Source organism: Ammodytes marinus (assembly GCF_949987685.1).
Source record: "Ammodytes marinus genome assembly, chromosome: 8".
Classification (NCBI taxonomy): Eukaryota; Metazoa; Chordata; class Actinopteri; order Uranoscopiformes; family Ammodytidae; genus Ammodytes; species Ammodytes marinus.
In genome coordinates, this window is record NC_137212.1 from 7,548,994 (window position 1) to 7,693,172 (window position 144,179).

Below are 144,179 nucleotides of genomic sequence, written 5' to 3' on the forward strand. Positions count from 1 at the left end.
TGCTAGCACATTTTATCAGTATAAAACATTAATTCTTAGGTAATAAAATAGATAATATTTTTTTTTATTTTCAAGCTATTATACACTAATTAAAACGCCCTTGCCAATATCAGGCTATATTCCATCTCTACCAAGTTTGTTCCGAAAAACTAAATCCAGAATAGTTTCGAGGAAGGAACATAATTCATAATACAAAAAAAAAGGATTGTCTGTTAGACAGCTGCTCTAACTCTCTCCACTATAATTTGCTATGTTTGCTCCTGTTCTGGATGAGCGACCCTGTCAGTCATATAGCTACTGGGCAGACAATGCTCGCAGGTCGTTATGGCTCTTAGACCTCTTGGTGGGAGATGCTGGCCCTAATATCACGCTCCAAAACACTCTCAATACCCCACAGTTTTGTGGAGAGCTTCACCTCATCGCTGGTGCTGCAATACATGTGTTCCTCTCTTGCTCACTGGCTAAAGATGGCTTTCAGTTGAGTGAAGCACTTACTGGAGGGACATCTGAGTACCTTAAGACCTATGTGTGTTCAGTAGCATCGGGTGTATGGTTTTGTAGTGGCAGACTTTCTCTCAAACTGTAAGCTAAAGCATTCCGCCCCAAGTGTTCCCCCTCTAATCCTTATAGATGTCTTTAAACACGCTGCTCTTAAGTATAATCTATGTGCTGGAACAACCGTCATGCTCAAGCTCCTCTTGCTTGAACCATAAAGTGCCCGGTCCCTTCAGAAATCATGTTGAGGCTAATTGAACACAGTTATAATTACGGGAGGAATTTTCAGTCTGTTCCAATTTAGTACAGTCCATTTCCTTCCCCTGGATCGATCCTGGTTCTTGCCTCCCAGCGGTGCTGATGACTGTCTTTGAAAAAGCACACAGTGGCTCACGGGTTGAAGAAGCTGAAAGTAAACACTGCTTTATGACCCCTCTCCCTCTGGCGTTCTCTCACTCCCCTCTGAGTAAACACCAGCCAAACCATCCATCACTTAAGAAGAGAGAGATCACCGGAATAGAGATATCTTTTTCTTTAGGCAGAAATTGCATTTCACACTAAATCTCAATTTGAATCCTTTCGAGCTGGCTTCCGTTTCATCCACACACCTATTTCCTTATGATTGGTAAACACTTTGTACTTTTCTTGTGGTATGAGTCCTGATAACACATTTTATATCACGTCCGTTGACTCGGGGTGCGCAGACATTAGCATTGGCGTCGTATCATACATACACATTTCAACCTTGTTGTGCATTCATTTTAAAGATCTATCATTGGTGCACATGAAACTGACTTGTTCACAGTAACAAATATGAACAGAATAGGCAACTACTGTATTTCCAAATAATCAAACAGGGACTCAAGATAATTTTTTTTTTACATTGTACACATAAGCACAGATTATTGTTGGCATGTGTTGATACACCTCAAGACATACGTATATTATAAATACAATGTTATATTCTTTTATTGCATGATTTTTTTTCTCAGCCTAAATCCCATTCAAATAACCCACCCCTTTTATCAATAATTATCTCAGGTTTTTGTTATCTTCACTGATGGGAAACCTTTATGGCGACAGTAGGGGCGACAAAGTAAAAAAGCAACCACTCCATCAATAGAAACCTGAGCTCACCAACAACAATAACAACAACAGAGCCTCTTCATCATCATCTCCGCCATGAAACACCTGTTATTTATGTGTTCCCCAATCTTGTGCTCGTCGATGGAGCAGATTAGATAAGGCTGCAGAGCTGTTGGTGGGATGTTGGGCACCTTCTTATCGTGCCCTCCGGTTAGCGGGTGACGGCCGTGACATGGCTGCAGCTGACATACTAGCAGAATGCTGCAGAGCCAAAATGTCATCTTTGAGTTCATGTCAAATCCATGTCAGCCTCCATCTGCTCCTGCCGCAAGACCCTATATTTATCCTCCCTTGACAGGTCTGTCCGGGCATCTGTCTTGTCAGCTTTTGTGGATGTTTTTGTGTACCCACTAGAATCTCTTGACTGGCTTTTTCTCTGCTTGTTAGTCACATACTGTGCCACCCGAGGCCAATTCTTACATCAAACAAGCTATATGTTACACATTGTATAAGTAGCCTACCGTAAGATTGATACTCTCATGACTGTGGGCTACACTATACTGTATGTAAGGCTAAAGTCAGTAGCTGGTTAGCCAAGAACAAATATTGGGGACGGGGCATAACAATCCACCGACAAGCACCTAGGCTAAATAAATACACTAATAGCACATTTATGAAATGCATGTCAACAGAATTTAGTTGCAATTTGTTTGCAAATGTTAGCATGCTAATTTAAGGTTTTATGTTTTGTCACTGAAGTTGTTTTCCCAATATGTTCTCCAGTGTTCTTTTATAATATAACAATCATTAAGTGGGTGAAATGAAATGCTATTTTTTAGATATAGTGAGATAAAAATTTCTGCTTTGAATTATTAATGCATAAAGAATGTCAAGTCAAACTAAATATAATGAGCAGTGGAAATAAATATGTGCACATCGGCCTTATTATCTCGCTGTGGTTAAATGGATGTTATGGCTCTGATAGGGCCAGCACTTAAATATGTCATTCATACCAGCTCAATGGAAGGAAAAACTGCTTTCTGTAGGAAACCCCCAAAGAGCTGAATCAACGCTGTTTACTGTCTCTGGAGGAGGGGAGTAGATTCAGATTTAGCTGGCCAGCTGATATACAAAACCACTCCCTTCATGCCGTAGGCATTCAAAGAGCTGTAGTTACTGCTTGTTTTTTAAGGACATTTCACAAACAGCTGTTCTTGGCGGTTTTCATATCAGACAATGAGGGTTTGCAGTGATATTAGTCAGAGATGATGTTAGGCAGTGAAGTGCCGGTGGGCCGTAAATCAAGCCAACATGTTTGTGTCAGTCAGCCTCAGGAGGCTTGTTGCCTAATTCAAAGAGGCGAGCTAAGCTTTAAAATAATGAATCCTGAATAAATAATACATGACTCAGTGATAATTATAGCAGAGGAGAATTTCAGATGAAGCCTGTGTTTCTGAAAGATGGACAAATCATACTAAGAAAGGTGTTTGTAAACCTGCAATATTTTAATGCCTGAAAGTTGTGCCGGAGTACATGAATATCAGTACATGAATACTGATATCATATTTCCGTTTGTTTTCTCGTGTCTTCTTGCCTGACCTTGCTTTATAAATCTTGTCTCATAAGTAACACCTTGAGGGTGTGTTTGTTTTTATTACAAGGGTGACCGCGCAGAGACGTGAAACAGCTCTCAGCTTACTGACAGGACCTTCACAGGCCGGCATATTTTGCAGTTGCCCAGTGTCAGCTTGCACTCAGATTATTGCACATCAATAAGTATATATGATTGCCAATAGGAGTTGGATTGTGCATTTTCATGTCAACAGGGTCTTAACCTTCCAACCATCGCAGCTTCCAAATCCATGTGACCCTGAACAGGAGTGAGTACATTTTTAAAATGAATGAATAATACAACTTAGGGCTGTTATGGTTCTCTCAGGATCTTGCCCCAATAGGGACACTCCCTGAATATGTTTTCCATTCAAAAGACCTACCGAAAGCCTTGAGAATCCAGCAGCAGATGTTGTGGATAAAACGTCAGAAAATAGTTAATTTTATTTAGAAGCGAATTAAAGCATCATATAATATAAGGAGTTACTAGCTAGATAGGCCATTCTGTCCCGGTAAACGTTGTATTACATACAATCACCTGGCACTGCCAAACGATTTGCTGGAGTAGAATATGAGCAAACTGTATTTTTTTTTTAATATGTTTATATTCATATTAATGTTTTTTTTTCATGGAACATATGCTGAGCACACATGTATTTTTTCCAGCATAAGTTACATACAGTTACACCTGGGAACAGACCAGCAGAACCACACACTCGCTATGTTGCCCCGGAGCGAATCCAATTATGATGATGGTCACCATTATAAGATCCGACATGAAATTTCATCATCTCGTATGAGCTGAACTCGGCCATAAAGGACACTGGGGTGAAGTATTAAGACAGTGAACCAAGTGACACGTAACTGCTGAAAAACCCCAGAGTTAAATGTACTGTGTTCAAATGTTCAGCCATGAATATTCCATTCTCACCGCTTCCATATCAAAAATATGCAAGTGAATGTGTGTGAAATGTAAATGAGCCAGCTACACACACCCACATACACAGACACACACCCACACCCACACACACACACACACACACACACACACACACACACACACACACACACACACACACACACACACACACACACACACACACACACACACACACCCACACACACACACACACACACACACATAAACCAAAAATAAAGGGCCATATCTGAAGTTGATGCAAATTCGATGCATCAGCAAAAAGTCCCATGGTGTATCTGGATTCTCGCTAAATGTAAAACCTGCATGACTGTGCCAACCATCACCTACCCCAGCCCCACTTATCTTTCCTCTTTGATTATCTGTTCCTCCTTCCAACCTGCATAATTTAGTTTAGCAGTGCTTCCAAACTTTTTTGTAACCTCCACAGCTCCTGTCACATGAACTTTTCTTGCACCCTTACAAGTGTTTCAATTGATGGTATATAAAGGTGTCAGTGATTCTGGAGAATGCATGTTGTCAAAATCACTTTTTTTTTATCTCGCCATGATCTGCTACCTGTATAGGGCCCACTGTATCTGTAAAAAGGCATGTTACTAGTTATGGTTGGCCCATTTGTTTACATACATGTTTACAGGGCCTAGACTGTGTATTAACACCAGATTTCTTTCTCCCGTCCAGCGCACACACGTGACGTTTTTTACAGGTAGCGGATTATGGGTAGATAATCACTGATTTTGACAAAAAGTTATTTTGACAACAAGAATTCTCCAGAACCGCTGACTCCACCTTTAACATTAATATAAAATTGGATAATGTTACAATACATTTTCATACATCTGAACTTACAATATTTAGATAGCTGTTCATGCAGACTAACTGAAGATGAATGTTACAACCTTTTATTACTTTAAGACATGCATTTGAACCATTATTCCTTATATTAGTTAGCTTATTCAACCATTAATTAACCATTAAGTTAGCTATTTAAAACATTGATTCATTACTTTTAGCTAACTATTTCAACTTTTCACCCTTCAGCATTTCTGGTCAACCACTCTTTTCAGCCTGCCCAGTCATCCTAACCCCAGTCAGTACCAAGCCCCAACCTCAGCGATTTTTACCAGCATCCAATAAGGAAGTGACCACAACTGTAGTAACCCGGAAGTGCCACTGGGGGGTGGTACAAAGACTGAGCCATTTTTCTTTGACTCACTTGTTAGACAGGTCGTTTTCAAAGTCTTATTAAACTTATTACAGCCTGGTCCACAAAACAATTTTAGTCTGTATGTTTAGGTCATATCTCCATGACAACACTGAGGGGGGTGAATTTTTTTGGACAATGCTAGTTTTTATTCTTTTGGAGGTTAAAATGTATTGGCGCGATCTCTTGAGTGACAGCTCTCCGCCCGTTGTCCCTCACTTTGCCTCGGAGGTATACGTCAGCTATCTCCCTCCCCCCGACGTGAGGTGGAGTAAAAATCTCACAAAATGGCGACGCGCACAAACCAGGACTATTGGATGCCGTGTGAATAACTGAGGTCAGCCCGGATGCTACATCCATATTATTTACTATCTATGGTCAGTACTTTTCCATTCACCCTGGTTTTCCCGCTCTTCAGACTCTGCCACGCCCCCGCCCCACTCTGCTGTCACATACCTGTTCATTTACCTGCACACACCTGATCCTCTGATTACTCTATCTAGTCTCCAGCTTTCCACACACTCACTGCCAGATTGTTCTTTGTCGTTCTTCCATGCAATACTGACTGACTCAATACACTAGTTTCTTTTCCCTTCAATTTTAACAGCTGTACAATCTTTCCATGTACCAGCTGGGACCTGTAGGAGTACACCATGGGGTACTAGCACCTCTTATTTGGACCTACTTTTGTAATGAAGCAGCAGGCTGAAGTGCACTACAGAGCCATTTAAGACCACTGCGTGATTCACAAAATGGCCATTCATATACTCATGTAATGTATCGAAAGGATCTTACCAGGTGCTCTGAAGAAATAGAAAAAGCATTACCGAAAAGGAAAATCAACTATATTAAGAAAATAGAGAAATCACATATAGTGTTGATGGAGGAATTCTGTGTCGGTTTTGTGTGTGAGGTGAGGGAGACCAAGTATGTGAGCACGCATATGTTTACATAGTAATGTGCAAAAACATTTCAATATCAAATGCAGATGCCTGGACAAATGAGGCAATTACTTTCACTAACTCCATTGAGACTCATTTGCACTATGCTGAATTGAACAGCGGGCTAGAAAAATGTGAATACTACTCCAGCTGTTGATGCTATCTGACATAGCAACCTTATTCTGTCCCATGGATAGATTTGGAGGGTAGGGCTCTATTTAACAATGTCAAGATGCCCAAAATATAAGGTGTATGGTGTGGTTAAATATGTTTCTAAGAGGTTAATTACAATAAATACAATTTCAAACTGAACTGTTTAGTATATTTACAAATCAAATGGTTATGTATAATTAATTAAGTAGTGTGTGTATGTCAGCTCATTGTTCTGGTTTCACAGACACAGCTGTTTTGGTTAACTCGCCAAAATCGTGACCTTGCTGGATTGCGTACATTTGTGCTATAGTTGTGTTTCACTTGTTCTGCCCTCAAGGAATACGTTGTTCTCAGATGGATGCCGAGCAACATTAACTTCTTTTGAATTTGTTTTGCCAAATACTACGAAAATGTTGTATTCGTTTCTACTTTAGTGACAATTCCAATCTTGGCATTGTGTTTTCTTTAACTTCCTACATTATTTACATTCTCTTTGTTTTTATGAGTTCACATTTTGATTTTGTTTGCTTGCTTCCTTTGGTTTTCTGAAATTGTTAGCTTCCGTGTTGAGCATGTTGTAACTTTGTGGAAGAGGTTATCCTTCCCATCGACTATTGCTGGTCGGACGTGCCCAAGAAACCTCTAAACGGAGGCACCCAGGAAGTATCCTTATCAGAAACCCAAACATACCTGAACTAGGTATTTTCAACACAGAGGAGCAATACTTTTCCAGGAGGCTGTACACCTTACACAGTCTCTAAAGGTGAGTCTAGCCGCCCTAATGGAGGAAACCCATTTCCAACACCTTGTATCAACAATCTCATTCTTTCAAACGACGACCAAACCAAAGCTCATGACCATAGGTGGTATATTGGTATTACAGCTGACACAGCACCAATCATCCTGTCGATCTCACGCTCCATTTGACCCTCACACCTGGAACCTGCCCTGATAGGAGAGCTGACTGAAAAGCCTCTGATGTCTGGGCTTTGGCCAATGGGACCCAATCCAGCTCAGCCCCAGAAAACTAAATCTCATGAAGCTGCTGCCCTGAGGGCCCAACACCTAAAGGAATTGGGGTCAGGTTGCATTGTTAGCAGGCAAAGGTTTGGGACCTTGTTGTGCTGACCATGCAATATAAATAAAAATGTATTGCATTATTTATTATAAAGCACTGAAAAGAGCTAGTTCCTGAATCCTTTCCAGTCCCAGAAGTACTGCTCTAATGCATGCCTTTGTAGCAGCAGGATGTTTCTATAATGTAAGTCAATAAATTATTAGCATCTTGACTTGATTCAGCCTCCTTCATTAAGTGAGATAAATCTTTATATACAATCAATAGGCATGAGGCAACATCTCCACTACACAAAGGAATCCATTTAACATTCAACAATTACTGTAATATATACTAATGCCTCGTTTCCACCGAGTAGAGCGGGTCGGGTCGGAGCGGTTCGGTCCGGGTAGTTTGGCTTTTCATTTGCCAAAAGTTGGGTAGGGTACGGTTTAAGCGCACCTAACCGCTCTGAGCCGCTCCCGATCTCAGTACTCCTCCGTAGGGGTACTAGCGGCCTGAAAGCGGGCCGAAAATGCATGAGAAGGCGGAGCTACACACTGCCGTCATTTGATTGGTCGAAAGAATCATTTCCGCCATGTGTAGATCTCGGCAAGAGTGAAGAGAGTCTTGTGTTTTGGCGAAAATGTGAGCACAGCTCTGTTTATTGTGGTGTTTTTCCTCGTCAATAAATTAATCAGTTGGTTACACTGTGTCCCATAGTCACGTAGCTGCTGCAGCCAGCACTGTTCGCTCACTGTCTCTATGAGTTGCGCCGAGCGGTCTCTGTGTGTTTACGCCATAGATAGTAGTAAAATACACGCTCACAACAACACGGGGGGAATACATAAAGAAGCGGCTGGTTTGAATCATCTCCGCCGTTTGTAGTCACCTCGGCTAGAGTGAAGAGAGTTTTGGCGAAAATGTGAGCGCGGCACTGTTTATTGTGTGGTGTTTTTCCTCGTCATTAAATGAATCAGTTGGCTACACTGTGTCCCACTGCTACGATGTCACGTAGCTGCCGCAGCCAGTGCTGTTCGCTCACTGTCTCTATCAGTTGCACCGAGCCGTCTCTGTGCTCACAACACGGGGGGAATAAATAAAGAAGCGGCTGGTTTGACCAAGCAAAAACAAGAGACCGCTGGCTTGACCACAGTTGTTCCCACAGCCCGATAGTTTGACCCACATTCTGGCGTCGGCTATCGCAGTCCAGCCTAAACCCCGCCCTACCAGTAAGGGTAGGGTCGGCGGTGGAAACAACACCGAGATTCTTAAAAGTGAGCTGTCCCGCTCTGAGCCGCTCCGATCCGACCCGCTCTACTCGGTGGAAACGAGGCATTAGAGTCAGCAACAGCAGTATCTATACTATAACATGTTTCATAGTATTGGCTTCTACCACTCTACCTTCTTGCATTTTTCACCAGGGCTTATTACTAAGCCAGCAAGCCTTCACATCGTTCTGAGTGTGTAAGCATGACTAAAACTCCCATATGCAGCACAACAACCTGTACAAATGAGTTAATTTAGACAGATTTCAACCAAGCTCTACTTAGCGTCTCTGCACCTTCAGATCAAGTTGTAGCTTTATTTCCTCCTGTCAACAAGACTTTGCACTACACTCGGCCTATGGGGAACCAGTGGAGCGAACAGAGAGTGGATAGTTTTAAAAATGGACCAAAAATGTTTTCAAACCACCTAACCTTTCTTGTAAATGTACTGTCTTGTATTCTATTTAACTTGGGTCTTTCTTTAGTTTCCCCATTTCAATTGAAATGGAATTCACGCAGGGCATTTTCATTGATAAACCTCACTAGTAACAATAGCTATAATGAAACATGTTTGTATTCAAAAGTAGAAAAGGGGATATTTTTATGGTAATATTTAAGAGACGTCCCTGAGAGCGAACAAATCAGCCGGCTGAGATGAGTCGATGCGTTTTCACAATGTGAGAGAAATTACTTTTTTCACACCTCCACTTGCAGAACGGTTTCACATTCTCCTTGGTAGTAAAGGCAATTTCATCAGATCTTTCAGATATGGCGACAAATAATAAAGAGGCCAAATAGCATCAATCCAATTTTCAATTTCGCTTTTCACTGGAGAAGAGGACGGGCGATGGTGGAATTATGTACCCATCTGAGAAACACAATGTCACACTGAGAGAGGGAGTTGCTCTTTCGGAAATGTTTTCTCCACCTCCAGTGTTTTGTAGAGGGAGGAAGAAGGATCCAAGCTGGTAAGAGACGAGTGATAAAGACAGAGAGGCACAGAGGGAAAGAACAATTCTTTGTCCTTCAAGGTTAAATCGTTTCAATGAGACACATTAAAAAAAAAATACATACCTAGAGATGCGTCAGACTGTATAAGATATCCAGATTCCTGGTCACAAGAATCTTCTACAGTAATCAGGCCGCCTAGGATTAGGTATAATCGCCTATATACAATTGCAATTAAAAAGGTTAAGTATGTGGGAGGCAAGTGATGTTCGAATAGGCCAAGTTGGGACTGTTCTATGTCTAGGTTTATTTTGTTATACCTTTGATTGTTCCATCAATCACGTACCGCAAAGGTGACTCCAGACAGCACAGTTCTAGTGATTAGCAGAGTGAAAGGGAAGCTAGAGAAAAACGACTTACTTCAGTCATCGTATTGTATTGGTGTGCTTCACATTGTAACCGCACAAGAACACTTATGATCTTTCTGTTCTATCTGTAAGATGTAGAGTATAAGAGAGACAATTATTTAACTTCAATTGTCTGCCAATTCGAGGTGCTTACCACTTCTACACTTATCTCTTTACTGGAATACCCCATTACCTATTGGAAATTGCACCACGATATTACTTAGCTACAATGATGTTACCTCCAAGTTGCAACTGCAATATCACTTCCTTACCAGCTTGCGTTTTTGTTGCCATGTTTTTATATATGTGTTGCTGTACCTTCTAGCTGTTTCATGTGCAAATGAAAGACAATGCACTCATAAAGAGATATATGGAAATGCCATATGCTGTCCACTGTCCCCCCTTTACAGCATATGAACATGTTTCTCATTTCTGCTGCCAGTTTTCATTCCTTACCATACATGCTTTGTTGAATATGATCAAACAGCAGCTTCATCAGCGTTGGCAGTAAACTGCATCTGTGGGGCAATGAAGCGCACACCGCACTGCTCATCTCTAAGGTCTTGTTAGTGTTCATTTGTGGGGGTACAGTAGAGCAGGATCATTTAGTGATGCAGAGTAGCTTTCTGGCAAAATAAGCCTCTTTGCACCTGTATGTTTATGCACATGCAAATCACATGTAAATGGATCTACTTTCAACACATTATGGGTATTTTTTTTTTTGGGTAGTCAAGGATTTCCTAATGCTCAAAATGAAAACTTCCCCCACATTTCTACAACGCAACGATTTTCAAAGTGTTGTTCGATCATGCAGAATGGTACTTATCACTGTTGGTCCTGTCCTCCTGGTGATAGTAGCATTCTGCTGGTGCAATGCTGAATATATATGCCCATGGTGTGTGTAGAGTAAATGTGGTATATATTTGTGAGTGTTTACAGTATGGTGTATATGTGGTATATGTTGCTTTCATGTGTATTCCCCCCCCCCCCACTATTTACTGTTCACTATGAATGTTGGAAAAAATACTTTTCTTCTTAGGTGGAAATTCTTGTATCGTGCCCTCCACCAAAAAGGACCCTCATTAAACGGGACAATGCGCTGGCCTCCAACTCAAGGCCTTGATTAAAAACAGTGTGCAGTGTAGAGAAAGGATCAAAGGTTGTGTGGGTGAACGCTAGCAAGGCTGAACTGCTGCCACCCGCACTGATGACCTTCTCGGGGAACAACAGAAGCCCCACTACTGTCCCTTCCTGCTTTGAAGGTCGCTGGTTTGGCTTTGTGTTTCTGTGGGTATTTGTGGATGAGAGGCATTTGTCACTGTTGATCTAAAGTTTACAATCTATTTGTGCCGGCCTATGTATGTCTTACCCTGGGGAATGATGTGGAATCCATTGATTGATTAACTTTACTGAAAAAATTTAGAAAACCTACATTTTTGCATAATTATAAAAGTGTGACAGTACTCTCTGCTAATCCTCCTAAGTGACATAAACACGACTGAGTTGTAAGGATGGATAGAATATTCATCTATCTGAAATCTTACTAAATCCAGATTTTAATAGGGGTCCATAGGTGACAATTTCTGTCGGTCATGTACAAGGTGTCTTTATTTGGTCCAGGTGCATGGCCGCTGCGAGGTCCATTGGTCAAATCCAGCCTTCATTCTCTGTGTCCTTCAGAAATTTGTCATCTCTCTTCACTCCTGAATGTTTTCTATCAAGGCAGAAAGAAATGGAGGAATAACATTTAAAAGATACATTTGCTATGAAAGAAGATGAAAACATGTCTCCTAAATGTATTATTTTGGGGAACAATATCAGTTTTTCAATGTGAACATGACCTTCTGAGTGTGCTTGAAACACTGCCCGCTTATTGAAATAATTGGGATGATGTTTGTGTGTTTTCAAGCATAGTACTAATGCGTCCTGATCATATTCCACTTTGTGCATGGAAAATATATCGACCAAAAACGAGTGTTTGAGAGGCCTGTCTGTTCTGTGAGGATTATCACAAAAAATTTTAAGAGCATCCCATTCGATCACCACCTCTTTAAGGGTTGCGCCACATAACCATATAATTAGATCTTGAGATGAGTATTGATAAATGGTTGTTATGTTACCATTTTGATTGATTTAAGAATTAAACAAAATGTAACATTGTAAAATAACAAACACATTTCCATGCAAAGGACCACACAGGTTGCGTTCCGAATCGCATACTCTTTCTTTTTTCTATTCTACATACTACATCCGACGATAAAAATAATCTAGTTAGGATGCAGTAGGCATACTATTGGGACATACTTTTACTCTTTTATTTCATCATAATATTGCGCCTTGATCTTGCCTCTTGCTTTTATATCCGTCGCATCCCTGTTTGTTTTCATATGGAGGCTTCGTCGATGTGACGTCTCTTCACGTGCGCACTGGATTGTGGGTCAGAATCGCCCAAATAGGATGCAGTGTTCAACACTAGCAATCTTGGCCGGAGGAAGTAGGTCATCCGGGTAATTCTAACCATCCTAAATCTGGCCACAAGAATCGGGGCATCCTAAATCTTTTTTTCTACATACTACATAGTAGAAAGTATGCGATTCTGAACGCAACCCCAGTTTCCCAAACAAATATCAAACCAAAGTGAATAAACAAACTAGGATGAGCTCCAGAGGGGCGCCCAGACTGCTTAAGTGCTCCTATTTTGTGAAAGTGCAAGCATTGAAGTGTAACATGAGGGCCCAGACGTACAGTAATCTACTGAATAAAAGTATGAAAGAGAAAGCACTTAGAAAGTCATAGCACCACTTTGTAGTGTCCTTTAGCAGTAATACAGCCATAAATTTAAAGTCCTCGCTCCACTCAAAAACTTGTATTGCCTATTCTAACTTCACTTGACTTTTGGATGTTTGACCTTCACTGTGCACAGAATGATGTACTGTATGTGAAGAGTTTGACACTTGAAGGCTGTTTCCACATTCGCCTGCTGACGGAGGAAAGTTGTTGTGTTCATCTTAAATCTGACCTGACACTAAGTAGGAGCATCATTTTGTGAATCAGTTGTTTTAGAAGAAAAAAAATGGCGTTAAATATGAATCTTACACAAGTTTGATGTAAAACCGGACACTTAACACCATGGACAGACGCAGTTAATTCACATTTCTAAAAGGATTTAGTGTATTAAAGTCTCTTTTGGAGAAAACGTGTGAGACAAATAAGTCATTCAAAGCAGATGGTTTTTAAACATGTCAGGAGGGAGATCTTAACAGGTCGACTTCAGTAAATGAATCTTTTTCGCCTAGACTAAGAACGTTTTGATTTGATGTCTCCGAAACCAATTTTTTTTCTAATTTGGATAAAACTAGAGTAAAAATAGATAAATCAAGGCCTTTTCCGAGGGTAGACCAACTACCCAGGAACTATTTAGACCCTAGTTTCTGCGGCCAGGATGCACAAAGCAAAGGTCCCCCAAAAGTTCCATGGGGAAAGTTCTTACGGTGGAAATGTGGCTAAAGAGACATGCACATTATAAAGATCCTGACAACTAGAAAAATAATCAAAACTACTACAAAGAGATACAGCCTAAAATTCCAGAAAGATAGCCTACAAAACTACTAGAGTGAGATAAATAAAATAAGAGATACTGAGCAACTTAAAAAAAGCGAATTCTGTAGGCCTATATATATATTTTTTATTTTATTTTTTAAATGATTGAGACGTAAGCCAATGCTATAGCTCACAGCTGCATTAAGAGTTAAACATTAGACCAGCCCTCACTGAGCCATGAACATGTAGGCTACTCTCCATCAAGGAACCATACACTTCTCCAGGATCTCAGTGAGGGAGGCGGTGCGCTCGTCTCGCACCCGCAAAAGTCTCGTAAAATCTCTCCCTCCACTTCTCCCTCCATCACTTGACAGAGGGCAGGCGGTGTGAGAACATCCCCCCCCCCCCCCCCCCAACACACACACACACACACACACACACACACACACACACACACACACACACACACACCGGACGGCCCCCTCCACACTGTGTGATCAGGGCTACTGCAGCGGAGCGGAGCTGGAGGAGAGCAGAGGAGAGCTGCGAACTGGAGAAGAGGAGTAGGAGGAGGACGGAAGGACTGTGGGATAGTAGGCTGTACCCTCCCTGCAGCAGCCCGTCGCTCCAACATGCCTTTAGGGAGTAAGAGACGCGTTGGAATTACTGCGCTGATCGCCTCGCTGCTGCTACTAGGCTCTTGTGGGACAGGTGCAGAAGGTGAGCGACTCTGGCAAAGAGAGCGGGGGGCTTTTCAGTGCGTTGTTTTGACCACCTTGGCTTGTTATTGCACTGAGAATGGTCTGAGCTGTAATGTAAATGGGTTAACAATGGGGGGCATTCTGTGTTTTGGCTTGCTGAGAACGGATATGGCTGTTTTAATAATGATGAGCCAGCTCATTTAGAAAGAAAAAAAAACTTTTTCAAGAGATTATGAATTGATCAAACATGATGTCATAAATCCAGACAAACGGATTGCTTTACCAAAATAATCCAGCCTCAACTTTATAGGGCTCCAATTAATGATTATTTTCATCATTGATTACTGTGCTGATTATTTTCTCGATTAATCGGTTAACTGTGTATAGTCTAAAAGCCCAAGTTGACACCTTGAAGTTGTTCCTGTTCTGTCTAACCAGCAGAGCCCATATTCAATGTAGGGCTACAACACTGTAAAACAGAAAAGCAGCAAATCTCCAAATTGGACAATCTGTAATTTTGCATCGAAAAGTGTCTTCAACGTTTATCAAAGCAGTTCAACCTATGATTAAACGGAGTTATTTATCATAAAAGTCATAAAACCTGCATGCCTCTCTTGCTTGCCATCATTCATTTTGTAAGAACTCAAAGAGAGAGAGAGAGAGAGAGAGAGAGAGAGAGAGAGAGAGAGAGAGAGATAACGAGAGAGAGAGAGGCTTGAAAGAGTAGCTAAGGCAGCAGCTGAAAGTCCATTTTATGATTCTGCGTTGAGAACTGTTTCTCCAGTTTTACAATCGTGCATGCAGTTCGTTCTGTGAATGTTGTGATTTAATCGGTTTGCTGCGGTCTGATCAGACCATCGCGGGGTGGCTGTGGTGTTGAGAGGGAGCGCGCATCCTCAGGGGATTCATGGCTGTCATGTTTAAAGAGAAGGCGAATCCCACTAGTTGAGTTCTTTATTCTAAGCCCTATCCAGCATTTGATGTTTTCTCCAGAGAGAGCGGGAGAGAGACTCTGTCCGTGGAGATGTGAGGGAGCTGCACAGGAGGGGGATCGTCCCGCGCGCTGCTTCAGATTTTGGCTCAGGGATACATCTTAAAAAGTGAAAGTGAAGCCATGCAGTGAAACAGTTGCTTTTTTTAACTGTGAGAATTTTGATTTTGAGGAATACAGCAAGTTTGAGATGGATGGATGATTGAATTTAGAGGTAGATAGATAGATAGATAGATAGATAGATAGATAGATAGATAGATAGATAGATAGATAGATAGATAGATAGATAGATAGATAGATAGATAGATAGATAGATAGATAGATAGATAGATAGATAGATAGATAGATAGATAGATAGATAGATAGATAGATAGATATAGTTAAGTTGATTTGTCAATTAACACAAGGCCACATCGAAATTTGTCTTTTTTCGCATATCCCCTCACCACACTCCAGAGGGGGTCCTCCCTCAGGGGCAGCCATTGTACAACAACCCTGGAGCAGTTTCGGGGTTAAGTGCCTTGCTCATAGATAGATAGAGAGATACTGTACTGTACATATCTTCGTTCTATTATCTGCTGTTGTTAAGTCCCAGAGTGAATATGTCCTGTAATTTACCTCCCCGGAGGTTTAAATGAATAGTTCCAGTAGCCCCACTGTTGAAGTGTAAAATCTGATGACCCCACAACTCCACTGTAATTAAACTGAACTCCCTTTGACCGATGCTGTAAATACAGACATCCCCGTTGGCAAATCGACAAAGAAATCACTAACAAGCCTGATGGATTGGGAGGTTTCTCACACACACATTGCTCATCAGCTGATTGAATGGAAGGACGGATGGATGATACATTAATATGCAATGTGGTTTCTCACTATTGATTGTTTGAGAAGGCAACACCTGTAAAATACATAAAGAGGTAGGCTATTGATAAAGTATGGAATGAAAAAAAATAAAATAAAAAATGTAAACGCATTTAGATGACATAGTTGATGTACATTGTGTGTGTTGGCTCGGAGACACGGAGAGGCAAATCACAAAAGCTGGCATTTTTCCACTGTGCTTCATATATTTTGCTCTGCAGAATATACTGTAGGCTATAGAAGTCAGAGCCCTTAATGACCGTCGTCTGTCCAGACTCTGCTTTCCTAAGCAATGAAAAGCTCTCAGCTCAGTAGAGAACTATCACATCATTCTTACGGTTTTGTACATGGAGGACTGGAGGTTTCTGTCACTGTCACATCCATGTTTTTCACACTCTCTCTGTCTATCCATCTTATTATATCTATAGCTCAGTAGTGGGTAACAGTACTGATTCTGGTACGGGAGACTGGGGTTTGAACCCCATTCAGAGCGCTGCAAGTCCAGTGTAGCCAGGGCCGCTGCTAAGCTTTTGGGTGCCCTAAGCTTAAATTGTCAGTGGTGCCCCCCCCCTCCCCCCCCCGCCCCCAACAAAAAAAAACACCAAGATGCTCGCACCCGTAGGGCGCAGGCGGAATTTTTTTGCCCTTGCAAGATCTCTGCGACTACTTTTTGGCACATTTGCTGTAGTGATGAGTTTTTGCAAACAGCATTTACTAATAGAAAGAACAGCTTAACTTGTGAAAAAAGTTGCCTCGTATCCTACTAACTGCCTTTGCAAAGGAATTGAGTGATAAATTCATAGACGGATTATGAGATAATGCGCCCCTGGGCACACACTCTTAAAGGGCCCCCCACTCGTAAATATCCAGTCAGGTACACTGATATTTCCATACAGATACATACAATTAATGGCAAAAACATATTAAGGAAGTCAGTGTTTCCCATAGGATTTTGGGATATTGTTGGAGGTTCGGGGGCATGCCCCCCCAGATTTTTTTTTTACCTTTTTAAAGTAAAATGCATTAATCTGGTGCACTTTGAGAGGAAATTTTAGAGGCTATATCAACTCCTGAGATGCAGAAGGAACATTATTTTTCAGATTTTTCTTAAACAGGCAGCACTCCTTACTCTGCAACTGTAAAAACAGTACAGTAGATTGGTCTGCAGATCCATGTTCTATGATGGAGGGGCCCATTTCAACAGATAAAGGGTGGATAGCTACTTGTTATGAACAATTTAGAATTCACACATAGAAAGCTTATTTGTGTATGTGTGAGGGGGCCTTCAAGGCCCCTCATGGAGCCCCTTACACAGAGCTAGTAATGCTGTTGTTTTTAACTTGCCTTTGTATTTCTCCCCTACTAGTTGAGGGGCCCATGATGATTTCTATCTTGTTACATTCTGATGAGTATACTTATATTTAGGCTATTCCTTTTTGGACCCTGTTATTGACCCTGTTATTGACATCAGTGACAGAGCTCTTTGACTATGCAACATGAAAAGTTACTATCAGTATCTCTGGCTAAGGGCCCCCTTGAGCCCTTGGGCCCCTGGGCCTGTGCCTGGTATGCCTGTGCAGTAATCCACCCCTGGATAGGTTGCACAATTAAGACAAAACAACAATGGGCCTGTTCATAACTAATTTATATATTTTTTGTAATGTAATGATCATCATGAAGTTTTTTACAAAACCTCAATGTTGGGGGGCCCCCGGATCATATATTTTTCCTTTTTCATAACAAAAAAAAAGAATTATAAAAAAAATTATAAAAACATTTTTGTTGGGGGGCCCCCAGGAACTTGGTGCCCTACGCGCTCTGCGTACCCTGCGTATAGGGAGTGGCGGCCCTGTGTGTAGCCATATATAAATCACTTTGGATAAAGGAAATATAATTTAATCTCTTGAATGACGACGGAAAGTAGACATTGTTCGAATAGTTCCTTGCACAACAGTGGTGTTGGTGTTTCTTGGCTTTGCTCCAGTCCTGACATTTTCGCACAGTTGCACAACTGGCGGAGGTTAGATACATGGTAGCTATTGCGTGAATTGCTGTAACTTTCCGACAAGCCAATATTTTCGCCCACTTCATCCCGTATTGGTCAGGTGTCCGAGGGAGAGGTAGAGAGTGAGCAGGGTTTTGAGTCTTATAAGTTTAGGCTTAGGGGTTAATATTTCATTCATGGGGTCTCCCTAGTGGTCAACTGTCCACCATGCCTTCAAACATTGCAGTTTGGAATTAAACAAATAAACATTTTTGATTTTGATCTGACAATAAATCGTACAAACTACTTTGGTTTAAGAACCAGGCCCTTTTAAAATCGATATTGTTCGGGGAAATGCAATTCATGCTTATGACTGGTGGTCATAAACGGCACAGCCTCCAGTGTTGAAGTCGTATGCTCAGCCATTCACTCCCTAAGTGGGTTTGTGGCAGGATAACAATGCCAAATAGCTGCTTTCATTGCTGGTGAGATATAATTATTTGCATGACTACAAGAGCCCACTTGTTTGAACAAATGGCCTATGCTGTTATTTTGCCTGATGTGGCTTATAATCAGCATTTGTGGATCTGAAAGTTATGCACATCCGTTGTTTTGTCCTTTGTTTTGTTTCAATTTGCAAATTATCATCAGGGCCAATTTGCCACAAGCAGTGTAGACACATCTCTTTCTGTATTTTTCAGTATTACAGAACAAAATTATAAAAAATCCGACCATGGTCTTCATTTTCATTTTTACACCAGTGGAAGCAATGGGGAAACTTCAGAAGCATCTCTGATGGTGGAGACTGTGGGTTGGGTAGATGTTTGATTATTTAACTACTGAGGGGGGAACATTAAAGCCTCTGGAAACCTTGTCTAAAATAGTAAAAAAATCAATATATGACATCAAAGCTGGGTGTCTCGATAACCTTTCACAAAAATCTGATTGAAAATAGATGTTCATACATATTATAAAACATAGTTTATAAAAACAGCTTTCTTACTGTCTACACCGTTTGACAGAAATGGGTGGCCGTGTCCGTATCAATATCCTAGTATTGATAAATAACTCAAACTCTTTTCAGATGCTTTCTATCATAACTCCCGAAATGACATAGTTTGAAGGATTTTGTAGTTTTGGGTTTACAGGGGCTGTAAGGTGTGATTATTGTTCTCAGACTTCTTGAAATTCATTTCCCCTTCTACAGTCCACAGCCAGACAGTGAATACGTTGGTAAGAAATATGCTGGGAGATGAGTTGATTTAAATATGGGCCTTAGCTTCGTGATTCATATGCGAACCGCCCCGTCTCATCAGAATTTATTACTTTTCAATGAGCCGGTGGTGTGCGCAGAGAGAACATAAACCTCCCGAATAAAATCAATTTGGTGTGTGAATGTGTGAGACATTTTCACTGCAAACCCCGCTGTCCTTTATGCTTCATGAGGTGAAGTCTTACGAGTTACCGCAAAGTATGGCGGATAAATCCGCCCTATTTACTTCTTATTGTGTCATTTATGAAAATGTGTTTAGTAGAGGGGGAGTCATGAAGAGGTTCTGATTAAGTCAAGGTTAAGGCGATACTGGTGATGGGAGCCCGCAGCTGCCAGTCATGAATCTAGATTTATTAATCCCAGGGACAAGTAGGCCTAGTTAGGCGATAAAAGTGACGGAGGACTGCGGTCCATCCATCTGCCTTTGTGACCTGTTGGGATTCTGTGTTTGTCCAAGGCCAGCTCCCCAGACGATGACTGTCTCCCTAAAAACCGGCCCATTCATCAAACGGCGCTGTCATTATATCAGATGACTCGTTAACAGTCCAAGAACCAGCCGCATTCTACTGAGGTCACTACTCACTGTCACTCATGCAGCTCGGAAAAGTAGAAAACTGTGGGCATCAGCTATTAGTAAAACTGATAACCATTTTAAAAGAGAAATGTCTCTGAGGTTTCCTGTGCTTTTAAGGTAATATTCTGAGTATTTTTTGCCATTAATGGACAGTGGAACGGGAGGTGGGAGAGGGGGAATTCCCTGCAACAAAGGGCAACAAAGTGCTGGAATTGAACCAGCCACTTTGCGATTATGTGGCATATGCTGTAACCACTCGGCTATCTAAATGCATTTATTGTGCTTTTATACTTAAGAAATCAGTGTCAGAAGAACTATTCAAATCCCTTATTTAAAGGCATACTATGCAGTATTCCTTATTTCATTGCCGAAGTAAATTCACTTTGGGAAACCTAGGAAACGGTGGATAAAGCTGTTTCTAAGTCAAGTAATTTAACTAAAACAGACACTACATCTCGACTCGACTCTCCCTGAGATTTCTAAATTTTTTAATCCCGGTAAAGGGTTTTTTACTGGGAGTTTTTTCTCAGCCGAGCTAAGGGTGTAAGGGCAGGGTGTCATATTGTATGGAATGTGAAGCCCACTGAGGCAAATGTCTATTTGTGATATTGGGCTATACAAATAAAACTGATTTGATTTGATCTCTACGTATGATGAAAGACTATAGTAAATAAAAGAGAAAAAGAGGAACAAGAGCAGAGCGTTGGCAGAGGAAGAACTAAGGAGTTTACCAACAAAAAAGTGGAAAAAAGAATTGAAGGAGTATGTTTGGTTGCACAGTCAGTGTATTCTATCGTAGTTGCCCTCCGTCTATCTATGCGTTGACCCTCCAAGCTCCTTCTCTCATTTCACTCATCAGTGCGTGTGCGCGTGTGCGTGTGTGGTCAGATTCGTTCACCTGACCACAGCTCAGTGGTGCACAGCAGCAGCAGTCTTTGTCATCTAACTTTTCTGCTGGCGGCGTGGCATTACCGTAACATGTTTTTTCCATTACAATGCAATTTTCTTTGAAAAAACCCTGCTGTTGTGACATACTGTAGATTAAGACATTGTCACACTATCTGTGTGAGTTTTCGCAATCTGTGAGCAGAACAAAGTTCATAGTCAATGTATCAGCACGATTTCTTTGAGGTGTTTTCAACATTAAATGTCCTGTCTGGGTGGAAGTATTGTGTTGAATGTATCATGACCTGGCTCCAGGTTCAGACAAATGAGGGAGAACTCACAAAAAGATGGAAGTAAAACATGAAACGATGCATTGTATAAAATTATTGATAAAGCAAATCCATAAGTTGTGTAACGTCTGAAACCTCAGCAGAGTGTGTGACGTGCTAAGTGGAAAATGGTGTACAAGGATGTGGCATGCAGACAGAAAATAAAACACCCTGGGAGACCATGAGGGCGACAGTCTGAAGTGTCCAACTTAAGCCTATGTCAGTCAGGTCAACAGCCCAGGTGGGAAAGCTTACTAACAACAACCTGCACTTTGACAGCCCATTACCTGCCAGACGAGATCAGGCAGAGTACACATACAGGACAGGTTGTTTAATTGTTGAAACAAACCAATACCAAACCAAAGTAGCATATTGCGAACCAATTTCTAATATTCATATTTGAATGGCAGCCACGTGCCAGTAATACATAGAATATCAAATGGATGTAGCATCCGGGCTTACCTCAGTTATTCTAATCGTCCTGGCCTATGCGCATCGCCATCTTGGCAGATTTTTACTCCGCCTCATTTCCTCTTACCAAAAAAGGGCATTGATGTGACGTAGGGGGGAGCGAGATAGGCCCATTTAGCTGACGTATACCTCCGAGGTAAAGTGAGGGCCAACGGGCGGCTCGCTATCACTCAAGAGGCTGCGCTCCTAATGTTTCATACATTTTAACCTCCAATAAATAAAAACTAGCCTGGTCCAAAAAGAATCACCCCCCTTAGTGTTGTCATGGAGATATGACCTAAACATACAGACTAGAATGTTTTTTTGGACCAGGCGGTAAATAGGTTTAATAATGCTGTGAAAAAAGGCCTATTTAACATGGGAGTCAATGAGAAATTGCTCTGTTTTGGTACCACCTCTTAGTGTCCACTCTGTGAACTGCATTTTTTTGCCACTTCCGCATTGGATGCTGGTATAACTTGCTGTTGTTGGGGCTTGCTTGTAATATAACCTACATTATTCAGTCAAACTTTTGGGTCTTGAATGTATTGCCATTTTTCCGGACAGAATTGGTAGAAATGGAATATTATATATTGTCTATTACCGTAGAATGAGCATTTTATTCTGACCTACCTCTCTTTATGAATAGATGTAATAATATCCACACCAGATCCATGACACTCCTGGATCTTATTTTTTGTTGTTTGGTTCATCGCCCATTTTATTTTGATAGCGCTTTACCCGGGTCAACCAGGCAAGAAATCAGATTTTAAACAAGTCTAGTGTAAAGGCCAGTTATGTTATTATAGCCCAACCAGTATTATGGCCGTAAGGAGAGCCAGGTTGTAAAAGGAATAATGCATTCTCCTTTTCTTACAACAAGGCTTTATAGATGAGGTCTATTCATTTTGATAGGAAAGGAAAATAAGAAAATAAACTGTCTAAAAAAAAATCTCTGTTTGAAAAAAGATTTCAGTTATTCGGTGCACAGAGGGACAACCAGCCGTAAGTGCTACAGGCAAAAGAGAAACAAAGTAGAACATGGTAATTCTTAGAAAAGTGTTTTTTTATTCATTATTTATTTTTCAAAGTCACTTAATGTCCTCTCAATGCAAATGTCTGCAAAGAAAATATATGCCATTACATTTCCTGTCCCTATTTTGAAATGCAAATTTGATCCATTAATGAAATGCTCATCAAAGGCTCGACATTTCGCCCTTGTCCATTAGTGGAAGTGATGTAACCTGCAGCAATCCTCCCTAAATTTGCATTAGACTGTCGTATTTCACTTGGAATGATTTTTGAATCTTTTCCGTCATTACTATTGTGCATTAGTTTAGTTTTTTGTTGTCGCTTGTCCCAGCACGCAGCATGTGTGCGATGAGGGGTTAAACTTCACAGACTGAAGATAAATGTTTTAATTGCTGCTTTGCTGCCCCACTGTTTTCTTTTGATCCTTTAATTCTACTGATTAGGTCTGCCTTCCATGACGCCGCATATTAATGTGGCTGGCACAGAGGCAAAGCATTGGATTCATACCATTTCAAATACAAAAAGTACTGTGGGTAGCCTAATATGTTGTTGAAAACGGTTTATATACACGTTTAGTAATAATGCAATGTCATTTTCTAACAACGGAGGTGTTACATGGTGAAAGTCAGCAGAATTACTGGCCGGCCTTGTGTGTCGCCAGCAGACAAATGGAGGGCTGCAAATGAGGAACACATAATTCTCTGATTGTTAGCAGTGAGGCGGGCAGCAGAGCGTCTCAGTTAAGCTGTCGTGCTGCATCGGCAGCCAAAGCTGGCACAGGACTCACATCAGACTCAGCCAAATAGCTTTACCAGGCAAACGATTACACAGCCATACCATAGTGATGATTACAGATGGCTCAACAAAATACTCCTGGGTGACGCCTCTCGATTCCGATAGAAAGACAAAAAGACGCACATTTGAGTAACACTTTGAATGCTAAGAGATTGAGGCCATAATGTTCTTTGTCAGGAAATCAAACTGTTATTTTTAGGATGCAAATTTTTGGCCATCTGATGGTCGATCTGTGCACCACTGTGGTCCAGACTCAACAAACATTGGATGGTTTTAACTGGCTCCCTGAATCCTACTGACCATTTATTGCCTTAAACCTTTTTTAGCACAATGAGGTTGAAATTTATGTTATTTTTTTTCATTTAGATATCTTTACAACTATTAGAAAGATCACTGTGGAATTTGTTACAAGCGTTAATGGTCCTCAGAAGATGAACTTTGATTCCCTGACATTTCATCCAGCGCCATTAGCGGGTTAAAGGTTCAATTGGTCCAATGCTTTGGTTTACGACCAAATACCTATAACACTAATGACATTCTCATCAGCCTTAGCTATACTGTGTAAATGGTGAACATAGTAAACATTGTACATGCTAATTAACACTACATCAGAATGGTGTCGGAATTAACATTTTGAAAAACCCCATGTCTCAGGTTTTATCATGTTGAGAACACTACAGTGTCCGTGTGCTAGTTTTATAGAGTTTATTTGTGTCAGAGTATTGAAAGCAACATGTCAATATGATTTTGAGTCGTATCTAGTTTTGGGAAAGCAAGGTTGTGAAAAATGAGCTGCAGAAATATTACAAATACAGTCCTTAGTTTGTGTGAACATTCGGTCGTAAACAACTTATAATATTTACGATACTGGTTGTAATTTCTGAGCAGTTTTTTAAGCACCATGACCGTTTCTCCTGAATGCAAAGTAGCACTAAATAATATACAGCTGAGTCTGATGGAACGTTCATTCATTCTGAAGTTGTTTGGTCATAAGCCAAAGTTTTGGAAATTTGTACCTGCCATTCATAGAGCCAAGCTGCCAGTTCGGTTTAAAAAAATATATATTCTAGAGAGTTGTTACTAACATTTTTTTTAAAGATTGTTTCTTGACATCCATGCAGTGACATTTTTAGAGACAAACTGACACACAGAGACAACAAGACCTCTCTCTCACACACACACACACACACACACACACACACACACACACACACACACACACACACACACACACACACACACACACACACACACACACACACGCACACACAGTACTAAATGACAGTGTGTCACACCAACCCAGCATATCTCCAGTTTTCTGTCTCTACACTGTCATAGGTAGGATTTTCTCATCCGTTGAGATTCCTTGCTTCTCATTAAAACCCACAAAATCTACAGTTTTACAGGTAACTAGGCATAAATGGTTTACTTATGGTCAGTGTGCAGGATGGCATCTGTCATATTTTATTTATTCATATAATTATTTCCAGCATTGTGTTCATTTTTTTTGTGTTACCTACTACATAGGGTTTTTTTTTCGTGTTACCTACTACAAAACCCCTATGTGTTAGGTAGCACAAAAAAAAACCCATGTAGTAGCTAACACAAAAAAAAACCTGTGTTAGGTAGCACAAAAAAACCCTATGTAGTAGGTAACACATATCTATGTAGTAGGTATGTAGTAGCTACTACAATTGTGTGTACCTTATTGTAAAGTGTTACCGCACTTTATTGAAAATCTTTCCTGTTATATTTTTTAAATTTGCACCCTTCCCTACTTAGTAACTGTCTATAATGATGATGATGATAATTTAGTTTTCCCTCTTACTTGTGAAAGTGGCTTAGTGATGATAGAGGTTTGTGCTCTTGCCTATAAGCTTTAGTTTCCTGTACTTTTTCCATAGTCAAAAAGTCACATGGTGAATAAAGCAGACAAACTGTTGTCCACGGGCAAATCTTGGGTTAAAGGGTAAGCAGTTTGTGAAGACACAAACAAACAGAGAAATGGTTAGCACAGCTGTTTTCCACTTGGGGTGGCTGTTACGTCCCTGCTTACTCACAGAAAGAGAGAGGGAGACACAGACAGAGAGAGAGATCAACATGTTGACTATGCCCCTGTTGGACACTTACACTGCTCTGAACTCTCTTACCTTCTGTTTTTTGAAGTGATGGATGGTGCTCATCTGTATTCAGCATCTTTGGTTCCGTTGAGGCCTCTCTAGACAGTTCTATCACTGAAATGCTTAACTGGATGATATACTGCAGATGGATGGACTTTTTATCCTCCCGACTCCCGTAACCATTTGCCTCAAGCGCAAAGCACACCAGTCGAGTGTCAATGTGTGTGCTTCATACAAACAGAAGAAGTAGTAAAGATACAGTGACTGAGACTGTGAGGATCCAGTAACCCAATGTGATCAATGTGCTGCTTTTCTAAGGAGTTGATGCCCATCAGGCCTGCGCACAGTGCCATAGCCCGATGAGTTGGGTCCCAAACTTATTTTAAATCTGTTCTTTAAAATGTTTTCCTTGTAAATGCTTTTGTAAATCATTGATATGTGCACATGTCGAGCAGATTTTGCTTAAAAAGGGATGGAAACATTTGATAATGTTCTATTTTTGTATTTGTATTTAGTGCTTAAAGAAAATGTTAAAAAGCATTGAAATAGTTAAGGTTAAGAATAAGGAAGAAAAAGAAACGGTTCTGTTGAAATAAAATCTGCTCTGGCAAATCTGCAAATCTGATAAAAGATTATAATTAAATGTGTGAATTTTTCTTTAATAAACTAACAATGTTTACTCACTTTTGGCCAATTTTGCTCAGTCGTTTATATAGATTTATTTAATATAGAGTCTATGTTTGCAGAAGGTGATATACTGTATAATGCATGACCCAATCCACATTATATCACACTGCATATGGGTTGGTGTTGAGCCCATGTCCTTGTAGTACTGTATATATAAAACGCATATAGGGGAGAACGGGGGAATCTGAGGCATCGGGTAATGTGAGCCACCCCCTGTATCTAGGCAACAGAAAACATTTGTGGTCATGTGAGATATATGTTTTCAAGCCCCTCTCATTTCCCCATGGCCCTGAAAGAGAGGAGCTCATGGTGCTGTGGTAAGCATGTTTTTTTCACCAAAATAGGTATTTTGCATGTAAAAGTAAATTTTCTTGCTGTCAACTTAATCAACTGTTGTGCCAAAGCAAATGTATTCACGAAGAAAAACTTCTATCATACGTGTTAATGAACTACCAACATATAAAAACCATGTGATGATATTAGCTAAAGATTAGCCTGAAATGCTAAGAGAGGTAGTTTTTTCTCAAATTGTGGTGGTGGGGGAAAGTGAGCCAAATGCTGTGGGGGAAAGTGAGGCACTGTCTCACTTTCCCCCACCATGAGGCACAAGTTAAGTTTAGTCTTACACATATTTTAATGTAATATTACATGATGACATATGTTTTATTTTAATGTCATACACATTGTAGACAAGCCATCATGCCAAGGAAATACACCAGGAAGACGACCTGGGGCAACCACACGGAAAGAGCACCTTCTCATCTTTCCCTGTAACCTTCAGGGCTGGAATGTAGAGTAGGCATAGTTGTAGAGTATGACAGGCTGATGTTATAATCCAATTGGGTCTTCTCCTGTGTTCTGAGTCCCAGGCTGTTCTCGCTGGTTCTGATTTTCCTATGCTTTGACCTCCAGACACTAGCTGGCTCTAAGGGTCCTGTGTTCTGACCCCCAGACTGTGTTCTAATCTAACTGGTTCTATCTTTCATTTGAATCTTATTAAAACCTTTTGAATTATAATGTGTTGTATTTGATTTTGTTCAGAGTTACTTTCAAGCGTTTAGAACATTTGCTTTGCTTAATTGACCAAACCCCATCATTCTTTTACTAGTCCGACATTAGTTCTGGAATGTGTGGCTAGCTTTCAGGATTCTAACTGTTACAATATGTGTTGTTATGGTAGTTTCAGAGTGGAAAAAGTAAGTGGATCAGTTTACCCCCAGCTGGTTCACTTTACCCCCTTGATTGTTCTGGTCTGTCTCAGTTTACCCCACAGCTGGGGTAAAGTGAGCCACATGACAACTTTTTTTTAAAACAATCATATTTTCACTGCCCTTTGTCTTGAAAAAATTCTGCTAATGCCCATTTCTAGGAAACATCCTGAATTAATGGGAAATGTGTAAATTTGAGTGATAAATCATTGTAGCTCGTTTAGAGGGGAGCAAATGTAAAAAGTGGCTCAGATTACCCCGTTCTCCCCTACCCCATCCAGAAGTGTTCCGGATTCTAAATTAGTAAGTTTTAAGGTTTAGATAAATGATGCAATTTGAGGTTTTCACTGCTGTAGACTAGGTCATGTTATTGTAATTCAATGCCCTTTAGCATTCGGTCTAGCCTACTGTCAAAACATTTAGTACAGAAACTCTGCATTCTTTGTACCTCCATTTTAGAAAATGCCTTGTATTCTCATGTATCTGTGTCTTTCAAATCCTCTGTCAGTGGCTGGCAGTTCAACAGCCTTGTACACCTTAATTTTCCTCTAAGTGCTCTTTATTTATGCCTTGCCTTTTTCTCACTGTGTCCTTTTAAAATGTCACAATTCCTCAGAGGAAAATCCGTTCAAACACCTCTGCTTCTTCTATCCAGTTTTATCTAGGCCATGACCAACCTCTTTATACACTAATTCAACTTTATATTGCAGTCGGTGCGCTGCTATTTTCCATAGCATTTGGCCTTGTGTGTCAGGAATTGAAGAAAATGTGTAGCATTATGAATAGTGTTAAGATTAACTATAAGGCTAATCAAACCTTGGCTTTCTCTGAATGTTCAAGGGGTACCCTACCAAAGGCGAGTAGAGCAGTAGAGCCGGTAACATGTAATGGAAAAGCAACTTACCTTACCACTTCCTCTGAAACAATTCTTGTTCCTGCGCTGCGTGACAAATGCCCCCAACTTACAATGATCTGTTATGGCTTCTCTAAGGAGCTCCAAGTTTAGCCTTTCCATTTGTGGAACACTTTCTCCACCTTCTTAATGTTTTCACCAACAGTATAGTGAGATGATGTACAGTAACATATCAGCCCCTAGGTTCAGTGAAAACTATTTATGATTCTAAGCATTGATTCCTTTATTTTCTGATTTCAGAGGTATGTGACAGCCCACTGGTGACCAATCTGCCGTCATCGTCATTCAGAAGCTCCGCCCAGCTAAGCAGCAGCCATGGGCCGGTCTTTGCTAAGGTCAACAGGAGAGAAGGTGAGGAATCTTTCATTGCTGTGTACATTTTCCAAGTTCACCGCTTTCATCAAGGGCACATATTCACACTGATATAGTATACTCAGAAAATTGTAAATTGTCCTAAATAAAGCCTGAGCTGATCAAGGAATTGACTATGGCACATGGCCAGGTTTACTTTACATTACTTGGTGCAGGATTACCACACATGTTTTATATTGACTTAGATTGGTTGTATCTCCCTGGATATTATCCTGATGTAACTTGCTTTGTAAATGTATTGATTGGGGCTTGCTTGATTGTAGATGATCAATTAGGGTGATCCACTGGAGGAACTGTGGTGGACTAATAACCAATTGAAAATAAAGTTATTACATGATAGGTCCAGGTGTAAAATAAAAAAGTCCTTGCGCCAGGTTTGGTACTTATGGATAATTCAGGACACTGATTGGTCAAACACCGTCACAATGTGGCAACTTCAACTTGTGTACAGTTGTATTCACTAAATAAGAAGGGTACATAGCACCACAATAATTTTATCATTATTATCACCAGAAATACAACTTTTAGACAAAGGCTTTGTTGTTGGCTTCAGAAATAATGAGAAGAGAAAGAGAGTGGGAGAGAGAGAGAGAGCAATTGAGAACAACAAGACAAACAAGAAAGTTGCTTCCTGGTGTGTGAAAATTGCAATTTAGATGCCCAACATGCTTGTTTTCAGGACAATCCATTATTAATATAATTGCATAATCTTCACAGTTCTTTAGATTAAAGTGGGAAAGCAAATGATGGAACTTCAACTGACTTCTAAGTTCCTTTCCTCTGATGCCACATTTCCTGGAAGTATTTGGTTCCATAAAGGGGTTAAATGTGAAAGGCTCCCGTTAGCTCATTCTCCATGGGTAACAATCTCCCCTACCCTTTTCCGTTACAACCGTGACCTTTTCCATTCTGTTGTGTTTCAAAGCGTAAACACAACAGTGAAGGGTTTGGGGCGTCGCCGTTTGCAGCTTTGAAACGTTATGCTATCGGTCAGTTGTTGTTGACATCCCCCTGTCAAGAAGACCCTTCAGGCCAGTGACACTTTGGGAACAGAGCGAGAAAAGGCAAAAAGTCCCTCGATTGAATCAGACTTTTATTTTGTTTTTCACTGGGATGTTCTGCTCTGTTCTGTGGCCTGCACTGGTGCATCTTACCCTTAGTGCGGGAAGAAAGTCTTTGGCTCTCTACAGGACACCGAGTACAAAACATCAAAAGGCAAAACCTCAGCTGGATTCACTCAGAGAGATACAGAACATCTGTGGTGGTGGCTATAGTAGAGAGAGGAATACGGATGGATAGATAGATAGATAGATAGATAGATAGATAGATAGATAGATAGATAGATAGATAGATAGATAGATAGATAGATAGATAGATAGATAGATAGATAGATAGATAGATAGATAGATAGATAGATAGATAGATAGATAGATAGATAGATAGATAGATAGATAGATAGATAGATAGATAGATAGATAAATAGATAGGAGTGCACTTGCTCCAAACCATCTGTATTGTATATAGAAATGCATTGGAATTATATTAGACCCGTACATCAAAAACTCTCCACAGGGCCACCTCCACTCAATAGGGATATAAATCCCAGTTGTGAGTCAGCCACCACAGTAAAAAGCAAGAGGGAGCTCTCTGCTGGATGCTGATGTGGAGCTTTGTGAGGAGCTATTATGGCAAGTTGTTTGAGTTTTTGGGATGAAATGGTTTGCAGATTTCTTCATTGACGGAGCTCAATGGCTGACTGTGACGCCTGAACAGAGAACCACAGGGGAGTCAGGGATTTCTTTTTCCTTTTACTCCAACTCCAAGCATAATTTAGTTGAAGATAAGCCGGCAGAATGTTGTTAACTGAGTCATTTTCATTGTAAATGCTCTACAGTCTTTTTTTCCCCCTATTAACACATGCCAACACATTGCAGGAAATTCATATGAGAGAGAAATCGTTGTCCTCATTCATCGGGTCCGTGCACACCGCTGAAACATAAAGCCAATCACACAGCTGGCCCGCTTCCAGCAGCAGCCTATACTACAGCAGTGGTTTGAGGGTGCTGTGAGGACAGGACAAGACTGCAGCAAGATTTATCACTTTATTGTTTCTTTATTGTGCATTTTTGATGACGTTTGTTTAACCACATTAACACAATTGCAACATAGACGTTCTGGCTGCTTGAAGACATACATCCATCAGTGTATGTTATAGTGCAAAACACTGTGCTATGTGTAATCTAGTTCTCCAAACCAAAGTCATTATGGAAATGAGACAAGAAACCTCATGTTAGCGGAATGAGACCTGCGGATCATTCTTCGGAGTGTGGCAGGCTTACATGTCCCATTAATTTGTCAGCAACCTATTTATTTTTTTATTTTTTGTCCTTCTAATGTTAAGGGAGCCAACTTTTTGTGGGGGTGCTGTGGTCTTACAATGTTCAGAGACCACCAGCCTACAGTATATTACATAAGCATATGGTGTGACTTTGTTTAATTTAATTTGTTTAAATTAATTCAGGGCAAGGTAAAGATAGACCTAAAATGTTATTGAGGACCCAAACATATCTGCAATACATGTCAGTGTGCATGTGTTTTCTCGAGGATATACAGAAAAAGCATATTGTCATTCTTTATCCAGATTTCTTAGCTTGTGGATTTCTCAGGTTTCTGCACTAGTGATTTTTGTTCACGGGGAAATCACCAAGATAAACCATCACTCACTCCCTCTCGCTAGTGAACAGAGGCAGGAAGGAAAACATAGCCAACTGTTGAAGTGTCCTGTCCGTCACACTGTAGTTACAAAGCAGACTAAAAAAAAATCTCTTTTGGAGTCCAATTTGCCAGCTGGCATGTAGGGGTTACAAAATTCCCACATGCCTCCTTGGGCCCTCTCCGATGCCAGTTAGTCCAATTTTAGCTGGTCAGCTCAAATGGGGGGCTGGCATTGACAAGAGTGACACGTGGTGGCTAAGTACAATCACAGTGCTACCTCTATACTTTCAGTGTTGTTACATCACTATGGCTCGACAGGGAATGGTGGAAACAGCAATGCGAGGAAGCAACCATTCTTCATGTACATTTAATCATACAATGGCCAGGTCAATAATAATGTGCCATGTGGACAATTGGCACATCATCAAGTTGGGGAGAGGCCAGAGATAAGGGGCCTTGACACAGACATCAACATTGGTACTCTAATCGAGGGTTCTAGTTAAGAGGTCAAGGAGGCCAAAGCTCAAAGCTGATGGTCTCAGCGACAGTTTTTTTGCAAATAATAGTTGTCACCAACCAGGGACAACGCATTGATAATTTAAACTACACTTCTGTAGGAGGAAGACTGGCCAAAATTGAGTCACTGTTTCTTACAGTAAAACCTCACATTCAATATAAAGCAGCTTGTAAACACAATAACACGGCTGCTGATATTGACCCAAGTGAACACAGCCTGCTTTCTGTGCCAGCCAAGCAAATACAGATACATAATTACACTTACAGGGTTTATGGTCCAGAAAATCATGTGTTGAGGAAGAGATTGTTATTACATTTCTACACTACATTAAAGTTTGCCGCCTAAATAAAATAAATGATACCAGGGCATAAAAGAGCATTCACAGTAAAGAATGTTGTACCATGCACTAGTTGTTGATTTGAATAGTCACCTCCCTTTTTGTGGGGAGTTTTGTACCATTCTTTAAAATACAAAACAATAAGGCCAGTTTTTTTTTAATATCCTCTTGCACAGTTGTGACCTGGTTTTCACAAACAAAGAGCCTCATTATATATACTGCATGCAGGTTTATAGATAAGCAGTAAGATCAGTGGTACTGGAAGTTGTCAGTATATGGGTTTCATGGAGACTGCAGCTGTGGGTTTGAGATGGTGGCCGACGGGCTTAGCCTGACCAAATGAAGCTCAGTTCTACAGACTGGCTTCTCATGTGTCCCACAGGCAGCTTGCTCTGTGCCAAGACTCTTTAAGAATCGGTGGGTGTGCCCGATGATCAATGATCCAACTCAGTCAACCCACTCCTCTTTGACTGTTTCTGCATTCACTGCGCTGAAGAAAAGCAAGGGTTGAAGGCCTTATCCCACATGGTTGACTATGTACATTCTAATTGACCGCCTGCTTACTATACTGTACTGTTATATTTTTGCAAGCACAGATACAGAGATGTGTTGGAGAAATCTGCAGTGGATGCTTGTTGCATACAACTCGTCACACAGAGATCTAGAGCCTTGATTCCACTGATCGATACAGTTCGGTTCGGTATGGCACTTTTTTGTGTTTCAACTGTCAAAAATTGGGGAGGGTACCAACATAAGCGTACCGTGCCCTACTTATTTTTGTCATCCTTTTGTTGGTGTATAAAGGAGTTCCAAAGGGTGGAGCAGTCGGTTGATTGGTCCACAGAATCGTTATTTCAGTCACAGAAATAAACTTCCATCATCTTGGAAAGAATGAATCATTTTGTGTTTTGAGCAAAATGTCAGCGCTCAGTGGAAACGAAACATAGGTGGTCTACTACACTCTGGTCATACCGTTTTTATAGGGTTTGGTCCGCTGTAGTTTTAATTGTAACACAGCCTTCTGTGGGCTGCCAAGAAAACATTGAGATAACTTCCTTCCATCTCACAGGCAAATGTTAATGATGGCATTTAACATTTATAGGCAAATGTTAATGGCAGTATTTAACATCTAAACGGTGTCTGTATTTCAGTGAGCCATGCTGATAATTGCTCATTAGGACCTTTGTAATTAGACTGGAATAGACTAGGAACACCTCATCAATCCCCCGTCATAAATCGTTTTCCGGAAGTACTAATTTCAGTTTTGAAAAGGGGGCATTTTAAACATTAGCGGGTCGCTGTAGGTTGATAACTGTGAGGAGGGAAGCATTGAGCGAGGTATTGATCTTTGTGTTATGTTGATGTGCCACCTCTGCCTCTCCAGGTGCCCATTTACCGCTGCTCTTAAACACTATCTAGTGAAATTCCACAGCGCCTCAGTTCAAATCCTCATAATCTGAGGTAGTCACTCTCACCCATAAATCTAATTATAAGGGTAAATATTGCCTGATACCTCGACAAAATGCAGCTAATAGCCTGTCACCTTAGCTTTATGTCGTTATTGCTTCTACCCCCTCACTCAGTTTACTGATCATACGCCAAATTCTAAATCCTTAACAAATCCTTAAACACAGTTATGTAGATCCATATTCAAAACAACTTACTTACTGCAGTTATATAACTAAACTTTAAACAATGGGGAAACCAATTGATGTACTGATTCCAAAGAGCCTCTAGCAACGATGAGATAAGTTACCATCCTATCTGAGTAAATTGCCAAAATACTCTGATGTTATATTGTCCGATGTCTTAGGTTTTGTGACTTTGATACAAGAGTTACACTTTTATTTTCCCTATTCTACCAATAATCGAAATTATTTTCTCGGCGGTGATCACGATATTTCCTTTCTCTCCTTTTTCAAATTCATACGGCGACCCTATATAACAGTAATTTAAGTTGCTTAGTTACACAAGCAAGCAAGCAGTTGGAGAAACATACTATGAATTCTCGGTCGTGTTTCTGCCCACCTGGCGAATACAAGTCAATACAATATTCACTCTCTTTTAGCTCTGTTTGTGTTGTCCACCAACTCCTGAGGGAAATATCGGTTTCTTTAGCGTCTGAATAACACAGTCTGTTCAGAGGAAGTGCACCATGGCGTTTCAAAGCTTCCTCCAGAAGCAGCATTGATTAGAGTTCTGAGAGTGAACCAAAACAGTGAAGTTTTGGGAACAGCTAAACTATGAGCTGAAAGTGGCTCTGTAAAGCCCAGGAGAGCTGCAGATTCAGGTAAAAATGTATCCTTAAAGAGGACATATGATGCTTTTTGACTTTTATGACCTATAAACGTTGTTATGATGATTCATAGTCATGCTTAACCATACTAAATTTTCAAATAATGACTTACATGCATTTCGACGTATTCCCTGCTGACCGTCTGGGGTGTCTGTGCCGAGCACTAAACACTATTCTAGCCAGTCGAGAAGTCACGTGTTCAAAGCGGTCTACCCTTTGTAACTTTGTGACGTCGCATGTAACTTTGTGAAGTCACCACGCGGATGTTTCCATGTATGGTAATGCTGTCACTTCCCTGTTCGCGTCTGCCTCGCGTCTGCCTATAGGTCTATGCTCGCGCTTCCCGCCACTGAAAGTGTTCCGTAAGGAAGGTAACCAATCACAACGGAGTGGGGTTTGCAGGAGGGGGGGAGGGTAGCGAAGATGGCCGATGCACAGGCGGAGGGAGCGGAGATTGCCGAAGCACACACACTCAAGTGTTGACAGGACGTGCTGGATCGCCAAAATAAGAGAAAGAGCTTCCCGAAAATCTACATAGTTTTTTGTGATGTGATTCGTGTCAGGTTGCTCTATAGCAGTGTAAAACAAGAAATTAAGACCAGAAAAGTAGTATAATAGGTCCTCTTTAACTTCAGCTATCAGTACATCGTGCACAGATATTTTTTTCTGAATTTGGCTGATGAGTTCATGTGTTCTTTGACCCATTTATGCAAAACTGTAACAGTAGCTTCCACTTCAATATGTTATTCCATTTTACTGCCAGAGTAGCAAGTTTTACTTATTAATCATTTGCACATGTTTTTTTTTAAAGACACATTCGCACTCTATTTGTCAATTGTGTTGTTTATCTATAATTACAAAAAAAAACTCTTGAAGCCTCTGCAAGCTGCGAATTTCAGTATAAACTCCCTATTGGTCATCAGTGGCATGACTTCACAATCCTGTCACTCTATCTTTCACCTGCCTGTACCACATTGAGTTGAAATCCACCAAAGCCAGCATCGCCAGGGAGCGGTCCTCATTTGAAATTCTGCTGGTTGCATTGATGTACCCGTTTTCAAGGTTTTTATAATGGACATTACCTCACAAGCATGTTCAAATGGCACGTTGTGCTACAAGACTGCTCCTTGAAGGACTTTTTTCCCCATTTTAAATTCACATTGCACTCCTGTGCTGAGTCATTCCTTTAATTAATATATATATATATATATATATTAACTCAGGTTTATTATCTACAAGGTTGTCAGAACACCTTCAGCTCCACCTGAAATCTTCTGCAACTATACGACTTTCCAACTCAATTTGAAGCTTAAAACCCTTTCTAAATCCCAAAAGCCCGCACAGACGCAATTACCAATCTTGACCTATTATGGTGCCTATCTCTCTTTGTCATACTGCCTCTCTCTCTTGCTTTGGGGTATTTTCCTCCTGTAATGGCCTACATTATTTTTGTCCGGTGTTTAGGCCTCCTGTCCCCTTTGGTGTCTCCACCTTTACCTTTCCTAGTTATTGGTGGAACAACAGTGCATCCAAACACTACTTTTATTTGGCTTCACACATCTGCTCCTTCTAGTGAAGCCATTGCCCTGACTAGCATTGTGTCAGCCTCGATTTGCCAGTGGACACTAACGCGGTGGAGTTTGCAATTAGGACAGAAAGGATATAAATCATTTGTCGGATGTTGTTTTCTTTGACTGTCTTGTTAAGAAAGTTAATTCTCCTTGTGCAGGGATTCGTCTAGCCAGGGTTGTGGTGTTAGAAGCCGGTTGATTCTTACAAAAAGGTATATTGCTCACAAAACAGACTTTGGTGATAGAGAACAGGATTGGACTGCTCCAACTGTTCATGAATGTGATTTACTAAACGGAAATATCTAATTTAGCATATCTAATTTACATAATTTGTTCATTATAGTTTAGCGTCATTGCCATAACATTTTCAAATTTAAAGTATAATTCGTGTTTGGGAAATGTAATTATGGAACAAGCTATTTGTCGACTACATTCCATAATATTATAATTACCCCATTTTTCACCCTAATCAGATCATATTTTTTAGCAGGATATCATTAGTTTTGTCATTTTTGCAAGTTCAGTTCAAACAACTAATCTCTTATCTTGTTATAACATTAACAAGAAGCATATGCTATCGAACAAATGTAGTGTAGTAAAAAGTGTATACTATACTATACATATCTTATTTTATAAATACATTTGCAATGACATGTTGTGAAGTTGAAGTATAAAGTTGCATTACTTATCTTGAATTAGTTGCACGTAACTACTGATTAACATCTTCAACCTATTCACTCCTTGTTTCGGGCAGTCATACCATACCAGGAACCCACAAATGCCATCATTTGACATTTAAGTAGGAGAGCAGTTCATGTATACCGCACATGCACACACTCATATACACCTGTTTTAAAATGTTTGAAGGAAGGCTCAAGAAAGAACATTTTACACGTTTCACAAGCTCAATAACTTTTCTCTCTTTTACATAGATTTTTAGAGTGATATGTTGATCCAAACCAATGATCTGCTCCACACATTTAATAAAATCCCAGTTGCATAATGGAGGTTTACCTGATGGTTCCACGCATGAAGTTTCTCATTTCGATGTATAATGATGTTTGGCATTGAGCTGGTTTTCTTCTTACCCAGAGAAAAATCTTGTAAAAACGTGGTTTCTGGTGGGCACCAACTGGGTTGCTTTGGGAACTGGACTTGTTATCTCTGAGTTTCTGTTCCATCTCCCACCCCTGCTGCCATAAAAAAGTCATAATCCAAGTTCTGCACTGCGAGTCCTTGGCCTGTATGCTACACTGTGCCAAGAGGAAGCATCCAAAATAACATTCCCTTTGATGCTTTCATGCTAGCCCAAATAAATGCATGCATGGCCTTGCAGCAATGACACATATTTACTTATATGGACACATTTTTTCAGTGACCTTTTGGAAAACTTAGTAAAGTAAATGAGAACATGGACACAGACATCTCCAATGCACACTCAGTAGATAAGCACAGGATTTGACCTTTTAGCGGAAAGCTATTTGCTTTTATTAGACCCTGAATACATTTTAATAATAAGAGACTCAGCACTCAATATTGCAGTTAAGTCAGGTTTAATTTCTAAAAATTTGATTCTGTTGAGCAAACCATGTCCTAATCAAACTTGTATTGATTTTTAGCTGCGCAGTCTTCTATCGATCAGCACATACACACCCTTAGAAAACAAGGTCACACTCCAAAGCATGTGGTTAGAGAGACCTATTTCTGTGAAATTAGACCTATAAAACAAAATAGAAAATGTTTCATTTTGTTTATTGTCTTAATCTTTTTTCATATATATGGCTTAGCATCAAACCTCAATAGCTTTGTGTAGCACAGAGGATCAAAACCGGTCAAGTAATAAGACATTGTAGACCATTTTCTTTATTTGTAAAAAGAAAGGCCGTCATGTTTCTTTTGTTACACGAGAAAAAAGGGTTTGTTGAAAATCCTGTCTTTGTTTCCTAAAGTTAACTGAACTAAAAGGATCATTTTAGTATTGTCCCCATAACTCAGGTTTTGCATTACAATTTCTTGTGAGCATTGAGGAATGTTCAACCTTCAGGCGGCTGCACAAACTTATGGATATAAATATTTCACACCCCACTTGTCCCGGGTCCTGTCACCTGCGATAGCTTTTGTTTTAATTATTGCAAACACCGGGAGCTATGCTATATGGTTTCCTATAATGTTTATTATTGTGTCCTACAATAATTAGTCTTAGTATTGATTCTGTGTACGATTTGACAGTAAACGCTTAGAGGTTAAGTGTCTTGTTTAAGGACACTCAAATGGATTATTTATTTAAGTGTAGAAATGATGATGAACACACACACACACACACACACACACACACACACACACACACACACACACACACACAGACACTGACCCTCTGACCACAGGTGCTCTTGAAAGGTGTTGGTTGATCTATAAAGAGATTGTGGTAACGTGATGCAATGTCTTTAACCTCAATTACTTTCTCAAGTGGGGAGAGAAGCTTTGGTTTCAGTTAGAAAAAGAGATTTACTGGATCAGATCTGACATAGGGATACATGACAGACCGTATTGTTTTGGTCATCATTACAGTATACAAGTATTGCATCACATTGACATGGTGGATTTAGCAATTCATTTTTTCCACATAGATTTCTATGAGTACACTCTCCAGTTCCCCATGCAATGAGCAGATGTATCTAGTATCTTCCCCTGTCTTCTGTTGAAGTATATGTGTGGGTGTGTTCACCTTTATTGGATAGTTTCCCCCATTTCAGAGTTGAAATGGGGAGAGGCATTGGGGCGCCCTCACCCCTCTCCCTTTTTTTCCCTCATTCTCCTTCTCTTCCTAGTTCCTCCTCCACCATCCTGTAGATGTCAGTTAGTCTCTCTCTCTCTCTCTCTCTCTCTCTCTGTCTCACTCTTTCAACCTCTCCCCTTCCTCTGTCTGTGTCCTTTTCGCCCCAATCCAGCCAAACTGAGTAAAGGTCAGTGTGTCTGCTCTCTGCTGTCAGTGTTCATGTCTGTTCCTGAGGTTCTTATCAGCGCTGGCCTTTAGCTGCTGCTCTAACAGGCTGACCACCAAGCACTGAAACAGGTGGTGGAGGAAAGAAGATGACCCTCATACACTGCTAAGTCAGGATTTCACAACCATAAATCACATTTGAATAGATATAGAAATAACGCATTTATCATGTTGAATTGTCAGGCTGAACTAAACATGTTTAAAGGTAGATAACAGTGTGTTTCTATAATGTACAGATATACATCATGTTAGTATAAAGGTCAAAAACTTCTCACGGTGACAAGATAAGAAAAGTTTTTCTCTTCTCCACAAGTGAATATACGTAATATGTGGATTATTCCAGAATAGGCCTAATGACGTTTTAAACACTCATTCCTTCAATTATATTTTGCTCAAACATCCCATCCATGAAACTATAGCTTTTGCGACCGTAATGCTCAGTACTGTACACACAATTACTTTGCTTTGGGGAATGGATAATACTCTGCTATTTGCTATTCTTAGATCATTACCAAAACAAGCTCATTATAAGTGTGGGAGCTCCAAAGCAACATGTACAGACAAGGAATGCAGGTTTAAAGCAGGGTTTGTGTTTTTGTCATTAAGGCAACCAGAGGTTGGCAACAGAAAGGCAATTGAAACTGAAGTTGGAAGGTGCAATACGGGGAGCATTGGTTGAACTCTTAAATGTTGCATTATATCCAGGGGTAGACGGACAGCTCAAGGGTTTTGGTTTTGTAGAACTGGAATTCATATCTGTTCCAGTGTTAGATACTGTTGTTCCTGCTTCAGCAATTATTAATAACCATAGGAACCCTACTACGCTGGATTCACATCTATCCAGCTGCACATTATGTGGAACACTCCTAATGGGGTTCACGTGGGCTGTGTTACTACAACGATCATTTGCCATTTAAGTAGCCTTATAATAAATGGGATGTCCACTTCAGGCTGTGCGTCTGAAGGGTTTTAGTATTGATTTGTATTGGCCTCTTGTCAGCATGACATCACCTTGGCAGGAAAAGCTCAAGTGTTCTTTAGGTAGGCTGTTTTATCATGCATGAGTGTGTTTGTGTAGGTGTGTGTGTGTGTGTGTGTGTGTGTATGGGTGTTGGTGTGTGTGCTCCGTAGGGAAGAAATCTCTCCATCTGCTTGTGCTTTGGGCGCCATGGATTTGCTGTGCCCCGACTCAGCAGTTTTCCTTTAACACACACACACACACACACACACACACACACACACACACACACACACACACACACACACACACACACACACACCGATTGAGAGAGAAACACACACATCTCCACATCTCAGTATTCAAAGTGTCGTAATCTTTTACCCGCCTCTTCCATCACTTCCAATGTTTCTTCATAATCAGGTTCTGCCAAAGGTCACTCTCTCACTCATTTCCACACACACACACACACACACACACACACACACACTCTCACTGTTTCCTCAAAAGGTCAGCTTCTGTTTAATGCCCAACGTGCCCTCTTCCTCTGCGCTCTTGCATGTCACAAACCAAACACTGACACTGCCATAGGTTCATTTCTGAACCATAACATGCTACGAACGCGCCGTCTGTTTTGTCGCAGGATAGAGTTCATACTATGTAAAGTCACAAGGGGTTCTTGTTTGTTCCCCTTGTTTTGGAACCAGACTTCTCAGCGAGGTTAATTAAAAAGCGAGACGTCTTCTTTTTTTCAAATCAACCCATCTTGTTACTTGGTATCGCCTTTGTGCTGAACCATCACTTTTAAATACCACACACATTTATCACTTCTTAAAAGTGTGACTGTGCCAAAAGATTTGCACTCGCGTTAAGCATTAACACAAGCAAAGCCATGTACAACTGGAGCTTACTGTAATAAAAAATGAAAAATCTTGGAATTGAGTACTGTGTATTCTTGCTTTTTGAAGGAGAGTGATAAGATGAAAAAGGAGGATACTTTTTGCACTATACACATACATGTGCTCTGTTCCTCACAAAGTGCTCCATTGTTCACCTCCACACATTTAAGGGACATATGGTGTATAATTAATATGCCTATTGTGCTTTCTCCCAATTTTTCTTTTCACTTTCTTTTATGTCACAAGTATTTACTCACCTTTTTTCATTGGAAGTGGCCTGTGCTAAATTGAAAACATGATGACCAGCAAGATCTCGTATAAACTGGATGGATGTACAGTCAACCAAATGGATAACACAACTCACTGAAATCTTTCAGCGGAGTTTAGCTATCATTGTAACAAAGCCATCTTCATTCAAAATATCATGTAACTGCCTGTATTGACACGATGCAAAATACATTGCCTTATGTTTCAAAATATGGATTATTGTATAGGTGGGAAAAAAAAGGAATAATAGTAGCAGCAGTGTTAATGCACAAAGTGACACATCTCCTACAGTTCCAATGGGACTTTCTTGTTGACCACAGTGTACAACACAGTGTGAGTTGCTCTCGTACAACCCTGGATGTCCGTTGCAGATGCTGCAACAGCTGTCGCCAGGACAGTGTTACCCCGGGACACACACGTAGGAGGGACTTCAGATCTGCAAATATCTGATAATAGATCAATGTGGAAACTTAAATGAACAATTTAATACATGATATCTTGGCCTATTCCCCTCACCCTCAGAAAAATGTCACCTCGATAGATCCATAAAAAACATGTGAGATGCATTACATGGCACAACACACTCTGACACAGTAATTGTAAAGAGTCATCACATTTTCTTTAAATACCATTCTGGTGTTTCACAGTCTAATCTACTTCCTCAAAGTGTTTGTGACTCAAATATATCCCTCTTAATGTCTTTGATTATGAGGATTTATTATGCATCATCAAGAAAACCAGTCAACGGATTTGACACATTCCAGGGTTGTTAATCTGTGAATGTATAAGTGGACTTGAAATGGGATAAACTATGTTTTTTAAACTGTCTTCTGCAAAATTTCAAAAGGAGTTTCCTACTAATGTGTTGATGATTTATAACCGTAGGCACAGCGCATTGCATGGTACACCTTCTCACTACCATAATCTCCTTGTTGGCATTCCTGTCATACCCAAACTCCTCACTACTAATCTTTGGACATTATGCAAACATATCAACAAGCCTTTTGCATTCATAACCCATCTGTCAGGTTTATTATTGCCCAGCTTTGAAATCACAGCACGGAGCGTCTGCCCCAGACTATAACTTCACCGGTTTAAAGTTTCATTTCAAGTAGATTAAAATGTAATGAATCACATTTCGCTTCAACAATTTGTCTCTCTCTCTCTCTCTTTGCTGTCACCTCAGCCACACACACACACACACACACGCACACATACACACACAAATTCCTCGTCATTGAGACATTTTTTCTGTCCCCTGTGCAGGAGCCGGGGGTTGGTCTCCTCTCCTCTCAGACAGATACCAGTGGTTGGAGGTGGATCTGGGAAGGCGGACCAAAATCACTGCTGTTGCCACGCAGGGTCGCTACGGCAGCTCTGATTGGCTGACGGCTTACCTGTTGATGTTCAGCGACACAGGACACAACTGGAGACAACACCGGCAGGAAGACAGCTTGGGGGTAACAATCCTCCCGTAATAAGTTACCATGAATTTAAACATAAACTAATTTGCAACAGCAAATACGTTTAGAAAAAAATTTAATGCCTCCATGATTACTTTTTCTTATCAAAATAATGAGGAAAGCAAACCCATTATTTCATTTGTCTTCTTCCCCTCTGCTGTACAGAATGTAAAACTCCCTGAGGCAACTTGGTGTTTAAACATTTTGACAACCATTCAAAAAGTCAGTATTGACTTTATATGGACTAATATACTATCTTTTTCTGACCTTAACCAACATGTTTTTTTGTTGTTGCTTAAACCATAACATTGAGGTACATAAAACAAAATCTGTGTACATCATCCAACAACATGTCTATATTTATTATACTATCTATGGTCTATACCAAAAAATAAAATAAATAAAAAACATAATTTCTAGGATACCGATTTGCATTTACTGCTTGTACAAAGCTGTTCAAACTACAGGAGGTGTATAGAGGTAAGTGGGAAGGGTTTAAACTTAGCTGTCAAGCCCTTCTTTGCACATTCATTTACATCACTGTTTATGTCCACAAAGCAGTGCAACTATGTACATACATTCTAGAATTGTTGTCTGAAAATGTGTGCCATTATCCATAAACACCATCCACTTTTGTATATATTTCAATGTGGTACGGAGGGAAGTTTTCAAAATAGTTTCTGTGTAGCTGTTACAAAGAAATTATAAAACAATTATTAAAAAAAAAACATGACATGTCTGCTCGGATGGATTACCCATTTCCAACAAGTTCCAGTCTCTCAACAAAGTAATTTGTTTTTGCCTTGTAATGAATTGAAACCAGAGGCTGCCTGAGGAAAAGTTATCTCAAACACTGAAAATGGCCTGCAGTAATGCAGTGGAGTTGTTTTGTTAAAGAAACAAATAAATTAAAATAAAATGCAAATTTCTATTGATATTATCCAGTTAACTGCCACAAACACAGCATGGGAAGGGAGTGCAGCTGAAAACTCAGGGTTCATTGAAGTTAAAATACACTTGGCCTCACTGTCGTAGACATGATTTACATTTCTGTGGGGACCGGTACCGCCTGCAGCGTCATGCCTGCTCACCGGGAAGCCTTTCACTCTCTTATTAATAATGGATGGAAGAATGAAAGGAACCTGGGCCGGCCTGTGTCGCCTGCATGGGGCTGCTGCTGACGGGAGGCTGGGGCTGTTTTTAATAGAGACTGGCTGGTGCCCAGAAAGTCAAAGCTTTGATTCTGGCAGTGACGAGGGTGTCGGGGGTCCCTGAACGCTCTCCAGGCAAGTCGCTGGTTCAACACTAGCCTTCTCCGTCATTGTGAGCTAGTCTTGAAAGAGAGTGTCAACTTGCCTTAAATGCAAATTTGTGAGAAATTGGACTGAGAAATGCAAGTGGTGAGTAAATCAATATTTCCGAGTGCAGCTAATACTCAAGATCATGTATGAAGTATAGGCATGGGCCGGTATGATATCCTAACTCAGGGCCGCCGCTCCATATACGCAGGGTACGCAGAGCGCGTAGGGCACCAAGTTCCTGGGGGGGTCCCCCCAATTTTTTTTTTTATATAGGGGAGAGTGGCCTAAGTTGTGCAACTTTTCACTCAAAGTGACTTTAAAGTAAGGCCTTGACAGTAAAGTCTCCAACTCAAATATGTACATATATTTCAGGGTGTTGTGCATCCCTGGCAATAAAAACTTTGGATCTGGAATAAACTGTTGAAGAAATATAGCTTTCGGAAAAAAAGTTGTCTTGATGCACAACTTGCCCCCGGTGTGGTGTAAGTTGTGCGGTTGGAGAGAATACCATGGGGTGAATTGTGCCATTAATATATATCTCATACACTATAATGCAAGACAAATCCATTAGACAATCACTTATTTAAGGTGTATTTAAAGTAAATAAAGTAAATAGTTGACAAAGATTGAAGGACAATTTTCTTAAACAAGGCCTAGCAGATCTAATGGTTTTACCTGCAAAGCTCACAATGACAAAGTCACCATCATCATCTTTCTGGCCATCTGAACTCTCATCAGTGGTGTCGTTAAGTGGAATTGAGATGTCACTCTCTTCTGAGCTACTGTAGACAATCACTTTCTTTTGGTGACCAGCGTATACAGCCATGCCACTGGCACAACTCTCAGAAATGTACTTTGCACTAGTTGCTCTGTGCTTGTGGAACCAACTGCCACCTGACAAATGTGATTCCCCTACATTTCTGCCTTTAAATCAAGGCTCAAAACCCATCTGTACACCCTGGTGTTTCCTCCCCATTAACTATCTTACCTCTGCACTACTATCTGTGTTTATGTGGATGTATGGGCTTTACGTCTTTTATTTTGGTTATTGTTATTTTACCTTCATTGTTTACCTACTGAATGCACTATGTACAGCACTTTGGACAGTGCAAACTGTCATAAATGTGCTTTTATAAATACATTTTACTTGCTTACTTACTTATAACTCACCCAGGCCCTTTGGCACAAATCACCCCAATCCCAGAAATTTAGATAATAAGCATGATGCAGCAATTTAGGGCTGACATCGTGCTAACTGTATAGACTCAAAATGTAGCATACCAAAGCACTAAAACATGTGTCAAATGTTTTCAAACGTGTCTATAATTGTTCAGACACAATAATCAAAAAACCTTTATCATGGAAATTTTACTTTGAAAGGTGAATCACAGTTTTTTGAGCTTAAATGTGCTTATATCTTATTCCTTGTGTCTCCCTTCTTTACAGGATGAGTCAAATGGATGGCTCTTCTTAAATATGTGGTCACATTTCCAATTTCTTCCACGGTTTTCTAGAAACAAGGGGTGGCACAACTTCCAAAATGCACAACTTAGGCCACTCTCCCCTATAGCCTATAGCCTATATATATATTTTTTTATTTTTCTATCAAAAAGGAAAAAGAGATGATCCAGGGGCCCCCAAAAATGTAGCTTTTTAAAAAAAAAAAAGTTCATGATAATCATTACATTACAAAAAATATATAGATTAGTTATGAACAGGCCCATCGTAGTTTCTTAATTGTGTAACTTACCCAGGGGTGGATTACTGCACAGGCACACCGGGCCCAGGGGCCCAAAGGTTCAGGGGGGCCCTTAGCCAGAGATACTGATGGTAACTTTTCATGTTGCATAGTCAAATAGCTCAGTCACTGATGTCAATAACAGGGTCCAAAAAGGAATGGCTTAAATATAAGTATACTCATCACAATTTAACAAGATAGAAATCATCATGGGCCCCTCACTGACAATTTAAGCTTAGGGCACCCAAAAGCTTAGCAGCGGCCCTGTCCTAACTGTTTGATAAAAATACCACGGTTTCGCGGTATTGTGATTACAGCTCTCAAATGTGATATTTTGAAATGTCTGGGTAAAAAAACAACAATGTTACTAAAACCTTAGAGCGGTCTGACGGAAAGTAATAGTGGTTTAGAAACCTTCACTTTTTCAAACTGGGGAGAAGTTCTAAGCTGAGGCACTTTCCTGTGCCTTTCTTCCATACAGCGGTTGTTTCTTTTTCACTCTCAAAGCCATTCATTTTCCAGCATTCTTGCAGCATCCTTCCACGTTTTAAGTACAAAGACACAATACTAGACTGCGGAGTGACTGATCACGACCAAGCCAGAGACTGTGTGTGTGAGAATGACAGGAAGCCATGCAGGCCTCCGCTGATTGAACAACATGAGATATGATTCACAGGCACTCTACTCACTGCACCCCTCTCCTTTATTGAACAACCTTTTACAGTAGCATACCTGAGAACAGCTTTTGATTCGGGTTTGACAAGAAATGTTTTTTCTCACAGTGGAAGATATAAATTATCTGAAGTATGGGAACCACTCAGCCACAACTAAAAGAGAGAGAACAGGATATGGCTTCTTCTTGCAGCTTAAAAAAACTTATTTGACACTCGGCAAAACCAGAACAGCTCCATATATTAGTCAGGCCAGCTTAGTGTGTTGGTTACTGAGGAGATTTGACTGCAGGAACACAGCCGTATCAGTCACAGCCTCTCAATGACTTCTCAGCTTAGATCATCTGGCTTTTCCTCTTCGCTCACCGCCGCTGGGAAATGAGTAAACTCAAACGTGCTCTCCCAAAGTAGGCTTTTTCAGTGACTTGTACAGAGTAATTTCACTCGATTCTACTTCTTACTTCAAATCCATTACATTTCAAATGCAAATATGAAATGTTTTATTGATGTATTTGATGAATATAATAGCCAGTTATTTTTTACATTAAGATCTTATATTTCAAACATTGGATTTGTTTATTGACGATGCATTCTTCAGATGAAATGCCAAGATGAAAGAGGAAAAAAGCAGAAAAAAACTTTGATTTTCCTTCTGTTGTAAACTACAGATTTATTTGATCAACCTGTAAAAGGCACTTTTACTTTAACCCTCTTCTATTTAGCATTTATTAGCATGATATAAACACTTAAAGTAAAGTAGCTGCAAGCAGATATAATATATTTAAGGGTTTATTGATGTGGTTTTTCACAACAGTAATAACTTGTCTGATGACTATGAATTATTTATAAACCAGTAAACATAGCTGCGATCATATATAATGCATGATAATACACCTGAACAATTCCTCAAACAGTTATTGACTTTTTATACATTTTTAGAAACCTTTCAAATGTCTCATGGGTTCCTTTCTTGACGTTGGAAAAAGTAGTACAACTGCTTAACAAAATATCAAGTACACTTTAGCGTTTAAAAAAAAAACTATAGCATGTATTGATTGTGTTCCTGCTATCCTAAATCAAGGGCTGTAAATCCTTCAAGTACATTAGCTGATGGGTCTTCTAATACCTCTATGCCGTAGCTGCTTAGTTTGACACTGAACTTGACACTACATGACTGCTTGATTAAATAAGTATTAAGTAATGCATGCTGTCACAATGAATTTATGATAGAAGACCGTTACCTCATTAATTATTCAATAATCTTTTGCTTCTGCTGCAGTTTGACATTTTAGCTAGGATGTGTAGATGGTTGAATCACACAAAATATGATTGTATCTAGTAAAAAATCTCAACAGGAGTCTCAGGGAAACCTTTATCAACAACACTATACGCTATACCAGCAACCCCTTTGTCTTTCTAACTAACCTTTATAATGCAACCCATTTCTCCAAAGTGCTCCCAAAATACCTTCAGTTAAGCAATGTTTGAACTTGCACATGGCAGGTAGAACAGGCTGCTCTACTTTTTTTCAGGCAGGAGACTTTGGCTTGTAATGTCATTTTTACACTTTTTAGAACTTTGTCAAAATCAGTGAATATCCCCACGATCCCCTACCACAACCGGTGGATGGATCGTTGGGAGATATTCATTGATTTCGATAAAAAGTGATTTTGACAGCAAGCGTTCTCCAGGATCACTGACTCCACCTTTTTAAGTTCAGTGCCTGCGTACTTCTTCCACCGCAGTCCTCTGACTCTCTCTCATTGAGTTTCTCCTCCTCCTCCCTGTCGTCTCACTCTCTGCCCTTCTCTCTCCCCTTGACTGAGGTCCTGTCGGAGGCTGCTCATATTTCAAAACATGCACGGGGCGAGAGTAAATGAGATGCCACTCTCCCCAGCCTCCTCAGCAGGAAACAGAGCCGTTTGTTGAGCTCCACGCCTCGGCGCCTAGCCGGCACAGCCCTCTCAAAAGCACTGAAGACGCCACTAAGATCACAATTATGCAGCACCGGGGAAGTCTATTCCACTCACATAGCCACATCAGTTACACGCACACATGACACGCACACTTAAGTAGGGGAGGACAGACACACACCAGCAGCACACACAAACCACTAATGCAGTTTGCTTTTTCCCCCTTTAAGACGTGAATGCTTGTGTTGCCAGTGCACGTGCTGTTTGTGTATCAACCAGGCCATCCCACACTGGATTCCCACAGGCCGCTGATTGGGAAAATAGAGGCCATTAGTCTTTTCAGAGAGGCTGGGCTTGGATACAGAATTGGCCCCAGTGTTATTGATCACTGGGCCGAGAGAGAGGGGGAGAAGTTATCAGCGCTTAGGATCAATTGCCTCCATGAGAAACAAAGTTTGAAAATGCAGGAAGACTCTCGGGATCAGGGAGGTTAGGAAGAGTTTTTCTTCCACAATCTTTTCATCATCATTGTCTTTCTTAGTAGACCTTTACCAATGTGTCCAAAGGTATGACTGGCAGTGTACTGTGCTACAACTTGGGTTCGACAGCAGCATTATAATGACATTCTTCGAGTAATTCAAGCGACAGGTTCATCTGTACAGTAGATTCCAAACATGGTTTTATATCCATGGCATACTTAGTGTCAAGAGAAAATAGTAACATTTAGCATCTAGGACTTCACAAGAGGATACATTCCTTAATGAAAAGCTTCCCCCCCCCCCAGCAAGAAGTCATTGAAAAGAAGTTGGGAAGACTACTTTGCCGATGTCCAAAGAACGTTGAGATTTGGTTGAAAAGTAATATGTAAAACCATGTCTTTTCTGGGTTACTGAAAATATGTCTACAGAATTACGACAAATATATTCATAGATACAGTATGTGTTCCAAAAAAATGTGGAAGGACCAAATCAGATCTACGTTACAGAGCTACATTTTCAACGAACAAAGGCCAGGACGGGTTGACCAGATTTAGGAACAAATCAATACAAACCTCAAACTTTACTTCTGTAGCAACATTACAACCTGGATGGTTGGATTGAAACATGTGTTTGTGTTGTTTCAGGCTTTCCCAGGTAACAGTAATGCAGACACTGTGGTCCAGTACAAACTAGCACAGCCGGTGATTGCTCGCTTCCTCCGCCTGATTCCTCTGGACTGGAACCCCACAGGAAGGATTGGACTCAGACTGGAGATATATGGATGTCGATATAGTAAGTCCATATCGACGAAATATTATTTAGGCTTGTGCTAATCCTTTAAACCCTTAAGAGTCTATCGTCATGCCAACCTGATCAGATAACATGACATTTTCAAGCTGATGTTCCATAAAACAACAGTCACAGGGGGAATGGGTACATCAAGTCAGTGGAAGAGAGGAGCTGAGCCACCTAGCGAGACGGAGAGTTAGGGGATCTGTTGAAGAGTGACGGAGAGAGACAGTGAGAAAGTGGCAGACAAATAGAGAAAGACCGAGATATGTTTTACCTGTTACCTGAGGCTTCAACTCGTAAGTGTTTTTTTTTTAAACATAAAAGTACTACTTCATATAAAGGTATGAGCACAAATATGTGCTAACAATAAAGAGCTTATTATTTGTATAATTTTATTTTGAAAAAATACAATATTTATTATTTTAGAACATTTCAGTGAATTGGATCAAAGATGCTGCATGTAAAGTTCCAACATACATTCTTTATTTTTATTTTTTATTTTTTACTATTTATGAACACAGCATGATAATGCTGATGCATGATTTGCAACATGAATTGGTTTGTGATGCTTTGAAAATAAATGATACATACAGTAGAGAGGGAACATTTTTGTATAGGCTTTTTACATTTTGGTCTCAGTTTCAACCTTCATTATTAAAAATATAGGCCTGTAATTATAAATTGACTGTTGCGTAAAATGTCATTTAAAATGACAAATGTATTTTTAAAGAATGATCCTCCTACCCTTTGTCATTCTGTAGCTTCTGACGTGGCTAACTTTGACGGGCGCAGCAGCCTGGTCTACAGGCTGAGTGTGAGGCCGAGGTGGACGGCCATGGAGGTCATCTCTCTCAAGTTTAAAACCCTGAAGAACTCTGGGACTCTGCTCCACGGGGAGGGACAGAGGGATCACAGCCTCACTCTGGTGCTGGAGAAGGGACGGCTGCTGCTCTACCACCAACAAGGTACAACATCTTTCTTGCAAGATGTAAATACGATAGGGCTGATAATCCGATAAAGAACTAGGCTATTGGATTTGGAAATGAATGGATGAAAAAATAGTTTACTTGTGTACAGTATATGTCATTTATATACTCTCCAAAATAATAAAATACACTAATCTGAAATACATTAATAATAATATAAATATAGATTATTATAATAATAATATAGTATGCAAGATCAGTAATATGGTGCTGTTTTCCACTTGAATATTGCTGAAAAAGCAGTAATTAGTACAGATAATAATTTATGTGATTTTCATGAACTCAATATGTACATCTGCAATGTTCTTGAAGCAAGATTACATTTTTAAAGAAGAATGGCATAGACAAACTTTATTGAGTGTTGACTTTGGCGGGGAATATGTATCGTAAAGATACTTTGGACGAAGTAATGAAAAGTCTTTTAATCTACAGTAGAAGGTCTCATCCTCATCTCCATAAAAGGGGGAGAGGAGCTTGAAATCTAAACATAAAAATGTGGATCTCATTTTGTGCCTTAACTTTAAGCGTTGAGTCCTGCTGGTTTAAATGTTTGCCAGTCTGTACAATCTGGGAATAGTTTCCACCTGGAGCCCCAAATGCAGAGATGTTTTTGGTTGGACATAAAACAGCAGTGTTCCATTCTTAGAGGACAAGGGTTGAAAGTGTGTGGTATAGAGTGTCTCAAACTTTGTATATTTGAATTCAAAATCAAGAATTGTTTTGGAAGCATTTTCTGGCAAACTCTACAGCTGTTCCATTCTGTTGGTTCATTGTTCATTTCTCTCAGTTAATGTCAGCCAAACCACTAAACACTACACTTATGCACTCCAGAGATTCCTCTATCCCGTCTCTATATAAGGAATGTAATATATTTAGCACCTTTCTGTCCCCGCAATGAAATAGAGAGCGCTCCAAGTCGGTCTCGGTCCATCTGCTGTTTTGTTTGCATATTTTGTCAGATGTAATCTACGGTACCACTGATTCAATTTGGAGGAAACTCCCGGGAATGGTGTTTCTCTCTGTTTATGCTGATTAGCTCAATACAGTGTTTACTTGTTTATCCATATGTCTCAAGCAATATCTCAGAAGAAACTTGGGGAATTAGTGGTTCACCAATGCAGGCGTGTTCTCATTACAGGTCAATCCAGGGTAACACACAGAATTATGATTGATTGTTAAAGCTATAGTGCATAGCTTTTTTATGTAAATGAATGTTGGTGGTCCCCGGTGGCGTAGTGGATAGAGCGCATATCACATTGGCTCCGTTTTTTGTTGCAGTGGTCACGGGTTCTAATCCCACCCGTGGACCTTAACTGCAGGTCATCCCCCCTCTCTCTCTCTCTGTCTCCCCATTTCCACTCTGTTCTATCCAATAAAGCTTGAAAAATGCCAAAAAATTATCTTTAAAAAAAGGAAATGAATGTTGGTTACATTCAAGCCATCGCCAAATGGGTTGACACAAAGTTGATTAAGCCTTTCAGCTCCACTGAACTCTCTCTGTATTTCTCAGTACAGCACCATTTACCAACTACTGTAGCCACTCGACACTGGCGCAGGACCTAAAGAAGCGCCAGAGAAATGTTTCAATCATTGATTCTACTGCTAAGAAAAAACATGGACATACAGCAGAAGTTATAAAATCCATGCCCAATCACCGAAGTCTTACCTCATGTAAATGCGCCGAGGGTGTTATTGTTAATTCTCAGAATTATGCACGAAGGTGACAGAAGTTGTGCACTATATAGCTTTAAGGAGACAGCCTTATTCGTTGCTGAAAACTGTTATACCTTTTCTTTATCTCTTTTTTCCTCCGTTCTCCCACAGACTCTCCCTCCATCGTCTGTGTTTCTCTTTCTCGCTCCATTTCTCTCTCAGCTTGTCATCCGCCCTCCCGTTCTCTTTCTCCTTTTAATCTATGATGGATGTTAGCAACATGTGTTAAGGATACACTCTGTGGAGCGCAGTGGGCTAGTACAGTATAATCCATGATCCATGATCCATGGGCTATTCCAGCACAGTGTGGAGGTCTTTGGAAACTATGGGAGGAAATGTCTGTTTGTTTGTGTTGGTGCAAACGAGGTTAAACCTGAGGTGTTGTCAGACTGCCAGGACGTCATTTTATCACCACATACCAGACATCTCTTCAATTGTGCTATCTGGCTGCTGGAGGGACGCTCTGCTCCCCAACTTCCTTCCACCATTTGGGTTTGGAGGTTTTCCTGTATTTTCAATATACGCGTAAATATCCAAGAAAAAAAGGATTTCAGTACAATAAAAAAAAAGAAAAAAAAGACATCAGATATCAAACTTTAAACAATATTAAAATGTCCCTATTAAAACAGTTTGGGTCCCTGTATTTGCTCTTTGTCTCTATAGATTCATGATAAAAGACAGAAAAGCACCCTAAAGGTATTCTTGATCAGGTTCATAGAATGGTGTCACCTGTCAGGGGGACCTAGTAGAGGCCCCCAAACCCTCTGCAGGGCCTAATGATCAATGGGTCAGAATTGGACCTCTCACCAAACTCTTGGCACATTGTGGAAATGGAAAAAATTGAGATCTAATGACCATCATTATCCTGCTGAGCCTGGTTTGCAGCTATGAAGGGAAATCTGTCACATGCAGACATTTCTGTTTCAATTATTGGATATAGGAGAATTGAAGGACAGGGCAAAATCCTGTATGCACTTCAACTGTTGAATATCAGGCTGCACTCTGATACGGCAATGGAGCCTCCATCTTGCATGTCAGTTTAACATTACATATTAAACTGCATAGTTTGTATGTAATGATTATACTCTCTACTTCGATGATACTTATTCTAGATGGAACAAGTTTTCCTCACTGCTTGAACAGAATCTCTTGTTTGGTTTTTGGTATTTTGGGGGGGAATTATGACTTTCTTGTTAGTTGACATTAGAAATGACAGATAAATAGAGATTCCATGGGAAACGGCATAACAATAAATGACAGAAACAGTGTTCATTATTTTACCATAGAGGCATGCACTTGCTTAACATACTGGGTTTACATTGGTATTTTTCTTACTAGCAAATGGACAGAGATTTGCTGTATTGAGCCAAAGCTTTAGCCTGTCTCTGCTTCCTTCCATCCTCCATCCTCCCTCTGCCACTCCATCTCGACATGTCTACCACAGAAACAGCATATTGTCCAATTCTCTTTAGACAGGACAGGGTGGACGATAGTTAATTCCCTGCTGGTATTGTCTATCTGTCAACTGGTCGAGAGGTGAGTGACGGTCTGCGAAAGCCATCAAGTGTGACATGAGCTTCCCTGACGCCTGCCACATCTCCCTGCTACTAGACCTGCGCTGATTGTCAACAAACAGCTCCAAGAACGCTGCATAGCCTGGAATGAACAATAAACACTGCCCGTTGTTGTAATGGAGCAGAGATAAGATTGAGCTAGGATAATCCGGTGATGCAGCCAATACAGGGGAAAAAAAAGAAAGAAAGAAAAAAAAAACATCCTCTGCCTCAATCAGAGCGCTGTCACTGCATGTTTCTTTCTCTGGCTCTCTTGGTCTCTCTCTCTCTCACACACACACACACACACACACACACACACACACACACACACACACCCTCCTTCTCTTTTTCCTTTTCTATTTTGCTGTCTCTCCATTGTTATTTATCACAGCCTCTCTCATATGTCGACCCAATTCTGGCCCTGCTAGATTTTTTTTTTCAGGGGCGATTATTTGCCTTTTTCAATTGCATGCTCTCTGTCTTTCTCTCCTATCCTCTCCTCCCTGCTCCTCATCTCACACACACACACACACACACACACACACACACACACACACACACACACACACACACACACACACACACACACACACACACACACACACACACACATACACATACACATACACACTCACACTCCCAGGAGTTTGCAGTCGGCAGACAGTGTAATTTAGATCAATAGCTTTGGAGCGTCCTCCCCGAGCCACAGAATGCTCCTTCTCTTGGCTGGAGAGAAGAGAGGAGACGCTCAAACTAGGAGAGCAACAGATAAAACTTGAAGACATACATTCACTCCATCTCCATAGCCCCACAGAGAGACTGTGAGCTATAATTCTCTCCCAGGCTCTTCATACTTATCTCCCCCATTTGGCAAAACCTGATCCCGTCTGTCCCGGGCCTCTCTTTAGCAGTGATGCATGTCCCATCATGAGGGAAAACAAGCTGGCTGAGACACACAACAGCTAAAGATGGCTAATGTCGGCTAACATTGGGCATCGGGGATATGTTTGGCATACAAACGCACTACCATAAAGAGCTCAGCCATAGCAGATGTGTTATGGTTAGACACAGTGTTACAACCATTAGCATACATTAATGGTAAATGAGAACAGAAGGACAGACAGACATGCAGACAGACCAATAGGCAACTACTCAAACAAACAAATAAATACAACAGTGGGACACTGAATCTTTCCCCGCGTGGCTATCCAAGCAGTTGGAATAAATTGGCCGGCTCATCAAGATTTATGTTGGCTATCCAAAACCATCTTATTTCCTCTCTGCTTTACATTTATCAAAATGTCACTTTGCTATAATGCAGCCCACTGCTACATAATTCACTTCAATTCTGGACTGTCACTGGGAAGCTGTAATACACAAGAGCAAATACCCTGCGGGCTGGTGGGTCATGCTTCAGCACGTTCTGGACGAATGGCATTAACTATTGCTGACAACATTAGCATGGCATCATGGAGGTAGCCAGCCTGGCGAGACCAGCCTGATCTCGTGCAAGCTTTTCATTTGTTTCTCTCCACCAGTTCAGTCTGGCATTTCTCCAATCTCCATGGGGAGGAGCCTGGTCAAAAAAATGACCGGACCAATCAGGTTATAATGTTCGTGCCTTAAAGCAGAAGAAAGCTTCTGATTGGTTCGTGTAATCGTCAATTTAGCCTCGTGAGACCTGCCACATCTCACAATCTTATTCGTTGATCCATGTTTATTTCAACAGCTTCAAAAACCAATCAGGGGCTGCCTTCCACTAACTGACAGGGCCGGGCTCTTCCCCACAGAGATTGGAGAAATGCCAGATTGAACTGCAGGAGAGAGACGAATGTGAAGCTCGCGCAAGATAGTGCTGGGCTCACCGGGCTAGCAAGGAGGCGTGCAGGGCAAACCAAAGCCTGTATCTTCTCTTCATCCTCAGTCATAAGGATGCTGTGGTTGGTTTCTGTTTGCTGGCTGAGTTTTTGTAAACATAGCGATGCAACACGGAATCTTTCAGATTTGTTTTTACCGTGACAAAGCATCTGCATGATCTCAAAGCTACAGCCAGAGCCGCCCAGAGGAAGGATAGGCAGAGCAGTGTTGAAAAGAGATTAATCTTTCCGGATGTAGCGTGCCAGTTGGCTGAGAAAGTAGAAGACAATGAATCGTGCTGATTACTGGCTGCACCTACTTACTCGACCCCACTTTTTTCTACATTGATTTACAGCGAGCCTCCAGGAGTTTCTATTGTAAACAGCCTCATAGGAGGTTCAGTCAGCAGCCTCTGTATATTTTAAGTGGAGCCTAAAACTGCTAAGATGGCCTCGGGACTCTTATTGTGACACACAAAACCCTTGCTAATTCCCATTGAGGGCAGCAGCAATACAGTTTGTATCTCAAAATAACGTTACACACAGGAATCCACATTCAGAAGAAATGAGATGTAAATGTCCCAGTTTATTTTATCTTAATAAACTCAATACACCCAACAAGCTGAGAATTGTTTAAGACAAAGTACTTTATTTTTTTTTACAACCAAGTTTTATTTCAATTACGACGTGGTAAAAGTCTGTCTCCTGGTAAGAGCAGTTATTGTCCTCCCTCATAAACAGATTTGGAGCTGGAGCAAAGAGCCATAATGGAATAGCAGAGAGACTATGATAAGGTGATATTGCCCCAGGGAGCTGTCTGTAACAGTAGACAGTAGGAAAGTGAGAAAGTAGTGTTCAGCGCAGTCTCCTCATCTTAAAGACAGGAACATTCAATATTAGTCCATTCAGTTTGGATGAATGAAGCCAGTTATTACCTCACACCGTCCTCCTAGGCATAGTGGCAAAGAGGCTGAGAGAGGCGGTTGGAAGAGGATTAAGACTGGCAGGGAGTAAGAAAGGGAGAGTTTCAGGGCTGAAAGTTAAGTGTTTCTATTATTGTTTGCCGTCAGACTGCTTGTATTGATCGCTCCCGCTCTATTTCCACTAATGTATGCTGTAACCAAATATGCCACCACGCTAAATGGTCACGCATGGAATAGTGTGCTGGTATTATTAACTCTCATATCTGTGTGTGTTAAGCATGGGGCTGGAGCCTGGAGGTGGTAAGCTTGGCTCAGAATACGGAAAGTAGGAACGAGCCATGCTTAGTTCATGTTTTAGATAGATATTCTCAGAGAAAAACGGCAACAGTGTAGTGTTTAATTAGGTCATCCATAGCAGGAAAACTCCACGTCTTTAATTTGAAGATCAATTTAAGTTGATCAAACCATTGAAAATAAAAAGATGTGTTCCTGCACTAAAAAAATGTTGTCCAGTTTTTTCTCTCAGAAAATTCAAATATTCTCTCCAGCTTTAATGTTGAACATCTTAGTTAAGATAAGATAAATACCTCCGATCCAAGGCTCCTTTTTTGTTTCATAGTGGCCCTTATACACTGTTTTAGAATAGTCCATGTGGTTGCTACAAATCAAAATGAATACCGACCTTCAAAACAAGCTAGCCTAAGTTGATTTAGACAGAAACATGAAACATTAAAATGAGTGTCGATCTAGGACTCATGTCTAGAAACAAAATGTCTTCATGAATAACAACCCTGTGTATCTTACTCCTTCTTTTGTAGCACCTTCCGTCAACAGAAACTATTTTCTATTCCTACACGTTACGGGATGCAGAAATGAATCCACCAATTTGGACCTGCTGGTGTTTGGTCTGCCATTAACCATGTCCTGTTGTCATTTTGCGGCATCATCGTTTATTGTGGTGTGTCCTCCTCTCTGCCAGTATACAGATACTGTATGTACTGTACGCAGTAATGACCTCTTCGACCCGCATTTGAAACAAAGTTGGAAATAATTCATTGATGCTGCAACATTTCCTCGACTTCTTGTTTTTGATTGAACCAGCATGAACTTCCCTTTTAGGTTTTCCTCCTGACAGAAACAAGATGTATTTCTGTTTGTGTTTGACCTTGTTAAAAATGCATTATGGAGGAAGAAAGAAAAAAAAAATCAAAGTTCCTCAGCAGGTAGTGCACATAAGAGGATTCCTGTACTAGCTTCACACTATAGAATGCAGAGTCAGGAAAACACCATTGATTGTTTTTTTTGTTTTTTTTTTACATCCTCACCATTCTGTTTTGCAGGTGTGAGTTCAAACACTGGCGGTCAGCTTCTTATTTCTCTGGGAAGTCTGCTAGATGATCAGCACTGGCACCGCGTAAAGCTGGAGCGCCTCAGCACTCACCTCAACCTCACTGTGGATAAAAACGCTCGTCAGGTTCACATACCGACCGAGCTCAGCCACTGGGACATTCACCAGGTGAGAGGAAACTGGCTGAAATGTTGGTACATGAAGGAGCACAAGCACTAAAACAGGTTACGGTCTAATGTTTCTAGGACTTCTCAGCTGGCTGGAGAAAGCTTGTAGTCATGCTATTAAAAGCTATGGTCACTTTTTCATAGAAATGAATGTTGGTTACGTTCAAGCCATCGCCACACTAGTTGAAACATATTGATTAAGCCTATCAGCTCTACATAGCTCTCTGTATTTCTCAGTACAGTTTCAGTTGTTGATTCTACTGCTAAGAAAAAACCTGGACAAATAGCCGAAGGTCTAAAATCCATGCGAGATCACAGAAGGCTTACCTTGTGAAGAAGCGCTGGATTATTATGGTGTAAAAAGACACGATTAATTTCCCTAGGTGCCTGCAGTTTGTTTACTGGTCTGAAGTGTCTCATTGTAGTCTCACTGATTGGCTCAGAGGCACGTTACTTATATTTTAATTACTTCCTTAACCATTAAATAATCCAAACACAAGACTCAAGACAGCCAAAGCAGAACATTGGTCGTCTATGTGCAAAACCCAACAAAATAACACACAAACAATCTGTAAAGGCTGCATTGAGGAATTTTCTGTTAATTTCAACAACAACAAAAAATCCCACTGTCTAAATACAAGCAGACCAAGGCCAACATGCCCTTTACATGACAAAACCAGTGAAGCTTGCATGGGGCTGTATAGTTGCTTAGACATTAGTTTTTATAACGTGAGCTGATTCCTTGTGCAGCTAAGCCTGGGAGCTGTTCAGAGCCACGGACTGCAGAAACCCGTCCTCTCCAACAGGAACTTCCACGGCTGCCTGGAAAACCTTCTCTACAACGATGTCAACCTGATAGACCTGGCTAAGAAGAGCAACCACCAGGTCCTTGTGGTGGTAAGTCATTGTCTTTCAGCAGCTTTGGAACATCATTCTGGATAAATGGTATTCAGCTCAGCGATCGTCAGGACAAATCTGGTGACTGTGGATGCATTTTAGTTTACGGGGACACAGTATGTAAAGGTAGCTTATAGTGAGGAGATATTCACTGATTTAATCACAAAGGGATTTTTACAACAAGTGTTCTCTAGAATCGCTGACTCCACCTGTAAAATCAGATCAATAAATGAAGTCCCTTACTTTTCAAAATCTACAAAATCTGACCCTTTGTAGCAAAACAGGACCTACTTAAAGCTATGAACATTATGATATTTTTTGGATGTTTGTCATAGGATGAGATTCTCCAGTTTCTCAAAAGCATGTTTTTGAGATATGTTGGGGAATAGGATAATCACTTCAATTACTTGTGTCATATATAATAGTAGGCCTACTGGCTGTAAGAGGAGCACCTCCAGCTCTTAAATGAGTGTCAATCATTCCTTGTTTGATCACTACATTATATTACATTTCATTGACATCATCGGTACAATAGTGAGTAAAATTGCAAGATATTGCTTCATCGACATAAAGTCAAAGGTCATGCCTTGAGTCAGCTTTTGTCTGTGAGTATGAAAAGAGAAAAGTCAAATACTGATCCCAAGACGCCATGAGAAACAAAACATCAGCAACCTTAAAAATTCCTGCCTGGAGCGGTTTAGTTACAGCTCACAGCACACAGCAGCTTGGATCAATTAAAATTTGGATTTTGGCTCAGTGTCGAGTCAATAAAGCAGGCAATGTATTATTTTTTTACAACTGTTTACCGAGGAATATTGTATCTACTGTATGTTGCCTGGGGTTTTGAGGTGTAACTATAACACACATTTAATGTATATGCATTGTTCACAATAACTTTGTATGTATTCCATTGTTGGGGGCGGCTGTGGCTCAGTTGGTAGAGCGGGTCGGCTGATGATCAAAGGGTTGGAGGTTCGATCCCCGCCCTGCCACCTGTGTCATGGTTGTTGTGTCCTTGGGCAAGACACTTCACCCACCTTGCCTCGTGTGAATGTCAATAGTTAGCCTGCTATCGGTGTATGAATGTGTGTGTGAATGGTAACGTGGGAAAGGAAAACAGGTCTCCCTTGTAAAAGAGTCTCCGGTCTCAATGGGATTTACCTGTATAAATAAAGGTTAAAAAAAAAAAAAAAAAAAAAATTATATATATGTTGCATCTATAGCAATTTAACAATGTCATTTTCTACATAAAGACCAAATGTCTTTCAACTCTGCAACAGCCCTTATTTGAAACGTTGGTCTATGTGTATGTGGTGGGTGGGTGGTTGGTTTCAAGCGTATTTCAAGCTATTGCAATGCTGCAACAATCAGAAACTTTAGAATTGGATACTTTTTCTTTGTTATAGACTTTATTTGCTCTCCCACCGTTTTCTCCTCTCCCCATTTTCTGCATCAATGTCACCACAATGCTAATGGTCACTGTCAGGATTATCGTTGTTCTTATCATTATTTTCATCATGGTCCTCTTTATCTTTATACCCTTCATCACCATCATATGCCGTAAGCATCATCATTATCTCCTCCATTATCATCACCAATGCCATCACTGTTACGGAGCCCAGAGCAACAAAGTAGAGAAGAAGAGAAAAGAATCGGGGAGGAAGGGAAGGAGGTGGAGGAATGAGGAAAGAGGAAAGAGGGAGACGGAGAGCAGAGAGAGACATAAACTATCACTAGCTCATGCATGTTAGTCATCACAGAAAGGTTTATTTAAAAGTGGAGTTAGCGATTCTGATTTTTTTTCAGCGCACATGTAGCGTATCGTAATTCACAGATTTTGACAAAAAAAACTGTTTTGACAACAAGAATTCCCCAGAATCGCTGACTCTCCATTTGATATGAATGTTTATGTTTTCATGATAATGGGGATCAGTGTGCTCTATGAGAGATTTTCATTTTTTTTTAAATAACTTTCAATTTAATTGTAACGTTTCTGAAAACAATTATTCTATTCCGAGACCAGTTTAACCCACTGCATTATTTCCCAATGCCATGCCGAGATTAGAAAAATGTCCGACACATAGTGAAAGTGGTTGCAAACGCAGTGTGACCCTGATGCCTCATGTTTACTATATCTGATTTTAGCCGCTCAGCTAATATCAATATGGTAATACAGGTGTCCTTTTTCAGAGCGCTGCTGATGAGACCTCTGTGACATCCAGTCAAAGCGCGTCAGCCTCCGCAATCTATGAATATTCATGTTTTTATTATCTCTTTCATAATCATTTCTCTCTCTCTCCCTATCCTCTCTCTCTCTCTCTCTCTCTCTCTCTCTCTCTCTCTCTCTCTCTCTCTCTCTCTCTCTCTCTCTCTCTCTTCCCCCCTTTCATTTCTAAGGGCAATGTGACCTTTTCCTGTGCTGAGCCAGTTTCAGTCGCCATGACATTCACCAATTCCCAGAGCTTCCTACAGTTGCCGGGCCTGGCATCGTGGTCGTCAGGGGTTGTCAACGTGGCGATGCAGTTCCGGACGTGGAACAATGCGGGGCTTCTCTTGACCTTTGACCTCCCACAGCAGGAGGGCTCGGTGTGGCTGTACCTCAGCGAAGCCAGACTCCGCCTACAGATCAATAAAGATGGAAGGACCCTGCTGGAGCTCAGTGCAGGTCGGACAATATACTGATTTTTTTTTGCAGAGTTTTACATTTTTGTGTCATTGACTGACTGTGTTGTTTAGTTCTATAACAAGAGATGTCATAACGTGTTCTCATGGCTTACATTTTTTCTACAGACATACAAACACCAGCAAATCTGTTGTATTCAAGCACAAAAACAAACTTTACTAGCAAACTATAAATAGCCTAAATACTTAAAAGCAATACATGATATCAAAGTTGAGTGTCTCGATAAGCTTTGACAAAAATCTGATTTGAAAATAACTTTATAAATATAAGAAAACTTTGTGAATAAAACTGCTTTGTTTTACTGGCTAGATTGACCATTTGACAGGAATGTAAGGGTGTGGCCATATCAAACTGTCTCCATGGCTATTGTCATTGTTTTTATAGAACGTTCGGGCAGATAAGGGTTCTTTTGGATTTGGATTAACAGGGGCTTTAAGAATTTTTCTACAGAAAGCCTACAACATTTTTAGCATTAAAGCCATTTCTTGACCTTAGAAACAGTAGTCTTATGGTCCGTTTACTTGCTGATTTGAGTCTTTTTTAGCGCATGTCACAGTTTTCTTTAGTTATGGAAGTTCAATCACATGATTACAGGTGGTCATCTACAGAGAAAGGTTGTAAACCCTGTCAAACTCCCTCTGCAGTTGAAGACAATTAGATTTGGTTGGAGGCTCCAGTAACATCTAATAAGAGAACTTTGAGGGTTTTTTTTCTGTTCAATTAAAGTGTTGAGTCTGGCTCATTAAAATCTGGAGATTTCATATTTCTCCAGACTTGCCTGCTCATTATTATACTATAAATAACACTCAACTATATCCCATAATAACAGCTCTTTACAGCATAAACACCTTCATTACATTTTAGGAACTAAAATTTGCATAATGATTTGCAGCCAAACCCTGACAGCAAAGAACATAAAAATTCAGTCATCAAATGTGAACTAACTATAAAACGGTTTAATGCGAGACACAACGAGATTATTGGCTATTTTGTTTCCATAACTTGTTTTCTTTTTACTAGTATAAATAAAAGCTCCAAAATGTACATTGATGTGTTTATTTTATTTAACCTTGTCTGTTTGCGTCTATATATTTATCCTTTACAGCCATCTTTAACGGCCATTATCTCAAACATTCGTTTTTTTCAATACTCTGAACAAAAAATCTCAACTTCTAAAGCACTGACATCAACTAAACTTTCCATAAACATTCTTCTTAGCACTAGTCCGAAGGTCATTGCCAAAATGCTGTCCTGTCAAAACTCCAAAAACTAATATGTTGTAAAGAGTTGAATAAAGATTCAATTCTGCATTTAGATGTTTGCAAATTTGTTAAAGTTAAACATTGCCGGATTCACATATTTATTGAAACATTTCTGAAATAATTGTTATACAAAAACCTATTTTTTTAATGTAAGTAATCTACTGGCAAAGTTTCATGATGATATCTACAGTAGAAGTTTAAAAATTGTACCATATTCACCTGCAGTGTCTCACATTAAGTTAATGTGTGTGTGTTTGCATAAAGGCTCAGGTCTGAACGACGGTCAGTGGCATTCTGTGGAGCTGAACTCCAGACTGGACCATCTGAGCATCACAGTGGACACAGACGAAGGAGCCACAGCTCACACCAGCATCCCACTTCCTCTCAACACACACACTCAACTCTTCTTTGGTGGTAAGAATACAAGCCCTATGCATATGCTGTTTTTATGTCAGCAGTTAAAAAGAAGTTGTAGCCACAGCTGCCAAAAGTTGTGTATATTTTACTACAAGCAATCACTTGGCAAATATGTCACCTCTAGTACTTTGGTGTGAGTGATGTTAAAAAGAACTGCTGATATGGATGTTTAGAACTGGTTAAAATTCATGGAGGTACGCGAGTAGTGATTATCATCTCCCCCTCTCTGTTGGAGGTTTAGTGCCACCCAGAGAGGGATCAAGTCATAAAGCCTCTCCTCTCCACTGCCTCCTCCTCTTTCCGCTCACATTTCTTCCTTCAAATAATCTTTCTCATCTCCTTTTTTTTCTTTCCTAATTTCCTTTGAAAGCTACAGTGCGTAACTTTTTCACATTAATGAATGTCGGTTACATCTCCTTTGGTCTCTCTCCAATCACCTTCCCTTTTTGCTTTTTCTCAAGCTATTATGTCTCGTTTCTCTGCAGCACTTGTATCTGTTCTCTCTCTGAAGTGTCTACACATACATACTCTGGTACACTCTCACACATATAACGGCTGTAGATACATTCATCGACCCAATATGCACATCTCATTGTCTGTTAAGAAGAAGGAGAGTCTGACTCTGATACAGATGTACAGCTATTTTTGTAATCATCAAAGTAAATTGAAGGTTATGAATGTGTAGTAACCCCAGATTTAATCAAATGTCCCCCATTGGAAGAAAAACAGAGGGGGAAAAAAATCACAACAAAATCATATTCAATCATCTTCTGAGCTTCCTAAAATTCAAATTGTCCCTAAACAGTGACTCATTCTCCATTGCTGGAAGGTGTGGAGGTCTGCATGCCTGATGGGCTGTCTGTATTCAGAACAATGCAGTGCCTGCAGCAGCAGTGCTAAGGCTGGATTTGGCCACAGAATGGTACATCTAGGATCAACCTCAAGCTTTAATTACTGACAGGTGAGACGTGGAGTCCATGCACATGCTTTGGCAAGGAGTAGTTTTATACAAGGTCTGCATTTGCCAAATGCAACTGAGGGTAAACAGAGAACCACTTCATGAAGTGGAGAACAGAAGCACTTTTGAACCTAAAACTGACTCGAATGATATTAGATTCTGCAGCGGTCGTGGAATAATAAACCTTTTGCTCACATTAAGTTTTGAAATGCATCTCTAGTAAGGGAAACAGCAGCAACAGAAGCGTGTTTTTCCCTTGAGAGGAACCAAACAGCAGCTACGTGCAGCCTTCATAGAGAGAATTAATCTACAGAGCTGAATAGTGATGCTTTTTAACATCACAAGAGTAAATTATTAGCTAATGCTGTGAATTATAACCTGGAGGACAATCGCATTCAATATATATATGACAGTGTTATATATATATCATCCTGTGACACGAGTGACATTGTTGGCATCAGTTCTCAACTCGCGTATTGAGTGGGGAAATATTCAGCATACTTCACAGCCTGGCAGTTAGGAAGGATTTCACACTGGGATTCAACAATAAATCCTTATCACTTCTAATGCACATCAATTGGAGTTTTAACCCCCCATAGTATCTCACGTCAAGTTTAAACTTTATATTAAAGTTGACATCCATAACTTCCCACATGAAGGGATGAAGTTAGACATATACACTGACTGTTATTACCAAGAGCATCTCCGACCAGGGTTGGTGTTTCAGCAAACTCTACAACACAGATGCATATAATAATACGCTATAGGCTACAATTAGTATATGCCGATCTTGATTGTTGCTTAATTTTAAGGTGTCATAAAAGTATTACCGCTTTTGTCAAGGGTGCCGCTTGAATCAACAAAAATGTAAGGTTCCTTGTAGCCTCATTAATACAGATAACAAAATGTGCCACTCACAAGTGCATTCATGCAGTTTTATTATGACAATAGAGCTATATTCTGACACTCCAGTGTGAAGTGATATTTGTGCTCTGCCGGAGCTATTTTTATTTTTATTTTTTTCCTTGATGGATGTTACTTGCAACTGATATTTACGTGAGTTATAACATACTGGTTTATATTCAGATGACATAAAGGTAAATCTCAGTTAATGGTGCATTTCATATGAGCTAGGTCTTGTTTTTCCTCCATGTATTTTTATGCTTCAATCAGTCATGAAAACGTAATCATCATAAGTTATGGAGACACGGTTTGTGGGGAATCTGTCAATTTAAATGAACTCAATTCCCTGTGTATTGATGATCCTACTAAGAAAACAACATTAAAACAAACACAAAGCTGTAGCCTCACGATTGATTGATTGATTGATTGATTGAGTGTGTGTGTGTGCTCATCAGGTTGCCACGGTGAAGAGTGCACGAACCCCTTCAAAGTGTTCCAGGGCTGCATGCGTCTGCTGGCGCTGGATAACCAACATGTTGATGTGATCAAGGTGCAAGAAAGGCTGCTGGGAAACTACAGCCACCTACAGATTGATATGTGTGGCATCGTTGATAGGTGAGTCTGCCATTTCTGCAACCTGTACGCGCTCTCTTTGCACAAAAAAAATCCAGTGGTTATACACAGCCTAGCCTTATACACAGTTAACGGGCATGCTGCTAGCTACGGTGGGCCCCCTTTGTTTACATAGCAGGTTACAGAGTCTAGACTACATATTAACACCAGCTTTTTTAAGTGCAGGTAGGGTTCGCGAGGAGATATTAGCTGATTATGAGAAAGTGAGTTTAGGCCACATGTTTGAAAAGTGTGTTATGAATATATTGTACAGTCAGGGTTTCTCCTATTAACATGCTACCTAATTACGCAGAAGGAAATTACATTTAATTTGCTGTCCACACAAAAAACACTACAATCAAAAAGTATTTTTTAATTCACTAGACAATTGCCTCATTATCACTCAGCCAACTATTAACCTTTAGTCAAAGGAAAAATTATTTAATTAATAAGTCTGCGTATAATCAATTTTTTTCCGATTGTCTGCAAATCCTATTAAAACAAACAAACAAACAGTCTATGGTGTTGTAAATGTATCCACAGCCTGAGATAGCTCCTCTCTGCAATAGAACTCCATTGTTGTCCAAAATCCATTTACATTACAATGAACCCCGTGGTTTATTTTGTGAGTAAATCTCACATACACCGCGCTAATGCCGTAATACTCACCATTGCACCGAATCTGCAGCCGAAACTACTTTCCAATAAATACACAATTTACTTTTTTAAACATTGAAGTATTAGGTCAATGATGCTTCTAGAAAGAGTTCCTTTTTTAATATTACAGATAGGGCTTGTGACTGAGAACCAGATGGACGAATACAATAATTAGTTTTTGTCTTATTATGGGATGCATTGATAATATCTAAAATATAGAATAGTGTCAGCCTTAATCTTTTACTGTGCTGTTTGTGAAACACTGAGATAAATAGGGAAGAATACTCAATACTCAGCAACCAGAAAAAAACTAGCACAGGGAACATTCAACCAACCGGACCAATTAAATCAATATTAGACACAGCACTCATTGGCTGTAAGGTCCCAGTGGCTGCTAGTGTGAAACAGAAGCCAATACCTTGGACAGCTCCAGTGCTCCCGACTAACTGCACGATCAGGACCTTGGAGAGCGCTGCAGCGTGCAGTCTGGACTGTCTCATTTCAGAGTTTACTGCTTTTGCGGGCATATTTGTATCTTTTTAGCCCATTCATGCAACATAGATGTATTTGCGTATGCTTCGTAATGGGACATGGCACACACAGCATACAAATTCAGGTTTCATAACGATTTGAAAGTGCACTCAGATAGACAGACGGATTGGATTTAGGGATACACATTCGCTACTAACGTGGTGAGGAGAATGAAACGTGAATACCATATTGCTTTTGATGGCCAGTCATTTACATTATGATGTCAAAATATACAGTCTACTGACTTGGGCTTTTTACAACAGAACACAGAATGACGAAGATCATGTTGAGAGATCCCTCCCAGAGGCACAGGAGTTATGCGGAATTGAGCGCCAACAGCCATTTATTACTTCAAACCTCTCATTCTGGGACACTTTACACACCGGCTTCAACAAAATGCATTACTGGGGATACACTGAAAGACTTAATGTATGTGTTGCTAAGTGGATTCATTACCACTGAGAGGCAAATATATTGTATCTCCTTGCTCAGTTAAGGTGATTATCAAAACTGAAAATAGGAAGGAGGACCTTCTTTGGTTGTTGTGGAGAGAATATACTTAATAGAATAGCAGAAAATGGAAAAGCTACAATTAGGGACGGTTGGTGCTAGGCATAAGGCCCTGCTACCAATTATTACATGCCAATGCAATGAATACTAATGGACATGCTCAAAGGCAGGGTGAACAGTCTGACATCATAGAGACAAAAGGGGAGAATCATGGATTTCAGAGTTTTTGAGTTATTGTTGGATTTTTCAGTTTCCAAAAATTGTCGGACACAGCCCTAACATCTGAAAGTGGGTTTCAGATGTTTGACAATCACAAACAATCTTTTTAGAAGGATACTGACACCTTTAGGACAGACTGTCTTTTCCAAGGCGTTGATGTTTTCTGAAGGTACTACTCCCTCACACTGTGACCTCCCTTCTCACTGTGTGAGTGTATGTTTGCGTGAGTGTGTATGTTTTGAAAAGAGATAGATGAAGCTGTCAGAAGGCAGTAATCGTGACATCCTTGCTTCTGTCACATTCATGACAGTTTAATAATACGCCTTGTCAAAACACACAAACAAATCCACAAATAAAAAGAACATGGGTCACCAGGTAGGTCCACCCTTTTTTTTGTTCTGTCTTTATGTAACCAGACACATCCTAACCTGATGACTCACTGTGTAATTCCCAAAGTGTGTGTGTGTGTGTGTGTGTGTGTGTGTGTGTGTGTGTGTGTGTGTGTGTGTGTGTGTGTGTGTGTGTGTGTGTGTGTGTGTGTGTGTGTGTTTGTGTGTGTGTGTGGCAGAGCAGTCTTTCTCCCTGCTGTTCAAAGGACTGCCGTTATTTTAAGTGCTTGTAGGCCATTCATTAACATCCCAGTCTAGCTGTCCAGTTGTGGTGTGCATTCTTGGGGAGTTTCTGTGTTGCGTTGCTTTGACCAGAGGCAGTAATAGAAACCATGGAGAATGAATGCAAGCCCTGTGATCCAAGCTACGCTATAGGACACTGTCACACTGCACCAGAATGTTTTACATAAGCTACAAAGTCTCTCTCTCTCTCTCTGCTTCATTAATCCAGCGGTCTTGTGATCTGAGCTTCAGTGCGGTACGCTGTCATGTTGCAAATGGCAAATGTTTAGTCAAGCTAGGAGCCCTCCAGAGATGTATAATGGACAAAGTGTTTGCAAAACTCAAAATACTTTTATCCATGAAAAGATGTATGATAGATTTAGTGTTATGACCCAGGCTTTTGTTTCGTAATCTCTCTTTAATTCTCCCTCTCTTGGTTCCCGTTTGAGGCTGCAATCGGCAAGTATGATGCAAACAGAAAAACTGCATGTAGAGACAATGACAGAAAACCCAAACAACACTGCTGGAAAAGTGCTGCCTACTGTCACCACATAAGGCTCTTGCCAAGAAAAAGTTAACATTTCCAAACTTTTGCAGAGTGCAGTGGGAGACGGGACAAAGTAGTTGTTCTGCGTGCTCAGACATTTTTCTTCACTGCTCCTTTTGTCTGCTCTGCTCTTACAATGAAACTCAAATGTTTTATCTGGGTTTTCATTCTGGTGCCTGCATGGGAGATGAAGTAGTCTGCTGTTAAATTGTGGTATTTCTATGTCTGCTTGGCCTCCAATCATTTATGGAGGAAGTTAGGTTTAATAGGGAAATCAAAATGATTAGTGATCTTGAAATGGAACTGAATGTTGAAGAGATTTATTATAACGTTTTATGATTTATTGTTTAAGGATGGAAGGTTTCACCAACAGAAAAGATTATAAATGAGACCCTTGAACAAACTATGTGTCATATTTGCACAATTGGAATTCGCCATTCGTCCGGTGCTTCTAAGAAACAACTCAATAGATTGGAGATTAAATAGAGAAATGTGGTTACAATTCTGGGGGGGAAAAAAGGATTTTCTTTCAAGGACCAAAGGCAATAAGAAAAATAAATGATACATTCTGACCTTGTTCTTTGAGAGGCAGGTTGGTCGGGAGTTTAAAGGTTTCGTCTCTGGCTGATGCAACGTCATTTAAAATGACTAACAGAGGGACGTTTCAAACCAGTTACTTGACATGAACATAAAGACTCATGAAATGTTCTTTTAAAAGACTGATTTTTATTTTCAAACTTCTTTTGTTCAGTCCCTCCTACACACCTTATGAGAGCAGTCAGGTGTGCCGAAGGCCTGTTGTTTCTCTTCTTACCGACATCCTTGAGGAACTTTTCAGTGAACTTTTAACAGACAATAGGCCTGTTGTTTTCTCTCTCTCCTTCTCTGTCTGTCTGTCTGTCTGTCTCTTAGGTGCTCCCCCAGTCACTGTGAACACGGAGGAAGATGCACTCAGTCCTGGAACACCTTCCACTGTAACTGCTCCAACAGCGGCTACAGAGGAGCCACCTGCCACAGCTGTAAGCAACCAGCAACAGGGCATCTGCAGGTCTTTAGAATGATTGAAGTATAGAATATAATAGTGAATATAGAGGTTGGTATAGAAGTGTCATTAGACAGCAGGGACAGGTTCTAGTCAAATTAAAGTAGTATGTGAATAAACACCACATGATTTCTGGTCCAAATCACTTTTTGTCTAAATCAGTGATTATCTCTTCACGATACGCTACCTGTCCGTACTGTGCGTATGCTGAAACCTAACCTAACCCAGGCTGTAAACTACATACAGTATGTAAACAAAGGGGGGTCACTTTAGCTAGCAACATGACCATTTCCAGAGCCTAGGCTGTGTATAAACACTGGATTATTTTTCAGCAGACACACAATACAGACGGGTAGCAATATAGGAGATATTCACTTATCTTGACCATAAGTGATTTTGAAAACAAGCAATGGAAAAGAAGAATCGCTGACTCCCCTATGAAAGCACCATTGCTGGACATGTAGTGTGCACTCGCTTTGTCAGGATGTTGTCTGCAGTGAAACAGTTAATAACAACCGAGTTGTTGATGAGGTCATTGAACAAATTGTAAATAAAGCCTTCGATCAATAGAGAACAGGATTAAAGCAGTATTCTAGACATGTCCTCATTGCATTTGCTTTAATGAAAGTGAGACCCCACGTCCCCCAACACTTAATTTACTTTTGTTTCAGAACTTTAATTAGCCGTGTTCAGCCGGGAATAGACAAAACAGATTGCTCATACTTTATTATGCTGAGTAAATTAGGCTTGCATTTCATTTTAAAGTCTGAACGTTTTTTTTTTCGACACCGGCACGTGGCTCACCATCTCTGCTCTGCTTTGTTTATTTGTTCATATTGACTGTGTGGGCATGTTTGTGGGATATGTGTGTTCGTTCAACTCTAGCCAGGACTGTAAAGTGACTTCAGAGGTTGGTTTCCAATTGGTCATGATGAGACAAAGGCACCCATTACTCAAACCGTACCACTTTGACAACAGACAAAGAACCGATCGAAAAACGAGGACATGTAGCTAAAATTCCTATGATTTCTGACATTTGGGACCATAAACGATTAAAAAAGCAATTTCTTATTGTTAGTGTGTCAGTGCCGGGATGTAAATAGAGCAAATTATTTTGTGGATACGGTGCAAAAACTGGGCAAATTGGGGTTAATATTTCCCTACAAATCACGCGCCTATTAGCGCACAATCCATTCTTGGTGGCACTGACCCATAGTGTGGTTAATTTGGTCAATTTTGAAATTACGACATTATTTTACTTTTTATCTGCTGTTTTATAAAAGACACAAACCACAACTCTGAAAGCGTAAGTTACACATTTCCCTCCTAACTGCACCAGTCACTGCATATTGAATTAAACATGCTTTTATTACAAAATGAGCTTGAAAAATGGCTGAGTGATAGCTTTTTTTCTCAAAGTGATGCCCAACTATTCGGCCTGGGGAGATTTAAGTCTGTACCAAATTCTGTTTAACAAAAATAGCCTTGCAGTTGATACATTACGCTGAAAAAGGGTCACTATATTCACTTAGAAAAGGCAAAGGAAAGAACAAAGGTAAGACTTCCCACAGTAGATGACAGCCACAAGTATCACCCTACTTCCAACTTGAAACAGAACACATAAAGCACAACTTCACAGCAAATGGTGTGAACTTCCTTCTGCTTGGAAGGTAGTTCATTAGGAGTGATTAGAGTTAAAAGAGGCATTTTAGAACAGGCACGAAACATGTAGCCGGAAATACAAAAAGCTGTTTAAACTTGGGTGAAAGAACCCTTGTTAAAGGGGGAGTCAGCGATTCTGGAGAACGCATGCTGTCAAAATCACTTTTTATGAAAAATTATTGAATATCTCCTCACGGTCCGCTACCTGTCCATACTGTGTGTGCGTTTAACACAAATGCAGTGTTAATACACTGCCTAGGCTCAGCACACACACACACAGTACTGACGAGTAGTAGATTATTGGTTTAATGCCTTGTACAAAAAATGATTTTGACAACAAGCATTCTCCAGAATCGCTGACTCAAACTTTAAAAGTTTTATGGGCAAGTTTTTTTAAGAGTGTCTGAACCAATCCCCTCACTGTTTGTTATATATAATCTCAAAAGCAACCACACGGCAATATATGAGACTTTTTTTTCTAACCATGTCTTTATATTTCAATGTAGGTCAGAACATTTGAACTAGAATGAGAGACTTTGTTAGACTCGGAACAAGCCGAATAAAGTCATTATTGGAGAGAAGGGGTAGAGAGTTCAAGATGAAACCAAAAAATTTAATGATGACTCGAACAAAGTGAAGACACAGGAAGAAGAGCAATGCGTACAGGGGAACGTGAGTCCTCGGGCAGACTGTTCTTCCTAGATAAATGGATTTTTAACTGTGAGACCGCCTGCAGTATGTTAGGTGATTCAAATGATTAATAAAAAAATAAAAAATAAAAAGATCTCAGCTTTTATTACTCTGCCAAGCACTGATTGAATCTTACTGTGTGTGATTGACACAGGATAAGGCTGCTCACACTGCTCACTTCAGGGTTCGTTGTTTTATTTGGGTCAAAGTATTTCTCAAGCTTTTATCCAGGCAGGAAATATTTGAAGACAATAAACACGTGTATACAACATGGGGAACCTTCACCCAAAATGAGACCAATTTTTGGTCATATCAGTATAAACTTGTAGCCTGGAAATACAGACCCACATCTAGAACGATGTAGGGTCTGGGACCAGTAAGCTGAGAAAATGTACGTTTGCCAGCTGCCAGTCTGGGTTTCCATGCTATCAAGCTTGTCCTTCTTTTGTGAAACTTAGCCACATCTTTGAGTGCTCTGTGCCTTGACACATTTTAAGCATAACGTGTTTGTTCAGGCAGAGTTCTGAAGACGCATTCATGTTCTTTGATCGGTGTCAGAATTCCACAACATCATTGGCATTATTGGCGAATTATTGACGCATCGTCACATCACTAGTAGCATCCTGTCACTTTCATGCATGTCCTTTATTAACTCTATAAGCTTTCACACTCTGCTGATTATCTGATGTCAACACTGATCACTGTCACAACTCCTTCTCTCCGCTCACACCCCCTCTCCCCCCATCCGTATGAGACTGGAGCTCTGGTTTTACAACAAAATACCTACAATATTACCACGAATAACACCAACCTTGGTTGCATGGAAAATAAAAAGATTCTATTATAAGATTATAATTTGTTATCTTTATTCTTTTATTCTTCATTTGGATTCCCATTAGCTTCCACAGAGCAGTTACTACGATGAACAATAACAACCAAACAATAAAAAAAGTGAAATCACACAATATCAATAAACAAGAAAGAAGGCATAAAAAGCCAAATATAAAGATAAGAAAATAGGGGCACCCTGGTTGTTCATGGGTAGAGCATGTACCATGAAGGCAAAACTCCTTATCACAGAGGATCTGGGTTAGACTCCGGCCTGGGTTCATTTAGGGGAGAACGGGGTAAGTAGGCACACTTTTTACTCTAGTGAGAATTGCTCATCACCAAAACATCTGTCAATAGCCATTCCTACATTAAATTGAAGCTTAAGGTGTTGGCTAGAAATGTGTGTCTCTCTTTTTTCCAACTTATTGTAAGGAAGAAGTAATTTACCATCAAAGACACTCTGACACATTGTGACAACCAACCCCATCAAGGGGTCGGTTGTCACACACCATGGGGTTGTTTGTCACAATGTAATCTTAATGGGAAAAATCTTAAAAAGAAGGCAAGGAGGCAGAACCAAATTTGAATGTTTAATTGCATTGTCAAGTTGACAAATAGGCCTACATAACGTTCTGTAGCCTTGGCAGCTGGTCTAGTTTGGGATGCACTGGGTTGTTTTGATTTTGTTGCCCTTTTTTCTTTTGCTTGCTAGCTGCCTTTTCCTGCTCTATTCTTTCCTTCTCTGGGGTGTCAGTGAGGATACAGCTTGACAATTTCTTTCGTTATTGGGTTCCTTTTCTGGCTGCAGCCTTGAGATAACATGTGACAACCAACCCCCCAAAAAATTTGACGACCAACCCCAACTTGAATTTCTTGCTAGCATCAAGGCCAACAACCATCTGACAACTATTTAGCTTGCTAACCACAATCTAAACTATAGTTTACCCTTCACACTTTCTGAGGGTAACAAGTGTGTTGTTATAAACCCATTGTGTAAAAGCCTAGAAGAAAAATACTGAGAAGCAAAATATTTTGAATTTGACATGAAAAACACAAAACATCCTCTCACCTGAAATGCAGCAGTCTAACTCCAAGGAAGTCTATGTATGTGACCTCTGATCCCAATTCTGGACCTTTTTTATATCAACATTTCAGAGCTAGCGCGCTCTGGTGGCGAGATATAACGAATGTGACATCCAACCCATGTGACAAATTACCCCGTTCTCCCCTACTGCATGTCTTTCCCCTCTTTCTCTTTCTCTCTCTCTCTCTCTCTCCCCATTTCAGCCCTGTGCTTAAAATAAAAAAGACTCATAATAGTTATTCACAATAAAAACAAAAATAAAATCCATGTGAGATTCATCAATTTAAATTGTGACGTCTCTCAGAAAATGTAGTTTTAATCTCCCCGATTTTGATTGGGAGCATATTCCTACCCATCATGCTCCATGTTCATGCATGCTGCACCGTTATGTGTTATGGGTGGTAATTCCTCCAGGCAAACTCCTTATCGCTGCTCAGATTCTTTGAGATTCTTCAAAGAGTATTTTCCGCCAGTTCCAACCGTTTAATCCTCTGATAAATTATGTTATTGTAATGTTTGATAATACAGAAAAAACAGTCTATTATTATCCTACCTTCCCTTCCGTATGCGAAAGCTGACCATAGTTATGTTATTTTTGCATTTTCTTTCACAGCGACATACGAACAGTCTTGTGAGGCGTACAAACACAAAGGCAACACATCAGGACATTATTACATAGACGTGGACGGCAGTGGACCAATCAAACCCCAGCTCATCTACTGTAACATGACGGGTAAGACACACACACACACACACACACACACACACACAGAAACATACAGCATCACACATTTCGTATCAATAAAGTGTATTTTGTTAAATTTTTCAGATTTATCGTAATCTAAATGATTTTTGGCATAAAAGATTGATTAAGCTTTTTCTTTCTGTATCTCTCCTTTGTTGTCCTGCCACCAGACGACAGGGCCTGGATGGTTATCCAGCACAATGACACCGAGCTGACCCGAGTTCATTCATCCCAAGAGAGAAACCAACATTCGGCCCATTTCGACTATGAATCTGAGGAGGAGCAGTTGACAGCCATCATCAGCCAATCAGAGCACTGTGAGCAGGAACTGTCCTACCACTGCAGGAGATCCCGCCTCCTCAACACACCAGGTGAGCCTCCTGAGTTCACAGATGTTTTCTGTGGTGTTTTTATCTGGATATTTTGGCGCAAAAGTGAGATATTGAAGTTGTCTTGTTATTGTTAATCAGTTTGAAGGTGTGTACGTGAGATGTAAGTGTGGTGTTGTTCAAACGGGAATGGCAGAAGAGAAAGGTTGTGAAATAAAACCGTGTTGTCAATCACAGATTTAGTAAATTTAGTGACTAATGAAAACATCAATTTCATTTATTCTGGGCCTTCTCTCCCTACTCCACTTCAGTTGCTACAAATGCATAGTTTATCAGCAGTGACACTTCATTTCCGTAGCTGATTTTCTTTCCGGGTACTATTTGTTATTCTTTGTTTTTAAAAAGGACTGAAATACAAAATGAATTATGTTTACAATTGACTCTTACAAGCTGCAATTTTACTCACTTGTGCCATTGCCAGAGACGCATCTTAATGTTTACATCTTCTTACCTTCACTCATGGGGAAATGGAATACTTGAGTTTCAGATTGCACTGAATAAATCATCCCATCTTGTTTTGACCCGTGAAGCACCACTATGTTGACTACAAAGCTCCACTTATCAGCACACCTGTGAGGGAGGGATGTCTTAATGGAGTTGCTGCACTATATCAGTCCAGTTTTAAAGAGGTAAACAGCAGTGAAGAAGGGTTGAGGCAGGGCAACAAGGCTGTACAAGTTCAAGTGTTGAGAGGTTTTGCTAAAAAGATGGGTGTTTAGTGCTGTACATCTACAAAATGTGTTGGGAGCAAAAATGTAGATTCCAGTCATCCTTGTCTTACATGTTTGTTCATTTACTGTATATTAAAACATTCTCTGTTTTTTGCAAAATACCTATTCCCTACAAAGAAAAAGGATAGTTTGTTAAGTGTGTGTGTCTGTGTCTGTGTCTGTGTCTGTGTGTGTGTCTGTGTGGTGTGTGTGTTTCAGAGGGTTCTCCGTTCAGCTGGTGGGTTGGAGGTCCGGGTCCAGGTCAGGTCCAGACACACTGGGGCGGGGCGTTGCCGGGCAGCCGTCAGTGTGCCTGCGGTCTCCAGGACAACTGTCTGGATTCAAATCACTACTGCAACTGTGACGCTGACTACGACCAATGGTACGAACACTCTTCTTATGTTCCTGTGTGATCTTTAGTTTAAGGCCACTACAGAATTACTTCAATAATTGCAAAAGTTTTCCAAAAACACTGTTATATCCCTCTTAAGGTGCGAACACACTAGGCACTTTACACGCGTACAGACGCGTATGAAACCCGCCCCTTTTCCATAGGGAACCATTGGTTAAAGGCCGTTTCAGACGGTAGGCGACATTCCGCTCGCGTTGTCGCCTGGCACCGCGGCTTCACTTTGCGCTCCCCGTGTGAAGTGACGGGCGGACGAGCGCGATTGTGATTTTTCAACCGCCGCGACAAAAAGATAAACAGTTCTCAACTTTTCCAACGGCCCCTACGAGCGCGCGCAAGCGTTCGACGAGCACGGAAGCAACAGTTCCACGGGAGTGCGCCCGCTTGTCGTGTCGCCTGACAGAATGCCGCGCCTTCTCTCTCCCCGCTTGCCTCTCCATTGACAATGCATTGCCAGGGGCGACAAACGCGTTCCGTCTGAAACGGCCCTTACGCGCGTACATGGCACGTAAATGCGTCACTCGCGCTAAAGCAACATTTTCACTCGCGCTAAAGCAACATGTTTACGCGCGTATATATTACGTGCGTATATATTACGCGCGTATAGCTACGCGAGGAGTTCAAAAAATTGAACTTTTGTTGCTCCTACGCGAGACGATTAGCCGCGTTGGCCAATCAGCGTTGAGCTTGACCCGCGACGTCACATACATTGGCAGGGTCGGAGAACAGTGTACTGTACACAGAGCAGAGGCTGATGATGAGAGACACCGAGGAGAAAAATGTATTGCGGGCGGCCGGTGCTGTATGAAGCCGCTCGGGGTTAGAACACGTGGGGAAAGTAAACCAGGAGAGTGGACTTCCTGGTTAATTCAATGTGCGGCTGTGCTTTAGCCGATAAACAAAGTTAGCGCCGTATAGCATTAGTTAACTCACCCTGTTGTGTACGGGCGGCTAGCGCCTCATATTATGAACCCAAACATGACGACTGTCCGCGGGACTTTCACGACAAGTAGAGCGAAGCACCGGTGTTGATCTACGCCAGCCACGGTCCCTTGTCACAGCCAGGTAGGGTAATTTTGGCTACTTGCCTTTATGTTGTGCCGCCGTGCACCGATGCTGCTGTAACTGTGTTTGTTATGTAGCTGCCGTGAATATGCAATGCTGTTTTAATGCTAGGCTATTTGTGCTGTCCAGTTTGTCTTTTGGCACAGTTGTTGGCCGTGTTGTTGTTGTTTTTGTGCGGACATGCACGCTGTTGTGTCGGGTCTGATCAGCCATGGTTGATAAGGGAAATACAATATCGGGAGGGAGACTAGGCACGTTACGCGCGTATAACCATTTTTGACACAAAATGATCAAGCAACATTTTAGCTGCGTTACGCACGTAAATCTTACGCGTGTAAAATGCCTTGTGTGTTCGCACCTTTAGTGGTCTTCATCAAAATGTAGGGCACTTTAGAATATGATTTTGTTATTCTCAATTTTAGTTAAGCAATACTGCATGATAAGGTGTCCTGATATACTGAAAGACAACACAGAATACATTATTTTCTGCATCAGGGTAACTCACAGAGTGTTATTTTCCTTTCTATTTGTCCTTGGTATGTGGCCATCATTTAGCAAGGACAACAAGAAAGGCCGTGTTTAAGTTGTCATCCATTCAGCTTTTACAGCCTTTTAAACCTATGGTTAGTTTTGCTTGTTGGGTTGTAATTACACTGTGAGAAACTATTAAATGGTGTTTAAATTGTTGACTAAAACCATATTGGACATCTTCAATCCATACCAAACAATTGCCAGGCAGTTGGAAAGGTGAGGTCTCCATAGACATAGTACAGTATAATAGCATAATAATAGCATTATTCTGTGTAGCACTTTGTGTTGCCTTCACTGTGTATGAAAAGTGCTATATAATTAAGTTTGATTGATTGATTAAATAGGGTCATTTCTGTGTCTATATTGAAATAAACATTTAAAATTCAAATTAATTATAGATAAGATACATTTGTTATCTAGGCTAGCAGCAAAACTATTGGTGGGTCAGTGTTGTGTGATGTGTTACCATTGCAATTTGGTGGAGATATTCATGGTACACAGAGGCTGAATCTTATGAACAAACTGGTGAAACTGCATTTGTGCCATAGAAAAATTAACAAAAATGTCAATATGACTCCATTTTAAAGTTGATAAAAACAATACTTGGCCTATTTTGGCCTAGATATAAAGGGTGTAAGATGGATTTTTAAAAAGACACCTTTTGCTTCCCTTCAATGGAGTGATTCAGTGAAATCTGTATTTCTGATTTAGTTAAGTCACACGTAAAAAGAACATGAGACATCCAGGACAAGTACCAAGATATTTCAACATCCTCTCCCATGTTTTATCCCATCCTTTAAATCCTTTTATCCAGGCTGTAAGCAATTCTGTATTTAGGTCACCTTCCCTAATCCTGTGACCAATTCTGCTGTAACACCCATTTTCCCATATTGTAAACCAATCCTGCTCAGTCTGCATAGCCGAAGGTCCTTCTTTCGATTATCTCCCTTACTAAATCTGTGCGACTCCTACTCTATTCTTATAGATTTTTCTCCTTCAACGTCAATAACTCATCAGATTCACCAGTGATGTGTGTGTGGCTACAGTCCTAGATTTTTTTCTTAAATTTCTTTTACTTAATTTCACAGCAACAAAAGCTGTGAAACTGTTGGAAAATGGAAACGCCAGAGGAATGTGAATGTGCAGAGGAATTTGTTGTTATTTCCTTGGAGGCTGTAAACCACCAGGATACATAGATCATCTTAGGGTCCTTTTCACAAAGTTATAGGGATGAATCACAGGTTTCATAGATTCGGTGTTTAGAATTCAATTGAATTGCTCTATTTTAGGGGTTAAGTGACGGTAGCTTATTTTTCACCCTTGGGAGAACCGGAGACTGCTGAATGTAAAAAAAAAAGATTAAACGGGGTTAAACATTTACCTGTATCCTCAGAGAGCACGCGACTGCAGACGAACAGATGGCTAGTAACCTAAATACAGGATGTCCCACTTTTTCTAACACAGTTCAGTTTTTTAGTTGAGGTGGGCTCAATGCTTCACACTGCTACATTATGTGCATTTCTCTTCTCATTCTCTCCTTTTCTTTTTTCTAATCCACCTCCTCCTCTCCTCCTTCTATTGATCCCTCTTTTTCTACTTTGTTCCATTTTCACCCTTCAATTTCCTTAATCTTTATACTTCTGGACTTCTTTCTCCTCCTCATCTCCACCTTGTTTTGTCTTTTTTCCCCTTTCCTTTCTCCTTCTTGTTCTTATCCTTTTCTACATCTCGTAATACACCACTGCTATTTGTTTTTACCCTTTTATTCTATCTCTTTCTTCTCCTACTCTTTAATCTTCTTCTTCTTCTTTGCTTGTCCTGTTTCTCATTTTCTTTCTCCTCATTTCATTCATGGCTTTTCTCTTTCACCACTTCCTTCCTCTCACCTTGTTTTCTTCTTCTCATTCTTCCTTTCCTACTTCATTCTCCCGAATCTCCTTCTTATTAATTTGATCTTGTTCTCTTGTCATCCTCCTGTTTCCTCTTGACTTTCATTTTCTCCTCTTCCCTATCCTTCTCCTTCATATCTTTATATCTCATTTCCCCGTCCTCTCCCTGCAGGGCTAATGACTCTGGCCTGCTCACCCATAAGGAGACCCTCCCAGTCCGCTCTCTGGTGCTGGGAGACATCCAGCGTCCGGGGTCCGAGTCCGCCTACAGGGTGGGACCCCTCCGGTGCCATGGAGACAGTGAGTCACTAACAGTTGCTGGTTGTTGTTAACCAATGCTGGTGTCAATAGTGACCCTTTACTCCACATTTACTGTTGCCTCTTTGGATATAATCTTATATTATATTTAGTATACATATACAGGGGGTTATTCTATGCAGCTTTTTATACAACTACAGGCCCAGTGAACTGAGCAAAAAGGAATCCCTTCATCCAACTTTCCTCTTGACTTTCAATTAGAAAATTAGGCTGCAGCTAATTACGCTAGCTAATTAGCAGACCGACAGCTAAAATATGACTCCCTTTATGCTCCTTAATAACAACTCGAAGGGAACGTGAAGATGATAATGAAGAGGTATATAATGAACTGGTGGTAAGTAATATGTTTTAACGTGTTTTAATTGCCTCTAATTGCAGCCTGCAGTTTGGCTTGAGAGATAAATCAGCTTTAAATGAGATAGCATTGAGCCTTTGTTCTTAGCTAATTAGCCGAAACAGTTGGTTCATTTGTTTACTCCACGATCCTCATTATAAAGCCATAATAAGGAGATTTCTTTTAATAAGCTTTGTTGAAAAAAGAAAAAAAAAGTTTACAATCCATTCAATGAAGTCATTTAAGATCTATTTTTCTTGTCTCTCAGATAACTTGTGGAACGCTGCGTTTTTTGACACGGAGACATCTTACCTCCATTTTCCAACCTTCCACGGAGAGCTGAATGCAGACATCTCCTTCCTGTTTAAAACACCGTCCTCCTCCGGGGTCTTCTTGGAAAACCTGGGCATCAAAGACTTCATCCGGATCGAGCTCAGCTGTAAGTGAGAACCCCGATAATGGATTTGCTGCATTATCATGTAAATGTTTTCTTGTCCTGTTTCAGGTTACTACTCCCATCAAAATTGCGTCTTGTTTCCTATAGACTTATTTTTGTTGTGTTGAATCCACAAATTATGTATTTTTCCGTATATTTGGAAGACTTGGTGACTTCTGCTGCACATGCACTGATGTTTTTAGTTTTAGGTAGAAGAAAAAGTTTTTAGGCAGTCAAGAAATAACAATGTTACAGTAGTAGGCCACACTGTTTGACAAGTGATCCCGGGAACTCAAGCATAATCTCTCTTTAATAACTCCCTGCCTTGCTTTGTCTGTATCACACACACACACACACACACACACACACACACACACACACACACACACACACACACACACACACACACACACACACACACACACACACACACACACACACACACACACACACAGTCCTCAATTTTCCTTAGGGAAACCCGGCATTGTTACGGTGTTATCTCGTTGCACTGCTATTTCTGCTGTTATTATGACAGCTGGTGTTGAGGTGATGGTGTATCATTATTACTGCTGTTAACATGACTGCAGCTGGGCCGTAGTGCAGTTCCTAAATGAAGTTATGCCTCAGGGCTTTTTTGGTCTATCAAATAGTTTCACAATCCTACAGCGGCACAGCTTCCCCTTCGACTGTCACCGTCATCCATAAGGGATAATGGTGTACTCATGTACAGATTTCACCGCTCTGCTAACTTCAGCCCTAAATGTGTAGCGTCGGCATGCCGGCAGTGTTTATGATGGATGAAAGGACTTTGTGTGGCCTTCAGTTCACCTCTCTGTTATTATAGGTTAAGTTTTTAACCTAATAGAGCTGCAGTGTAATGTTGTGAGAATAAATGACTCCAGCAAGCCAACTTAGATTAGGTTTGGAGTTTCTGTCCCATTGGGAAAGCACATATACAGTATATGTCCAATACACATTGCATTGGATTTGTGTCTACCAGATGACATACAGTACGGTGTATTGTCGTGTCCTTAAATTGCTTGCAGCTAGAAAAAAAGTGAAATGATGCCTTTCTGTGTAATGCACCAACAAGGTGGAGAAAATACCAAAAACATTCCAGTTTAATATAACTGCAGGTGTATTAGATTAGTGGTGAAATTACAGGCAAGAACACTGCAAGGCTGTATTAGGGAACAGCGGTGCCTTGAGCTAAATGCTCAAGTCAGCCTGCTAACATGCTGCTGTTGCAGTTATAATGTGTATGATGTTCGCCATATTGATACGATAGCCAGGATTGGCTGTGCTTGCAATGCTTTTTGAATGCTTTTGTCTTGTGATGGCGGGTTGTTTAACTCATTAACTCATTATCAGGTTGTTTTCTTGAGATCAAGAGTCAATGGACATAACAGGAAACAGGAAACAACCTTTGTAATAACGGGTTGATTATCTATTATCTGGTTCTTTTTTTTGATAGTTAAATGCATTAAAGGTGAAGTAAGCGATTGATTTATGTTAATATAAGTGTTAAATCGATCTTTATTCGTACAGTGATCACTTACATAATGTGCGCGTTTCATAAAGCCGATCCCTCAGTCAGCTGCTCTGCATGTAATGGGCAAATAAACTTTTTGTCGGATCCCGAAATTAATATCCAATCACAAGAGAGAACGCTACAAACCGACACCCGTCTCACTCATGGTCTCACTGCCAGTGCACGCCAGAGGACAGATGGGTGAATGTTTATGCGCCTACAATGGCAGAGCAGGTAAAAATCCTTCCCAATGTCTGTTTTGATGGTTTTTATCATGTTTTATCACAATTACTTATCTGAGATGGTGCTAGATAACTCGCTGTTTGAAGACCGCAGTGCATTAATGTGGTGACGTAGGGACGAGCGAGAGGACTGCTAACTGCAGTAACTGACAGGAAGTTAGCTAAAAGAACCATTCCGCTTACAGCACCTTTTAAGAAAAAAACGTTTGCTTTCACGTTACAATTACCGTGAGAATCTTTTTCTCAAAATTATGATGAGTTAATTATAACAATAACTTACTATTATGAGACAATGGTATTTATACAAAAATTGAAAGCAAGGCCATTCTCAGTCTGCATCGAACTTCTCAAGAAATGTAAAAATGTGATGGTACTATGGTGCTAGATTAAAGTATACATTGTGACCAAAGTTATCTAATTTTATCCTAAGGGGGACAACTGTAAACTTCTGCAGCAGATTTCCCCATAATCCATTTAATTAATCAGTTCTAACTGAAATAATTAAGCAAATGTATAAGACAGATTGCGCACATAAACACTTCCGAACAGAGAAACTAAACTAACAGCTTTTCTCCACTGCCTCGGGCTGATCTGTGAACCGTCTCAGATCTTTGTCCAGCTGTCTGTCTGTCCTGCCAACAGATGGACCGGTGGGAGAGAATCACTCCACACCTCTGCCAAAACATGATGATGGAGGAGTACCACTGACTAATGGGTTCAATGAAAAATGGCACAAGCCAGGGAAACACACTGAGGAAAAATGCCTCTCCAATAAGGGCCAATCCACCCACATAGTTAACTGTCCAGAAACAATTGACAGGACAAGGTCTTCATACTTCAAACTTCTGCTGCGAACTGTTCCCAATTGGTTGGAGGAATTTCAAAAGTACTCAGAAAAATAAGGCAATTGACAGACTTAACACAGAGATATTTTCTTGCTTATGTATAGCAATTATTTTAATCATGTATAAATAAATGTCAAACTATATCAAACTTACTCAACAGCACGCCACAGCTTTAAGAGTGTCAACATTATTACACATGCAGACATGATGGATTGTTGTAAGTGTGTTTCTCTGTGAGAAGATGGCACTGAGACATATTTAAATGCGTCTTAAGGGATTTACAATGTCTCACTCACAATTATCTCAAAGCGTCAGGCAAGAGTGCATTAATCATCCAGTTAAAACAAGGCGGGAATAAGTCAAACTCACTGTGCCGGTGTGACAGTCGCCCAAGGTCATCCAAAAGCTTCTTTCGCAGTCTGTGTTCAAAGCTATAGTGTGTAACTTTTTAATATAAATAAATGTTGGTTACATTCAAGCCATCGCCAAACGAGTTGACACAAAGTTGATGAAGCCTATCAGCTCCACAAAACACTCCCTGTATTTCTCATTACCGACACTGGAACAGGATCTCAGAAAGATTCCAAGAATGACCCAAGAAATGTTTCCGTTGTTGATTCTATTGCTAAGAAAAAAACTGGGCATTCGGCAGAAGGAATACAATCCATCCACTCAAGGCATATACCTCACGTTGAGTGTTGCTGTATTTACTCAGGAGTCCTCATTAGGGGCGAGAGAAGTTACGCACTGTAGCTTTAAAACATTGCATCCTTCAAAGTGTTTCCGATCAGACCATTTTTGTTTCCGTTACCCTCCTCTCCAGCCTCCTCAGAGGTCGTCTTTTCTTTCGACGTGGGTAATGGGCCGGTGGAGGTGCGAGTGGAGACGGTTGTCCCGCTGAACGACAACCGGTGGCACAGCGTACGAGCCGAGAGAAATGTGAAGGAGGCCTCGCTACGTGTGGACCAGTTCCCCTCCGCCAGGCAACAAGCCCCCGCTGACGGACACATTCATCTGCAGCTCAACAGCCAGTTATTCATAGGTGAGAAGCAAGAGTGGAGTGTGTGCGTGTATGTGTTTTTTAGAATGCCTTCAAAAAGAGATACATGGGGGGAAATTCAAAGTGGGAGACTGTAAAAGACTCAGTTCGGATAGAATTCGGGATTCAGGTTAAAAGGAGTCTTGATTAGCCCTAGGTTTGAAGGTTCTGCATGTTGTTAACCTCATCAGCAGGTGTTTGATGATCGCTGTCACATCAGATCCTTTACAAGCATCCAATGTGTCCAGAAGCACACACACACACACACACACACACACAACAGAACACACACAAAGACAGACAGACGCACGCACGCACGCACGCACTCACGCACACACACAAGATTACAGATTTTTTTTCTCTTCTCAACTCATCAGGAAGTTGGCAGCATTCCGTAGACATTAAACCGTGGAGGACTCTTTTTACTTCTTCTGCCAACTTCTCCCTGCAATCCACATTTAACAACACTATTGGAATGAAAGTTTTGCTGCAGTGGATGTACCACAGAAGACCCACATGGGCAGATGTGGGAGTTCAGGAAAAAACAGGCAGCTGCATCTGTGTAATAACAATAAACCGTCATCCTCAGAGTCCTTTATAACACCAACTTTGTGAGTGGTGAAAGTTGTGACCTATGTAAACAGGCTTTACTGATGTTGGCTGAACTAAGAAAGAAACATCTTGCCCAATTCTATACTGGAAAAAATAGTAGTTGCTTACTAAACTTAGAATAATACCTTTGATAAATAACCATGGGTTACGGTTTACTGATAGAATGGATTATACAGTGTTTTCGTATACTGTATCTGTATGTTGTCTATTTATCTGCACCCATGTTTGAATGGGCCCATATCGACGTAAGTGGGAAATTGCACTCATCAGAGATTTAGCTCATTTAACCAAACCATGTTTAGCTCTTATGATGACAAGCTGTTTACATTATGACACATTGACTTGGCACCTTGTCATTATCCACGTTACAAATCCAATGACACACCAAAACCAGCAAATCCCATCTTTCAGTTCTTTATGGCTTCACTACCCATGTGGCCACATGCACATGTAAGTCCCACAAAACACATTCATCATGAAACAGGTCACACTTATCTACTTTATTTTTTTTCTAAAGCCTCAGTAATCTCATTAAACAGCTGGAGTATTTTTCAGAGACTATTTTAAACTGAGGACCAATATACATTTGGTGCTTAAGTGAGTGTTTACGACAACAGGAAAGGGACTATGGGATTCACTCAAAACAAACTACAGTGCTGGTAATTGAGGAACATGCAACCATAAATAATTAATTCAATATTAATAATTTGATACTGAAAGGATAGAAATTTGGTCGTTTAAGGAACTGACTGCTATTATAAATCTTTCAAACTCTCTTATCGTCCATTCATCGCTCACACAGACTTTCAGTATTGTGTTCAACATCTCGCTCTGATCTGTCTGAACTGTGTTTGAGGGGAGGAAATCCCATCTTGTATAATGCTTTAGGCTTCATCTTTCTGCAAATATTATGGACTTTTGTTCATTTGTTAACAAACATTTTGGAGAGAAAATCAACCCAACAAATATGATGAGATCGGAGAGTTGCAGAGAGACTGAGCTGGGCATTTATTGGCCGGCTGTGTTAAGCTAATAATCCGCTCTGAATAGCCATAGAGCATGTGACCATGAGTCGTTCTCCTTATATGGGCAACGCTGTCCTGGTTGCTGTTTACCGGCGATGCAGAGGGACTCATATGTTTGAATAAGAAATGTGATGGGATTATGAAATATGCTGCTGTGGGAGAGGGTGTTTGTGTTTGACAAAGACCTGATTTATAGCAAAGCAGTAGGCATGTTGGGGTTTTCTATTGTTATGCACTAGCCTCCCTTCTGTGAAATCACAATTCACAATACAGTAAGTCATCTTTATTGCTTTGTATAGAGTCCCATTTGTAATAAGTACAATTGCCTTCTGTAAGGAAATTCCACAGTTTGAATTAATAAGCATATTGCCTTGAGTAAATTAATTTGATGTTATCCTGGTTCAACTTCATTAATTGTTATAAGAAGGAATTGATTTTGCATACCATAACACACATTCTTGTACGTGCTATGGTTTAAGTAATAATCCTAGTAATAAGTTAGTATATTGTTATAGTGGCTATGTTGACTGATGTTAACAGATGTGTATGTTATGCCCTGCTCCTAAGCTCTTCCTGTCACATTAGAAAATATATGGTTTTATATGGTTACTCTCATTACTAGAACATCACCATGATCGTGAGGAGATATTCACTGATTTTGACAAAGTGATTTGTCAACAAGCGTTCTCCATAATCGGTGACTCCACCTGTATACTACATTTTAGCTGACATACTTTTAAAGTACCTCGATCACTTGATTGATTTAAGTTTTACTTACGTAAGTAGTCTAGTACTTTTCCCATCCCTTACAGGGTGTTAATAAAACACTATAGTCAGTCGTTGACACGTCTTACTGTATTAGATGAATTTTCTATTCTTATTACATGAGGTGAGAATGTAACGCTGCTTAGGTGACTGACATTCTGCCAGTCATGTACAGACTTTGAACAGGACTTCTTTCTCTGGTACTTTCTGTCTTTGTGTCTCTCGCTCGGGGGTCTGTCATTGTTTATTAAGGTGCACACAGGATTATTCTTTAAACTCCACACTTTAGCTTTTGCTGATTAATTAATCATTTAGACTTTTCTTCGTTCTGTCATTTAGAGAAAGCTTAATTAAATTTCTCACACCATGTGCCCTCAATGTGCAGCAGAGACCAGAGCACCCCCGAGGTTTGTGATTTAGTGGTCTGAAAAGCAGCTCCACCTGAACATTTTGAACATTTTCCAGACTCAAACTGCGAGATTCAAACCCTGCCAACTCCAGTCTGCCTGAAACAATACCAACTGTCATGCGTGTGGATATAAAATAAGACGTTGGCGGCTTGAAACTGCGGGAGAAATGCAATTTTTTGCCAAAGTCCAAATGTGAACAGTGTGAGGTTGCTGCAGTATACTATATTGGAATGTTAATTGTCAGGTGAGAGGAGGAAGAGATTCTCCCTCTCGCCTGTTAGTGGAAAATGTTTTAATATCAGACACCAGATGGCTCATCAGCCACGCAGTGAACCAATCAGCAGCCGGCATAGTGATATAGCATGTAGTCAGTGTTAGCGTCTCAGTGCCCTGTGGAGCAGACGTGGCATGGCGAAGTGCTGCTGTGGCAACATGTGGTTGTCAGTTCTAATTTACTGCAGACAAGACAAAAAAATGCTGTGAAAATTGCCTAGGCTACATTTCTTCCCATGAAAGCTGGCTCCTTCGCTTCTCCAATAAGTAATGCTAAGCTGATTTGGCTTGACACTCAGTGACTTATTACAGGTTGTTTTGCCTAGGCTGAGACTTTTTTTTTCCTTTTTCCAAATCATTGTTTAGCCTCGTGATGACAGCTCACATCTGTTCCAATCATTCTAACCGTCGATTTAGGTTGGCTTCATTATAAAACAGAAGAAAAGAAACGCATTATGGGGAAGAAATGAGGATTGGGCTCCTAGTGTCAGTGAAATTGAGGTCAACTCAGTTCAGATACAAGATTCCACTAAAAATGTTTACCATTGACTTTTATTACATTTATTTTGTCAATAGGTTCCACAAAATGTTATTAGGTTAGTTAAAAGCAATCGTGCGAGTAAACATGCTATCCTCCTAACAACGGAGATAATGAGAACATACTGTATAACATAACCCAAATGTAACCACAACATTTAATGCCATCACTAACAAAAATTCAAATCAAATAGTGAATAGTCCCATAATGCCTTGCAGTAAAAAGTATATGAATCCTAAATCAATTACCTTAGATGTTTGTGTTTAAACAACACACGTGTTATAAATCCAAAGATAGACACTATTGCATGGACTTGATTAGACAAATATATTTCAACTTGGCAGATGTATTTTTTTCTAAGTTAAATGAAAACCAAAAAATTATGCTATATAGTAATGTAGTAGTATATGAAGAGCACAACCGACTGTATTCATTTTTTTGAGTGTACAGTATTTTTTTATTTTTGTTTGCAGGAGGCACCGCGTCCAGACAGAAAGGATTCCTGGGCTGCCTCCGCTCTCTGCAGCTGAACGGAGTGACTCTGGACCTGGTGGAGAGGGCAAAGATCACCCCTGGAGTCAGGCCTGGATGCCCCGGACACTGCAGCAGCTACAGCTCACTGTGTCAGAACCAGGGCCGCTGTGTGGAGAGAGACAATGGTTTCACCTGTGACTGTAGCCTGTCAGCATACACTGGATCCTTCTGTCATGAAGGTATAAGATACACACACACGCACCTTTGTACTTCTATTTTTGTGAGGACACTTATTGACATAATGCATTCCCTATTCCCTTACCCGAACCATAATCATCACAGCAAAATGCCTTACCCCAACCATTACACTAACCCTAACCTAAACCTAATTCTAACCTCAACCTTAAAAACAAGTCTTATCCCTCAAACAGGCCTTTGAAGAAGTGAAGACCACATTCCAAAAATGTCCTCTCTCCGAGAAGATACATACAGTACATACATTAAAAGACCTGATTTCACCAACGTTCCGATGCGTGTATATTGTTCAAGCTACAAGAAGTTACATGAACTTTTATACTTGCTAGAAATAGCATTATTTCAGATCTATAAACTTTAAAGGTCACCAGACACTTTAAGATCCAACCCTCCAGACAGATCCAATTATATTTGACGGACAGGTTGACACACCGGAGACAAACGTGGTCTGATATCATCTGAGACATTATACAAGTCTCAAATTGGCTCAATTAGTTTTTTTCAAACCTTACATTGGCCTTGACAATTTCATATGCATTTCCTTGTGCATAAGTGACGCTTTAGCATGGGGTTCATTAGTGAAGCAGATGCTACAAAGCTGCTCTAGTCATGATTCATGGGCTAGACAATGAAAAGTATCATCGGGTATTGTATTTCCTTGAATTTCAGAAGACAATAATGGTGTTGTTCCGTCTTCCAACATTGATTTCTCAGCCCGATACCTTCATTTCTTTTCCATCATATGCTATATTGCACCTGCACCTACTTTTCTTTTATGACTCAACACTGAGTTTATAATACTTCTCTCAGACGGTACCTGCATAACATTAGCGTTGTGACAGTTTGATGGGAACAGCAGCCAATTCCCCTGCTTTTTATTGTGTTCTATTTCACCAGCTCAGTCCAATACGTCCTATTCAGAAGCTCTGCAAATACAAAGGAAGAGATTTGTTTGTCAGTTAGATATGGCAGTCGAAGACAGTGATGCATTAGCCAGACTCGCAGAGGAATAACACACCTAAAGAAATGTCAGATCCACGGCAATGGTAATACAAATCTGTGAAGATCCAGGAACAGAAAAGCCCCTTTGCGACATAGGTTTAGCGATTTCTTTAAAATATGGAAATGGGATGGTAATGCTATGGCAGCATGATTGACATTTCACCAAGGCCCCCCCCAGTTGCTGTTGTTACACCTGTAAAAGATTTAGCACTCAACGTTCTTAAGTAATTCAAAATAAACAGTGGCTCGTCGTGAATGGGGCCCACAAAATAACTTAACATGAAAGGCCCCTGTCCTTAGGCACACTGTTTAATCCATTCTTTCTACTGCTGTTCTTGTGTTCCCTTTTCAGGGAAATGGCTTAGCAATAAGTCAAATGCTGCCAAGCCAAATTTTGCACATCTAACATTTTCTAATGTGTATTATTTGAAGGATTATTTCGACTTCCGACAAACGGATAGAATAAAAACTACAACCAATAAGTTGTAGTATTTTTGGATTTTTCTGTAAACCGACATAGAAGTTTATGTTTAAATACAAATGTTATGACCTATTATGCCCTGGTGCTTTCATTAGGAGGAGGCAGCAAATACCAGACAGTTTTCTGAAGTGGAACCTTCAGCCTGCAGACATTAACCTGACCCTGACTGTCTGTCTCGTTCCCTCAATGCTCGTTTAGTAGTTTAAAATGAGCCCATTCTCTCCTGAAGGCCAAGCATTGGGACTATCTCGGATGACTTTTGTCTTATACAGTAGGTGAGGCATCAAGGTCTTGTTGGACAGTGTGAAAAGTCAAGATAATGTCAAACTCAGTCAGTACTGTAGCACTATCTTGTTATATGCTGTTACCCAGAAAGAAAAGATTGATACTTACTTAATGTGTCTGTTCTATAACCAGCAGCTGATTAGATTAGCTTAGTACAAAGACTGGAAACAGGAGGGAACAGCTAGCCTGGCCCTGTCCAAAGGTGACAAACAAATAAAATGACATGTTTTTGTTGGTGTTGTCTTTTCTTGTCAAATCTGGCTTATGTCTTCAGTTTTCCCTCCATATTGACCTTTACTGTAAGACAATGACAGGTTTTTAATTTTTTGTTATAACATGTGCAATAGAGAGGTACATGGGGCAGCAGATAAGTCATACTAAAAGTTTACTTCATAGCTCCACCACTGACACATCCCTATGCGAATGTCTACCTTTCAGAGGTTTCAGCCACCTTCAAGTCGACCACGTCCGTCTCCTACATCTTCAGTGATCCCTATGAGCTGAGCAGGAACATCAGTGGCTCTCCGTCCTCCATCTACTCTGACATGACGCTGAGAGGAGAGAACATCTCCCTCAGCTTCAGGACCAGCCAGAGTCCTGCTCTGCTGCTCTACATCAACTCCTTCTACAGGGAATACATGGCCCTGCTCCTCAACAAACACAGTAAGGAACCTGTATTTTTCTTTTTTTTTTTTTTTTTTGCATTGGTTGGACCAGATTTGGCCAAATTTCAACTCAAGTCAACTGTCAATTTATCCAATGTGTGCCAGAGATACAGAGGAATTGAATAATATATTTCTCTCCGACCGACAGTGAAATAAGTACAAAGGATAAAAAAAGATGAGATAAGTAATACGTACAATAAATACATTTTAATAGTCCAAAAAGTAAGGTATATAAAACTATGATTGAAACTGTGCAATATAAAGGACATCATTTGCGTTATACAGGAAAGTAAATGCATTAGTAAGGGAAATATAAGGGCATAGCAATGTGCAAACCAAGTGTAATTGGATTAATGGAAAACGCACCGATTTAAGTGAAAGTGTGTCCCTGTGCGGCTTACTATAAAGTTATTTCAGTTTTACAAACCCTTTCCTTATCTTGTCCTTCCTGCATGTTCTTAAATGCTGTTCTTGCCTAGAGTCAGGTTCAAAGAAAACATTTGGTGCATTGCCTGTGAAAAAGTAATCCTGTTTTCAGCAGGGGGTCTTCCTTCCATTGCTTTTGCTATTGTTATTATTTAATGTCTTTGTATTTTCTTCTCTGTCCAGTTTTGCAGAGCTTCAGTAGGCAGGCAGCATGGCAAACATTCATTCTTTCAGCATAATCCGATTATTGTGTTATGTAAATATAGCTGAATTACAGGTTATTCTCAACTAGTGTGAAGCAAAGTTCAGGTGTTTTTGTAAATTTGGAAACAATTAATTTTCAAGATGGCTTAAAAACTATCAAGCTAATGCACTTGGTGAAAATATTTCAAGGTTTTCTCTGACTATTCTCAAGAGACAGCTGGGGCATAGAAGGTTTTGAAAAGTTGAGCAAGTCATCGTAAGTTTTTTTTTTTTTTTTTTTCACTGTTGCTGAAATATATAGAATTAAATCCCAGAGAGAGGTTACTTTTGGATGGGCTTCCTCTTTCCCTCTCTTTGCTGCTACTCACAGAGAAATTTAAACACCCTTTGCCCTTCGCAAAACTGTTTTTATTATCAGGAATTGCTCTTCTGATGGAGGGAATCGTTCCCTTTTACTCTCTATTTAATGAAAAAATTTAACATATTAGTGAGTCATTTTAAGAAATAAATTGGAAAGGGCTTTATCATTATGTGTTTGGTTTACTGGAAAAAGATTATCCGATTATTACTGCTCGTCTGTAAAGTCTGCAGACATCTGCAGGATTCACATTATCTCCGCGGTGGGGAATTTATTGAGTGTAGGAAAATAGAAAAATTCCTTTCATATCATGGAATAGTGTTATTCGTAGAGATGAAGTATAAATCCTTGCTGTATTGGTTGTAATGGTTTCTAGATTCTTTTAATTCTGCAGCTTGTATCTTAGAAGAAGAGATATCTGGATGAAATAGTCTTGCTTTGAATGAAGGAATAAACTCCATGTTGTTTTAGAAGTTCTGTGCCAAGAATGTGGAATACATTTTGAGGGAAATGGATTAAGAGCTTAATTAATTATCAAGGACTCGAAAGTCTTGGGTCTTTAAGACATGATTGTACCAATTAGCAATGTTTGAAAAGATTAGATCAGATTATGGTGCATTGTTATCTTTCATTGAATGGATTTTCCTTTATTGTATCATGTAAAATAAATATTAGCCTACATGTTGTTTTTTGTTAAAGTTTATTCCATTATAGCGACAGTTGGTATTCGATCTCTCATGGACATTCATTTTTCAGTGACCTCTTTTAAAAGTAAGGAACAAATCGCAACTTGATTCTCCCAATCATTTTGAAGACGCTTTAATTCTGTATGTGCTGGCATTGGAGAGTATTTTGTATCATTACAGTAAGTATTGGCGTTTTGTCTTTGCAAAGATGAGCTGGAATTGAGGTACAAGTTGCACAGCAGCAGAGATGTCGAGTCGCTGAGGAGCAGAGTCACCAACTTGGCCGATGGACGTCTGCACACAGTGACCATCAGGAGACTGGCAGACACCGTCTCTGTTCAGGTACAATCACTGAAAATATGTCACGTTGATCATTACGAGCAGGGTTTTCTTTTTTTCTATGTTTTAATTTTATTCATAGACATACAAAGTGTGAACCAAAGAGTGGGTAGAAGAACTTTGAAGTCAGTTATCGAAATATGCCTTTGACAACAATATGGTTTTCTGCTTTCTACCTGCTAAGCTTTTACCTTAGATGTGACTTACTGTACATTACCTTTCAGATTGACGAGAATGACAGAGAAGACTTCAACTTGACATCGGACGTGGAATTCAACAGCATCAAATCGCTCATTATTGGCAGAGTGCAGGGTAAGTGGGATTCTCTTGACGAACGCAGACTCCAGCACTTAGACGGACTCATTTGAATAACTGAGTTGTTTGGCCTCATGGGGAAAAAAAGCTGTTCCGAAGCTTTCTGCTGTTTTCTATTCATCAGGTTGGGTAGACCGGAGGGAGGGCTGCAGTCTGAGCAACAGCTGTGGTGCTTAAATGCAAAATGTTGACGTCCATATTTGAAAAGTCACAAACACAGCACTTTCTTGTCCGGATGCTAAATAACAACAACCTAAATAAAGGTGCAGCATTTAGTTAGGCCTATAAGTATTATCTAAATGCCGTAGGTTTTTTTTATCTTGAAATTAAGAAAATTCAGTACACTGGTTGGTGATCATTTTATTGATGTGTTGAGTCATATTTATGTTTGTCTAGCTGAGTGGGGCTTCAGACAGCTGTCATGGTAATAACGTCGTAAAAGGGCATTCACTTTGTATGGTAATCAGGATAGATTGAAAAGAACAAATCGCTAAGAAGATTGGAGTCAGCACCCTGCGATTCAGCATAACAACAAATAAGTCCCAGCTGCTGTGGCCGGGGTCAAAGTAAAGCAGGAAGTCAGACTGTAAAGTTCAGCCTCTCAACGTCTTACAGAACATTTCCCTTTCACGTCCCTCCTGTCGTAATCTAAACCGGATAAACTTTGTACCAGAGTTGTTGTGTTTTCTTCAGTCCCATCTAATCTTTACTTTTGGATGGTACCATTTAAAACAGAATTTTTTTTAAATGCTTGGAGGTGTTGGATGTTTGAGGTTCTATTTTTACACCCCCAGGAGTTAGCTTTGTATGGCGTAGGTGACTTGAGCTACAGGCAGCTACCACTGCTGCACAATAAAAGTAATTGAATTGTGAGCCAGTGGAAGGCCAACTGCCAGTTTGTTTAAACCAAGGTTGAATTGAAACAGACGCTGAAACAGATAGGTCAGTTTACTGTGTGTAGCAATAGCTGCTGTTGATTATTGAAGGAGACATTGAGGAATCACAAAATATATTCTCATTCATCCATCCATCCATCTAGCATGCAATTATTTATTTCCTAACCCACTCATCTTGTTGTGGCTGCTTCGAAGCTGGAGCGTATCCTAGAACACATTGGTCCAGTGTGTACCATACTGCTATCCAATCAGGGTGCCGATTTTCCTATTAATGTAACTACTGGAATATTTACTTTTACTTATTAACAGAGTTTTGACGATGACATACTAATTGGGTCTCATACCCTACTTGAACCAACATGACGTGCACCTGTAAGAAACAGGTACAAATTGATGCTGGAGTCTGTTTTGTTTGACTATATTTTGTTGGTGCTGATAGTGTTAACCCAGGCCATGTAAGTACGTGACCCAGCCTTCCCTCTGCGGAGCCAGAAGACTCAGGCGGTCATATCAGTATCAGAGAGGCAGCAAGATAGTTGATATACTGTCACTCGCTGCCAACACTGTCATCCATCAGCCTAACTAATGGACCAGGGATGGACAGAGAGAGAAGAGAGTGTGAGAGAGAGAGAGAGGGAGAGAGAGGGAATGAGATAGTGACTGAGAGAGAGGTGGAAGTAAAAGGCAGCAGCTGGGCGGAGGTGGACAGTAATCTCCAGTTCATGGATAAGAGGCCAATGCTGCCAGCATGGGGTTTGACACCTCGCACACATTTCTAATTCCTTTTCAGTGGAAGCGCAAACTCTTCTGCACATTCAATTCAATTCAATATTGCCATGACTATAGTAGTTTTATGACTTTTACATATTATAATATATTATTCATTATAGTTGTTTGGTTCAAAATGTATTTGCTTTTGTTTTGACTATATAGAGTATCAAAAATACGACATATTTGACTGACTACGTAATAAAGCTATTTATCATAGACACTGATGGCAGTACATTGGACTTTTATTCTCTGTGAGTAACATGACATGTTCAATAAATTGACTCATTAATATTAATAATAATAAAATGTATAGATTTGCGCATGCATGCTTGGTAAAGCACATCAGTTTTTACTTCAGAGACAAACTCCCCTGCTTGACTTAATTTATTCTAAAAAAGGCTAATTGGGAGACATGGAGAAACAGCCTAGACTTAAACTATGGAGACTTATTATGATTGCAGTAATAAGCATCTAAAACTTAATCTTCTCCTTAAAGGTTTTTTGTGTCATTGTCTTCCATCTTAATAATTTGCCCCCTATCTCACAGGCTGCTCAATAGATAAACACATGTTAGGAGATTTATAATTCAAAGTCAAATTATTTCCCGCTGCTCAAAGGATCACATTCAATTAAAAAACTTAATAAGAGGCTGATAAAATATACAGCCGATAAAAGCCCTCTCCAGCCAGGCCACTCTGCAGCTTCCCATTTATTTTGTTGAAAAGTTGTTCGTCTCCGGTAATAACGTAGATGACTGGCAATGATGTGCTCTGCAATCAAAATGCCCTGCTGAAATGATTGCAGTTCACACTGACATTTATAGCTGCTAAAAGCTTCATTTAGTACATGCTGTCACATAAATGCTGTTGTGAGTATGTTAGTCACAAGTGGTTGTTTCTTCACAGAGAAAGTTTTACCCATAAAACTGTCAAAAACAGATGCTGAAAAGCAAGCGACCTGCTGTTTTAAGGCAGGTGTTGCAAATAGCGGAACTGCAGTGTATTGTGTTAGTGTATGACCATGATTGGGTCAGAACTCCATTTGGCCAACACTTTTGTTTGTGATTAGGCTACAGTATTTGAAAACTAATGGCCAACCTCTTATGAACTTTGCTGAGGAAACTCACAGCCACCATAGATTGAATTCTGATGGTTTGTTGGCCCTTTTGATCTTTTCCTCTCACAATACTTATAGACCAAAAAACTGCACTTGTACAAAAGAAAATAATGTTGTAAAAGGCAAAGTACCAAGAAGTTTGCCGAGCGTATTCGTGCACCAAAAGGAATAAATCCTTTCAATTTTAATGACCCGCCTGCCTCCCCTCTAGCACCACCATTACTGGACTTTAAAAATAGAAAACTAGCTGTTGTGTGGTTTGTTTGAACCAGCACTTTTGTTTTGTACATTTCGGGTCTCCTCGAGTTATTACTTTGCAGTAAAAAGCTTTATGCAGCAAGTCTGATTCTGCACGACTTGATTTATGCCAGTTGCCAATAGTAAGTGCCCATACAGAAACTAGCGTGCCTTTATGTACTGTAGCACGACAAACAGCAAGTGTACAGAACATTACGTGTTTGACTTTGATGCTGAACATGTCAATTTATTTCAGACGAACAGTTTCTGCTTTGTTTTCTTAGTCAAGGTTTCAGTTGCCTTACCTTCCAATACTTTAAACAAACTACAAGGAACTTTTTTAATGTTTATGAAACAGTCACATTGTTCCTCTGATGATCATGAATGAGCTCTAACAGCAAACAAGACCAACAGTGAAAATAATGTTTTTTTTATATAGTAATAATTAATGCCTTTTTACGGGTCAGAATCCCAACCAACTCGGACAAAACAGCAGCACTGTATAACAGCAGTCATACAGGAACATCCTGTGTTTCCCGACAGTTCTAAAACAGTTTACTTTGCATCACCATTGTCACATTACAATTATTAATCTTGCATAATCAAATATAATTACATTACATTATACATTACATTAGGTCTCTCTTTCAGTCGCTTCCTAAACAAATGCACACATTGCCGGCACACACTGGCAAAGATCTTTGGTACAGCGGGCGCTGGTGCCCTAAAAACACTACCGCTTTTGTCCCAAGTAACAACAACAACTTTAAGTTCCTCATAGTCCTTTTAACCGTACTGCAGTTGGCATGCATATACTGTTTATACACTATCCGTATTTTATTTGGAAAATGTGCTGGGGAAACTCATTTTAAAGACAAAGATATAGATACCACTTGTCATTGCAACCATGGTCTCATCAAGATACATGTTTGCTGTATTTGGTGTGTGTAATTGGACCTTGCTGATAACATATGTGTATTCCAACTCAGTCTCTCTTTTCTGTGTGTTCAGATTTGGATGGTCTGGATGCAGAGCTGGCCGGCTTGGCCTCTCTTGGCTTCACCGGCTGTCTGTCAGGAGTTGGCTTTAACTCCATCAGTCCTCTGAAAGCTGCTCTGCTTCACCCTGACAGCCCTGTTATCGTCAGCGGCCGATTGGCCCAGTCCAGCTGTGCTTCCTCCATTCCGGCCAATCCCTACGCAGCAGGAACCACACACTCTTTTTCAGGTACAACGAGCAGACATGTTTTGAAATTGCTTTATCTTTCTTTTTAACTATTCTACATACTGATCATAAAGTATGTAGTAAGCACACAGTAGGCACACAAATGGGACATACTCTAACTTATTTATTTCATCATAACATCATGCCTTGAACTTGAATCTTGCTTGTACATCCTTTGCATTGCTGGTTGTTTTCACACGGAGGCTCTGTTGATGTGACTTAACTTCCTCTGGGCAGTACAGAGGAAACATTCCCAGATGTAGTTGGACATCTGGGTACTTTTCAGCATGTTGCATTTTACCACATGTATTGGGGCATCCTTAATATTTTCCTACCATACTAAATAGCCGGGAAGTATGGGTATTGGAGCGCAGCCTCAGCCTATCATGTCCACTTCTATATGCATATTATATCTCATTGGGTAACCACCCCACCCTCTCCCGATGTGGGAATCCATCCTGTATGTCTTGAATATTATTCTTAGGGCGTTCGTTAGACTTTTTTATTGGGCTCATTAACCATCCTCCTCGGTAAGAAGACAGAGTGATGGCTCTACCACAGATGAGATTAGTCAGACAAGCTAAACGCTAAGTCCTCTGAGGCCGGGCTGCACAGTCTGCACTGATGGATGGTTCTCACACCGACTCTACCTTCTCCTCGTCTGTCCATATTCACTCCTTTACCTCATTTTTCTTCTTTCTTTTTTGTCTGGAACATTTTTTCTGACAATGTTCTGTATTTTATCTCCTTTTCATCACTCTGTTTACAGACCAACCTGGTTCAGTGGACCCAGGTCAACCTTTAGTCAACGCTATCAGGAGTGACTCGGCTCTAATCGGAGGTAATTCAATGAGAACCATTCATTAAAAATGTATTGGGAAAAAAAATGTACCTTGTAAGCTGAAGAAGCAGTAAAAAATAATGGGTTGACCCTTTAATGATGAGATTTTGGGTCTGAATTCACATGGAAACCTTCACTGACAAAAAGATTTTTGAAGATTTTACGCAGCCTTCAACTCAGTCACCTGTGTCCCAAATTTTTGTTTACTTGACAAATACAACTAGAAGCTTTAGTGATTCATTAACACAAGATAAAAACCACTAACTGAAAAACTGCTGCATAGCACAACTAGAGGTCAAACAGTCCACAAGCCAACTTTAACACTCAAACATGACATTGGTATTGAACTTCCTATCAATATTGATGTTGATTTTCCAAAATGAACTATTCCTTCAAGAGATTAGGCTGCAGAAAAAAGCCGACAATAACTAGGTGAGTCATTTTGTGTGTTTCTGTGATTATAGGGGTGATCGCCGTTGTGATATTCGTCACCGCGTCTGCATTGGGGATAATGGCCAGGTTCATGTGCAACAGGACTGAAACATATCGAAAACAGGACGTCAAAGCAGTGCAGCCTGAAGACAGCCACGAGTTACCATACAGCAGCCAGGCGGACTCTCAGAGCGCTCTCGGGGAAAACCGAAAGGAGTATTTCATTTAGCAGGAGCCCCCGACTTGTGTGGACGGAGCGGGATGAATTACTAAGAACTCAGTGCTTTGCGATACACATAGAGCCCCTCTACAACTGGTACAACTGGTCACTAGATGTGACGTCAAAAACAGAACACTATATGATTTTTTTATTTATTTCCTTTCTGCTGTCATTTTGACGATGTAAATATCTTAACATGTAAATGGTTATTTGTGTGCTTATGATAATATTTCTCCGCCATATTGAAATGTTTAAAATTATTTAATGAAAAGAAAATAGATGTGATGCTCAAAACACAACTCAACTAGACTTTTGGACTTTGTGTTAATTTGTAAAAAGCACTTTTTCTACAAGGATGATAAAAAAAAACTTTCTGTGAATTTGAGATGTCAGAGCCATACAGTATGTTTCAAAATATGAGTAAGATGAATTACAGTTGACTGGGAGGTTGACAAATGTGTTTCACCGCTACACATAATAGCTCAATCGAAAGCGCGCCCCCAGAATCGACCAAAATCCATTTGTCATAAATGAAAAGAACACTCGCTGTGTATATATGAATACAAAATTAAAGTCACTCTAAAAACGTCCATGCTTTGTCTTTGAGTAAGTCAACTTTTATTACATGCTGTGCTTTTTCTCCATATCATGATAAAAAAGGCTTTACAAGAAGATATTGTTTTTTCCTTTTACGTCTTGCCTGTACCACCTGCAGTGAGCAGCCCACACCAAAAGTAGCTTTCACAGTTAGCTTTCAAGCAGCACGGTCTATACAACTCATTATGTCACTTTGTTCACTCTGCAGTCATTTAATAAGTTTTTACCCGCAGCACTTATCTGTTTTTTACCTGCAGAGGTATAATCAGAACGGGAAACAGAAATAATTGAAGAGAATGAGCCATCAAGTGTGCACTGAAAACAAGCAATCCAAATATTAATATTGGATATTTATTCCTCACTGCCTCTTCAATACTTTGGATGCTATGTGCGTGGGATTTTTTGTGGGGGGAAATTGCATCTTTCTTTCTTTCAAATTTCTTCTATCTCGGTCTTCAAAATGTTTTTTTATGTTACAAACAATGTTTTTTTTTTACCAGAATAATCCCACACAATAACAACATACGGTTCAGGAAAGCATCTGCTAAGCTCCTGCTGTCCAGTAGTTATTTCTCTGAACAATTCCCATGGTGCAAAAAAATAAGGCAATGCATTTTATATGTCTTTGTTTATTTCAAGAGAGCCACACTTGCCACTGTGCATGGACATTGGAAGGAGCCTCAAGCTTAAGACATACCATAGAGACAGTTTGATTGTCAAGAACTGCAGTTAAATCACTAGAGCGATGACCGCTTGGCACTACAGATGTCCTTCTACAAGATAAAGAAGGAAATCAAACACACTGAGCAGTTATGTGCCGAGACATTACTCTCAACAGAGCTGCTAGTGTTAATACATTTAAACTACGGTGGCTCTATATCCTCTCACAAATCAATGTATCGTTATCAAACTTTATACATATGGCAGCTTCGGCTATAATTCCAGTTCCACATTGGAGTCTATTTGTGGCAGTTGCCTTAAAACTTGCTGCTGTTTTAATGAACATTTAAGTCCTGCTCGATTTTTCCTAGCAGTGGGTTAAGTTCTGCTGACAAGGGAAATAAACAAGCTTTCATTTCGATAATGTATAAATGCTGTGCTTGTGAATAATCTAAAATGTTAGTGACTGAGTCATTTTCTTTCAAACTATCTAGCCATTTCTCCATTTCATGGTTTGGTTAACTTCAAACTCACTGCTCTATAATAGTAAAACAGATTTTTTTTTCTCAAATACTGGAAATGTGATTGATTTTACCTGAAACTTCCGAGATTGTCTATTTCTTGAAATACTTGAAAAAGTTGCAGAAAAATACCGCTATTGAAAAGGAGTAATTGTAACAGCTGCTTGTTGTTACTGTAGGTCTAGTTACTGGAAGTAGATCAGACTCTGTGAAGTATTCTGCAGGCTTCATTCTCTGGTTTCTAAAGAGGTTAAAGGGTTAATAGATTTTTCTCGGGTCGAACTGAGGGTTTTAGACAAGCTGTTCTGTTAGCTGTCACAACAGTTAACCACTCCCTCCCTATCTCTCTTAGGTGTTGTGTGCAGTGATGTCCAGTTTGTTTTTGGCAGAAGTCCGCTGGTGAAACTTTTTTTTTTTAATGTTGCCACAATATACTAAGTAAGTTTCTTTACATTTTGACCTGCATTTATTTTGATTCACCCACAATCATCACGAATGGCCTTGAAGTAAACTTGAATTGCATGCTAAATTAAATGTTTTCAGATAAAGAGATTATTACTGTAGCAGAAAATGGGGTGGAAAAACAGTGTTAAGACGCAGCTGAGGTGTTTTGTTTCCATGTTAAATGAAGCTGAAACCCAGCAAAATTTTTCCCTCTCTAGAGCAAATTAAATTAACATAAATTTACATCACAGATTGTTGTTCCTGTTTAACTTTCAGAGGGCTTCTCTTTATGCATTACATGGCAGTGTTGATGGGTATTAATATGCTCTTTCTGCAGAGTGGAGATAAAGATGGCTGACTAAAAGACTAAAACACAAACATCCAAGAGATGGAAATGTCAAAGTAATTTTTCATGACGACATGTCTTCCCAATTCCAAAAGTCCGAGGTTAAAGACTGATTCAGAACACAGCTGACACTGACACTGGAAACACAGATAGCGTATAAGCAGAAGCAAATCTACTAATGCCAAAGTACTAAACTCACATTTAGTGAGTGCATAAAATAAACACAATCAAACCAAGTAAACAAGTTCTAAATCCTTATAGGGGAAACTTCAATTACATTTCCCCCCAATCAATATTAGTTGTTCACAGCTCTGCATTGGACATAAACTGTGAATCTGCCCTGAATATAGAGGCAGGAAATGGAGGAGCTGCAGTCCAGAGGCACAATCCACTTTCTTACAAAAATTCTGCAGCCATTTCGGCAGCTCTTTGAGACTCTACTTATAGGCTAAATGCTTATGTCAGAATGCTAACATCCTCACGACGACAATTTTAAAATGCTGATGTTTAAACGTATCGTGTGAAACTTCTGTAAGCCCCCATGAGTAATTCTGAGTATACACGAAGACTCTTGGCACATTTACTGTACATGAGGTAAGTCTTTGGTGATCACGCATGGGTTTTATTCCATATCTGGGTTTTTTCTTAGCAGTGGAATCAACAATTGAAACATTTCTTTGGTGCATCTTGGGATTTTCCTGAGCAACTGTGCCAGTGTCAGGGGGCGACACCTGTTTGTAAATGCTGCCGTACTGAAAAATACAGAGAGAGTTTTGTGGAGCTTAAAGGCGTAATCAACTTTGTTTCAATTCGTTTGGCGATGGCTTAAATGTAACCAACATTTGTATATGTGAAAAGGGTTACGCACTATAGCTTTAAAAGGTATGTCTGTATAGCCAACTCGGGCACAATGACCAAATATGTTAGTAATATTAGCACTAGTGGCCTAAATACTTTGATAAAGCAATTAACTCTGTTTGCCTATTATCTGCAAGGGGTTGATAAAACCTCCCACTTTGAGGTTGACAGACTGAAAGTTGAGATGTTGTAGAGTAAGATGGCATCTAATTATCTGTTAATGGAACCATGGGGAGCACAGGTCTGATAGGAGCGTCTATTGTAGCTGAAATTAGGGGAAACGATCATTAACTCTTCTCATATAATGTTCTCCATATGTCCCACAGGTACTTAAAATCCCATTCATTGGGTCATTTGAACTGAGTATCATCACACTAAATGAAGTGGACATATGGTGTGTTCCCAGATATATGTGTTTCCTCACCCTTTACTCTACTTTTCTGACCTCAGGGGCCTGTTGCATAAAACTAAAATAAGGGATTAACCTAGGATATTTCGGTTATCCTGGCTTGCGTTAGCCATGATCCGGTTGCATAAAAGCGGAGGGACATACGTTACCATGGAGATTTAGATACACTTATTCTGTTGCCTGATTGGCTCAGTCAGCTGTCACTCCGATCTGAAATCAAAGTGTTTAACAGTTATTCCATGATCTTCTGTGTACTGCTTTATTTTCATTCACCTGTTTTAAGGTACCACATAAAAGACTGCATTCTCATTTAGTTAAATAGTTATTTTTTATTTAAACCTGAACCATTTTTAATTAACTTAATTATAATTACATTAAGATTAAATGATATAAATTATAATAATGTATGTGATAGTCTGTTCATACTACAGGCTATATTTATACAATTGATTATCAATGGCAGATGACGTTGCAAATGTGGGTCAAATAAACTCACTTTGTACTTATAACTATATCGAGGTGCATCTAAAACGAAATTCAATATCAATGAAAATTTCCTTTTTTCTGTAATTTAATTCAAAAAGTGAAACTGAAATATATTCTAGATTCATTACACATGAAGTTAAATTAATCTAGAATAAACATAATTTTCAGAAGGTCAACATTTCTGTATTTTAAATCCTTTTTCTGATTGTATGTAATATTCAAATAATTTGAGATACTGGATTTATTATTCCATGATCAATCAATCATCCAAAAAAAGGCCTGACATATTTCACTTAGTAATCTATGAAAGTTTCACTTTTTGAATGGACTTTCCATGATATTCTATTTTTTTAGATGCACCTGCAGACTGCTCACTGTCAACTAGTTTATATTTAAACAATACAGGGACATGAAGATCAGTTTGCAGAGAATACATCTGCTGTATGAAATGAACTGCCCCCTCACTTATGGTTTAAACTAGCAAGGCATTGTGGGATTTTTACATCAGTAAATCTGTGTTCGATCTCTGGGACTACTTCTGAAAGCTGTGGGCTGGCACTTAACAGAATTACCTACACCTGGCTTGACAAAGCAGCCCCTTTTCATCCTGGATTGGCATTTATGCAACTGACTAATCCAAAGTGCCCAGGCTAGGCTTTGTCAAGGCTGGCTTTATCAATCATCCTGGATATCTTAATTCCACTTTTATGCAGTAGACCACAGCTTTTCTAATGCCTTCTGTAATATGTGCTGAGATCTCATGATAAAGAATAATATGTGACTGCAGGAGACACTGAGTGGGATGAATGATTTGACAGAATTAATAAGTTGCCCACAATACACGGTCTCATAATTTGTGATGGTAGTATTAAAGGCGGAGTCAACGATTCCCGAGAATGCTTGTTGTCAAAAAAATGTTTTTTCAATATCAGTGAAGACTTCCTCAAGATCCACAACATGAACGTAGCTTGTGCGTGCTGAAAAAAAAGGGGGTTAATACTCGGCTCTGTTGGCCCCCTGTGCTGGTTTACAGAGCCTAGGCCGTGTACACTAGATGTTTTTGTCCAGTGGCAATAGCGGATGTTTAAATATATCCCACAGTACCCTATGTGTTCTCGCATGACAACACATAGCCTCAGAGGGGTAAACAATCTGTTGAAGTGTTTGTTAATTCTCTCATCTCTCCTGTGGTTAGTATACATGTGAAACTCGAAAAATTTGAATATCATGCAAAAGTTCATTTATTTCAGTAATTCAACTTTATAGGTGAAAATAATATCTTATACAGACTCATTACATGCAAAGTGAGATATGTGAAGCCTTTAACTTGTATAATTGTGATTATTATGGCTTACAGTTTATAAAAACCCCAAATTCAAAATCTCAGAAAATTAGAATATTACATAAAATCAATAAAAAAAGGGTTTTAAATACAGAAATGTCGGTCCTCTAGAAAGTATAATCATGCATATGTACTAAGTACTCATGGTTTGGGCCCCTTTTGCATGAATTATTGCCTAAATGCGGCGTGGCATGGATGCTATCAGCCTGTGGCACTGCTGAGGTGTTATGGAAGCCCAAGTTGCTTTGATGTGGCCTTCAGCTCATCTGTATTGTTGGGTCTGGTGTGTATCATCTTCCTCTTGACAATAGTCCATAGTTTCTCTATGGAGTTCAGGTCAGGAGAGTGGTCTGGCCATTCATGCACAGTAATACCATGGTCAGTCAACCAGTTACCGGTGGTTTATGGTACTGTGGGCAGGTGCCAAGTCTAGCTGGAAAGGGAAATTGTCATCTCCATAAAGCTTGTCAACAGACAGAAGCATGAAGTGCTCTAAAATCTTCTGGTAGATGGCTGTGGTGACTTTGGACTTGATAACACAGTGGACCAACAGTAGCAGATTTCATGATACCTCAAATTATCACTGATCCAAATTAAATGTTTCATTTGGAAATCAAGGTCCCACAGTCTAGAGGAAGAGGGGAGGAGCACAAAATCCAAGGGGCTTGAAGACCACTGTCAAGTTTCAACAGTCAGTGATGATTTGAGGCACCATGTCATCTGATGGTGTTGGTCCACTGTGTTATCAAGTCCAAAGTCACCACAGCTGTCTACCAGGAGATTTTAGAGCACTTAATGCTCCTGTCTGTTGACAAGCTTTATGGAGATGCTGAATTACTTTTTCCAGCGAGACTTGACACCTGTCCACAGTGCCAAAACCACAAGTAACTGGTTGACTGACCATGGTATTACTGTGTTGATTGGCCAGACAACTCTCCTGACCTGAACCCAATAGAGAAACTACGGACTATTGTCAAGAGGAAGATGATACACACCAGACCCAACAATACAGACGAGCTGAAGGCCACTATCAAAGCAACCTGGGCTTCCATAACACCTCATGTCACAGACAGGCTGATAGCATCCATGCCACGCCGCATTTAGGCAATCATTCGTGCAAAGGTGGCCCAAACCAAGTACTTAGTACATATGCATGATTATACTTTCTAGAGGGCCGACATTTCTGTATTTAAAATAATTTTTTTATTGATTTTATGTAATATTCAAATTTTCTGAGATTTTGAATTTGGGGTTTTCATAAGCTGTAAGCCATAATAATCACAATTATAACAAATAAAGGTTTGAAATATCTCACTTTGAATGTAATGAGTCTATATAATATATTAGTCTCACCATTTAGGTTGAATTTCTGAAATAAATGAACTTTTGCACGATATTCTAATTTTTCGAGTTTCACCTGTACACTTCTTTCTCCCTCTGGACCTCATCAGATGATAAAGACTGCTGCAATCTCATGATATCCAGGCATTTTATATACCCAGTAGGAATCATTCAAGCCTCCCATCTGTAGCTCCCGAGGCATTAAACTGAAAAAGCCCAAATATGCAAAGGAAAATTCTTTCACCCAGGCAATGCCTTAACAGATATGTGTTATGAAATTCATAGGATCTTTCTCTTTTTTCAGTTTTTATTATCCCCAGTAATTTTAGATACAGACATTTTGACATTCAGGTTTAAAATCGCTCCTTTTTCATTGTTTTGTTATAATGAAGAATGTCTAATGGTGCTAAAATAAATGAATGGGTTGAATGTTAATAACAGAGGGAATTTGAGCCTGCTGCTGTTTGACTGTCTGGGACTTTTCATCTGATAATCCATCTACAAATTAAACCATGTCTACTTGACATGGAGAGCAAATTTTTTGATTAGCTCTTTGAAATTTTTAAAAAGCGGACCACCCGTTGAATACATGCATGTCATTGCTCACTTATTTTCCTCTGATTCCAGTCATGTTAAAGAAGTACTCCCAAGGTGGAACCATGAAGGTGTATTGAACTCTATGCTCCTATGTAGTATAAATGTGCAAAAATTTTAGAAATCGGTTGATCCTAGCCTGAGAAAAGGCAAAAAGAGTGTTTTTTTGGTCTCTCTGGCTGTCTCTGACTCTAAAGTCAGAAATCCTCCTACTACCACAATGCACTGCGCTCGCAGTCCTCCTAGGCCCCGCCCACATTTCCCTTGTAGTCTCGTCCATAGCGTCTGTCTGACTGATGAGAGTAAACAACAACTTCCAAATACAGTTGTGGGCGATACCTCGACAAATAGGGGAGAACGGGGTAAGTAGGCACACTTTTTACTCTAGTGAGAATTGCTTATCACCTAAACATCTTTCAATAGTCATTCCTACATTAAATTGAAGCTTAAGGTGTTGGCTTGAAATATATACCCCTCACTTTTTCTATCTTATTGTAATAAAGAAGAAATTAATCATCAAAGACACCCTTACACATTGTGACAACCAACCCCATCAAGGGGTCGGTTGTCAAACACAATGGGGTTGTTTGTCACAAAGTTATCTTAATGGGAATAATCTTAAAAAGAAGGCAAGAAAGTAGAACTAAATTTGAAAGTTTAATTGCATTGTCAAGTTGAAAAATAGGCCTACATAACTGGCAGCTGGTCTAGTTTGGGATGCACTGGGTTGTTTTGATTTTGTTGCCCTTTTTTCTTTTGCATGCTAGCTGCCTTTTCCTGCTCTATTCTTTCCTTCTCTGGGGTGTCAGTGAGAATACAGCTTGACAATTTATTTCGTTTTTTGGGTTCCTTTTCTGGCTGCAGCCTTGAGATAACATGTGACAACCAACCCCACAAAAAATGTGACGATCAACCCCTACTTGAATTTCTTGCTAGCATCAAGGCCAACAACCATCTGACAACTAATTAGCTTGCTAACCACAATCTAAAATATAGTTTACCCTTCACACTTTGTATGGGTAACAAGTGTTTTGTTATAAACCCATTGTGTAAAAGACTAGAAGAAAAATACTGAGGAGCTAAATATTTTCAATTTGACATGAAAAACACAAACGGTCGTCTCACCTCAAATTCAGCAGTCTAACTCCAAGGAAGACTATGTAGGTGACCTCTGATCCCAATTCTGGATATTTACATACCAAAATTTCATAGACAGCGCCTTCTGGTTCCGAGATATAACGATTGTGACAACCAACCCGTGTGACAAATTACCCCGTTCTCCCCTACAGACGCAATTTAGATTCCACAATGAATGATTTTTTCTAAAGTATACATAGTTTCCGGTTTCACTGTAAAACGGAGGGAAGGAAACGCGCACTCGGCTACGTTTGCTACAGTTTTCAAGATAGTTTTTCAACATGCCTGCTGCTAGGCCCACATGCTGCGCGCTATCAACAAAACTAGCCTAGCCTTTAAACCGGACTCTGAAGCTAAATATTCTGGGCAAGAAGAGGACACTCTGGATGGGAGGGACGTATGCGGACCGGGACCCTGTCCCATAGACTTTTCTAATGCACCACCTCCTGCAGAAAGCACTCGCGTACAGGTAAGACTTTCAACCTATTAGACTATATTTCTGTTCACACAGTGTACGAAACGCGTCATTCCCCATGTCGCTATGTAAAATGTGGGGTGTGGAATATCAGGACAGCTGGGCCAAGTGAAGAGTGAGTCAAGACAAACCTCTTTCCTTACATTATAATAGCCATTTTATAATGATAAAACGCCGGTTCCATATGGGGGAAGTATTCTTTAGCTAACAGGACATTCCTTAGGGTTCAGATACACTTCAGGTTCAGTTCTTCCTGAGTACAGCGCTTCAATTCACGTGCCTGTCCCAGATTATATTACAACCCCTCAAGAGTCTCCTACAAATCTGCTGCCATTTTTGAGTCATCACTTTGTATCAGTGTCACCACATGCTCGCATGATTGAAAATTAGCCAAACACCATTAGGATTTCTGCTCATCCCTAATGAAACGTGTGGGCAAGCGCATTCCACGGCTCACTGGAATGTTGATTGAATATAACTCACCGACCGCTCAAGGTTGGTGTCAAGTGTTTTGAATAAATGGTCTCTCACCAGAATGAAGAGAGTTGATTAATACCTATCCACGCAGATGAAACAGCAGCAATCAGTGGTAAGGTAGGAGGGGATGTGGAGTTTCTTGATGCATTCTGGTAGTGGGCTGGAGACTTTACCAGCGGCCTTCTCCCTGATTAGTGGTCTGATGATGAGACTGCAGTGCTGCTACACACCTGATTACAAATTACATTGCAGACCTACCGTTTGTATCCATCATAATCCTTCTGGGAAATGTGTGTGGCAAAGGTTTGTGTCATGTTTAAAAAACACTGTTGAACAAGCATGTCTAAAATAACAGACTTGAAAAATTGTGCACCTATAGGACTTATTATTCCTTCTTGTAGCATTGTGACTTTAAGGGGACCCCATACACCTTCACTGACATGTACAGTATTATTTATGTATCATAAGGGACAGAAAAAGGGAATAACTAACACAAGTTCAGAATGCAAAAAGAATATATCTTCTATAGTTTGGACATAGATAGTAGTATATGGCCACTGCAAGAACTTCTGGGCTCCAGCCCTGAAATCCCTGGCGCATTATATCAGAATGCAGTTGGATTTTGGCCTTTGCCCACAGAGGATGATTGAACCACGCATAAAGTGGAGAGTACGATTGGCATCCACAACGTACCGAATACTCCTATCGGCTGATCCTACCCGCTGGCTGCGCCCATAAGCCTAGATTGTGGGGGCTTCACTCCAAACAATATGGAGGGTATAACTCGCAGAAGGGGGGAAGGGAGATTTATCCACCTCCTCAGCACCTGCTCAGTCTCCTCTCTGCATGCTTCCACTAACTTATTTAATATTCCTCCTGATACATATCAATTCTCTTCACCTTGGCCACCTTGGGGCTTCGACGTTTGATAGTGAATTAATTTCTCTCTAACATTTTTCAACATCACCTTTTGTCTCTTATCTCCATTGGCGATAAGTGCAAGAGAAAAAAAGGCTTAAAGTGCTGAGGTCAGAAGCAGTGCTTGGTTTCTTGACACTGCAACATCTGCACTATACAGACTATTAATTAGGAACATTGCTACATCTCGTCCCTGCCCCCAGCCAGAGCCAGTGTGATCAGATAAGAGCACAGGCATAGATCACTGGTCTTTGCTGCTGCGCTGATTACATCTTCAGCAACATTATGCAGAAGAAGAAGCACCATAAATAAAAAGCGATCAGGCGGACACAAAGTCTCTAAACAGCTCATGTTTTATTGATATTCTGTTTGCAAACAGTCAGAGTTCATCCCTCAGACCGCTCCCCCGGCTTAATCCATCTCCCAGGACGTCAGCAGGACCGGTCTCACCTCTTCAACTCCAAATGTTTGGACCGATGATGGACACTGGATGTGTTGCAGTAACTTAAAATAAGTGTGTGGGAAATCTGCGCGGTACAACACTTTAGCAAACAAGGACAGATACCTTTTGCCGGTGGATCAGAGTTTTCTGCATTCACTATATACGGACAATTTTGGATTTATTTTCAGATGATCTGTACTTTGTTCCAATAAAAGTCTAGTACAAATATAGTTTTGTATTACAGAAAGAGCATTATAATGTTTCCCCGAAAAACACAATTGCTAGTGATAAAAGCCCCAAGTAATGTTTTCTGTTTTTCTGGGTCTCTATGGACGCTTGAGTCACATACATGTTGTGATCTGTGCACTCAGAACCATGAGTGCATCCACTGTTGATCAGTTCTAGTTCTGTAAAGCAAATACTGTTATCATCCAGTACTATTGGAGTTAACATGAAATTCTCTCATTTTGTCTTTGGCATGAATCCAACCAGATACACCTGAGTTCTGGCACACAGTGTAACAACTTGTTTGAAGCTGCTTCACTGATGGTTATTCATATCCTGATCACACAGGACCTTTTTCATTCTCTCTCAAAAGGCTTCCTCTATATGACGACAGTGTCTGTTGTAATTGCTTTTAAACCAAGGTCCTCTGTGGCTTGTTTACTACAGCTGTGGTTTCATTGAACATCTGTCCTGTCTTGAGTATCCTGAAGCTTTAAAACAGGATATAAATCACAAAAACACACCTGAGAATTAAGTTCCCTTTTGGGCATGTTTTGACCGTCTCATTGCTCCATTCGTAAATTTGGGGGTTTGGCTCATTCTTCTGCAGAGGACTGCACCAGAGGATATACTGTATGCAGAGAAGCATAGAGAACTTGATCTTATAACGTTATTTTATCAGAAATGGCCCACTGCACTTTTATTTAAAATGTGTGTTAGTGGTGCAAAATTGATATTATTTTTAGAACCCCATGTGCTAAGGACAGTTAAATGTGAACAATCATTGCCCTGGCCTTGAGGAAAGGAAAGGATGGAAGGTTTATAGAAAGTTTTTATGGTTCAAAGTATTCAAGGTTGGACCAGAGATTTGAGGTTAGATGTGTAATATTCTGAGTGCTTATCTATTTGAAAGGCCAAAACTGTATGCCCCAAAACTACTAAAGAAATCGAACTTGTTGCATATGTAACAGAATTACATTAACATGCATTCACATTTCTCTTTCTGACCACCTTGCAAATGTAAGTCCACTATTGGCTCTCTTTGACCTCTGTTTTTGGTCTTTACCAACTCCTGAGGGAAATGTCTCCTTAGCTGCTTAATGCTCCATTATGTTCACAAGCATGTCTTTAGCTGTGTCTGTGATGTTTTACTGAGCAGGTTATGTACAGTTGGCTTTAAAAGCTTTTTCACTTCAAACGGCTGTCCTCTGTATGCCTGAATACGCAGTATTTGAAAGAGTGAATCAAAATAAATGGACCACAAGACTAAACAATGAGCTGGAACTTTCTGTAAAGCTGACAAGACCAGTAGATTCAGGTAGTGTATCTTTGTACAAGCAACCCCTTCCACTTGATCACTTGTTTTCAAATTGTTATTTTATAATATTGGTTATAGTGGCTTTAATTTTATACGTTTGGAGAAATGTCAGCCATATTAAGATGACTTACATGTAGCCCAGTGATCTGAGTTTAAGAGATTTTCCATATGTGGGCATACATTTTATGCATAACACAGTGACACAAGAATAAAGATCAAAAGTGAAAATCACTTAGTAAGCCAGATGTAAACCCCATAATCATGTTCAGGAACGGAACTTTGAAGATAGATTTGTCTTAATTAATAAAAATAAAAAAGGGAGAGCAAATAGAGCATGAGGTTATAATCTTTTTAAAAGATAAATTGTCTTTAGCAGAATCAAAAAAAAAATAAAAGTTATGATATCAAGTTGGTTTTGGTGACTTAAAGAATCACAATTATAAGCTCTACATACTTGAATTATTTTCCATTTTTGTTTCCCCCTGTCTCGTCCTAGCTTTCTAAAGCTGTGGCATCACTTGAGCAGATGTCAGAGAATAAGAAACTATAGGCAACCATGAATAAATATATAACTCAGGGTGTGTTTGTTCGGTTCATTTGTTCAGACATGGAGGCACAGCTGTAGAAACCGGCTGGGCCAGGTGGGACTGAAGAACACAGTTTAATTCCACCATCAGACAGATTGAACTGCAGCAAAAATATATATATATATATATATATATATATATGCTGCTGCTCCTTCTCCTTTCCTCTGCATTCGGGGAGGAAGGTCACATCAATATGTATGGAGAAGCGCTGCAATTGAATGTTTCCTTGCTCGCTTGCAAACACATCTATTGTTCAGAAACTTAGAAAGAAAGATGGAAGGGGTTTTGTACAGCTTGTTGGAGACTATTGCTGGTTATCAGTAGTTGTTCTGCTCTCAGGCTAACAAAAACTATTACAATTTTATACACAACACACACAGCTTATTTTTTAGTAATATAAACGCATCCCAAAACATCTAATTTAGTTTTCCTCTAAACTCACAATCAGCACTTCCACTTAACCACACACAGAATCCGATTTGTAGGCGTAAATAAGATTCAAATGACATACGGTGTTTATGCCAATCTGTGATTGCAACATCCAGCTCGTTGTGCTGTGTGTCAGTTTCCCTCAACTCCTCCGTGTAATTATTCAGTCTCTGCTCCGGTAATACATCAGTGACGCTGTTCATGGCCCCCAAGGTCAGAGCGGAGGGGCCAAGGAGCCAAGCAAGTGATGGATTAATATTTTCCAAAGCTTTGAACTCTCTGCGACAGTGACACTTGTCAGAAAATTAAGAAAGGATCGATTTTGTTTGTCTCTTTTTTACGACACTTGACAGTAGTGGTGTTGAAATATGGCCAATGTGTTTTAGTCTGATTGGAACACTTGTCAACCAGTTAAATGTAAATCACATGAATGTGAAAAAAGGAAGTTTAATGAAAGACGGAGCATATTAAACCTCATGTAGATGTGCCGACAGTGTTGTTGTAATTACTCAGAATTCCTCATGGGGGTCGGGGGCAGAAGTTACGTACTATAACTTTAACTCCAGAAATGTCATTTTCCCCTGAGTTTACCTTCATATTAATCAAAACTACCGTTAATCATTTTGTAGTCTCACAAAACCAGACCATACTACTACTACTGATAAGAGATTGTTTTATAAATCTAGCAATCCATTCTAATTCAAATGTCATTGTTGTGCTTATTGTGGGCTTAGAGCATTGATGAAGTTAATCCACGAGTGGCTCTGATCTGCCCCCCTTTTCATCTACAATGAAATGCCTAATCATTCAGCCTTGTTGAATCTCAAAACCCAGATTGATTCTTGTGTGTTCGTGTCTTTACTTACAACTGAATAATCAGCTTTTGAGCCTCATTTCGCCCAAAGAGATGTTTGGAATGCATCAGGAGATCTCTTTGCATCCACCTTGAACTTGAAAGACCAGTTATTTTTGCTTTGGGTGTCTTGTAAGGCCACGGTTCAGTTGAATGAACATACAAAATAAAGGGCGTGTTACCTCCACCGCCAACATCTCCCTCTGTGGCTCGTGGCCTTGCTCCAAGTTTAGATTTGTTGTTTGCAGGTGCAGTCTCCAGGGTTTTCAACCTGAGTTTGCACAGTTCAGTGCTGATAGGGTTGATGGATAGAGCTTGGGAGTTTATAGACTGTTCTGTGGACGTACGTTTCAGCCCTGAAAGTGGACAAGACGGAGAATAAAGCGTTCCTAAATTAAGTATACTGTATTTCTCATAGCATCCAAATTGAACGGAATTTGTATTTGTATAAAGTCTATAGAGTAGGGCGACCATCTTTTCAAATCCCAGAAACGGACCCCTTTAGATCACTGTACATTCATATACAGTAGGTTCTTATGCTCAAACCATAGGCGTTTTCATCAGGATGGGGTGCTAGGAAAGCATACCTCCCGAGCACACCTTTTTAACATCATGGCCACCATAAATGCAGCAATTTTTTTGCGTGTTGCTGGGTTCTTTATGAAGAAAGGAGTGAGAATCCTGGAGCTCTTTAGTATTGTACAGATTTATGTTCGCCATGACAGCACAGCATACTGACAGCTAACAGTTACTTTAATGACAGCTTATGTCAGAAATAGCCTATGACTCATAGGCTAGCAACAGCCTTGTCAACATAACATTGATTGATTGACACACATACACATTACACACACACACACACACACACACACACACACAAACACCCCCCCACCACCACACACACACACACACACACACACACACACACACACACACAGACCTATCAGCATTGAAATCAGATTCACAAAGCATTCACAGCTCTTTTTTATTTCCGTTATCTTAAAATGAGAACATTACATGTATATGATATGTGTCCCTTTAAAGACTGAAAGCAAGTATAAATGTACAGTTTTCTCTAAAACATATAATTTTAGAAAAAATTGGGACAAGATAGTTTTAAACGAGTTGGATAAAAATGTAGCTAAATTTAGAAACACATCTTTCTGTTTTTATTTCAGCAAAGCAGACAAAAATTTCAAGATTTTTCTCTTTTCTACAATTCTGCTTTTTAAAAACGTCACCCAAGTGTAATAAATCTGGAAACGCCAGCTTGCTGTTTCAGTGTGTACTGTGTAAACATATTGTTTTGCAAATGGATGACGAAAGCCACTTACTGTAATGTCACATGGGGGCCTCAGTGGCAGTAAAGTTGACAAGGACCTTCTGTTTCCTCTCACTTTGTTTGCGATCGATCACCTGAAATGCCAACATAGCTAAACACACAGCAGGCACCATTTTAATGTTAACAGATGACATTGTGATCATAAAATATGGATTTCATCAGCGCTATTTCTACTCCATACTCTTTCTAACTTCTTACACCAGAACAAAACTAAATGTAAATGAGAAACAAACAACTATAGTCCATTGTGTTTTTGGCTGAATTAAAAACCATATGGCTGATCAAAGAGAGCTCAACTTTCTGTTGTCTCTAACTCGCTTTGTGATCAGACTCTTCCATTCAGTGTAGTATGCAACAGTGTAGTAATTGTAATTGTCAGTAGGAATTTGTCAAATCTCAATCTGTTCCCTCTCTCTCTCTCTCTCTCTCGCTCTCTCTCTCTCTCTCTCTCTCTCTCTCTCTCTCTCTCTCTGGTTCAGACAGAAACTTAGCTCCCACTGATTGTCAGCGAAACGGCTTAACTAATCCCATTTCTATTTCTTTGTTCTACCAGCACCCTTATCAAAGACCAACTGCCATGGCTCAAAGCAAAGCATGCCAACATCTTAACAGTGGGAAATATAACTGGCCTGAAGATAATTGCTCAATATAAGTTATGAATTTGAAAGTCAAATGAACAAAATTAACTGTTCTTTTCTACATAATCCATGTTAAAAAAAAAACTGGACGTTAGCCTTTAGCAAAGTATTCAATGTAGGATATGGGAGACCCCTCACACAAGCAGAAAAGACAGTACAGAATTGTATTGAAAGTGACACCAGAGAAGTGAAGATTCAAAAACATTAAATCCCTCCTTAGAATAAAAATGTAAGTGGAAAATAGTTGCGTGCCATCTGCATAATAGTTTGGACATAGCAAAACATTCCATTAGTGCTATACCAAAAGCTTACGGCACACACTGTGTGGGGCAGAGCACACTGAATATAGGTAAGTGTTTTGACAGCCCGTCGTAATAAGTAAAAAATAACAAACCCATTTAGCATGCTCGCACTGTGGTGATCAACTTTGTACTCATTCTGTGCCAGCTAATTGAAGGTATAAGTCCAAACACTGCAGCCCAATTGCTTGTTAACTATTTGCGTCCAACCTAATAAGTCATGACTCATACTGCAGCGTTGCACCAAGGGAAGGTGGAAAGGAGTGTTGTGTGATTATTCAAAATAAATGAAGAGATGTCAGATAGAGGGCACAAGTAAATGATTTAGTTTTTAAACATATGTATAATCATGTTTTTTTATTAATTAATTTGTAATTTTAAATGTTTCTATTTCTATTTCAGCGTGTGTTATGGTGTGAACCCTGTTCTCTGCAATGACTTTGTCAGAGCCCAGCAGGTGAGCAGATGAATCATTTAAGCTGTTGTTTGTGCAGTTCAGCTGCTCCGGAGCCCTCACTGAGATTTTGTCTTTAGTATGATACCTTGCCAATAGTTATTTCTTCATCAAACGAATGTCATGCAACCACTAGTATCTGGTTTGTGCTAACCAGTTCAGAGAAAGGGTTACAGGCGGTGTTCTGCCTCAGAACTCTTGCTTTAACTTAATGCAAATTTTTCTCCATTTTGGGATTCAAATTCCTCATCTGCCAACTCCCCGCTGATTATGGAGTTGAACCACGTCAATTAAAGTTGGAAAAGGGCAATTATGTCAGAAAAATCTTTATGTCCATAAATATCTGGATAATCATTCCTGAAGAATATGTATCTCTCACATGCAGACACACTGAATAATAAAAACTGAAATCAAAAATAAATGTTACAAGTGTTAGCTTTGTGCTCGTTTTGGCTACTTTTTCTTTTTTTATAACAATTGTAACTGAAAACTCAAATGTTAAATTTATGTTTCCGTATCGCCTCATAGATAACAACAGCCTGTCCTCCCCCAAAACACGACACCATGATGCTGAAAGCTCTTGATGTTTGATCATTTGAAAGCTCTGCAAATAATTTAACTAATGACCATGAAGTACAATTTACATGAAGAATAGAAGTCTGTAGAACAATGTAAATATGAATATTTAACAAGCAGTGCAACAGAATAATTGATATGCTTTTACATTTCCATAATGAGGACAGAGTATACTTGTACGGAGATGTAAGAACATGGTTTTCCTCATACTGTGTGGGTTGGGGGGAAAGATAGCAAAGGCATAATGTGTTTCTATGTGTTGAGGGTGTTGAAACTCATTACGTTTGACACATTTACATAATCTATTATGGTAAATGTTATTCAATATTGAACATGTGCACACATCTCAACATTTCAGCTTTGAGTAAAGGAAGGGTGGGTAGTTGACAGGAGACGTGGAGTCTCAACAAAGTCCAATGTTGAGATGTGGGATGAGATTGTTATCATTGTCATAGATACACAATTAGCCTTACAGTATGTAGGCACCACTTATACAAACTGATTCCTTCTTCAGTGCTATGTTTTGGGTTTAACAGAGCGTGTCACATTCTCTCTTGTTCTCATCTTTATGTTTTTCCCTTTGATAACATGTCCTGAGATTAAATTTTTTAATTTTTTTGGTTGTGTTTCTTACCTTTTGTATTGATAGTTAAGTACAGTGTCGATAGGGGGTTAGCGAGTGGGGAAAGACATCAGAAAATGGCCCTGGCCTTGGTCAAACCTGGGTCCACTGCAACAAGGACTTAACCTTACTGGTATGCACCTTGCTTGGTGGGCCACGGGAGTGCCCCAACATTTTTTGTACTATTTAAATTCAAACTTTTCATGCTTTATTTCTGTCACAGGGCAGCGCCGCTCTGAAAACATGTTATTGGCAGGCAGCTGTATAATAATAATTGTTTGGTACCTTTATTAGAATAATAACAATGCTATGTTTGTGATTTTTTTGTGATGTGCTGATTTGAGGTATAGTAGTCTGAAATCCTCAAACTCGAAAATTATAAAATGTTCTTAAATGAGGAAAGGACTGTTTTCCCCTGACACTTTAGACCTCTGTGTTGAGGTGCAATACGTGAGCAGAATGTCTCCTCCTGTGCCCACCACTCGCTGTTAAACTGAAATCCCAAATGTTTAACCAATAAAATGGCTTCAATGTGGATTTAATATCAACTTTGGCAGGCCTGATTTCCCCTAGGAATCTCTAACTTGTAAAATTCCTCTTTAATACTTGTAACTTACCACACTCCTTACACGAGTCAAGGTTTCTCGGATCAGGTTTTAATTCCCTCCTCATTGCAGAATTTCACATTTTCTCCACTGGCACAGATATGTCAGGGAGAGTGCAAAGTTTTGATTTGATTTCTCTCTCTCTCTTGACAGATGTGGAAACTGATTATCCAAGAACCATTTAGCAGATGGTGTGGCATCATCCACGAGTCTCTTCAAAAACGAGAGTCTCTTCAAACTCGTGTGCTTTGCGATCTGAGCCTCAGAGATCTTTTGAAGTGTCTGTGCGGGAGGTTTACTGATGGGATGTGCAATACTGTGTCATTTCAAGGCATTTTCTGTACCTAGCTCTCCCTCCTGGGTATTCTGCTGTCTAAGAGCAGGATCATACAAGACAAAGAAATATTGTATTGTGAGATGGTCACTGTGTTGTCAGATTAGGTGTACATGGATTCATAACTTGTTAACGACATGTTGACCACAACTAATTCTAGCTCGCTTTCCTTGAAGACTTACGTAATGTATGTACTAACTAGGTGATTGTAAAGATGCGAGGGACCAAATTCACTTTTCCACTCGTTTTCCTAGGAGGTTCGGCAGTGGTTTTATGAATGAAAGTGAAGCTATACACTGCAATTAATGTTGTCTTTTTCCTTCCTAGTCAGTAGAAACATGGTGAGTGAGTGCATCATAAATTCACTAAATAAGTTAATTAAGTGTCAACTTCTGAGGAATTAATAACAGTAATCTGGTACAAACTAAAATAGGGGATAACTAAAGCGTTTGTACTATGAAGAAAACACTTAATTTTCCAAAGTCCTTGGGAATAACAATAAGCACTTTGTGTACTCTATCCTCTGCGCTTGACCTGTGATGACAAGGGTCATTGAGAAAATATTGTTTTGCGGCTACAGCAAGAGGAAAATAAAAAGAGAGGGTTAGCAGTGAGAGCTGAAGGGATCAGTCCCTACAGGGGGGGTTGAGTGTAGGGCTGGAGGTGAGGGCTGGGCCTTCAGATGAAATTGGGACTTAAGTGGAGACCTGTGAGTGCTAAGGTATTGTGAGTAAACCAAAAGGATGACCCTCAGGCTGAGGGGTGAAGGTGTGTAGGTGTGTGAGGGTTTGGGCCGGAACAGAGAGCTGGTGCAGGATTTACCCCAGTAGTTGGAACAAGTTGAAATTAGCTATTACGTGTGTCCTCAAAACCTAACAGTTATGTTATATTGTGTATTCGCCAAAGAATGGAGGATCAAACAAGACACATTTCAAACTGTAGTTGTTCACACAATGCAGTGCAGGTGACCCTTTATTTAATTTGAGAATTGGAAATTTAACTATTGAACTATCTCTTGCGGTTTTCATTTTTAGATTATCTTCCCTGAAAGTCACGCTGAAAGTTTTGGGGTGAAGAAAAAGGGAGTGTAGTCTTGCAGAGTGCTTGAGTGAAACTGCCACAGATGCTTTTGTTGATTCACCATTTAAAAAGCTTAAAGCCACTATGGGCAGAATTTAAACATTTGGAGTATAGATTGCTTTACCTTGTGGAGCAGCAGACATGCTCCTGGAGTTCTTCCTCTGCATTAGCAGAATCAAGTGTTGCATTGGAAATCTATAGAGCGAAGCGAACGGCACAGCAGGCCCCCGAGTCGTTTGTCAAGAAAGAGGAGAACATGGCCGCTTCTGTGAATAACTCACGGAGACAAATGAAAAAAACAAAAGCCAGTTGGAAAAGATTGATTACAGATTGTGCTGTCAAACACTAAGCCACGTGTATGAATGAATTACCTGGAGAGGTGGCAAACTGGGAACACATACTATAACACCAAAGCAGGAACATAAACATAAAAATGCACACGCACACACACACATACACACATATGTACAGTGTGTGTGTGTATACTCGTTATACATGATACACACACACATATCCATGCACATCCATTTTCAAAAGATATACGCCCCTGTCACTGGCGTTGATATGGCTTTTCTACCTCCTGCCTACAAGAATAATGATTGGGCTGAGACAGCGTTCCCGGTATCCATAGATACATATACAGCCGGCCGGTCTCCTTGCCGTCAAACACAGCACATCCGTCTTCCCTGCTGAAGATTTCAGAATGATTTCCTCCAGAGAGCGTAATAATGTCTGGGCTGGAGAAGAGAGATGAGATTGCTCTGCTGTGTGTGTATGATTTGGTTCTTTTTTTTTCCATGTGAAAACATTACACAAAGTATTTCAAGTTTCAATGAAGGCCTGATTAACCATTTTGGGCCTCTTTACATGGAATGCAGAAATGTGTCAAACAGGTTTCCTTTTGATTGTGTTTGGGAAGTGATGGTCATGTTTCCATAAGAAATCACTGTGACTGATTTATCCGTCCGTATAACATGCTCTTCAGTCAACACAGAAGCGGAGTGTGTGGCGGCTATAAACATTTAGCCCTGCATTTCTCATTTAACTTGTCTTTAGCAACATGTTCGGCGTAATTTAACTATCTATATTTCATTCTTGTGTGCACTCCGAACAGCAGTGCCATGGAGCCTTGTGTCATCGTCTTTTTTTTTTCTTCAGATGTCCTTGGAGATTTAAAATGATAGAACTGATCCAGAACATATGCATGGAAAACCTATACCTGAACCCTGATGTGCATCAATAAAAGGTGAATCAGTGACTGTCTCCTCACAATCTTCTACCTCTGTGTACTGTTTACTGTTTACAGACCCTAGGCTGTGTATTAACTTTTGTTGTTGCGCATAGTACAGACAGATAGCAGATCGTGAGGAGATAGTCACAGATTTTGACAAAAAGTAATTTTGACAAGAATCGTTCTCCAGAATCGCTGACCCCACATTTAAGAGAATATCACATCCAAAAGGGACGCAATGATAATTAAACTTTGGACTCATTGCTTCACCTGATATAAAACGACTTCTCCTGCAAAGTGTAATGCACCAAATGATTGGAGCCTATTGACAGTCCACTCTGATCCAGTTGGGTATTGCAAACATATTGCCACACGGACCCTGCAGCAAAAACACCAAATCCTACCAAACCTTGGACTTGGTTACTGGGAAACAAGTAACGCTGTTTCCCCATGTATGCAATCAATCAAGAGAGACAACTGTTAGCATATGAAGTTGATTGCATATCATTAACTTAAGTCCTGTAAACCCATTTGTTTCAAGAAAGCCATTAGAAACCGTTGTACAAAACATATGGCAAGAATGGAAAAAAAAGATGGACCTATAATGCATGTGCTTTCAGAACTGTTATTTGCTCTGTGGGGTGATTTACAACATCCTCAATGGCTCCATCAATTTCAACCACACTTTTTTGTCACACATCTTTCTCAAGTACACAGAACACCTAAATAGACTCTGATTGGCTGGGCTGTTTCTTCAACCACCCAGCCAAACCAGACCTTTTGAATTGCTGGGCAACCTTTGAAATGTGTGCAATTGGAGAGACCACTACCCGGATATATCATTGTTTTCTCTTGAATACATGTGAGGTGTGAAATGTAAGTTGTAGTGGTTCCAAATCGTACTTCACAAGAAACAGAAAACTTTCTCTGTGATTGCTGATCAGTAGCCTGTTTCTCTACTGCCCTCTCAATCTTTCCTGTCTGCAATGAAATCTTAGTTCTCATAGATTTAGGATACAATACAAATAGCGTATGATTAACCATCATGTTCAAACAACAATCACACCCTAGCTGATATCAGAGTTGCAAATTCTTGTGGTTTTGAATTACAATACATACAAATAAACTGAAGCATAAAACAAGGTTCTTATTACACTCTAATGGTAAACACTGTAATAAACTAATATGCACTTAAATAGAAAGTTTATAAATGTAGGTACAAATGACTGTATAATATAGCTTACACCACTGGAGGATTTTTGCAAACTGTTCCTACAAGGTTAGATTTTAAAGGTCATTTGTTTTAGAGTTTTAGAGAGCTTTTATCTATAGCATGTCTGCAACGGGACACACAATACAAGTTTTACTTTTGCAAGATCTGTGAATGGTAGGGAACAGAGAGAGAGTTCAGAACTCCAGCTTCAGAGCATGTGACACATGGCAGAGTAGAAACGTTCCTCCTAAATAGCTGCTTTAATGACAGCAAGAATCAATTCTGGGGGCACGGAATAAAACATTGGGACGGGCCACAGCAGGTATCGACCATCAAATCCACCAGCCGGTGTACTCCCTGTTGAGATCTAACTCGACTCTTCTATTGTGCAATGTGCTACAGTCTACAGTTGAAGTGAGATCAAAACACTACCCCCGGTGTGCAGCACAGTGCAGTCTTCTTTAGTGTTTTCTTTGAAGTTGTGTTGAGATGGAATAAAATGATTTACTTAGAGTATGAACCAGGAATCATTATTCAGGTTTTGTATACAAGCCAGTGGAAGCAATATAGAATTCTTACTTTGTAACCCATGAATACAAAGGGTATTGAGTATAACAGAGTCTGGATGTGAGACCACCACCTTTTCCCAAACACAAGTTCTGTGGGCAGCAATGCTTAAAATCCCCTAAGTTCTGACATTCTTAAGCGTTGATTATTTTCCCGTTAACTACAAGTTAGCTGGTTTGTAATTATTAAGTTAAGTTATTTGCATTTTAATTCTGCAAGCATGCAGCAGACCACAGGAAAGTAAATTTTTGCTGAATTCGTATTTCTATTTGGGAAACTTTGTTGGATTATTTTGAATATTTGGGTTGTGACCTGGTAAGACATCTTATTAAAAGAGGCCAGAATACAGATACAATTCTAACATCTTTGTCTGACAAAAAAAATGTAAATGTTAAACATCTCATTATTTGTGTTTTCTTTACGGCACAAAAAATTATATTATTTTATTTGCCTCACACTATGAGCAACCATTTCACTTAGAGATAAAATCAATGGCACACCATTGTCTTAAAGATGAATACAGTAACTGATGCAAGGCTGTTCACAAAAGGGGTGATAATATATCCCGTGGCTGTAACAAGGCTAAACTGGCAGGGCTGTGTGGGCTTGGCGCTTGCCCTAGGTGAAACCTTGAAGGCCTGGGTGTCAGTTAGGGTGTCAGGTCTTGGCAAGAAGCGTCTGAGACGGCAGGTGGTCTCGGACGGTTTCTGTCTCCCAGAGGAAGGTTTTGTATTTTTTAACAGGTGCTTGGACTTGGTGGAAAAGGTTGGTGAAAGCCCTTGCTGCCCTTATCTTTCTACCCATGGCATAAGACCGTCAGTTAACGGCTGCCGACTTGCTTGGCAGTGCAGACAACACCCCTCAAGGTTAGAGGTGGCCCTTCTGATTGATAGGTCTGGAGGGGATCTGAGCATCTCCAACTAATTATGATTAATGCCTCAGTGTCGGCCGGATCACAAACTGCTGATGCGTGAAATTAACTTTAATTACTCAGTTTGTACAGTTCAGTTGTTTTTGTTTATTTTTTATTTGTTTGCTGATAGAACACTGACTGCGCTACTTCAACTTTGTCAACAATGGTTCAGGGTGTGCATTTGAATATGCTATGTAAATGATATATACTGTACTGTAGATCCATGGTTTATTATATACGCTATTATAAGCACTAACAACTGACGCAATGCATATTTTAAATGTACATATTTTACATATTTCATCAACATCAAAGTCCCCCATGAAAGTCGAATGTGTTACGGTTAATCTTTGATGTTTAATGTCCGCTCGGTAGAATAATGTGTGGGCAGAAATTATAGCAGAAGAAGCCTGATTTTACATTCATCTGCTGACAGGGAAAAGTTTCCGTGGGTTTACTTTAAATCTGAGATGAAGGCGCTGTCATATGAGTGGGATTCTTTGACATCACAATTAATTTGGAAGCCTGTCTAACATTGCAAGTGTGGTGTGGAAACTTGAAACCTCCACTGCACATAAACTGAGAATGGAGTATGACACATATTGTGTCCTGCAGTAAAAACACATCTTTTTATTCTCTAGCACAGTGGTTCTCAAAGTGCGGCCCGCGGGCCGAAACATATCTGGCGGCCCGCATTGAATTATGAATTATTATTGAAAAAATAATAATATATTTTTTTAATTGAAACGCACGGAAACCCCCGTAACAGTAAAAACAGTACAGGGGTCGAAACACTTTAATATCCCTCCTAATTGTTTATATTCATTCCCCAATTATTAATAATAACACCCCTACAGTGGACCTTACCATCTTAAACTTGCGAAGTTCGGCTGGCCTCTGCCTCTCGTTGCAAACGGCTGGTCAGCCTCCGGCAGTGCAGCAGGCAGTGTAGTGGTCCCAATGTAAGTTGTTAGATAGTGAGCTTGTCAAGCCCAATGCGATGCACTTTCTCACTTTCAAGGTGAATTAGATTAGGTCAAGTGTCTAAGGATGAATGCTAACATTATCTGGTTTCTAACTCTTTTGCCTAAAGTTTAGCTAACAAGCTAACGTTAGCTAGCCGCTGATAGCCATGGAACTATCTGCCTAGTTGACTGCTGATAGCCCACCCTGTTTATTTCCAATGTATAGTGTCATAATAGTTAACACTGCTGCTGCATCATGAGTAGTGAGTCAGTGCAGAAAGTTTTGAACAATAAAGTAGAATAAATATTTGAATGCAATACAGAATGCCGCAATGCCTTACTGATTTATATTCCATTAGATTTGTGTCAATGGGAGCTAGTTGTCTTTTCCTTAACATGTCCACCATAAATAAATACAGAAGACACAAATGACTGCATAAAAAGTAAGCAGAATGCACAAAATGAAGTGTTTGAACCTCAAATTTTTATGGGGGACAACCCCCAGACCCCCGCTAGTAATGTGTGTCCCCCAATGTTGAAATGAAACCTAGCCCTTCATTTATTAATTAAAATGTGTTAATTACACATTATTGGATGCAGACCAATACAATACATTGGCCACACGCTGGCCATTGAAATTATTTCAGTTTTTTCAATTGTTTTCCTTCGGCGGCCCTCGGTCCAATGTTGGGTTCCTAAATTGGCCCTCAGCTATCAAAAGTTTGAGAACCCCTGCTCTAGCACCTATTGTTGTATATCTAATTGTATATGTGATTTTTTGATTAGTATAAAAACAATTTGATTTGCACTTGCTCCCATATTGTATGTAAAAGCACTTTTTAAACCACTGTTTTTAAAGGTGCTATATAAATAAAGATATTATTATTATTATTATTATTATTATTATTATTATTATTATTATTATTATTATATTATTATTATTATTACTTGAAGTTAAGAATATTTAAATGGTTTCTTAAAAGAAGTTGAGGAGATTTAAGTTTTTCGTGGAAATTTCAAACCAAATTATTTTTAGGTGTAAAATAAGCTTTATTATAGATTTTTTTAATATTTGATGTACCATGACAATTCAAGAGTGTGCTCCTCTTGAAGGTGCCAGATGTTTATTGGAAGCTCTAAAAAAGCCGCACTACCATTTCTTACCTTGAGTTTCAAATGCTACGCCTTTAAAGGGGTAGTTCAGGATTTTAGACATAGGGCCTTATTCCCAAGTTAGCCTTGGTGTTCTTTATCAGTGGAGACAGTTTTCAACACATTTAATTCAGTCCTTCTAGTTGCAGAGTGCGCTTGTGCTAAGCTAGCGCACGGCATCGGGGGGATACCTAGCCTGCTACTAAAACAGTCTTACCCACTCCACAGTACACCCGAGGCCAATCAATTATAACGCCAGACTATCGATGTAAATGTCTGTGTTGATAGAATAATTTTAGAAATAAAACCAACCTCGCATCGCATGAATTATCGCATTTTGAGGGACTACTTTCTTAGCAGCAGCGGACTTTTACTTTGCTGTGTAACCGAATCACTACAGCAGAAAGTAAACAGAGCAGCGTGGGACAGAAACTGAAACTGCACTGCCACCAGTCTACCGTCATTCTGTCCCAGTTCTCTGCTGCAGCTCCAGCGGGGGCTGTCTCTACAGACGCTCTTTCTCTTTCTGCCCTTTGAGCATCCCTCTCAATTCTTCATCAGTGTATTCCGGCTCGTACAGGTACGGTTCGTTGGATACAACAAATTCCTCATAATCGTCTTCAAAAGCAGACGCATTGCTAAGTCCTCCAAACGTGGCCATATCTTGTTTATTGCATAGGCTAATACAACTCCTTTGTGCACTGTACTCTGCGTCTGTAAGACAGCAGCAGGTAAACAAACTATTATAGAGCCTGTAACCTAGGTATTAGTCCGCCGCTGCCGCAGCCTACAAGGAATAAAGTCCCTCAAAATGCAATATGCGAGGTTGGTTTTATTTCTAAAATTATTCTATCAACACAGACATTTACATCGATAGTCTAGCGTTATAATTGATTGGCCTCGGGTGTACTGTGGAGTGGGTAAGACTGTTTTAGTAGCAGGCTAGGTATCCCCCCGATGCCGTGCGCTAGCTTAGCACGAGCGCACTCTGCAACTAGAAGGACTGAATTAAATGTGTTGAAAACTGTCTCCACTGATAAAGAACACCAAGGCTAACTTGGGAATAAGGCCCTATGTCTAAAATCCTGAACTACCCCTTTAACTGGCCCATCTCGGAGTAAAAAGCCTATACTGTGGCTGTCTACCTGTTAAATGGTCATACTCTCCTCCCTGATGTAAACATGATAAGCACTCTTAAAGCCGCATTAAAATGCATCATTTCATGCTGGCTGGCTTAAAGTGGAATATATCACACTTAATGGAGTCATAGGAGCCCATGCAATATTTATGAACTGCTTTGCTTTCACAATCGGCAAACTTTATCAAAATACTCAATCAGCTTTTTCAAATACCTTTTCCTTTCGGTCATCAGTCTCTTGGCTCAATGGGTAAATGTCCAAATACATTTCTCTAAACAGGACATTAAGGGTCAGATTTACAAAAGATTTTGTGACTGTTTTTCAGATGTGATACATTCTCCCCCAGCACACGTTTGCTGTATTTATCAGCATTTTAAGGGAACATGTTAACTGAGGTTTGTAATATTTTCTGGTGCTCAGTTTAGTGGGGAGATTTCTCTGCATCTTGATGGAAGCGTGAACATATTGCAGGTTGGACAAAATCCATCCCTCAGCGTTCTTGTCTTTTCCTGGCATTTTGTTTCGTTTGTTGGGGCTTCAATCGAAAATCAAGCATTTGCAAGCAAATTAAAGAGGCTCGATAGCCATTCAGCATGGAAATCCACAAAGTTTCAGTCATATCCGGAGATAATCCATGTGTGTGGGGGTTTAAACCACATAAATCCTCGGGTAATTGTGGTCCTTTGCAAATAAAGGACATTTTCCATGTTGCCTACGGAATTGTCTCCTTGAGGACACTGTTTAACAACCTACAAGGTTGTTGTTTTGTTTACTGCAAGAGCGGGACAATGATCCGCAGATGGGGCAACATGGCTGAATAAAAAACCTGTTTCATTAATGGTTCTGCTAGTGCATTTAAGCTTGAATTTAAATCAAATGTTTAAGGTGTAGATAAATGGCAGGGTTAAAATGGAGTTTCTTTTCTATACGACTGACTATAAAGCTGACCGTGGTCACTATTTATCACCATTATTTCTCACAAGGGTTTTGCATATAGCTGTGCATACACCATGCTACATTTCACAGCTCAAGAATTTATGTTCCCCACCGCTTGAGTTTATATATACATATTTCAGGATGTTACGGTGCCCTGCTTTATAAGAGGAGAGGTGCATTGTGGGTGAAAGGGTGAGCATTGTTTTCTGTTGTGCTTGATGTGTTCAAAGCAGAGTCTCGTGGAAAAGGAGCTGCAGCAACAAAAGTAATTTACAGTGATGAACAACGCTCCCTCGGTTAATGTTTTGGAATAAATGCTTCAAGGCAACGGCGTGGACCATTTGTGACGTTTATCTGTGGATTTATAGACAGTTACTGAAGTTGAAGGACTGCTCCTTAAAGGGTTATTGTTGTGCTACATCAGGTGAATTTAGGGTCAGCCATCTGAGCCAAGGAGATTATTCTATGTTAGATTACTATACTTTCTATACCATGCTTGGTTTTGCATTTGGATTGTACAGTGTGTGCTTTATTTCAATCAGGAGACAGTTAATATGAGTGATACAATTAATTGGTAACACTTTACATAAAGGTACACAAAACTGTATTAACTACTGCATAGTTATGTATTACCTACTGCCTAGATTTTTTTTTTTGTAACTACTACATAGTGATAAAGGACCTACTACATAGATATAAAAAAAATATGTAGAATGCAGAACTTTGTAATAGTTACTAAACATATGTAGTAGCCTAGTTATTAAAAAAGATAATCTTAATGCATGTTCCTGTAATAACATACAGAAAAAATGTTCTTCAGTAACAATACGATTCAACTATTTTTGATTGTTTCACAATTGCATGAAATTATTGTCAATTGGAGAGGAAATTTATTTACTAATATGCACTTTGTATTGATTTCAACATGCATGTGGCCAGATCATCCACAATATTGACTGATTGCATATGAAGCATGTTCAAGATATAATCATTTTGTCAGCAACAGAATTTAGAGGGAGAGGAGATCCAAAGAATAAATAAAAAGGTAATGGTTAGGTATGGGTTGGGGATGAAGTCATGCCCAGGAGGTCAGGGTAAAGCATAAATTTGGCATTTTATCAACCTGGTATTTGTGTTCATGACTTTTTTGCCAGTTTTCCCCTTTGCGTTTTCAAAATGTTCCACGTTCAGACGCAACTGTTTTGAAAACTTCACTTGTGCACATGGTTTCAGAAAACGAGACAAAATTACTGTAGTACGTATGCAAAGCCAGTAGTGGCTTAGCCTAGTAGATAGCTCTTTCGGTACAATTTGACGCACAAAACCTTACTCTAACCGAAAATGAATGCCACTAACGTTCATGAAGCGGTTGATGTAAGCTCAGGGCTACAATAATTGCAAATGACAAGCTTCCTTTCCTCTTATTTCACCACGTAGAAACCCGTGAAAACAGAAGACATGCTGTTAGTGACTGCAGCGCTGCAGGGCTGGGTGAGCAGCTACTTTCCTGTTAGGCCTACTTCAAAATAAAAGTCAACTCACGTTTGTCCAGTGAAAAGCTATTAATGCGAAGCCAGTGAAATGCTTTCAATGTGAAACCGCAGCCTGCGGATTGGAGCCGTCCACTGACTTTACAGTTGGAGATCCAGCCTATTTCCAAAAATCAGAAATCCATCCCTGTCATCTCATTTAATCTAGCACACACACACACACACAGTTTGGTTTGATCCCTCTGTGGAAGTAATTAGAAGTTGGCCTTGTCCCCCTCACCAATCTTCATTACAAACACACACACTCAGCAGCAACAGTCAGTGGTCAGTCGTTGCTGAATGACTCACCAAAATATTTTAAGGTAGAACATCCAAACTTGAGATAAAAAGGTCAGCTCACACTCCAAGACAGCTTCATTTTTCCTGAGCCCTCAAAAAAAGGTCAAGCTCCCTCCTGGTGTTCTCAGAAACACACAGAGGGATTCACAGACTGAGGGAGGGGGGGGGGGGGGGTCTCAGACTGGGTGAGACATTTTTCTACTGCACAGGAGGAAGCCCAGAGATCTGATTAAAACAGAAGACATGGCCTGGAGAAAGTACGGGTGATTAAAGCTCCTCTCCAGAGACTCATCTGTTTTCTTTCACCAGCTCTTGATGATGTTCAGAAATCCTTTTCTTGGTCCTATGGGCGAAGGAGCTAATCGCTATCCCATGACCTTACCAGTTCTTTTAAAGACATGTTGGGCTTAAAGGAATTACTAAAACATGTGATGGATTTGGTCAAAACAGACTTCGACAAAAACACATAATAAAGATGTTTCTTTATAGCTATAGAGAATTAATTATAGTAAATTATAGAAAGTCATTTTAATGACTAAAATAGAGATTTGCCTTCTCAACCGATATGAATCTAAAACAGAAAGTAGACATGATGGTTTTGCATTCATTTGTAGATATTCTATAACATGTGTTCTTCGTTCTTACAGATAGCCAATCATCAGCGTTAACTAACTGACTTTTTAACAACAACCCACATTAGCTTTCCTGATATAACAATTAATTGTACTATAGTAAATAATTCCTTTAAAAAACTATTTTATTTTTTCAGTTGGACATTACTTATCCGTCTGATTGCTTTTTCGACAACCAAGATGGAAGCAAACAAAAATGTTCTACATACGTATATAAAAGATAACAGCCATGCTACAGCATCAAATCCACCCCAGCCTGATTGTCTACTTACAGAGAAGGACAATTTCAGGTAAAAATGATATACATGCTCTCTTAGGAGACTCAACAGTCTGCACCCTGAGTCCTGAAGATACTTGCTATGCTTTGGATAACTTCAGAATTTAAATGTATGCTTCTTACTGAGCAGCTTATGTAGGGTCCATGTTTGTTTATTTCGTCTCTAGGTTGCATGGAGCAGCTGGAACAGAGAAGAGAGGAAATACATGTTTTTATTTTACCCCTCTGCCAGCTCCAGACAGAGCTCACAGACCTCAACTGTAGTCGTGGCTTTTCAACACAATGCCAGTGTCTCTGCTCTGAAAGGAGCCTGTTCTTTACCTTATTGTATAGAAAAAAAAATGTCAGGATGAGAAATAACAATAGTGTTTCTCCAAAGAACATGGAGAAAGGGAGCACAGTTATAGGGACATGAACACGGAAGTGTGATTCAAAGAAAAATGTAAATACTTATTCCCTTGGAGCAGGCTCAGAGAAATAATGAGCTGTTTCCATTAGCAGGTTCATATGAGTTCTTGTGCACTTTAAATATGAATTCATTAGCAGGTTCATATGAGTTCTTATGCACTTTAAATATGAATTATTCATATTTAAAGTGTAGAATTAATAAGCATTTTGGTCTAATTTAAACAGTTACTTTGAACCAACACCAAATTATGTGAGAATATGCAGTATACTTAAAGGTGCTCCGAGGAACATTCAGTTTGTGTTAATTCCTGCAACCTCTTTGGACAAAAGCAGTAGTGTTTTACTACCCCAGCTGTTGTTCCTGGGTGAGCATACCCATAACAAAGGCATTAAGAAAACCTATATAAAGATAAAAATAGCCTTATTTGCACCGTTGGTCTTGTTTGCTGTTCGTAGCACCTTTAAATATATTGAAAATTAACATATTTTAAATTTTTTGCATCCAAAATATTACAGGAATGGCTCAATGTGTATGTCTTCATGATTATATCAGAATTTAAATGTAATAACTGGGTGAATGATACTACCAGAATTTTTATAGTGGATAATTATATTTAACTTTATGTTTACCGCATTTAATATACAGTATATATATATTTTGGCATACTGTGTTTGACATCTTCCAATTGACACATCATGCAGCAGGACCATTTCACACCTAGGAAATGGATAAGTAAAATATTCATAAATTGTGGCTCAGTTCCTGGGAATCTATCCTGGTAGAAAATTGCAGCGCCATGACTGGCAGCCAAACCCACGGCCTCTTACATTCTCTGCACCTCTTCAACTCCACATAATTCATTCTGCATTTTTCCAGCGCCCTGGCCATTTCGACTTCCTTGTAAGTGCACAAGGATGAAGGCAAGGCACCCTGAGCAATTGGGATGCTGTGGGTGTGCTATACTTCAACATGAGAAGTGTAATTTCAGCAGAGGCCGTTTCAAAATGTTGCCTGGCGGGACGGGGAAGATCACCAGTCGAGACATGCGCCATTGTTTAGAGTAAACGGAGATGTAGCGTGGACACTGTTTTGAAACATCAATATTCCGGCCACTAACTTAATTTCTCTCCAGCATATCACAGAGAGGAAAATAACAGTGTTTGAGTCGTTCTATGAAACCAATGTTGAATTCATAAGTTTGTTGCTCGTTGAAACCATCGAGGAAAAAGTTTGCGACCTCAAATGTTTCCAATGAATGTCAATGAGGAAGTGGTATCAAGCGGTATAGCTTCGAAACTGCTCAAGGCTTTGGAGGACACGGTCTACGTTGTGTATTTTCCCTACGTACAGAATATCATTAAACACAACACAATCACAGATACACCATGGTAATTCTGTGAACTCTCTCTCTTTAAGCTGCGGCCCTTAGAGCAGCATACATACATCAATACATTTGACTGTGGTCAACTAGACAGTAGCTTAAATGCATCTCAGTGTGAACATGACTAAAATATGGATCTAAAGCGTGACAGTCAGTTCTGCTCGTTGTGTGATCTTGTGCTGTTCTAATGAGGAGGAGAGATGGGCAGCCAATCAGATAGACGAACAGACAGATTGACAGGTTTTCGTTAGATTGTTCAGTTACGGGCGGGCTATAATTAATCCTTCTGAGACCACTGCTGACTATCCCTCAGAATAGCAGAGAAATGGAGAAGTATCTGGACTGAATGCAGATACACCATATATTATGCGAAAGGAGACTGTGTCCTTTTTCACAGAAAGTTGCTGTGCATATTTGTGATTAAATATTTTTGCCGCTTTAGGAATTGATTTTCAACTTCAAAGTTTCTCTAGCAGCAACGCATCTCTCACATTTCAATGAGAGAGAGGAACAGGGACGCAGAAGTTGCCAGTTCTCAGCTGTGTAATGTAAAACTTTGAGATCAGAGACGTTCTGCTGTTCTTGGCCGTTCTCCTCCAACCAATGTTGGTTTCATTGAACGGTAATCATGAGAATTCCCTATAGAAAGTTAAAAGATGTTAGGGATTTAGAAGTTGAGATCATTGGTTCAGACAGTGTATTGAACAATTACTAATGTTGAGATAATGGCAATTGAAGATGGTTGAACAGGAGAAATATACAGACGCAGATGGACAAGATTTACTAAAATAAACACCTTAAGGTACATTTTGGAACGTTTATATATTATAGTATGAAAAAAGGACTTGTTATGGAAGCAAATTAACTGAAAATCTCATTGACCAATGCTTAAAAAGACGATCGTTTTGCCCGCAGTGTCTCGCCTTGACAACTCAAAGCACAGGCATTATGTCCTGCTCCCCTGAGGTTAACTTAATCCAGTGTCCCAGGTCTGGCTCTCTTTAAGCTCCAACAGCAGCCACAGAATCCTGCTTAAGGGCTGAAAGTGCCTTTGTCTCCAGTGTATCCTTTGTCTATTTCTTTATCTGCCTCTTTTTTTCTTCTAAGGCGACTAAACAGGATGCAGGGTAAAAATGCTTCTCTGACAGAATAAGTGCTGATACCGTAGATGTGAAAGGTCAGCAGTATACAGCAGCAGAGGAAGGTCGTTAGGAGGACTTCAGAGCCCACTGCCTGTCAAAGTGAGTTCCTCTGACATGGGATCCTATATACAGTATATATATATATATATATTTATTTATTTTTTTGTTAGAGGGGACCAAGACAGACTCACAGAAATGCTCACGAGCAGATAAACAAACAAGGGGGCAAGACAGGCAGGAGACCCTACAGATGGTATAAGGCACAATGCAAGAAAGGCAGGCCGATCAAAACAATTGAGTCAAATATGCAAACATGCAAACACAAAGACAAGAGACCAGCCTGAGAAGAAGTGATATGTAAGCAGACCGTCACATTTATCATCATTTATCAAAAAGCCAGAGAAAGCCAGGACAGTTTTTTTGGATGACGTTGACAGTATTTCCCTTTATCTGGGCCTTTGTGCAGAAGGTATACGATGATGTGATATGATGAATGGACCATCAGTTTGAGAGAAGAGAAGTGTGAGAAAAAGAATACTCGTGTGGCAAGAAACACAAACAGACACATTTATTGTTTTGATGCAGTGTCACAACAAGTCGAAATATCTATGTCTGTACTGAAGGAAAATTATACAAATGTTCTGCTTGTCTATTCAGATGTCTTCAAATGACCTACAATATGTAAAATGATTGTGTACTCCACACAAACAAACACAACAGCACAGCATGTGTGTTTGCATGAATGATGATTGAATTAGCACGATGTTGTTATACTAGCCGCACTGGTCTATTCTAGTCTGCACTAAATCATGTAAATGATCGATATGCATAAAAGTGAGTTTCATGCTTCAGAGATGCAAGATGCTCCAGCACAAATGGACCTAATATGTTAAAATAATGAAGCAGAGAAAAGAACCATATACCAGCTCCTAATGAGATATGTGGTCACATGTAAACGGCTGGACGGCACTCACTGTATATAGGGATTTTTCCCAAAGCGCTTTTCCATAGTTTGCCTTTCATTCTTTATTCACAAACACATTAATAAACCAATAGCAGCAGAGCCCTAGCTAACCTAAGCAAATCGGGGTTCAGCGTCTTGATTTCGAAAACATTTTAGATCTTTTACCAACAGTCAACGCTGGTGTCTTCTGAATTTTGAATTTTCCCAAACTCAACCAAGACCTAAACATTCTCTACCTTGATGGAATAGTTAGGAATGGGTTAGATCAGACAAAGCTCAAATACATCTTACCGGTATTTAGAATTGTCATTTTCATCAGTTTCAGAAGCATTGCACTGATAAACAACCTCTACCAGGGTTTCATTTACGGCAAAGCTATTGCAAAAGAAATCACTCTGTCCGTTACATCTGTCAAATCCTTTCACCTAAAAAGCAATCCTTGGATGGGAAGGATCACACGTTGCTCGCACATGGTCTGCTCCCCTCCTCACCCCCAGGGCTCCAGCCCTTTGTGGCTCTCCCCGATAAGACTAGACTTAATATCTTGTAAACCCGCCGCCCGCATGGGAGATAATAAACCCACTTTATTCTAACCTCTACGCTCTCAGTGCATTGGAAACTGGATTCTAGCCCCAAATCCATTGTTATTCTGAAAATCTACTGAAGGTAAGGCTGTGTAATAGCAGAGTAATACTGTATGGCCCTGTGATCTACGACATACCTGGTTTGGAGGGGAGGGTGAAGAATGAACCAGCCAAACAATACGCAGAACCTTGGGAGAAAACCACTTCTGTCTGACGCATCGGTCGGCCATTTTTCATTCTGTAATTACAGCGATCTTTGGATGCTGGAATCTGACCGCAGCTCGCGGAAAACATGAATAATGGAAGTCCTGAAGGAGTCTCAATTAGGTTTTTATATCGGGTTGGAAATAAATGATTCAAATCATAATATCTCCAGTGCTAAAGAGGTTTTAGGAGATCCCTGACAGATATTGTGTTATATATTAATACTAAGTTATTACCGCCTCATTCAACGGCAGCAGCTTGGCCCCTCGAACCAGCAGGCTTCACTGTCAGACACAAAGTCAGAGAGGCATGTTATTGTAATTCCAGCACATTCATTTATGTTTCATTAAACAGTTTTATGATATACAGTGCATGCCAACGATGGACGGAGGGATATGAAGGGCGTAAATAATAAAGGAGCAAACTTTGATAGTCACTCGGATGTGTGACTGTGTGTGTGTGTGTGTGTGTGTGTGTGTGTTGGATTTATGTAGCGCTCCCCAGCACACCTCGCTGCTCTTAACCCAGTGGGAATGCCTATAGTCAGATGTGTTGAGGGTGCTGAGACAAGGTTAAGTCTACCAGAGGGGTCTATTACACTGGGCAGACAAGCACAGAACAGACAGGCATTTAGTTCATGTCACCATGTTACATCCATACATCACAGCGTCTTTGCCTGATGTCAACAGGGGGCTTAACAAACGGTAAAGCATACAATACCCTTGGTGTAAGGACAGTCTGTAAAGCATACCCTTGGTCAAAGGATAACAGGTGATATTGAGCTACATAAATAAAATGTACTTGATGTGATTTAATGTCAACAAGCTTGCTTTTTACACCTTTTTTTAAGTCATTGATAAATTGTTTTTTTGCTGCAAAACACCAACCGCATATTGTAGGTTGAGCGAATAAGTGGTTATTTAAAAAGAGCACATTGCATTGCAGCATGCAACAGGTCATACATGTGCTACACCAATAGGTGTTATATAGTTCACTGCAGAAAGTTGACAGTTACCCCGTTACTCATGGTGAATGAGACCACTGACTATTCACCTTTGGTATTTGAATGGATACTACCTGCTAAAAGAAAAAGGGTGAGGTAAATGTCAATCAAGCCAAGCTCACATTTACTCTAATTAAAATCTTCTATTGATTGTTTCAACAGGTAATTCCCATTGAGACCGAAGATTCTTTTACAAGGGAGACCTGTTTTCCTTTCCCACGTTACGTTTTTAAAGGTGTACATGTTTGCAGTGCACTTTAAAACAGTTAATTGCATACGGTTTGCCACATAAATAATGTAAGGAAGTCACTGGAGATTACAGAAAAGTAAAAAGTCCTGATTATGTGTTAAAAATATAGTATATTTTTAAATTTGTGTATCCTCTGATTTGAAATTAAAACCAAAACAAAATAATTAGGCCTTGACATCAAGCAGCACACTTTATTAATTTTTTGGAGAAATTTTGTAAGAAACGCAAGCTCCAGCTGTTACCACTGGTGTGAGTCAGAGGCTATGCTATCTTGACAAAAGTGTGATTTGTTTTTGGTAGTTATACGTAGCTATCACATCAATTTGACAAGGATCCTTTGATGCTTAAAATGCTACACCTAGCTTGTGAACGTGAACTGATTCAGAAATAAATGTGTTTTTTGTTACGCTTTTAAAGTGAGAAAGGGATTCACAGCCTTGGGGGACTGAACCAGGTTGAGCATGTAGTGAATAATAAACTCTGGCTACACATTACAATGAGCAAAAAAAAAGTGTCTGGTGTCTGGTCCCTAAATGTTTGATCAACTCATTCTAATGCTCTCGGTGTCGGGGGCAAAGTTGCCAATTTCCCTTGATATTCTGGCCCTGTGAGTGACAGCAGATGGGTGTGTTACCGAGTTAATGAGAGCGAACCAGAAAGGCCATTCTGCTGATCGACAAGTGAAACCACTGACATTCTCCTGCATTTAGCTGAATCGATACAGAGCTGGAACAGCGAGACACTGGATTATCATTTGAGTTTAACCAGAGAAACGTTAAACTAAGAATTATTCTCATTAACAATGTTGTGTATTTGTGTTATGGTTTATGTTATGTGATTTGTTTGTTTTGTTTTTGGCCACTTTAAGCTGTTAACACAATAATAATGTATAATCATCATATATAATAAATACACATCCTCTAGTTCAGTCAAGAATTGCATTCAACAAAAATTAAAAACTGTATTAAAACTAAATCAAAAGTAATATTGTCTAGTAAGATTTAGCTTGTTCAGACCAAAGTACAGGATTTGCAAATACAAAGATTTGTAAATCTAGAAAGGTCTCTTTTATTCCCAACACTCCTCTACTATAGATTATATTGCGTCAAGGACAACTTCAGTAAAACGAAAGAGCTTGTTATTGAAAAAAGGGCCTTGAGGGATAAACCAAGGACAACAAGAGAAGGCTGTTAGTTTCTAAGTGTGAGTGTCCTTTAAAATAGCTTCTTAACCACAAACCTTCTAGGATACTACACAGTTTCAGGTACTTCTAGGAGAATACTTGACAAGCCTGTTGTCATCTGTAACATTAATGTTTAAAGGGTTATATTTGGTTTCAGCAGGTATACGAAGGTTAAGGTTCAGTGAAGCGTGTTTAAACCTGAATAAAAGAAGGTGAATTGGATTTATTAAAATTAACACATTTGCATTATTTAGGCCCTGAATATTTAGTTGGATAACACTGTTATAAACTGGTGTATATTTGGAGATGCTCCACCAGAAAGCAAAATAATTCAAATGTTCTGTTTCAGAGAAACAAATAAATAAAAGACAACATAATGTATGAACACAACCATTCAGAAGAGACAGAGCAATACCTCAGCTTGGCTGGATAGTACAGGTGGCCTAAAAGCACAAATGAAAACTGTGTCCCTTAAAGGATTGTGTTGCTGTTTTGCATAGTTAGGCTCCACCACTACAAATCGTCAACACTTATCTTCAGCATTGACCTCTTTCCAAAGGGTCTCTTATTTTTCACACGCTTTTCACGTCGACAGGTGGTTTAGTGAATATGAACATCTTCAAGGCTGTAGGTCAGTGCTTCTCAAATGGTGGGGCGCGCCCCCCTGGGGGGGCGCCGTGAGTTGTCAGGGGGGGGGGGGGGGGAGAGGGGCGCGGGCTGCCTTGATTTCCAACTGACCAAAAAAAAATAAAACATTTTTTTTATTTTTTATTTTTTTTTGCTAGCAAGATGTGTGCTTGTGTATGGTCATAAGTCATGTGTATGGTCATCGCGAAAGGCCGCGATTTGCAGTAAATGATTGTCCACATGTGTCTCCAAGTGTCTCTTTAGGCTATTTAACAAGAAATCAAGCAAGTAGACAATAATAACATTAATTCATTATTGGTTATCGCGTCACAGAAGGCCTATTGGCCTATAATAATAAAAAACACCTTGTTTCTCTGTCCTGAGATTCACACAGACTGAGCAGTCTTGTTTAAATGTTACAAATTGAGCTAATAAACTGAACTTTGAATTTTTTTGCTGCAGAAGTTATCTCAGCTAATTTTTGTTTTCTAATTTTATAATAAGGTGATTGTATGCAGAATGCTTTTGCCAGAAACTCATACAGTGGTTTGTACAGATAAATAAATAAGTAAATATTAGCAGGTTCTCAATAGTATTTCAATTTGGGGGGGGGGGGGGGGGCGCGAAAATATTTCTGTCCCCTAGACATGACAGAAAATAATTGAGAACCACTGCTGTAGGTGTTGATGGGCTGTACAAAAGTAAGTCTGGAAGAAAGAAAGACAGCATTTCAATTATATCTTGAAGATCAAGGGGGGGGCATGCATGAAGATCATTATCAGATATGGTGAGGGTCAGAATTACAGTGTCAGAAAAGTGTAAGGGACGGAGATGATTAGAACAGAAAGAAATGTACCCAAAGAGGAAAATGGAAATAACTTTTACCAAAGCTAACTTAACATTTTCAAAGAAATGGGCCGTGCTGAAATGGTATCAAAAGTATTTTTCAGGGTTGACGCAAACAAACTTTTTGGCAAGTTAAAGCTAATAAAATGTCTACTGCTACTTATAACAAGGTGGTTAAGGGTCAGAGGCACACAAGTGTCAAAAAGGCAATCTATGTGTGAAATCAGTAATGAGACAGTCTCTCTAACCAGCAGGTCACTGTGCCACCCACACAGTCTGCCCTCTTCTCCGAGTCATTTTGTCAGCTCATTGTTCATTCAATCCCCTTTAATTCTGCCCTGCAATAATCACTGGATTTGAAAGTGGAAAATCCTCTACACTAAATAGTTTCCATTCAGCATAAATCAGGCATAGAGCAAAGGAGAGTGCAGGGGACGGATGTGATTTATGACTTTTTGACGTTTAAGCTGGTCATAACAATGATTCATAATTACTTTTAAAGAGGGGCTGAAAGGTTGCCAGTGACCCCGAAACAGAGGGACCATCTCTAGAGAAACTGGCTGAAACTGATGATGGGTGTCGAGTGTATAAAAGGTAATGGATATGCCAAGCAGAGCCTTCCTTTAGCAATGGCCCATCAAACATGCAGTCAGGGGAAATTGATATCCCCTAATGAAGTATGTGTGTTTTTAAACTGGTGGAACAATAAACTTGATTGTGTAGCGTTTAAGAGAAAATCAGACAAAAGACAAAGAGGATATCTGACAGCAGTAGTTGTTGGTTCGAGTCCACAGGGAGTCCTAATCTGCTGTTCGCTGGAAACACTTGAGTCTTTAGAAGAAGTCCCCAGATTCAAACAGCACATTGTTTCAGAGTTTGACAGCAACAAACAAATCCAAGGTCATTCAATCACAAAAACATGCAAGAGGTGTTTTTCATTTTTTTTATTTTCTTTTTGTCACAAGGAGAATCGACTTCAGAGAATAGAAAATGTCAGAGCACATAGATGTCCTTGGCTAAACTCCATTCGAACTTGTTTTATTCTAGACAAGATGTCCAGCTGGCACTAAAAAAAAGGAAAAAACTAAAACATGCTTTGAAATTCCAGCTGGATTTCTGATTCCCCAGACGGTCACTTTGCCTTTTCCTCTTTGTTCTGTGAAACTCTGGATAACAAGAATTAAAGTCTAAAGGCAGACCACTTTAATCAATATGACTGCACCTTTTAAATTGGAGTCTCCTGGTAATTATCTGGCACCAACTACTTAGGGGGGGGGAAAACACCTCATCGCTCCCCTGCTGTTTCAAGTTCTGCTTTTTTCTTTATCTAAACATAGTTCTTTGTATTCCTAGTCTCACTAACAAAAGTATGAAGGCACCCAGACATTACAACAATAGGTAACTGTTGTAAACCTGCCTCCTAAAATAGACTGACAATTACCAAACTAATTAGAACCTTTTCAGGGCACTCAAATAATGTTTATGCTGAATGTATGAGTGCACATGTTCTCTGATAAAGTACATTTTTTTATTTTGTTTCCCTGCTATATCCAATCATGGCAACTAAAGCGGTAACACTACGATAAGGGTACATTAATTAACTGTTAGTTACTGCTTAGTAAACGCATACTAAGCATTAACTCATCATTAATAACTAAGCAATACTAGTTAGTTAATGCCTAATAAGTATTAATTAGCAGTTAATTAATGTAGCCTTATTGTGTCTTAAGTGTTAGCACTAAAGCTTTATCAATGTCTTAATGAGTATGTTCAGGTAACTAAAAGTCTGTTATGGTTGGTTATGGTAAGAGAAATACTTCAATGCTCGATATATATTTTAAATCAAGAAGCACCAGATATAAGTAAAATCCCATTTTTTCCAAGGTCAGGAACAAAGTGTCAAGCCAGCCTACCGTGAACACATCCATGATAACCCAGGTGCTAACCCAAGTCTCAGGTGTCCTGTGCTTTTGTACTCACATCATATGCCTCGATGACCTCCCTGCAACTATACAGAATACAATGCAACGTTTCCAGGACTGGAAAACCTCTGCACAATCCACATAATCCAGGCAGTAATAACATTCATTTAGAAGAGATATTTAGATAAAAATTTATCACTATATAATTGTTAAGCTATTACAACTGCCATTCTTGCCATTGACTTGCTGAAACAAGACATGACCATTTATTAAATTGTTCAGCTGTTTCTGTGACTGATAAGTTATACAATATTACATTGTTAGATTGCTCATACTTGTGCAACAAAGTGTAAGGCACATTTAAATGTTGTAGCTGCTAGAGGTAGAAATATATAAATGTAGTGGTATGGTAATACATGCACAGTACCATGACTTTAATATTTTACTCAAGAACGGTTTTGTCCAAAAATTGTAAAAGTGCTAATAGCTTAGAAACAGCTGATTGCACTACGTGAATATATTTATTTTTCACACCTATTTTAATGATAAAGATTTTGCCAAAGGAAGGGGGGCGGGGGGTATTTTAAACTGAGGCAAAGATTTGAGCCTACGGCCCAACAACAGATGGCTCTCACCTAAATTGCAGCGAGAGATGCACAGAGGCAGAGGAATGGCTGAGTGGAGAGATAGATTCAGACCAATGTCTCCAGGTTCCAGATAGATATGTGTTGTGGAATTAGTATGATTAGGTTTTTGAATTGTGAAAGGATTTTAATAGCTAACTGTTGGTGTTTGGTTTTACTCACAGACTAGCAGACTCATACCTGCCCTGAGGGGATTTTATATTTTGCTGACAGGTGGCTTGTGTGTTTCTTCTCATGGGAGAACAAGGAATTAATGTGGTCTTTCATAGAGTTGATATATTCAGTGAGAGAGCCACAGAGATCACACATGCTCTCCCCTCACATCGGACCTGCCTCAGTTTCCATAGAAACGACGCCAGTCTGGACAGGGCAAAAAAGGACCTTTTATTTAGCTGTGGTGCTAAATGGTGATAAGGTTTTGGGTTTTTTTTTTTTAGCAGGAAAGCTAATCATCTTGGTCTCTGACCCTGAAATTGCACATATATACTGCATACCATAGATATATATATTTTTTTTTTAGCGAATACAAAGTCCTTTAGCCAAGCAGTTGCCTCTTCGCACTGCTCTGCTGTACAAAGGGTGACAAGTCCTCCTTTAAGTTTTAGTATAATAAATACACAGATAGTATAATAATACACAGTATACACATGAGATCGATTTCTAATCTTGTCGATGTCTTCGGTGATGTATTAAAAACTTTCAAACTTTTCTATTTCTATAACATGATACTATCATGACACAATAAGCAAAACTTACATTTTGATTAAGATATGAATACACTCTGATTGATGCATGGGCATACTTATCACCTCTCTCTCCACACTACTGAGAACTATCAGCCTAGCTTTATTCATCCAGACTGACTTGCATATCTCACAGATGTTGGCTAAATCAAGATTGGATGCTTCCCATTGTGTGAAGGCTCACAGGAAAAACATGTACTTTGTTTAGTTACTAGATGTGCACCTTATTTCTAACTTGCTGTAGAGTTCACTCTGGGCCTGTCTGAATAAGTGTGAGAGACAGAGAGGCAAAGGGAGAGCATTTGGTAAAGCATGTGTTAAGAAATCCCTTCACACCAAATTACTTGCCAGTTTAGCTCTAACGTTTGGAATTCACGCCTGTCTCCATGCTCCTTTTAACGCCTCTGCAGTTATCAAATCATTAATTAAGCTTATGTCGAATCTACCCAGAGAGCCTATGTGGGACAGAGATAGGACTGCAGGCACCACCAGCCATCTGCTTTCAACATGCTGATGTTGCAGGCCATCACTCCTAACAGGCCTTCTGTCCGTTTATTTCAGCAGCACATGGACGGGGCTGTCTCACGGCTTGATCCTGCGCAGTCGGAAAGCGACTATAGAGACACATCCATGAAATGTAATTATACACTCAAAAGTAGATGCACCAATAAAGTGCACCTGTAAAGATTCACCAAAACATGCACATAATGTCTCTGTCTTACCATACTACTTGCTGTAGTTTGGTCTGGCTTCGCGAGACTACTGTCTTACTGACCTGCAGCTTTAAACTAGCAACACCATCAATCACAGCTTTGTTTCGTTTAGCTGACTTTATTAGAATCGAAGGACAGATAAACAATATTTTAGAGTAGAAGAAAGGCTTGGGTAAAGTTGAGTAGCAGAGAGTGGAACCGAGTGTCAGGCAAAGTTTCAATAGTTGAATGTGACAGGGCCGTCAGCCCATCATTGAGATTCAGCACAGGTTTAGATCAGAGCTGGCATTATTGGCCACATTTCATGGTCTGAATCTTTTAAATTCCATTTCCTTGCCAACTAATGGGGGACTGCAGGTGGCTTCAGAGAGACACTGATCTGCACTCAGTGCACCGCGTGTGTGTGTGTGTGTGTGTGTGTGTGTGTGTGTGTGTGTGTGTGTGTGTGTGTGTGTGTGTGTGTGTGTGTGTGTGTGTGTGTGTGTGTGTTACTTGTATTGCAGATGTTGTGAGGACATAAATCTGTTTACACAGTCAACTTGTGGGGACTCACCTTTGGGGAC

The 144,179-nt window shown here is 39.9% G+C and overlaps 1 protein-coding gene across 1 annotated transcript; it reads left to right on the forward strand.

Moving 5' to 3' along the window:
* Positions 1–14,276: 14,276 nt before the first annotated feature.
* On the forward strand, positions 14,277–99,747 carry LOC307254859 (contactin-associated protein-like 4; the record flags this gene model as incomplete). The annotated part of the gene is made up of 24 exons (XM_080033394.1): positions 14,277–14,364; positions 28,691–28,801; positions 42,650–42,843; positions 49,593–49,740; positions 50,502–50,705; positions 58,115–58,290; positions 59,040–59,186; positions 61,584–61,851; positions 63,396–63,545; positions 65,865–66,024; positions 70,009–70,115; positions 75,019–75,138; positions 75,321–75,521; positions 76,469–76,631; positions 80,316–80,443; positions 81,064–81,234; positions 84,673–84,891; positions 88,985–89,224; positions 91,447–91,671; positions 93,556–93,689; positions 93,911–93,998; positions 98,033–98,248; positions 99,015–99,086; positions 99,551–99,747. The coding sequence occupies 24 exons, from the start codon at positions 14,277–14,279 to the stop codon at positions 99,745–99,747; spliced, it is 3,927 nt and encodes a 1,308-aa protein (XP_079889520.1).
* Between the last annotated feature and the right edge of the window lie 44,432 nt (positions 99,748–144,179).